The sequence below is a fragment of the Crocodylus siamensis genome, chromosome 6 (assembly GCF_052110815.1).
Source record: "Crocodylus siamensis isolate JL-2025a chromosome 6, ASM5211081v1, whole genome shotgun sequence".
Classification (NCBI taxonomy): domain Eukaryota; kingdom Metazoa; phylum Chordata; order Crocodylia; family Crocodylidae; genus Crocodylus; species Crocodylus siamensis.
In genome coordinates this window covers 56,936,303-57,080,481 of record NC_143400.1, presented here as the reverse complement: position 1 = coordinate 57,080,481, position 144,179 = coordinate 56,936,303, and the positions used below count along the sequence as shown (strand labels likewise).

Here is a 144,179-nt window from a genome sequence, read left to right as displayed (position 1 = left end):
TTCAGTTGTTGCAGTTTAGTCTAAACTGCACAGATTAAATTAAAATAGAAGTGGACAGACATTTACCTTTAATTCAGGAAATGCAGCTACGTGCCAGAAGCCAGGGGGTGCTAGAGAACAGCTCTCTGGCTGTGTGTTCACTTCCTCTTCCTGCTGCCCCCAAGGTCTCTGGGATTTGCAGTCCAGAATTACAGCAGCAGGACTCTGTAGGGTTGCTCATCACTTCTTCCTGCTTCCAGGTGCCTCTGGGATATGTAGTCTACAGTTGTAGCCAGCAATAAGGTTGAGCAGGGGAAGGGGTGTTTAACCCTGCTTCCCTGCCCCAGACTCCAGCTGGGGTTTGCCTGGGGAAGCAGTCCCCCTGCCACACAGACTGCATCCCTCCGTCTTGTCAACTAGCCCTCACTGCTCGAGCAAGGGAGCAGAGAGACAGGGCCAGCTCTGCTCTCTGGAGCAGACAGCCCAGCCCAGCCCAGGGCTGGAAAGCATGCTGGGAGACTGTGATTTAACTTGAACCAGAAAGAGATCTGGGACATAAACTGGCTAGACCCAAATCAGTTAAGTCTGATAGTACATCCAACCAGGTTTATCTTACACCAGTTTCAGCCATTCTAAAACTGGTTCATATGCACTGAAGTTCTGTTCTGTTATAGGTTTAAAGCAGTTTCTGATGACTTAAACCAGTTTATAACTTCTGTCACTAGCCTTAGGCACCCAAGCCCTATTAAGCCTTGTCTACATCATAGATGACTATGGTCTTGGAGCCAAAAAGCTGAACATGCTCAAGTGTTTTTACTAACATGTTGTCTAAATCTGTACTGACTTAGATTACTCAACTCAATGGTGACAACACCTGAGCTCTGACCAAACTACAGCTTGAACCACAGCTATCAACAGTAGAAGATAGCAGATGCTAAACACAGTGCTAAAGTTTCCCAAAAAATACTACACTACCTTTGGAATTGATCCTTTATGCATGCTATTATTGTTCCCTCTCCTGGAATCAGCCAGAGCAATAATATAGGACCGAATTGCCTGCTTCCCTTTCCATCATTGTTTAAAGCAACACTGGCCATCATAGTGTTGATAAAATATATGAATGAAAATTGATAACTATTAGCCAAATTCTGTACTTGTTTGTTGAATAGTATCTTACTTCTTAAGTAGTTCCCTTGGCTTTCCTCAAAGTTTTTGGTGCATAAGTTGCTGCTCAATATAATCAGCAACTCTGCAAAGTCAGCAGAAGTCAGCTGCACTAGAAGACAGTTGCCCTTAATGTTTCAAGATGTGCATGCCATTTCAACACACTGCTCTCAGGATTTTTGATGAGAACTCTATTGATAAATCCTGTGCCTCTCTAAAAATTTAGATAAACATTTGGTTCTTATTAGGAAGACTAATGTACACTTGCAGGGAAGTGGACTCATTTATAAAATACCTTTCCATAGCAAGGGAACTTTGAAAACTCTATTATCAGGAGACTCTTGAAGAGAGAGGACAACAAATGTGGGATTGGGAATAAAGCCTAAATGTTGCATTCTTAGCTACATCTCTTCATACTCCTACACTGAACAGGTGTAATGATTTATTGGTTTTGTTTACCTATCTCTATGATGATGAAATGAATATGTACATGCATGTGTGTACCCTAGCAAATAGTAATCATTTGGATTTATAACAAAAGCCAGGCTTCTGAGAGATTATATCTCCTAAAAAGCCAACCCCACCTCCCAAACTCACACCTCTTTAACATACCTTTCTATTTTCAGCATTCTTACTAGCGTTTTAGTAGATTATTCACAAACAGGTGAGTTTTGATCCCATGCACTACTGGATTCTATGTCTGGAAAGCACCTCTTATACACTTTTTACTAAAGTAACTTGAGCTGTCACTAACTTAACAGGAAATATTTCAATGTCTTTAGAGAGAAAGAGAAAAAGAAGTAATGAAAAGTAGCAGATTCATACAGTATAGATTTTTCCCTAAGGAAATTTTTGGCAAGAACCCAGTGAAGAAATCTACATTTGCTCACTCCTGAGGGTATTGAGGTTGGAGAGAAACCACAGGCAAGCCAAATTCTGTGGCTTGGTTTTGACAGATGAAAAGTCATCATAGAGTTGTACATGACACGCAGTTCTCCACTTTGGAAACTTTAAAGAAGCAGCTGTATGCTTTTGAAATGCTTAAGTAGTTTGCCAGAAGACTGTCATGAAAGCAGCCTAGTGATGTTTTACACAACGGATATTTGAAATGCACAACTTGAATCCCTTATTGAACTGTAAAAATATTTGAGTTTGTGAAGGCTGAGACACTTAACAGTACTGGAAAATAAGGCTTCATATTTATTTTCAAGTCAAATTAAGCTGTACAAAACACTATACCATGATGCATACATATAATTGATACCTCCAGCTACAACTCCTGAGAGACTTTAAATGAATAATATGCAAGGGAAAGATCAGCTTAATCATCAGTGTTTACCTAAGTATTCGTTTCCCTACCTGAGCACAGAGAATAGCATTGGTTGAAAATTTTGGATCCAATTTTTTTCCATCATGAAAATGGATTTTCAAATAAGTTTTTTATTTTTATTTTTTTTTGAGGGAGAAAAGGAGGGGGATGCCAAATTTTCTCAAAAATTATTTGGGGAGGGGTTTGGAAAACCCAAATAACTACTTCTCTCTGAATGTTGGGGTTTCATCATTTTTGTCCATTAAAAAATAAAATTTAAGAAGAAGTTGACATTTTCTGTGGAGGTTAGACAAATATTTTCTGAGCAGTTCGGATAGATTCATGTTTTGGGGAAGCAGGGTCATTGAAATAACTTCCTTAAGAACATTCAGTACACTTTGGAAAACTGAGATTATCATCAGAGCTGTGTAAAACTTACTGATATGATTTCAAGGGAGATCATGAAAACAAATTCCTTGAGGAATCTGTTGAGGGAGTTAAGGTGGTGTTCAGCATTAAGATCTGGGTTCAGAAATATGCTATACTCCTACCAAATTGGCAAGTTTTGCTAGCTAAAATCATGGGCCAGCTTCTTAGCAGGTGTAAATTATTATACCTCTGTTCAAGTTGATCTTTTTTGTCTGGGTACCAATGAGGTCGGACCAGAGGATCATAATGACACCACTTAGCTTTATAATCTTTTAAAACAATTGAGCTACAGATTTTTTTCACCAGCTGAGCCTGTAGCCCAATAAAGTAATCCAAGTCTGTTTGGGATAAAGCTAAGTTTTGCCTGATTTCTGAAGAGCATTTCAGCAAATCTATAACATAACCATTGTTACAAAGAGCTTTGAGGCTTTCAATTAATAGAAAGCACCATTTGATGTCCATAATTGGACTGGAACCCCTAACTCCATCATACATTACTTTCTGGCCCCTGTAAATGTTGTTTCTGGTAGTTAGCCAAATGCAGCAACAGGACAATGAACTAGAATATTGATTAACTATATAATATTGGGGCATATTCTTATCTCAGTGACCCCAATTCATGGAACATGTAAAATAAACTTACCAGAACAAATCCTCAATATATAAAGAAGTGTAACCCTGTAAAGTCAAGGCAAGGAAACTACACTTATTTATATTAGCTGAGGTTCTGGCCTGAAACCTTTCAGTAGAGTGACTAGGGCTTTATGCTAATATAACTGAACACAAGTTGTTTCCTAAATCAAGCCATTTTGTCTTAATCAGTTCATCTGCACAAAACTTGTTATTTAACTTGTTCTTATAATTACTTCCACTAAATGCAAAGATAGCAGAAGAATTCACAAAGGATGCATGAGTTAAATTGATTCTCCTTTTTCAATGCTATTTCAGACCGATAAAATAATAAATTTTGGGAGATTGAGGAAGAGAGAACAAGTGATCATTTCCATGGTAATTTGAAAGCTTAAAAGCAAATGAGAAATTTAAAAAGTAGATCTGCATTTATCTCTCGCTATGTTTATTAATTAAAAGCCAGAAGGGCAAAAAAACCACAACTTGGATGCTATATAAGATAACAGAAATGCTGACACGACAATAGCTTCCAAAAATATTTTAAGACAGGGGTGTCCAACCTTTTTGAATGTGGCGCCAGATCACAAACTTTTTATCATCCAGTGGGCCAGCAAGCCATATTCAAAGACCTCACAGGAGGTGGTATTACATCAGGAAGTGATGTCATGTGACTTTGGAAGTGACAATGAAATGGGTTTAGAAATGTGCCTAGGGAAGTTGTGGTTTTCAGAAAGTATGTATGTTTGGTATGGCTTAGGAACAGGACATCATTTTTCTGTGCACAGGGTTGGATTAGATTAGGGCTGCCCAGCTGACTACCTGCAGGCCACATGTGGCCCACAAAGGGCCAGGATATTGCCCACAGTCTACATGGGGTCTACAAGCAGTTAATATATAGGGCATGGGCATGGGCAGCCACCTCTCCCACTGCTGTGCAAGGGAGAAAGGTCTGTGAGGCAGGGAGGAGTGGTCCATGTCCTGCAAATGTATCCTGCATGGCTGAGGATGGGGGTCTGCATGCTGCTGGAGCAGCCTGTGCAGTGAGGGGGTCCTAGGGGCCCATCCCCACAGCGTGCAGCCTGTGCAACACATGCTAGTGTTATCTGGGGCCCACAGCCTCACCAGATCTGAACAGCCCTGGACTAGCTTATCCTTAAGATCCTTTACTAACTTGATCATGGTCATTGTGGCTAATTAAATAGAAATTGTAGGCATATACTGCAGAGACATGGAAGAGATCTCAAGAATAGCTAGTCCAGGGCTGTTCAGATCTGGTGAGGTTGTGGGCCCTAGATGACACCAGCATGTGTTGCACAGGCTGCATTCTGTGGGCATGGGCCCCTAGGACCCCCTCACTGCATGGGTTGCTCCAGCAGCAAGCAGACCCTCATCCTCAGCCATGCAGGCTACATTAGCAGGACCTGAACTGCCAAGGAGGTGGCTAGACCTAGAACGCCTCTGGGGTGGGCTCCTCCTGCCTCCCTCCCAGCCCAAATCTGGCAACTGTGCACCCTGCAGCCCCAGCCAGGCCCCAAGGCACCCCCAGCTCCGTGCGGGAACTTACCTCATGTCTCCGTCCACCACGCATGCGGGCAGGGCGCAGGCCATGCTGCAGCTCCCCCAGCCATGGGCCAGGGGCAAAGGGGTGTAGCCAGACAAGAAGCTGCAAGCCCTGTCCCCAGCTCATCTAATCAGGCATGGCTGGGGCAGCCCTGCATCACGTGGCCCTCGGGGCAGCATCAGCAGGACCCGGCTCACAGATGAGCTGGGCCCCGCGGGTGTAAGCAGCTCCCCTCCTCCCGCTGTTGGCTGGGGCCCGCGCTCCGCGGCAGCTCCACACTCCACAGCAGTGGTGGCTCCACGCTCAGCAGCGGCTCCACGCTCAAAACCAGCAGCAGTGGCTCCGCCGTGGCTCCGAGCTCTATGGCGGTGGCTCCACGCTTGGCAGCGGTCGTGGCACTGCCACCGCAGGCCAGGTAAAATGGCTTGGCGGGCCACAGGACGGCCCGTGGGCCATATGTTGGACAAGCCTGTTTTAATACAATATAACAACATAACTCAGAACTGAGTGAAATTCTCATTCTGACCCATTTATTAATATAGCCCCTCTTACTGTTCACAAACACATTGTAAATTGACTGATTTTTCTAATTTATTATCTTAATGATTCAGCAAATAGGTTATGTGATATATTTTGACTTGAGGCTGACATGCAAACTATTCATTATGCCTCTTCCTTTGAGTTTTTACTATGCCTAATTTAATATATGTATCCCCTAATTAACATAGTATTGATATTGCATCTGTTCCCACTTTGGATGGCTTACAAACCACCAAAAAGTGTTCACATGAATGATTTCAATGATGCATTTCTGTGAATATGTATCCATATGAGTGCTGGTGGGCCACATTTTTACTAGTACTTATGATATTTTGTGTCATGATGTATCAGTCTCAGACTACTCTGCTGTGGACATACCCTTTACCAACAAAGTCAACTATGTGAACATAGTTACCAAAAGTGTTGGTGAACAATGTACATCACTGGTGATTTCATAGATGAAATATCTAACAAGACCATCTTAAAAATCTACAATTGATTTTGGCACCATTTAATTTGCAACAAAGTTACAAATTTAAAGAAATTGCTTTGATAATTGTATCATTTCCATTTGAGCAGTTTTTCTTAAATACAAAATTTTGCTTCTGCAACTTGCATAGAAAGGCAAACATACGCTGGTAAAAACAGCTGAAGTGAATTTGCAATTTGTAATCAAATGTTCACAACTTTTTTGCAATATTCACCCATCTTTCAGTACAGCGTGTTCTGAGTTGACAGAATATTCTAATCACACTCTAAGATTTTTACTAATTTGTTCATACATGATAATCATGGCTGAGCTAACCTTAAGTTTGAAACTGTTTAGACAAGGATGATCCTGCCTGGACCAGGGGTTTGGACTAAATGACCTCTTGAAGTCCCTTCCAGACCTATTTATCTATACTTCTGTGATATGAAAGATGATCAGCTAGTGCAGTTGCCTAGCTGTCTAATATGACAAGTTATTCCTAAGACTGACAGTCTTGCCTCACCTCCTTCTGTTAAGGCTGACCTGCCCATAGAACAGACATTTTCAAGGCAAAACAATTTTAGACTTAGCAAGGGATGAACATAAAACTCTGGACTTTTCTCTAATGAAGTATTATCCTTTTCACTCTTTGTTTTATGCCCTGCTTCGTGCAATTTGACTGCAGATATAACATCTATTTTACTAAGTGACTGTTGCGGATCTTGACCACTAGAGGGAGGCCAAAACCTTGCCTCCCTGCTTGGAAGCTGTTTAATGATCTGAGAAAAAGGGAAAAACGTGAACTCCTTTTTTGTGTCCTCTGGCACAATCTATGACACCAGTTACAGGGTGTTTCTCATGCTGCTACAGAGGACAAACAAATCATAAACAGGGTAATAGTACAGGCCTAGAGTAAGGATGAGATACATGGATGGGTCTTGATTGGACAAAACATATGGTCAGTTGTCCAGTCAAATATTAGTCAAGTATTTTAAGCATTAATTTATTAGAACAATAAAAAGAGATTTTAATCTTCAATAGGTTATATACTTGTGCTAATTACAAAAAGGTACTTAACTTACTTTGAAATGCTGAAATAATATTCTAAAACATTGTAATGAGTGGCTATAATATTAGCCAAGGGTAAATGTGAATGATATTCAAGGCTGAAAGTTCTTTTTCTCCTTCTTGGATTTTACCCTGGAATCCCAGAGGCAGCCAGAACAGTTACAGAGTAAGAAAAAGAAAAGAAAAGAAATTAAAGAGATATATAATACAAAGAGTAACTATGAGGGACAAAGGTCAGCTTTTTTGCTACTGCTGGTTTTGGTTCTTCCATGCAGCCCTACATGGCTTAATTGCTAGTAAGGAAAAGGAGACTCAAAGAACTCAGCGGAGAAGAGTAATATAAGGAGTGCCTGCTCCTAAATGGAGGCAGGGGTGGGGGGGAGAGAGAAGGGAGGAAATTTCATGACTCCTGCAGATCAGGACAAGGAGCCCTCACTCCTGCCCCTGCTAACAGAAGGCACCACAGTGCAATGAAAAAAGGTAAGCCACCACCTACATAAAGGAAATCTTGGCATCATGGAATATTTGACAATATTTAACCATAGTCAAAAAACAGATGAGAAATCAATTAGCTTGCCAACCCCTGTAAAGATGCTTTTGGTTATAAATATCTGTGCTCTGTGTTCCCCAACCATGGAGTCCAGTGAATCAGGAAACGGGAGAGTAGGTTATTTTCATTATGCAAGCTCAAGCCCTGTTTGTTGTCTATACTATCTGTCTTAACACAGTACACTCAAATAATTGGATCTTATGCTTTTCCCTATCCTGAATTTCTAGAGCTGGTGCTACCGCCCCTCCTTCCCCACTCCCCAAGAATTGTCAGTGAATTGTCAGAGACAGTGAAACAGACACAGAATTACAAATCCCAAAACACTTTGCAATTGCCCCATGCCTCCCCTGGGAAGCACATTGGTACTATATTGTTACAGCCCCTTTACTTGTCAAGTGGAGATGTTACATGAGTCACAAGCTATATCTCAATGTGGCAGGGATGCTACCGTGAACTAGGACTTATCTTGCGGCTGGGAGCAGAGAGAGATGCACAGCTGACAGGACACTGTTGAGGATCAAAGGCATGGTGGGAGAGAGCCTGCCACGGATGGACAGGCTGTGCTGAGACTGGAGGAAGAAAAGCCAAAGTGGCTGCAGTGGGCTGCAGGAGAGCTAGTGCACACAGCTGCACCAGTGTGGGCATGCTTTATGACAGCGTGCCAACACCAGTTGGCCAACCGGCCCTCAGAGGGGAGAATAAAAACCCCACTGGCCAGAAGTGGGTCCTCTAGAAAACCCAAAGTGGCCAGAATCAAAATGGCCCCAATGGGGGCGAGTGGTGGCAACCTCAGGAGGGGGAATACCTGGATAAAGCTGGCTCAGCAGAGCCTACACTCTTACCTGGGACGAGACTGTGGATCCTGGATGCAGCTGGTGTAGTTCGGCAGAGAGGTGAGCCTGGGGAGAGAGAGAGAAGAAAACAGTTGAATGCTGTGAATCGATATTGGAAGCCTGGGAGTCAGACATCTAGGGGCAAATAGGAAGCCAAACTAGGCTGACGTGAGGCCTGAAGTCATAGTCATAGTCATAGAAGTAGGGTCGGAATGGACCTTGTAGATCTTCAAGTCCGACCCCCCGCCTGGACAGGAGAAAAACTGGGCTCAGATAACTCCAGCCAGGTAGGCATCAAGCCTTTTCTTAAAGACCCCCAGGGTAGGAGCCAGCACCACTTCCCTTGGAAGTTGGTTCCAGATCCTAGCCGCCCTAACTGTGAAGTAGTTCTTACGGATGTCTAATCTAAACCTGCTCTCCAACAACTTGTGGCCGTTATTCCTTGTTATGCCAGGGGCGCGTGGGGAAACAAGGTCTCTCCCAAACCCTTCTGGTCCCCCCTAGAGAGTTTATAGACCGTCACCAAGTCCCCCCTCAGCCTTCTCTTGTGAAGGCTAAACAGGTTCAGGTCTCGCAGTCTCTCATTGTAGGGTCTGCCCTATTGTCCCCGGATCATGTGGGTGGCCCTCCTCTGGACCCTCTCAATGTTGTCCACATCCCTCCTGAAGTGGGGTGTACAGAACTGGACACAGTACTCCAGCTGTGGCCTGACCAGTGTCATGTAGAGGGGGAGGATCACCTCCTTGGCCCTACTTGAGATGCACCTGTGGATGCATGACAAGGTCCACTTAGACCTGCCAACCGTGACCTCGCATTGTCAACCCATGTTCATCTTGGCGTCAATAATGACTCCAAGATCTCTTTCTGCCTCCGTGCTCTCAAGAAGGGAGTTCCCCATCTTATAAGTGTGTTGCTGGTTACTACTGCCCAAGTGCAGCACCCTGTACTTGTCAGTATTGAAATGCATCCTGTTTTTGTTTTCCTACCCCTGTAACCTATCCAGGTCTTGCTGCAGTCTTTCCCTCCCACTGAAACAGGACAGTACACCGTCCAAACTTGACTATGACTCTATAGGGGCTAAAGCCCTTACCACGGCAAGTGGACTTTGTCTCAGTCAAGGACCAACACCTCGGGTTGGTGCAAGGCAGGGTGTATGGGAGGCAGAGCCCAGGCAAGAGTGCCAAAGGAGGGAACTCCTTTGAGAGGCAGGATTTGAAAACGTCCTCCCAACAATAACCAGTACCAACAAGACATGGCAGGTGAGACTCCCTGGGGACCTTTTGAGGTAACTTACTGGAAGACGAGTTGTCGACCTAAAAGGAGACGGCTGCCCCCAAATGGCCAGAAAGGGCAAAGTGTGCTAGTGAATGTCACAGGAGGTTACACTAGACCACAAATCTACCTCAAACATACCATGTTGTCTGTCAACAGGAAACTGTGTACTAGCTGCATACACAAATCAGACAGGTTAATTAACCCTGCTAAGTGACAGCTATTAAGCCTGCTAAGTGATATCTGTTAGCCCACCTCTGTTTCTGCATGTACAGTTCTTCTATTCAGAATGTTGTTCTACACATGGAGCACCACTGAATATATGGAGATGCTGCCGCTAAGGATTGCCTGAAAATGACCACCACAAGGGTGCAGACCAAAGTGACAAATTTTGCTCCATCTGGCCACTGAAAGCAATCTATAGCTGTGACCAAACACATATGGACAACTGCGGACAGCTTAAAAAATGACCAACTGGGGGAAAATCTGACTCCTCATTGCATGAGTTATGAGATAAAGACATTTCAAAATGTAGCATTTTTTGTAACTTGTGTCTGCAAAGCTCCCAGCCTGCCATTGTTTTCAGAACGGGAGCAGGGAAAGGGAGCAGAGTAAGTTTAGTCTAGTTTTTTTCACACATTCCTCCCCCCAGAGGAGGAGCAGATGTATTGGAGCTCCCTTCCCCCAAGGTGGAAGGGGCTCCAATTCACCCACCCCACCCTTCAGCACCAGCTGGGCAGCCCCAAGAACAAGCTCCCTCTGCTGCTTTACCTGCCCCCCCCCCCCGCCCCCCCCGTTCTGAAACAGCAAGCACTGGCAAAGCCTGGACATTTCTATGGGAACCTGGTTGCAGTCTCTCAGCCCACAGCTAGATTCGCCTCCTCCCTGGAACCAACAGTGAACTTCTGTTTGGTCTGGAGTAATGTTATAACTCAGAAAGTTTTGCAGAAATTGTTCTGAGTTACAGCTGGGAGCTTCAGGCACTTAGTCAAGAGCTGGAGAACTAAGTGGGAACAAAATAGACTAAATGGGGTCAAATAGTCGTGGCTCCTAGTTTTGTATTTGATCTTTTAAAATATACTTTTGTTTAAAGAATATTAATTGAATGAGAGAAAAGTCAGCCTAGAAAATGGGCTTTGGTAAAGAATGTAATTCATCTCTTGGCCTTTAGCCTTGGCAGCAGGCCTGAGCTTGGAAACTAAGGAGTCCTGCATCTACTTATTATGTGAATTGAACTGAAGACTGGATTGAGTAGAAAGCAACAGTTATAGTTTACTGCACAGGAATCCTGCTGCAAGTACAGATTCCAGGTGCCTATTTTGTATGAACCCAAAATCAATGTTCCAGAGCCTAAATACAAACTTACTGGAAACTGCAACGTGGTATCTAACCACCACAAAGCAAAGCAGCTAAGACACTGGATTTGTGTCATGACATCAGTAGCTCAAGAGGATAATTGCAGCTGAGACCTAATGAGTCGTGTTAAAAAAGACCTAGGACCAGACCCTCAACAGCTGGTACAAGTGGGCAGAGCTCCTCTGACTTCAGCTGAGGAATGGTGTGAAAACTGTGAAAAGGTTGCTCTGAAGCTGAGCTACTGAGGAAGGAAAAATAATTGGTTTACATGTCACTTGCTTCTGATTCTTCTTGCAATTTCTCTTGTTAGGGGATGAAGTAACTGGCCACTTGCCTGGCAGATGATAGTAATTCAGTTCTGTGTGCATTCTTTTGGCTGCCAAAAGCTGCTTTATGAAGATGGAGGATGGTAACTGCTTCCTCTCACAAATGGAAGCCCAATGAAACCCTGAAACTCATATTTCATTTGGGTACCAGAACAAGCCAGCACATGGTGATAATTAGCCCATGGACTGTGCCAGTCAGAAAAAATATTGTAGGCAGCAGTGTGTATGCATACTATATTATCATAGTTAATGAGGCAAATTTCTTGCAAGCTACACAAGCAATAGCTATGTGATGAGCACATACAGAAATACATTTGGTGCAGGTGCATTGGGAATTTTCACCCTACCCTAGCATATGCCTTGGCATTGTTGAAGGGTGTTGGTGCATGGGCCTCAGAAAGTTAGATGTTGCTATCCATTCCTGTTTATGGCTTAGTTGGTTATACATCTGTCTAATGAACAGGAGCTAGCAGGTTTAAATTCTGATTGAGTCTACAAGAAACTTTCTTTTTCAGGGCAATTAATCACTAAAACAAGTTACTTAGAGAGGTTATGGAATATTTTTGGCTGGGATACTTGTGACTTAAATGATCGTGCCTTAAGTAGGGGTTTGGACTAGATGACTTTATGGTCCCTTCCAGTACTAAAGTTTTATCATTCTGAAGGTGCTGTTTACAGCTTCACCTTTGAAGCTCTAACTCAGGTTAGCAGGGAGCAGGGTTTCAAGTCACCCCACTGACACACACACATGCAGGAATCTGCATGTTGTGGAGGCATTTTGTGCTGGAGATAATGAAAACACCTCTTTCGGGTGGGAATCAGGTTGGGCAGGGAAGCTATGGGGGCTTCTCCCATGGGTCCCCCCCACCAGGGAGAGGCAGGCACAGCCAAAGGAGTCACTGGACAATCTGCAGCTGCTGGCTGTGCTTACCTCTCTCCAGCTGATCCAAATCTTCGAATCAATGCCAAATCAGCACTGAATCTCTGATTCTGATTCAACTGAATTGAATCAAATCACCAAACTGAATCACTGTCTTCTGAATCGGCCAAATCCAAATTAAATACTTCCCTATTTGCACAGGTCTATAACATACCACATTCTGGCTACAGTCTGTGCTGTTGAAGATGGGATAAAGACAGGAAGGACTATGTAGGTTTAGGGCTTTTTGGAGCTTATCAATAGGTAGCAAGTAATGTCCCTCTGTTCCTTCCTTGGAAAGCTGTTTAAGAAGAGCTTGAACTAATAGAGAGAGGCTGTAGTTTTCTTAATGGGCTGAGAAACACTGAGTTAGGCATGATAAACACTGCTTTATCAACTCCCTGCTGGACTGCTCAGGAGGCAGGGGAAGCCTCTGTGACCACCGAGCTTCCAGCACCGTCACGTGCAGCTTTAGCCCAGTTGCAGGGTGATGTACGTCTCACCGGTTCCCGTGACTGGCAGAGTCGCTGTTCCCTCCAGCAGTCATTGTCCCCTATCTCTCCTGCCACGACTTTGACTGATCCCAGTGAGGGGTTGACTGCCCTGGGTCCGTCTGAGGTCCATGGTGGGCTCGATGGTCACTTGCAGGGCTCTGCCACCCATACACCCCAGCCTCACAGCACCTTGATGGCTCCACTTGTACTCCCGGCCACATCCCCTCACTCCTACTGGCATGGCACCTCTCGGGTTTCTTCTTGCTGGCATCCTGTTCCTGGCACCTGCTCAGTTTACCCTTTTTATGGGCCTTCTGTGGTTGGAGGTCCTGATCATGGGTCCTGTCTGGTCGTCAGGTTCAAATAGTCACCTGATGTCCTATGGGCTATACTATCCAGCCCTCTCACTCTCAGCCCCTGCACTCGGGGAAACCAAAAGAAACACACGTAATGAAAAACACCAAACACCACCTCTGTCGCCTCACTAGGAACCAGGAAATTTCCCTTCTTTACTTCCTCACAGTAAAGGCTACAGCAACCTAGTTCTTCTGTAATATTTCTAGGGGAACCCTCCCCTTTTCTAGCACACTTTTAATCTATACCCATACAGGTTACCTACTTCTCCTTCTCAACTCCTCACGTGCATTTAGACCCCCTCTCTTCTTTCCCATTGACGACGTCCCTTCTCCGGCAGTTCCACTGTTCCCCTTGCGCAGGGTTGGTCCCCTTGCTATAGGTGCTGGAGTTGCCCTGCTTGTTCCAGCTCCCTCCCTGGGCTCTTGCTGGGCTTCTTGTGCCAGGGGTGACTCCTCCTCCTCCCAGCCATGCCCCATACTCCCACCCGCTGTATTGAAGGTTTTGTCGTGCCTTCCTCTCTGGGCTCTGCTGTTGCTGTGGTTGCAGCTTGCAGGCCCACTTCTCAGCCTGCTTCTCACGCTGGTGGCTGGTCCGCTGCTGCTGCTGTTGGACTTAGGGCCAGGAGTCTCTTCTGACTCCTTACTCTGCCCTCTCTCCCTCCTGGAGGCTTCCCGGCAGGGGTCCTGAGGGCAGACGCTGCTGCTGTGTGTCACCCCCTTTCCGCTGTTCCAGCCGACTGCCATTTTTATCTTCGCCGGCTGGCGATTGCTGGTGACATCACCGGCTGGTCCCAGCTGAATAAAGACATGGCTGATGAACCGCGCAGGCTTCAGCAACCCCCAGCACATGTGCTGAGCATGGCATGCAAGGCCACTTTGCTCAGCACACCACCGCCAGCCCGTGCTCTAAGCAGCTGCTGCCAGCCATGGAGCTCAGGCTGCTCCCAGCAGTGGCTGGGAGGCTATAGCCTGTAGTGAGCCTGTGTAAAATTTTCTAAAAGTTTATGACAAAGCAGGATAACATTTAATCTCAACTAAAATCATATATATATATATTTTTTCAGAGCAGTGAGACTTGAATAAAATTTAAACTTAATCTGCTTTAATAATTACTTTTGCCAACAGAAGGCAGAGGATCCTTTCTTGTTCCAACTGAACAGTATGACAAAGTGCGCTTTCTGTTTTCCAGAAGTAAAACCTGCCCTTAAAAATCCTGCTATTCAGTGAGCCCTGTGTGCTCTGCTTTCCTCCTCCCCACCTCAGTCTTCAGAAGCCATTCTAGAGCCATTCTCTGCATGGATGGCTGTGGACTGTAGACCATCCTAGGAGACCTGCAAGATTGATTTTTCACGTGGGAGAAGCCACTACACGTATTCTTTCTTAAAAGCATGAGAACAATTCTAGAAGTGCAATATCACAAGGCATTTTATCATTTTGCAAGTAGTGATAATCCTGGGCAGATTTTCACTACTTGTACAGCCCCACAATTAACATTTACTATGTGCCTGTTGTGTAGTGGCTTGTGCTCTGTGTTGTCTGATATAACTAAAGTCCAGTTGTCAATGTTTAACAGGTTTATTTTTAGAGTCAGAAAGGTAATTATAGAAAAACTGGAGTAGTTGAAAATATCCAGGAATGCCGTCCAAGTACTGTGTCAAAACTATGAATAGTAAGCAGCTGAAATTGAAATTCTTATTTGGGCCACCTTTTGGGGTCCTTAGAGGAGAGACCATGGGGAGAATGGAATCATAATTCCAGGCTTGGAAGGGGTGAAGAAGGAGAAGCAAGTCTGATGGTGACAATTCCAGTCTTAGGGGTATAAACATTTTAGGGGTATCATGCATTTGTGAATGGAACAATTATTTATGTTTACAGAGGTTAGTGAGGTACAGTGATAAGTAGAAAATTCTCTGAATATACTGCAAATCCTATAAAAGGATATATTGCCTCTGAAGGACAAACCTCTGATTTACAGAACCATTTCAAAGAATCCCTCAAATTTCCAGCACAATCTCATTCAGTTTTTAAAAAAACATCTTTCTAATCAACTGATCATTGCTACTCTTTGCTTGGTTCATAAGACAGACAATGATAGAACATAAAAACTAGAGGGATCACTCAGGATGAAATCTATCTGCAAATAAGTGTTCCTATTTTTTTTTGTCTCTGTGAAATGGAAATATAATTCCAACGATTTAGCAGAAGCCCTGTGGTTTGTGTTGCACACATACATTAATACCATACGAAATAATCAGCAATTCAGGAAAAACAAGTCCTATCAATGTTAACATAGTGACTGAAATTAACTGTAGAAAACTGAAAATTTGCACTCACAGAACAAGTATCCACTAAGTGTACAACAGCAGGTTACTTCTGACATGCATGACATACTGTATTTGACTGTACTGTTCCATGTCATGCTGTCAGGCTGACTACAGACAGGAGGACAAGATTTCTTTGTAATCTGTCGGTGTGCTGTAGAACCTCTACAGTTCTAGCCTGTAATTCACAGTGTGTCGTAGTGGTTAAGGCAAGTGACTGAGAAATTGAATTTTTAATTCTATTCCTGGTTCTGCCGTTTACTAGACACACAACACTGGGAAAGTCACTTAACAGCTCGGTGTCTCAGTTTACTCAAGTGTAAAAGTGGTACTATTTCAGGGATGCATTTGATAGTCATGTTGGTCTGAGACAAAAAGAAATGTAAAACTCTAGACCTCTCGGTTCAGAGATGGTACCTTTTATTAGACTACTTAAGAAATCACAAAAAAATGTCTTTTTCTGCAAGCTTTCAGGCACACACACCCTTCCTCAGGCCCAGGGAAAATTAAAGATGATAAAAAGTTCCCATAGGTAGAAAATAAACTTCATTTTTGCACAGAGGAAGCTGAAGGTGGAAGTCTTTTCCTCTGAGTCCATGAGATTGTCTTTGGGAGTTGCTCTTTGATGTGCAGATAAGCAGGATTCCTTCCTTGCCAGTGTCACATGGCAGAAAGGCAGGGAGGTATAGAAATCTTTCTTGTTGTTCAGCAATAAAGTTTAATAGCACTCAACTTTCTGCAGGAGGTGTCATTAGTTGTTTTTTTCTGGACCCAATCTTTCATCTACATGGTGTACTCTCCAACAGGAGCTGAAGGCAATCACCAGCAATTCCATATGACTGAGCCCTCAGTGGAAAGTAGGCTTTGTTTGCCCAAAGAGAAAATCTGCTCCATTCCTGGCAGTCTTTTTTCTGTACTGCACTGTGTAAAACTGTAGAAATGTCCAAAAATTGGTGAGGCCAGGGCCTGTTTCCAATGCAATAGCCCAAGGGTCCTGACACTGGCTGTGCTAAACAGGGTGTGTGTCATCTTCCAGCCACTTTAAAAGTGACGCGTTGTAATGCACAGTGGCAAGACTCTTTTTATGTATACAAAGGGAACAGGATGAGACTAATTAACAGTGGCAAATAACACCCCGCCTCCCCCCCCCCCCGGCAGAACACAGATGAGCTGACAGGAAGGGGCTAGGTGTGTGCATGTTTTGGCATATATCACTGCACTGAACCTGTATTTACTGCACACTGACCAGCAAAATACATATTAGCATTGCATTGTTTTGTCTAGGGCATATTTCTTTTGCTAGGTAAAAAGTGGTTAGTTTTTGGGACTGTTTTTTGCTCCCGCTATTACATGATGCTGAAGAAGTGAACTGTAAACTTAAAGCATACAAGGGACAGCTCTGAGAAAGGGTATGCTTAGATTACTCCAGAGTCCAGGTATTCATCGTTTGTTTGGAGGACCTATGAGAGCTTGACCATGTGGTCCCATTTCTGTGAAGGTGTCATACATAAAAAGAGAGAGCTTGTACCTGAGAAGTCTGCCAGACAGGTTCAGGAGGGAAGAAAGATGGCTAAAGCCTATTCAGTTCAAGTGAAGCTTAAAGCACAAGGTACCAATATGTGAAACCTAAACAGCAAAATGGCGAGCTTCTACTAGCAGGGCTGGAATAAGGACAACCCCTCCCCCTCTTTTTTTATCATCTGTAACACAGACTGCATGGGTAATGCCACCCTTCCCCATGCTGTTCAATCACTTAGTCTCAATCTTGTTCTAAAAGGAGGCCATTAATTTCTCATCCTCTCTGCTGAGACTGCCAATTTATTTCTCACAGACTACTAAACAGCCTTCCAATAGTAACTGATTTAAGATACCAACCATCTGGTATGGGTACAGTTTAGAAACCTACTTGCTCTGCTTCCTGTTATTACTGCCTCATGCCACCCACTCCCCACCTTGCGATTTAGTTTATAATAGTAGTAGTTTGATAGAATATATTTAGTGTGAAATGTAATTTCTTTTGTTCTGTAAACCTCTTGATGGTACAGGAATTAATGAATTATTGCCAGTTCATTAGTAACTTAATGTAAGAAAAAAAGCAACAGCCACAAAATAAGTTCGTTTTCAAAGCAAGCAAATAACTACCCATTTCCTTAGATGAGGGGTGGGCAAAATATGGCCCATGGGCCAGATCTGGCCTGCCAAGGCATTTTGTCTGGCTCGTGGTAGGTCCCTTGGCTCCACACAACCCAGGCCTGGGAGATGTGTGCAGCTGGTACTGCTGACCCCCAGGTGTGCAGTGGGGCTAGGACAGCGTGGCAACTGGACTCCATTTACAGGCAGCTCCAGTCGTGGTTCCTTCCAGCTTGCTCCTGGACTCAACCCTGCTGCCCAGATACCCCACATCTATCTGCCCTGCAACCATCACAAGGGGTGGGCCCCATGTGGGCAGGACATTGCTGGGTGGCTGGGATGTGGCTGCAGGTAGACAGGGAGCTGCGTCCAGGAGTGGGACAAGCAGGCAGGGCTAGGGATCGGAATTGGGATTGGGATCCCAGGGCAGTGACAGCATGGGGCCAGAGCCCAGGGCATAGGTGTGATTCACTCCCTGTATGCTCCTGGGACAGGTGCTAGTTCTGCAAACGGGGTATGCAAGGAGTGGAGTGGATTATGGCTCTGCCCTGGATCCCAGCCCCATGCTGTCACCACCCCAAGATGGACCTGCCCATGCTTGCCTGTCCCACTCCCATATGTGGTTTGTTGGCCACACACAGCCCTATCCCATCCACTCAGCTCCGTGCCCTGCTCATGTGGGTCCCAGCCAGTCTCCATGGAGACACTGGGTTCACAGAGAAGAGACAGCACAAGGTGGGGGCCCAGGGCAGAGTCATGATCCACTCCCTGTCCGCAGAACTGGTGCCCATTGCAGGGGTGTGTGGGCAACAGATTGCAGCTCTTCCCTAGCCCAGCCCCGCATGGTCACTGCCTCAATCTACAACCTCCAAAGTTAATAGGAATTGCACGTGTTCAGTACTCCCACAGCAACATCTTTTCTTAAAATGAATTCATTAGACATCATTTCTGTCCATCTGGTTAAATCAGGCAAATGTTCAGTCGAGGTTTCCCAGTGTCTTTGTGTAATGTATTAGTCCATTGAGAGAGAGAGAGATTATTTATCAGCTTGGAGCACAGCTAGATGTTACAGTCTTCCAGATAGTAGAATTTATTGTTACATACCAAATTTAAATCCATCGTCAACTGGTGACTGAACAATAAATTATGCAAAACATTTCAATCTTGCTGTGAACGAAGTTTGAAAGCTCAGTTTACTCATCATTTCATCTTCACATCAAGGAAGATGGTATAAATGCAACTCAGAGCCATGCAACTGTCTTTGTTAACCCTGTTAGTGTTTGTTGAAAGATGTGTCAAGTCCTGTAGTGTTGAATGAGCAGTGTACTAGCATCCTTTTCTTTTGAATGGATATTTTGTTGTTGTTGTTGTTGTTGTTGTTGTTATTACTATTTACATGTAAGGTACTGGGTATGACTGAAAGATTCACTCTACTGTGGTTTGGGTTACTGTGGTGAGACTGCTTATGGTGGACCAGCCCCTAGATAGTGCCACCAGGGCCAAACTCCAGGAAAAGGTGAGTATGGGTCAGCCTAAAACCCAAGTCCCTGCTGCCTTGTGGGTTGCTCCTTGGCAGGAAAAAGCTAGGGGAGCTGATCCCAAAATAAAAGCAAGGGCAGGGCCAGATTATTAAGCAGAGTGGATTATACCTGGCTCCCTCTGGAAAGTCTTTGCTAATGCATCAGGTGGCAGAGCAGATATGCTCATTTCCCTGGCTGTGAAGGCATATGACAAGAGCTGTGTGGGCAGTCTAGGGCATCAGTTTGGGTGCAATAGGAACTGATTGCCATCCACTGCATCCAGATTTATCTCTAGATGTCTTGACAGTGTCATGCCACTGTATTGAGACGGGCCTGGATGAGAGAGTGAGGGTGACTCTGTGCAACTTTCCTTCACTTAAGTCCAACTCATGTGCAAGTCATGACATCATCTATACCTCCCACAGACACACTCAAGTCCTGTAGCAATGGGTAAGCGGCAAAACAGCAGGTGGATACACTAGGAACTGTATCTGCAGACCTGCACACAGGTGGCTCAGGGCATAGGGTTGCTTTTCACTGGACTGAAGCAGCAGTGAAATTTGGCATCCCTCATGGGGGACTGAACAGCCCTACTTAGGATCACACTGCTCACCTCTGTAATATGAGCAAAGGGCTCATGGTGCCTTAAACATGGTCTGCTTCACCTTAACCCTGGTCAGAGTACTACAGCTGATGGGGATCCCATTCTAGTGGTCAAAAATCACCCAGAAAGATCAAAAAGACAAAGGTGACACCACTCAACGTTGGTACTTGGAATGTGCACACACAAATGGACTGTACAACAGCAGATAGACCAGAGAAAACAGCAGCTATAGTTGGTAGAGAACTGGCCAGAATCAAAATTCAGATAGCAGCCCTCAGTGAAACTTGCCTAGCTGAAGAAGGACAACTAACTGAAAAAGGAGCCAGCCAAACCTTCTTCTGATCTGGCCATAGTAAAGAAGAGCGACATGAAACTAGTGTTGGGTTTGCCATCAAACACAGCTAGTCAGCAAGCTTACAAATCTCCCAAAAGGGAGTGAATGACACACTCATGCTACTGGGACTCCCACTGTCTGGGCAAAAATGTGCCACTACCATCAGAGCTTATGCACCCACCATAACAAACCCAGATGTCATTATGGACTAATTTTACGAAGAACTGGAGTCTCTTATTGCAGAAGTACCAAAGGCAGATAAGCTCCTCATCCTTACTGACTTTACTGGTAGAGTCAGTGCAGACCACCAGGCATAGCCAGGCATCATTAGAAAAAATGGCCTGGAGAAATACAACAGCAGCGGGCTCCTCCTGCTGAGGAAATGTGCTGAACACCACCTCCACATCACCAGCATGGTCTTCTGCCAGCCAAGCCGCAACAAGGTGTCTGAGATGCCAGTGCTTACAGTGCAGGTGTATCTCATTGATCATCATCAGGAGAAGAGACACACAGGATATCGGTGACAAAAGCCATGAGAAGTGCAGAATGCTGTACTAACCACAGGCTCATAGTCTCCAAGCCGAATATCCAGTTACATCCTAGTAGACAACTACAAAGCAAAAAAGTACCAAAAAGGCTTAATGTCTCCAAATTGAAACAGAAGAATGTGAAACAGGCATTTGTTGAAGAATTATGCAGCCAACTAGTAAGAATTGATGTAAACTCCAATAACATGGAGGAAAATTGGGCAGCCTTCAGAGATTCTGTATACCCAGTAGGGTTGTGTGAAGCAGTCTCTATTTGATTTAGATTTGGATTCAACCCAAAATCAGAGATAGTGATTCAATCTGTTGATTCAGATCACTGTCCCCAATTCAGTCTGGCCGAATCCAAATCTGAAGGTTCGATGCTGATTCAGAGAATCAGTGATTTGGACATAGACACAGCTTTAAAGGTTTTTCCAAATACCTTGAGGTAGCAAGCTCGGCTTGTGATCACTGCAATCCTGGGGTGCATGGAGCATCCCACAGGAGTGCAGGAGGGGCCCTTCATGTGCTTGGCAGTGAGCCTGGAAGTGGACCAGAAGTACTTCCAGATCACTTCCAGGTTTGCCGGGAAGTGTACTGCAGTCTCCACCTCTCGTGCCCCCTCTGGCTTGGCAGTCAACTGCAGGGGGACCCTGGGTGCCCCCCCAGACCCAGGAGCCACCAGTTACCGAGATAGGGAGGCATGGGGGGCCCCCGTGTGACCCCCAGTGGAGCCGGAAGTGAACTGCAAGTGCTTCTGAGTCTGATGCCGAACGTGCTGAGGAGCCCCCCAAACTTGTGTGGGACACTCCATGCACCCCAGCATCACAGCGATCATGAGCTGCCTGGTACATTGAGGTAAGTAGAAAAAACATTTAAAGCTGCTACTATGTCTGAATCTCTGAATCTTTCTGAATCTCTCCAAATCAATCTGGAGGGTTTTGATTCAATTCTGAGAGATTAAAGGGTCCTCTGATTCGATCCAGCAACCGAATCAGGCTGAATCTCTGCAGAGTCAAATCAGGGACCAAACCTTCATACAGCCCTAATACTCAGCTGCATCTAATACCCTTGGTTCCACCTCACGTACACATCAACATTGGTTTGATGAAAATGATAGTGATACAGGAAGACTATTGAATGAGAAACATTGGCTCCATAAGGCCTGTTTAGAAGACAGCACTTCAACATCTAACAAGGCAGCCTTCAACAACGTCAAGAGTGTCATCCAACACGAACTCAGAGAGATGCAAAACTCATGGCTGAGCAACAAGGCAGATGAGATTCAGTCTTACGCAGACAGAATTTATATGAAGAAATTCTATGATGCTCTAAGGATAATCTATGGGTCATTGTCATCAGGAACATCACCAATACTGAGTGCTGATGGCACCACATTGCTCATTGACAAAGGAAAGATACTACAAAGATGGGCGGAACTTCATCATTCGACAATCTTCTATTTGTGAGGAGGCAATTGACCTACTGCCCCACATAGACATTAACATCTCTTGCTGATCCTTCAGTGCTGACTGAGACTGTGAAAGCAATTACCCTGCTGTCAAATGACAAAGCACCTGGAGCAGACGCTATACCAGCAGAGATCTACAAGGCCAAAGGCTTGTACATGGCCCCAAAACTGACTGAACTCTTCCAGTCAATGTGGACTCAAAGAACCATACCCCAGAAGTACAAGGATGCAACCATTGTTCACTTGTACAAGCAGAAAGGCAATAGATAATCCTGTGACAACCATCGGGGCATCTCCTTGCTGTCAATAGCCAGCAAAATCCTCACCAGAATTCTGTTGAATCCCCTGGTGAAACACATTGAACAAGAAATCCTGTCTGAGAGTCAGTGTGGCTTCAGGAAAGCGTGTGAGACAATAGATATGGTGTTTGCAGCTTGTCAGCTTCAGGAGAAATGCCAGGAACAGAATTCCAACCTGTACATGACTTTCATTGACCTGAAAAAAGCATTTGATACAGTCAGTCATGAGGGCCTTTGGAAGATCATGGAAAAAATTGACTGCCCAGGGAAATTCATCACAATGGCTCGGCAATTCCATGATGGCATGCTCACTTACACTGTGGATGACAGTGAGTCTTCTGAACCATTCCCTGTTACCAGTGGAGTCAAGCAGGGCTGTTACCAGTGGAGTCAAGCAGACTCTTCAGTATAACAGTCTCTGCCATGCTTATAGATGCTTTTCATGACTGTGACATTGGGAATGACATCAGATACCAGACTGATGGCAAGTTCTTCAATTTGAGACTACAGGTGAAGATGAAGTTACAGGAAGTAACTGTTCATAATCTGCTGTTTGCTGATACTGTTCCCTGAATACCATATCCAAGTCTGACATGTAGTGGCATATGGACCACTTCTCTTCAGCTTATGACAACTTTGGTCTCACAGACAACACTAAGAAGACAGAAATGAGGCACCAGCCTGCACCAGGAAACGCTTACATAGAGCCTATCACCACAGTGAATGGCCAGACCCTCTAGGCAGTGGACGAGTTCACCTATTTTGGCAGTATACTGTCATGTGCAGTTCACATTGATGATGAAACCAATGCCAAAGCAAGTTTGGCCTTTGGCAGACTATGTACAAATATGTGGGAGCACAGAGGCATCAGTCAACAAATAAAACTGAAGGTCTACAAAGCCATTGTGTTGCCAATCCTGATGTATATATGCAAAACCTGGGCAGTGCACAGATACCATGCTATGAAGTTGAACCACTTTCACATTTTCTGTCTGAGGAAACTGATGAGGATAAGATAGCAAGACAAGGTCTCAGACATGGAGGTTCTCACACAGGCAGGCATTCCAAGCATCCACTGTTAATAAAATCTGAAGAGTCTACTTGAGACAAGCAGGCCATGTCAACAGTATGTCAGATGAGCAACTGCCAAAGACCTACAGCAAGCTAAAGGTGGTAAAGTGCTCTCAGGGAGGCCAAATGAAACATTTCAAGGACTCCCTGAAGTCATCCTTGAAACGTTTCAACATTGACCTAAAGTCTTGGGAAGATCTTGTTTGAGTGTTTCACCTGGCAAAGCCTTATCCATACTGGAGCTACAATCCATGAGTGAAGGAGAACTGCTGAGGCAGAGCAGAAGTGCAACCAGTGTAAATCTTGCCACAGCAGCACATCCACTGTTGATCAAGCAACCCAGAGGCATCTCTTTCTCAGTATGCCACAGGCAGTTCAAGGCACAAATTGGTTTGATCAGCCACTCACATGCTTACAGAAGCTAGACTACCCAATGATGTCATGCTTATCTTTGAATTCGAAGGACAAATGACAACAACATTTAGATGTTTATCTCACCCTACCCAGAAAGGCTCAGAATGGCTTACAATAATAGAGAACTCAGAAGATAATAGCAACAGACTCCCCAGTTTGCACCCTGTAACTATAAATCTCCATCCTATCCCACCATTCCTACTTCCCTACCTATTACCCAAGAAAGCAAACTCTCTAGCCCAAAACCTCATTCCCACATAACTATACAAAACCTATTCCCACTTCCCACATCTGCATGCTCCCCCACTCTCATTCCCTGGCCTACACTCAGAAGAGATCCCTTCCATACACCTCTATCTCCCACAAATTGTCTTGGCTACTCCCTTTAATGCATCAATTCACTGTCTTTCCCCAGAAAGAACAACATTAACCTCAAAAAACGCATAACAAGGTAGTAACTGAAAAACCCTTTGTTCCCACCTCTGTAGGGCCTGGAGGCTGTCCTGGTCCTTCTCTCTTGGTTTGTGTGGCCAAGATGGTGCCTGGCCTGAGCCCCAGCCCTTCCCTAGATGAGAAAGGCGTCAGGAAGGATCAATGGTAATGGTTCTTCAGCCTAGGGAGAAGAAAAGGACCTACAAACAACCCATAACTACTTATCTCAAGCATAGCAATGTCTGGGGCTGACTCTTAACATCAGAAAAGCAGTGGCATTTCACCTGCCTGCTCCAGGCCAATTAGACCCACCCCTCCTACCCCCAGCAAATATTCTCATTGCTGACAGGAGCTGCAGAATGTTAAACATTTTGCATACATCCGCTGCCTTCTCTCAAAGAAGGTCAACATCAATGAAGAGATCCAGTATAGGATCTGATGTGCCAGCTTCACCTTCAGAAAACTGAATCATCGCATGTTCAATGGTCGTGACATCAGGACTCGAACAAAGCTCCTACTATACAAGACTGTGCTAATCTCAACTCTTCTCTATGTCTGTGAAGCTTGGGTAACCTATAGGAACCACCTGAAAATGCCATTACCAGTGCTATCTCCAAAATATCCTTGGCATAAAGTGGGAGAATCATGCACAAATGCCAGCACCCTCACTGATGCAAACACCACCAGTATAGAAGTGTTGATTAGTCAACATAAAATGCGGTGGACAGGGCATTGTGTGCATATGTCTGATGTACATATACCAAAACAAATGCTATACTCCCAATTCAGCCATGGACAAAGGACATGTGGGGGCCAGAAGAAACATTTCAAGAACACCCTCAAGGCAAACAAACATTAAGAAGTGTGACATTGGCCCCACAAATTGGGAAAAACTAGCCTGGGACAGGACTACATGGCCTTGTGAGAAAAGGAACATCTCTGAGGAAAATCCTCTCTCCCTGGAAATAGAAAAATGACAGAAATGATTTCATAGATTTCATAGACAGTAGGGCTGGAAGGGACCTTGGAAGATCATCAAGTAGTCTGAACCAGATCATGGATGACTACGTGGTTCTGGGGTCCAAGCTTAGAGAGTTGGGGGCCCAGGTGGTCTTTTCGTCCCTCCTCCCAGTTAGTAGAGGCTGTCAGTGGCAGAGTGCCTGCATCTGTGAGGTGAACTGGCACCTCCGGAGTTGGTGTTGTCATGCTGGATTTGGCTTCCTGGACCACGACCCATACTTCAGAGCACAGGGCATCCTGGGGCATGATGGTCTCCATCTCTCCCCCAAAGGTAAGAGTTTGTTTTCTTACAGGCTAGTTGACGTCTTCTGGTTGGCTTTAAACTAAGTTCGTTGGGGGTTGAGGATCCACAGGAGCAAGAGATAACTTAGCCAGGTGTAGGACCTGCCCAGGTAAGAGCTCAGGTATATACCAAGGGATCAGTTGTCTCTCAGGAAGCGGGGGTGCCCAAGGCTCCCACAGAGGGATTAAGGTATCTCTTCACTAATGCAAGAAGCATGGGGAACAAACAGGAGGAGCTTGCTTTCCTGCTTGCAAGTAGTAAAATTGACCTGGTTGGCCTAGTGGAGACATGGTGGGATTAAACTTTTGACTGGACAGTAGACATAGAGGGCTATAGGTTGTTTAGAAGAGATAGGAAGGGGAAAAAAGGTTGGGGGGTTGCGCTCTATGTTAGGGAACAGTATACCAGTTCTACCTTCCAAATGGGACCAGAGGAAGGCTTAACTGAGAGCCTGTGGGTCAAACTTCAAGGAGGGCGGGGGCAGAGGGATCTGGTGGTAGGGGTTTACTACAGGCCACCACATTGGGAGGAAGAGCTAGATCTGGAATTTTCCAGAAAGCTTGGGGAGGCTGTGCATGCAAAGGATGTTGTGGTCATGGGTGATATGAATTACCCTGACATCAACTGGGAGGAGCAGTCGGCTAGGTCTAGCCACTCACGAAAGCTCCTGACGTGCGTACAGGACCTATACCTCGCAGGAGGTATGCGTCCCCACTAGAGAAAACACCATACTGGATCTGGTGTTAGCCTCTGGGGATGACCTGGTGGAGGATATGCTAGTACAAGGGAGGCTAGGGGACAGTGATCATGAAGTGATCCAGTTTACTATTCAGAGAAAGGCGGGGAGGGCAACTAGCACAGCGCAAATGCTTGACTTTAGGAAAGCCAACTTTGATGTGCTCAGGGCAGTAGTCAGGGAGGCACTCAGAGCCCAGTGTGTAGCTAGTATGGGGGTCCAGGAAAGGTGGCCCTTCCTCAAGGAGGCTATCCTTGGGGGGCAGCAGGACACAATTCCTCTGCACAGGAAGGTGGGAAAAGGGTCTAAGAAAACTTCATGGCTGAGTGCAGATATCCAGGCGGGACTGAGGGCAAAGGAAAAAGCATACTGGCGATGGAAGCAAGAGGCAGGGACAAAGGAGTTGTACACCTCCCTGACCCGACCTTGTTGGGATTTGGTAAGGCAGGCTAAAGCAGCACTGGAGCTTAGATTAGCTTCTGGGATTAAGGATAACAAAAAGTCCTTCTTCAAGTATATAGGTAGCAAGAAGTCTCAGGGTAACATTAGACCCCGGCAGGGCAGGGCAGGGCAGGGCAGGGCAGGGCAGCTGGTGATGGACGCGCGAGAGAAGGCAGAACTCTTCAACAAGTTCTTTGCCTCCATGTTCCTGTCCGCTGACAATGGGGTGCTCTTGGGTGACAGCGTAGAGAGGCCCAGGAAGGATGCAAGTCCCCCGACTGTTAGTTCAGACCAGGTTAAGGATTACCTGGAGGGCTTAGATGTGTCCAAGTCGGCAGGCCCGGATGACCTTCATCTGTGGGTGCTGAGGGAATTGGCTGGTGTCATTGTGAAGCCATCGGCACGGCTGTTCGAGGACTCCTGGTGCTCGGGCCAAGTCCCTGAGGATGGGAAAAGAGCCAATGTGGTCCCTATTTTCAAGAAGGGGAGGAAGGAAGAGCCTGGCAACTACAGGCCAGTCAGCCTCACTTCTCTCCTATGAAGAGAGCCTGAGGGACCTGAATCTCTTCAGTCTCCACAAAAGGAGACTGAAGGGGGATCTTGTGGCTGCCTACAACCTTTTCAGGGGCCACCAGCAGGGACTCTGGGAAAGTCTGTTCACAAGGGTCCCCCTTGGAGTCACCAGGAACAATGGCCACAAGCTGAGGGAGGGGAGATGGGTGTGATCATCCTCAACTGTGAAGGATCGCTGACAAGAATGACTAAACCACTCAAGGGTTATGTTTTTTTCCCCCACAGCACAACACCCACATTCAACTCTGTTAAACAAGGGTGACATATTGGAAATCTTAAATAAGCCAGTGAATGGGCATACATGGAGATTGAATTAGTCGTTTAGGCTAGTACAAAGGCACATTTGTGAATAATGAAGGCAAGCTTGTAATGCTGGTGCCTGTACCACATTCATTCTGTTGATAGAGGACTTCAGTGCCTAGAGCTGACACTTCTGTATCTGTCACCTTTATAATATTGCACAGATATTTTTTGTTGAATACTGGAAGACATCCATTAGTAGGAAAACATTATGTGAATTCCCCATAAACTTGAATGGAGCTTAAGACAACATAGTATTGAAATTCATTTCTTATGAACTTCATATAACAGACACATACACTTAGCTTTTCATCATAATATAGCTCATAGGCAATGCGGGGGCATGTGCCCGCCCGGAGATTGGCTGCTGCCAAAGTTGCCACTGGCTTCTGCAGGTGGTCACTGCCTTCCCCCTTCTTTTTGCCAATGCAGCTGCTGGCAGCTGCAGGTGGTCCCCACTTGCTGTTCACCACTACCAACACTGTGGGCAACAGCTGCAGGCAGTCTCTGCTCACTGCCATGGTGCTGGCCCCAGTCTCAGGAGGCACTAGTCATTCATGATATAGCCTTTATTTCTCATTTAAAAAAAAGTTTCACAACAAGACAACTGGGTATGTTGGAATAGTAGGATATGAAAATGGCAGAAGGCACTTAATTTTTTAACTATGATGCATACACACAGCCACATTTGTATTGAGCAATGTGTGTCAGAATGGGAATAAACAGACCTTTCAGCCCCATGTTTCATTATTACATGTTGTAGTCATACAGATCTCTTAAGCACTCTCTTGGCCTCTGTTTAATTCCAAATGGTAAAATGTATTCCCTGGTATACCTTCATTTACATAGAATAGTACTGGTTCTTTTTTTAGGGTACTTCATATCATTTGGCACTGAGTTGATATTAATAAGATGTTATGAGTTCAGTCCATTGCCTTGTAGTAAGTAATTAAAGACCCCAGGGTTAAGTGTTTTGAGTGTACAATTCTCGGAAAAGAAATGTAAGCATTTTTCAATCCCCATTTTTTACCTTCTTAATGATAAACAATTCTGTGAAGGGCATTGGTGGTGACTGCTTGCTTTTCTGAAATCATACTGCTTCATATGAGCAAGCTGACATGTTCATTTCCTTACCCCCAGCTGTAGACCTCAGTCCTGGGAAAAATCATGGAGCAGGTCCTTAAAGAATCCATTTCTAAGCACTTGGGGGAGAAGAAACTTCTCAGGAATAGTCAGCATGGGTTCACCATTGGCAAGTCATGCCTGACCAACTTGTCTTCTATGATGAGATGACTGGCTCCGTGGATATGGGAAAAGCAGTGGACGTGGCTTTACCTTGGCTTTAGCAAGGTTTTTTTATATGCTCTCTCACAGCATTTTTGCAAGTGAGCTAAGGAGGTATAGGTTGGATAAATGAACTGTAAGGTGGATAGAAAGCTCACTGGATCATCAAGCTCAACAGGTAGTGATCAATGGCTCGCAATCTAGTTGGCAGCTGGTGTTAAGTGGTATGCCCCAGGGGTCAGTCCTGGAGCTGGTTTTGTTCAATTTCTTCATTAACAGTTTGGAAGATGGGATGGATTGTACTCCAAGGAAGTTCACAGATAACACAAAGCTGGAAGGAAGAAGTAGATATGCTGGAGGGTAGGTCTAGAATTCAGAGTGATCGAGATAAATTGGAGGATTGGGCCAAAACAAATCTCATGAGGTTCAACAAGGACAACTACAAAGTCCTGCACTTAGGGTGGAAGAATCCCATGCACTGCAACAGGCTTGGGACCAAATGGCTAAGCAGCAGCTCTGTAGAAAGGGACCTGGGGGTTATAGTGGACAATAAGCTGGATATGAGTCAAGAGTGTGCCCGTATTGCTAAGGCGGCTAACAGCATACTGGGCTGCATTAGTAGAAACGATGCCAGCAGACTAAGGGAAGTGATTATTTCCCTCTCTTCAACACTGGTGAGGCCACATCTGGAGTATTGTATTCAGTTTTGGGCTTCCCACTACAGAAAGGACGTGGACAAATTGGATAAGGTCCAGCAAAGGGCAACAAAAATAGTTAGGGGGCTTGGGCACATGTCTTATGAGGGAAGGCTGAGGGAACTGAGTTTATTTAGTTTGCAGAAGAGAAGAGGGGAGCTGCTCACCTGTCCAGATGTCCAGGGCATATGGGGAAGACAACAGACAACATTAAATCAGTCCCGAACAGGTGAGGGTACTCTTAGAATATTTGGACATTTTCAAGTCTTCTGGGCCAGATGACTTGCATCTGAGAGTCCTAAAAGAAGTGGCTGAGCTCATAGCAGGGCCTCTGGCAAAGCTGTTACAAGAGTCATGGAACTTGGGACTGGTCCCAAATGACTGGAAGAGGGCCAATGTGACACCTATCGTTAAGAAAGGGAAGAGGGATGACCCAGTAAACTATAGACTGCTCTGTTTGACTTTGGTCCTGGGAAAAAGTTTTGAAAAGTTCTTGAAAGCAGGAAACCAGACAGGAAGATTGAAGAAGGGAACCAGGAAAGGCAAGGCCATCCTCCCAATAACAAACTTATTCCAACAGGACGTGGTAGGCAAGAACCCCTGGGACCATCCAAGACATCTGACTAAACGACAAGCTGTCAATCACTAAGGGGACAGCAATGCCCAACAAAGCCGCAAGAGCAAAACGTACTAAGTGGCATGCGAGGTTACAAATTGGTGCATTGGCTGGGAAGCACGAGGAAGGGGTGACCCTGGAGGCCAATGTAGAGATGGAGGTAAACATAGCATCCCAAATCGAGTTGTTGGGTCAGACGTTACATGTTGTTACCAAGTTCTAGAGGTCCAACAAGAAGCAGCATGGATGCGGTGAAACTGGATCTCTTTCTGAATGCACAAGATGACCAACAAAGATGATGTCGAGGCATACATAGAATCATTCGAATGAATGGCAATACAAATGGGGCTAGACAGGCTGCAGAGGGCAAGCCAATTAGGGTCCCTTTTAGTAGGGAAAGCTCAAGCAGCATACTGAGCCCTTCCTAGGGAGGAGGCCTATGATTATGAAAAAGTGAAGGCAGCTAAATTACACCACCTAGAGCTTACATCCGAGCATTATCAGAGGCTGGTCAGAGCCCAGAAAGGGGAGGAAGACAAGAAACCTTGGAATTTAATGCAACTTTTAAGGATCTTATTCATAAGTGGGTCCCACCAGAAAAGCTAAACCAGCTTCAGCCAATCAATTTTGTTAGTGCAGTTTGTGAGGGATTTAGAAGACGAGACCCAATTATGCGTACACTGGTACCTCCCAAGGTGGCAATAGAGGCCTTGAGAGTCTCTGAGGCTTTTGCGGTATCAGAAGTGGAACACCCCAAAGAAAAGGGGTACAGGAGCATGGGAGCTCCAAAAGGGACAAACAGCTGTGGCAAGGGCCACCCAGGTACCCGAGAGGTACTATGTTATAGATGTGGAAGGTCAGGCCACATCTCTCGGGAATGCACACTGCTCTGTACAGTGACGTGTTAGTCATAACACCTGATTTTTCCAAAATGTTTATCCTACAGATAGATGCATCTGAGACAGCCACAGTAGCCACATTATGCCAAGAACATGAGGGCATGGAGTGATCAATCGCCTTTACCAGCAAAAAGCTAAACACGACCAAGAAAAGGTACTCCATTATCGAAAGGGAGTGTTTGGTGATGAAATGTGAGGTCAATTTTTTTTGTTATTATTTGATTGGAAGAGAGTTTAAATTAGTGACTGATCTTGCTCCATTACAATGGTGAAATAAGACAAAGAATGATAATGCCCAAATAACATGATAGGCTTTGTCCTTACAGCCCTTTAAATTATTTGTTAGTTACAGGCCTGGGGTAACCAACAAGGTCATGAATTTCTTGTCCAAATGTAAGGAGACAGATATGATGGTGGCAAACCCATCCAGGACAGACATCAAGGCCACTGATGACTAAAACAGAGATAACTCCTCTGCCAGAAGGCAACTTAAATAGGGGGATGTGTGCTGAGGACACCGCCACGAAAAGAAACTTACCAGAAGACAGAGGGATGTGGAACCAATGGGGCACTGCCGAAGACTGGAGGTACAGCTGGAATGGGGCTGTGGTGAAAAAAAACCCACCACGCCAAAGACAGAAGAAAAGTTACAATGGGCTCGGAGGAACAAGCTGCTGAACCTTGGGCATGGCGCCACCAAGGCCCACACCGCTTTGAGGCCCAATGACCCAATACCAAGGTGGAACGGCGGTGGTGGAGGAAGGAGACCAACCTTCCCACTCCCGTGTGCAACATGACCCCATTGCCAAAGAACGTGTGCATCTAGAATCAGGCTCCTCAATCACCTGAAGACCCATCAAGCCTGATGAACATCATCCTCAACTTTGAGGGACTGCCACTGACAGAGCTAGACTCTTCTCAGTGGTGGCAGATCTCAAGTTACAGCAAGGGAAATTTAGGTTGAATATTAGGAAAAACTCTCACTGGGTGAAGCACTGGAATAGGTTACCTAGACAGGTGGTAGAATCTTCATCCTTGGAGGTTTTTAAGGACTGGCTTAAAGCCCTGGCTAGGATGATGTAGTTGGGGGTGGTCCTTCTCTGAACAGGGGGTTGGACTAGATGATCTCCTGAGGTCCCTTCCAACCCTAATTTTCTATGATTCAATGCAAAAAGTGATGGCCAATTTTTTTTGCAAGCACCCACTTATTACTGTGTATGCCCAACTGGAAGAAACTTGAACCCAATTTTAGAAGTGCTTTTAGAAAGTATGAAAAGGGAGTATGAGAAGGGAAGGACACAGCAGCAAAAGAATCGTAATAGGGATGGAGGAGAATACATGGCCAGCACTGCACATGAGAGGCACAGAAGCAGTTGGAGAGGAGAAAAGGCTGATTCAAAGAGACAAAAATGTTACCTACCCGTAGCACTGGTTACTTAGGAGCCACCTCCAGACATTCACACACGTAAGTGTTCCCCCAGTGTTTAGGCATGGAATCCTGTTCCAAAGCTCCAACACATTCGAGGAAACTCTTAACCCACTGGTTCCTTCTATCCAAGCCATTGCTTTGAACCCATTATACAACTGTATTCTTCAGTTTTATATTTAGTTACCTTAAGTGACTGAATTAGAGGAAGCACTCTCTTGTTGCATGAAAACTGCACCACTCTTGGGGCTTGGCTTTGCCCTGAGGCCATCTTCTGACTGGAAAAACTCTGGAGGCACAAATTTAGAATCCAGAGGCTGGAGTCCTACGTGGACCCTACAGTGGTTACATTGGCACTTGTGATCAGTCATCCAGGCTAAGCTATCAGCCAGCCTTGATTTTTACTTTGACACCTATTGCCAAGCAGGGCTCAAGTGTAGTGTCCTAGCTATCTTTGACAATCATGGTGCCCAACTGTCTTCCCCTAACTAAACCTTGTCTAGAAATCTGGAAAGGAGCACTAATACCTAGTTTCATGGGCTCACCAAATCCACAGACTATTCTGCTATTCTCTTCCCTCTCACATTGGGGAAATCTATCTTTTCACCTACTCCAAGGCATGGCACTTATGACAGGGTCAGCATATTACAAAAGAAGCCGACAAGAATTTGAGAGAAAAATGTAAAATGCTTCTCTGGTGCCAGTGCTGAATCATATGTGCACAAGCACATCTGATGTGGCTTTGGAAAAGGATGCTATACTTCAAGAACGAAATAGTGTAATTCCCCCAGCTGGAAAGGTACAGAGGTCATCAGTCAAATTCAGGCTGGAAAGATGCTAAGGAGATTATTATAGAAAACAAACCATTTGTTAAAACCTACCTATGTGACACCCTTCTCATACTACATCAGCAATATACAGCTAGTTCCTTGTACTGAGAGACGGGAGATCTATACATTCTCTCAGAATAATATAAAATCCATAAGCTTTATACCTTTAAGTCTTTACAACATGTTTACCAGCCTCTACAACGTGTCTACCAGCAACATAGCAAGAAACCAGAACAATATTTTAAATATACTACTGATGGAATATGAAAATTGATGCCAAAATCAGATTGGAAAACAAGGTTTAAACACTGGATACAGTAAAGAAAAGTAAGATGGAACACGGAAGCATACGAATAGTCCCCAAAATTTTATTTATAGAAACATGTTCAAATGCAGCATTTGAAAACAAAGAGAAACTGGAATGATAAAAGAGTTAGAGCGCCGCACATTCAGGTACATTTCCTCTAATTAACTAGCACCACTGAATCATAAAATCACAGACTAAATCATAGTGATTTCTTGACATGTAAAAAACACCCACCATTATAAAATTTAATATTCTAGTAATGAAAGTCTTTTCAAATACTTGTCTTAAAAATTAGATCTAAATTGAATACGTATAGGAGATGAAAGCAGCTGAAAATGGAGTTTTTCATATCTATTATGGTTGCTGAAATTATCCATAAAGCTAGGTTGTTCCGAAGTCTGTATATTCTGATCAAGGAAAAACATCTAAAAATAGGCTTTTTGCAACCCTTTGCAAACCAAGCAAATAAGAAAGATTTAGTGTTCTAGAAGTGTACACAATACAGTAGGTACAAGACTAACCTTATAAAATAATATCTTCCTAGTCTATAAAAATACTAACCCAACTACAAAAGTTCTGAGTCTTCAGTCAAACTGTCTGTCTGCTACCTTACACAGCCACCACATCAAACAGTTAACACATTTATTTGTACCACCGTCTAGCAGCTTGAACATGTTTAACAATGGAAAAGAGCCCAACATTTTACCATAAGACTAGCTGATTTATATTTCTAATTTTCCACTCACATTTAGCAGTAACATTAGCATTTACTTTTTGTTTCAAATGACAGTCACAAGATTGCAATCATTTCTAGTGTGTGTTAAAACTATTTCTGAAAGTGCTGGAAGTGCAACCAATGGATAGAATTTTAGATCTGTTTATTGGGCTCACCCATGTGATGGACCTAACACATTACATTTTCAGAGGTCTGTGTACAAAAAAAAAAAGTGTGCATTTGCACCCAGCCAAATAAAGCATGCACAATGCATGCACTTCTGAAAAACTAAACCAGAAACCTGTCCCTTAATATTTCCATGCTGACAGAGGTAAGGTTGTTAATTTCAGGAATTATTTAGTACAGTTGTAATACAGATTCAGGGAAATCAAATACTTTAGGTAAAATTTGCTGCTTATTTGGTAAAACAACTGACAAGTTACAGTGGAGAAAGCATGCTTTCTTTTTAAACTGGAATTCAAGTTTTCCACATACTGATCTGATCTGGAATAAAAGAGCAACTAAACCCAAGATTTCACACTCTATTAAGCAATATCCAGTTTATAGTAGCCCACTTAATTTGTCAATGTATATCAGGCCCTTTACTGTTGTGGTAGAGAATTTAAAAAAAAAAAAAAAAGTACTCAGGTACACAGACCTCACGTCATTACACAAATTCACACTTCTTTCTCTCACTTTCCATTTACAGTGGTCTCCTGTGACATGCGTCATAGTAATTAGTACTATTAAAAACAGAAAACATGTCCCTTTTGACAAAATGAACAAATTTTTCTAGAGGACACGCAGACTTGCTGGAATGCATGTTATAATCCTGACAAAATGAGGTCTGGAATGTGACATCAACACCATTGTACAGGATGCGGATAAAGTGTTCTCTGTGTTTTTTTCCATCCTGCCACAGCTCAAAGACTAGTCTGGCAGCAAATCTTGGAAACCTGGCTTCTGTAATGCCCAAAGCACTAAGAACAGGTGACAGTGTGACATCATGAGCTGAGTAAAGAACCAATACTTCTTCTTTCTTGCCCTCTGCAATACGTTGCATCCTGTTAACAGTCTGGTTAAGAAGAGGATATGTAGCCAGTAGTGCATAAAAGAAATACAGTTTTTTTTCCTGTCTTTCTCTCTCATCCTCTAACTGATGTGTCTTGATTATCTTAAAATGTTCAATACTAATGCAGCCATTTTTAGTACAAGGGAAACTGACATTATGGCAAAAATAGCATAACAGAGAATCTATTGGATTAGATGCCCTTAACTGCCTCGTAGGAATGCCTACTATTTTGGCCATATCCACATATACTCTCTCCAAATCACTGTTTTTCACCCTTAAGCTATACTGACGCCGCTGCTCTTCTTCTAGATAATGGTTTCTCATTGGACAATCACAGCTTCCAGAACAAAAGATGGTGCTCCACTGATGTCTCACATTAATATTCTTCCAATCAAAATCTGGCAGCAAGGTATAAAGAAGAGCCAGTCCACTCTGCAGGGTTCGACTTTTTCCTGTAGACTCCAAGTAGAGGTGTTTTGCTGTCCAGTCGCTCAGGAGCAGTTTATGTTTCTTCATATAAATTTCCCGTAATAGCTGTCCATTTTGCAAGTGTTGCACAACACCTAGAAACAATTGGAAAAAACATACCGTTAGCATGGTTTACAAACAACTGGTATAGGAAGAGTAGAAAAATACTGCCAAAACTTCTGTGCATGTGCACCAATTTGGTGCAAAGGTGATCCCACCCAGACACCAAATATTATCCATGCATGGCTATCATCCAGGAAGGCTGCCCAAAATTAAGGTCTTTCCTAACTCAGAAAGATAGCTTAGTTCTTATGTATACTTCACTACACACGTAGATTGGAAAACTGAGTGTTCTGTACTTCACAGTGCAACACTTTATTCACAAGTAGTACTACATACATGCCTCAAAAGTCATATATAATGATATATGAAAGTGCAAACCAGTTGTTTAAAGCAGTGGTCAGTAACTTTTTTAAACCTAGTTTGGGTCAGAGATGGGCAGGAATTAGGACCTAGCCACCACTCTCTGTGCAGCATGGGGAAAGTACCTGCTGCTGGATTAGATGGCTGCCCAGCCCTGGTTTGAAGGAATCCATGTTTAGAGAACACTTCAATCTCTGGATTGATTTACTTGCATAAACAATATAGACACTCCATGGGAGAATAGCCCTGAAGTAATGTATACTAAACACTTATTAGGGAAGCATAAGCCAATGTTTAGGTTTTAACACCAAGAAAAACAGAAGACAACTCAGTTGGCTTATTCCCTTATCCGTCTTCAAAGGTGGCTTTATAGCCACAGCCAAAATACAGAGGCAGAACAAAATGACTCAGCTTACTGGATAGTCTCTGACCCCAGGTCTTCCAGCCTCAGCCAGCCTTTCCCCACTCTGGCAGCCTCCTTTGCATCAACTTCCTCTTTCCTTTCATAACCCTGCCCAAAGCAATTACATGACAGACAGCAACCCTATGTGACTGGAGTATTTTTTAGTTTGTTGCAGAGCATTTATGTCCTAGATAATAATGGGGTATGTCTTACTGAAGTATAAGCCCTGGGACAGGATAAAGTTGGCCTTCAGCGCTGTATACATTATCCTGCTGTATAGATTACTTAAGTATGGAAAAGGAAGGTAAATAGCAGGTGTTGAGGCTGACATTGCTCAGTTGCTTTGATGCCCATGCAGCTAACAGTTTCAGTGCAGAACTTATGGCTGTGACACTGGGAGCTATGCCAGGTGGCTTCTGGATTAACCCAGCTGGCCAGCGGCCACCATTTAGATCTAGTGTTTGGAATGGATTTGGAGAGGGTATGGTTACGCTTGCTATGGACTGGCAAATGATGACTGTCAGCAGTGTAGGAATGTGGCTGGGTACCTGGTACTAAGTGGAAACAGCAACTTCTGCTTGGCACCACAATTGCAAACACATAGCTACCTGCAGCAGTTCCTTTTTTTTTTTTTTTCCCTTCACTCCTCTGCCCCCCTGCCACAAACTGGCACCCAAGAACTTTGTCCCCATCATATCCCCTGCAGTTATGATACTGAACATTGTTTCCCAGGAGACACCAAAAGATGCAATAAACACTTGAAGGTCTTGAGGTAACTTTCAGTGGTACTAACTGAGAATTATTAGAAATTCCACGGTGGCAAAGTTATAACAGAAGTTTCCTCAATAGAGGAGAGTGAGCTCCTTAGTAGGGCAATCTCCACAGGGGACCCTCAAGCCCTACCAAGCACAGCTTCCCTACAGCCGAGGGCACCCTTTAGTACACCCTGGCTTCCGGCCTGACCCACTGTAGGCACGTGCCAGTATTCTTGAGTCAAGAGGGAATGTTTATTCACTTGCAAATCAGTTCAACCTACACAAGTTAGACTAACCTGCAAAGATTGAATCAATTCAGCTCTGGTTTTTTTAATGCCTGTCCCTAGCCAGGGGGATAGGACATGATGTGGGACTTATTAATTATGGTATAATAATATTGCATTATACTTGATGGGAATGAAGAAGGAAATTAGTGGTTGAGTATTGTTTTAGATCTTAAAGAGGTCATGGGAGATGGGTGCTGCTGGTGTGTTTCGTTTTGTTTAAAAAAAAAATCAATATTGATATGAGAAGTCTGAAAACAGCATAACTAACACCTACTTCCAACCACATTTTAAATACTTATGTTATGGCTATGTTTCTTTAAATTTAGGCATAGGGACTTAAACAAAAAATGTCATTTTTGAAGTGTGTGTATATATATACACATCTATCTATATACATACATACACACACATATACACAGAATGTATATATGTATAAACAGGATTCTGCAAAACAGACTTCAAGCAAATTCAAATGCAGGTGCTAAGATTTTACCTTATGTATTCCATCTCTTGCTTACATTGCGTCCAGAATTAATAATACACAAATATACACGTAGAATAAAAATAAACTTGAACCCAAAATTTTTACATATGTCAATATATGGAATTTGGTTTAATTATTTAGGACATTATATGTGGTTTTACAAGTTGGAAATAGAAGATACGCTGATATAGGCATGTTACTAGCAAAAATGCATTCAACATTTTTCAAAGTGGAAAAGTCAAAAGTAAATCATGCACATAATGCGAAATAGGTATGTATGTAAACCAAATGTCATATGCAAGTGATCTATGTTCTTTGTCATTCTTCAGGAAAGCAATTTCAAAACAAGTTTCAGGCTCCTTAACCATCTTAATTGGTTTGCTTTTTTACCTCGTAATCTCTTAAAGCTCCCCTAATAGTAATTCAGTTCATCTATAGAAAACTTAAGGTTAATAAAAAAATAGAATACAATAAAAGGCACTAATATCATTTAAAACAGTTCTCTCACTGCTATATCTACAATGCCATTGCTTCACATCAGCACTCTCAGATCTCCTTCAGCTTAAAAAAAAAAAAAAAAAGAAAAAAGACTGCATCACAGGGACAAACTCAAGAATTAAATCTTGACAATGGTTTCCAACTTTGATGCATCGTAGTTGAACCATAAGCCAGTCAATGGAACACTATATATTTTGCCTGGACATTAAACTAATGCGAGTTTCAGAGGGCAGTTTCATGTTTGGGGAAGGTAAGATACTGAATTTAGAATCTGTCAGAAACAGCCCCAGTGGGGACAGGTTAGAAGTAGAATGAAGGTGCGATTTTGATAAAATCCAGTTCATCATAATGCTATTGCTAATCTATATGATATACACTGGTCGTATCTTAGATGCAATGGAATCTGAAAGGCTAGAAACTTTCTAGGAAGAATAATTTTTAAACATGATTTACTTTACAGCCTTGAATTCTGGTGTAAACTGGAACTGGAAAGCCTCTTATAATATCTGCATGTAATTACAGACTGTAGAGGAAATTACTAATATTACCTGTCTGCGTAAGTTCTCCCATTTCGCATGAAGCATGACTGGGGTAGCGCGGCAGGCTGCTTAAGGTACCATCCATTTGGGCTTCAGATCCTTTGGACATATGTCTAATGAAAGCCTCAAGCTGAGGATGAGAGGGCTTCCTAAAGAGGTAAAGCAAAACAGGAAACTCTCAAACACATGAAAAACACACTCAAGAAAAGACTTCTAACTAGGTCAATTAAGATTATTTCAAAGTGAGGTGACATATTCTATTGAAAAAAACTTCTGTTCATTATCTGTTCTATTAAAGAAATCCCTACGGTGATCCACTCACGGTGACGAAAACCAAGCCGGAAAAATTCTATGCGTTTGAAAACCAAATTAATTACAGTTTGATTTTATAAAGAGTAATTCTGATATTCTCCCTTGTACTCTCATGCCATAATTTATACAGATTTTTTAAAGTTGATGTTTCTATTGACTTTTGTTACATTAATGCACCAAATCTGATATGAAAACTCATGCCTAGGAAAATTAAGAATTTTCCCTTAAAAGTTTTTTTGAGCCACTAGAGGGTGCGACAACACCATGTTAAAAGAGCATATTTGCTGGAGTCCGATTTTCTCCAATACAAACGTTAGTGTTCACACAGGTTCCAGATAGATAGTGCAAAGAGAGAGAAAGAAAGAGAGAGAGATCTTTATTTTAAATAAAAAGAGAAGAAAGGTATTCTAAAAATAAACAAGAAGCAGCGCCTCATTTAGAATCAAAATGTCCCTTCCGAACAGTTTGGTTTTGTAAATTTAAAGAGACTTGAAAAGGCATAATGTTCTCCATTTTTATAAAAGACTTGGGGGGAAAAATGGTGTTTTAACATTAGAGTACAAACGCAAACAACAAATCGTTAAGCAAAAGTAAACATGAGTAAAAAACAGAAAGAAAAAAGATAAATTTTACAATGCAGTCTAAAAGGGGTGAAACAACAAATAAGTGATAAGTTAGCTAATTCCACAGCTGTTTCCAGATTTTGTTATTTTATGTAAAGTGTAGCATGAGGAAGTTATAGACATATTAAAAAAGTTTTCTTCATTCTCCTGATGTGTCAGCATTTAACATCTACAAAGCTTAATTCTGTTCTGGATTTAAAATGAGACCTCACAGCAACAGGATTGCTAAATGAAAGAATTAAATTTAGCAAAAAGTACAATCCCATCCAGGAGTGTGTGTGTGTGTGTATGTGTATGTGCATGTAACTGCCAAAGATCTAGTTAGTGAGTGTGCGTCCATCAGCATGTAACTGCCAAAGATCCCATTAGCACATGCGTGCGCATGTAAAAATGCTGAAGATCCAGTTAACATGCGTAAACTGCATCCGACTCGAGGGCCTGTAGCAATGTGGTGGGGTAGCTCCTATAAAATATCACAGTATTTCTTCCTCCAGAGTAAGGCAATTTTAGGTTACCTCAAAACCCTAGTCCCACTGCCTTGTTAGTATTCTTTTTTTGGAAAAATGTGAAGGAACATCACTCTGACTGAAACATGGCCTCAGCAACAGCTTTAATCTGTTACTTTCTGGCAGAAGCTACAACCATCGAGGAACTGAACATCTGGATTCGGTTTGGCCTTCAGACTGTCTCGATAGTCTAAAGGGGGATGGTAAGTCAAAGGCAGCCTCCACTCCTCCATACTCTTGCCTAGGCATATGCACTGAAGGTCTTGATGTGATCTACACTGGCCAAAATGAGTAAAAGCAACTCGCATGTTGGAATGACCTCGAGTTCAATTCGGACTCAGATTTACAGAAAACAGCACTACTTAACTATGAATTGGTTAGATTTGGAATTGACATTGCTGCATTATCAGAAATTCAGCTCTAAAATACAGGTTCCATCAAGAGAATGATTACACCATATTCTGATGTGGGAGACAGGCCGAAGAAAGAGCAGGAGAGAGCAGGGAGTAGGCTTTTACTTTTGGAAACAGCTTACTATCTTTCTGTGTTTCATTGCTGTATCTATTCGACTTACGATGCTCAGAGTGCATACAAAGAACAACTTCATCATGTTGTTTCGTGTCTGTGTGCCTACCCTTCAAGTTAGCAACGAAGACAAAAACATTTTCTACCAACAACTTGAAGAAGAGATTGAGAAAACTCACAAGAGATCATTATAATACTTGGCAATTTCAATGCAAAAGTTGGATGTAGTTTTAAGAACTGGCCTGTTATTCTGGATACCACAGAATTGGTAATATGAATGAAAATGGCCAATGTGTGCTACAACTTCGTGCAAGTCAAAACCTATATTACCACACCTACTTTGCTGGGAAAATCGCAAGACAGACATTTGGAAACATCCAAGATCAGGACACTGGAACCAAACAGATCTACTACTGACTAGGCATAACCACCTAAAAGAAATCTTGCTTATGAGGTCTTAACAGTGCTGACTGTGACACTGACCATGCAGTGTTCTGCTGCAAAATCAGAATCAATGTAAAAATGATCCACTATAGCAAAACTACCAGTTGCCCCCAGATAGACATCAGCCAAACTAAAGCCATAGAAAACTGTAGACTAGTCTAGGAAGAACTTGTGAAAGCAAGTTTACCTAACAAGTCAGTCACCGAGGCATGGGAAAGCTTAAAAACCAACACGTACAATGCTACGAGAACAGTGTTTAGCAAAAAATGCAAGAAAAATTCAAGCTGGTTTGAACAGCACTCCGAAACCCTTCTATCACTAGTTGAGAACAAAAGGACTGTGCTAACCAACTATAAGAAATCTCCTAACACCATAACACTAAAAATCCTAGAAAAGCTTGAAAAGAAATGCAGAAGGATGCTAAGAGGTGTGCCCAAGTTTTTTGACTGAAATGCTGTGATGATATTCAGAAAGCAGCTGATACAGGAATGTATGAAGGCATCAAATGAGCAATTGGTCTAGTTAAGAAAGCAACCCCACTGAAAGACAAACAGAAAGGTTGTTTCTGATAAACAAAAACAACCTGAGCATTGGATTGAACACTGTGGAACTGTATACTCCAGCGAGACTGAAATCAAACATGAAGAGCTCAAAGGATTACCACAGTTTGAAGTTATGATAGATTTAGATAATGAGCCTACATCAGATTTGCAGAAAGCCTTTTAAATATATTCCTGGGAACAAGACATCTAATGACTTTGCCTGCTGAAATCTACACGTTCCAATGACGAATTACTTCAAAAGCTTCATGAAGTTGTACTACTCTGTTGGAAAGAGGAAGTGGTACCACAAGATTTCAAAGATGCTTGGTTTGTACAATTATACAGAAACAAAAGGGATAGAAATGACTGTGACAACTATAGAGAAATTTCCCTGTTGAACCTCATTAGAAAAAATGTCAATCACATCATGCTTCCTAGGCTGCAGTCTCTAAGTGAAAGAAGCTATCCTGAAAATTTATGCGATTTTTGCTCAGGACGCTCTACCACTGATATATTTTGATCAAGCAACTGCAAGAGAAGTGTAGAGAAAAACAAATATCACTGTACAAAGCTTTCAGCAATTTAATGAAGGCCTTCAATACGGTCAAGACAGGGCCTCTTTACTGTTCTGAAGAAACTGGGTTGTCCCCTCCCCAAAACTGTTGAACATCACTCGCTTATTACATTAAGGTATGAAACAACTGCAGTGTATCAAAACAAAGGATCAAAATGGCCTGTGACATCAACAATGGGGTGAAACAGGATGCATCTTCACCTCTGTACTTTTTAACATCTACTTTTCATTCCTGCTTGTTCATGCCTTCAAGGACAGGAATGATGGCCTTCATCTTTGAACCAGATTAGAAAGCGGCTTGTTCACCACTGCAAGGTTTAGAGTGAAAACCAAGGTGAAAGAACTGGTTCTGAGAGATTTCCTGTTTGCAAATTACATGACCTTGGTTACCCACAAAGAATCCTCCCTGCAAAATCTCTTGGGCAGATTTTCCAAAGTATGCAAAAGCTTTGGGATGACAGTTAGTCTCAAAAAGAATGTCATCATATACCAAGAGGTAAAAGAACCGATACTTGACATCATTATAGAGGTTAAATCTCTTGGTGTCTGACCATTTTTGCTACTTGGCTTCTTTGATCAGCAAGAATCTTGACCTTCAGACTGAATGGACTAACAGAATCAGAAAAGCAGCTAAGAATTTCAGACTATTAGAATAACAGCAAACTATCAGCTAAGGTGAAGATTAAAATCTATGAGATTTGTGTGGTCTCAAGCCTGGACTACATATGATGGGCACATCAAGTGACAGAACAGCTTCCATGAGATGTCTGTGTAAGATCCTGAAAATAAAGTGGGAACACAGAATACCAAACTCCAGAGGTACTGGAGTGCACAGGACTGACACACTTCGAAACCACTGTCAAGAAGAGGTTGCAGTGGATCAGCCATGTCAGGAGAATGGGAGAAGACCGTATCTCCAAGAATAATTTGTATAGTACTATTCAAGATGGGTCTAGAAAGTGGGGCTACCCCCTATGGCTGTATTATGATGTGTGCAAATCATATTTGAGGCTGAAATGAACATCAGCATAGAAAGTTGGGAAGATTGCACAGAATCCTGTTGAATCTGGAAGGAACATCTGGCACTGGGTGCAGCTCAACATGAAGTGGCTTTTGATCCAGAGAATGGAAGCAAAGTGAGAAAGCAGCGGTATGCTGCAGTCTTGGACTGCAACTCAGACAACATATGGATCTGTGAAACTTGTAACAAGCTGTGTCATTTTCAAATTGGGCTTGTCAGCCACACACAGATTCATCAGGCATTTGACTAGACCTCGTACATGTACACTGTGATCCAGAGGATCAACTGTTGCCTACACAATCCCATCTGTCAATAGGTTTGCACAAAATCTGGAGACTAAAACATAATTAAAATTTTATTTAACATTTATACACTGAGGCTTTATAATACATAATAGTATACATAAACTATTACTTATTATGGTATTTTCTCCAAACAATGCTCACTTTTATGAATTATCCAAATATTTTGTGGTTAAAAATCAACAACCTCAAACAACACAATAGCGAGATAAACTGGAAGAGACAGCAGCCGCCTGCTCTGTTGCTTCTGTTATAGCAACTGGGATTCTAGGGGACTGAAACCTTTGCTGATCAAACTGTTAACAATCATTTAATGAAAGGTAAAGCCACAAAACTGCAGGCAATCTCTCTCAAAACAGACTAATTTAATCCAAGACTGGATAACAGATTATGTCAATTAAGTGTTCTTTTTCATATAACATATTTAAATGTGTGTGTATTATACTAGGGGTGCACTGATAGAGATTTTGGGGGCCAATACTGATAGCCAATATTTAAGGAGGCATATTAGCTGATACCGATCCAATATCCAATACAGCTGCTATCAGGTGGTAAGTCCAGTGTGGTAGAAAGGGAGGGGGAAGGGAAGAGGCATGGAGGGAGTGGGGGTGCAGATCAATGCCCATGTGCTGAGGGAAGGGGCAGGGGTAGGCGCTGCCCAGCTGGAGCAGGGGAGGAGAGTTGCAACGCTGGGAGAAGGCTGCAGCCACCCCAATTTTCACCACAGCTCCAGCGCAGCCCCGGCTGAGCGCCCTGCCTCCACCCAAGTTCTGGGAAAAGCTGCAGCTGTGCTGGGCGGCGACACAGGGCTGGGAGCAGAGCTGTGGCTGGGGTTGCTGACGCCTCCTCCCAGTGCTGCCAGAGCCTGCTCTGAGCCCAGCCCCTGGCAAGAAAGGCCCCATGCAGCGCTGGCTCTGGCTCTACCCTGCAGTTGCAGCCCACCCTGCACCACGCAGATCCAGGGGCACATGCCCCTACCCCCCATCTGGGGTGCAAGTAGCGGTGGGAGCTGCCCCCACTCCATGAGCCATGGCTCCATCCCTCATCCTCCTTTGCCCCAGCTGGGCAATGCCTACCCCGTCCCCTCCCTTGACGTTGGCACCTTGCTCTGCCCCGCTCATACCCTTCCCCTCCCCCACCCATTTCTGGCTTACCAGGTAGAGGCAGCTCTCCACACTGCTGGCTCTGCTCCATGCTATGCTGCAGCTGCACACAGCACAGGCCTTTATCAGCCAAATAGGACTGATATCTGTTAGACAATTTTCATCATACTGGTACTGATCTAATATCAGAGCAATGTATCGGTGCCCCTCTATATTATATATACCTACTCATACGTGAACTTATATATAGTATGTACACAACTGAGAGAGAGTACACTTATGAAACTAGTAAAGATTACTCTGTTGGATTCACTATATTAAAAGCTGAATTTCAGGCATTTAATGGAAATCTTTCTGTTTGCTTATTATATTTCAGAAGCAGCTGAAAGAGATTGACAATTTGGGGCATTCAAGCTAAAATGCATTTCTGCCTTCTGACTCTAATGCAAACCTCCTGGATATGACAAAGAGAAAAGTATGCGTTTTAACAGTGTTCTCTAGAAAGTCACTATCCATAAAAGCAAGAGAATTTTTTTCATAGTGCTGTAAAAAAACCTGTCCTTGCACTAGTACTTCATGGGGACTTGACAAATTATTTTTTTTTTAATTTAGATTATGAATCTTACTGTTGAATTGGCCAATTTACAGATGCCGCAGGAGATGAAGTATCTAGGCAACACTGCTAAGGCTGCTGGGACTGTTTCTAAGCAGGAAGCAAAGAAAATTACTCAGTTGTAGAGTTGGAAAGATTAAGCCCTCAGAGAAATTTTTAAAATTTTATTTCCATAAAACCACAGAAGAGTGAAAATGCAATAAAAGGTATTCATTGTATAACGTGACAGTTTTTATTATTATAGGAACAGCACAGTAAATTGTGACTGCAGTAACAGGGGTTAATCAAATGACTTTCACATTATTTCAGGCTATAATTTCTTTAAATTGTTAGTACATGGTGAGGTTTATCACTGAAGCTACTGCAGTCAATACACAGAATGTCTTCTTTTTCTAAATAAGATTTAATTATTCTAAAATTAAATTATGATTGGCTGAAACAAAAACTGAGACTTATTTCCTGTTAACAATATGTTTGGTTTTTCATTCTATTCCTGTTCTTAGCACACTGTATGGCACTGCTATTAGAAAAAGACCCATAGAGGGATGAGAGAACTCATTTGCCAATTTCTACTAAGTTCCACTTCCCTGAGTTTAATGCATTAGCATGAATGCAGAGACCCATATATGCACTCAACCAAAACCTGAGCCAATTCATCTTTATATGGCAATTTCCCTTGTCTTTATAGGATTTAAATCTAAAATTAGGAAGTGTTTTAATGTTTCGGGAAGGATTAGTCAAATTCTATTTCTCTTAACCTATGTAAATGTATAAATCCCTACTTTTGTGATCAGAGTTTAAGAACAAAAACACCAAAGCTACAACAGACAGACAGAGGAGGGACAATGGCTATGTGTACACGAAACAAGAGGCGTGTGTGCACAACACTTTAAAGGTTAAATGCTTTTGCACCACTTAAATGGTGTCAGTGTTTGCATGCCTCAGCAGCGTATTGCACATTAATTCCAGCCGCTGTAGGAAATTCAGCAGCGTAATGAACCTTAAATGACTTGGGGCACAGCAAACCTTCAAGGAGTTTTAGTTTGCTGCCCCTACAGCCGCAGAGCGAAGCACTGGGCTCCGTGCAGCTCAGGGGCTCTGCAGGAAGTCCTGCAGGCAGCCTGGGAAAGCAGCGAGCTTGATCTTTTCCCCTCTTCAGAGCCTGCCTGCCTGAGTTGTGCATGAGCCCGGTGCTTCCTTCCATAGCTGCAGTGGCCCCCGGAACCGCCTAAGCCAGGTGCCTGCATGCAGGTGTCACCTGGGGTGTGGGTGGGGAGGGAACCACAGCTGCTGAGGAGGGAAGCACCAGTCCCCCGACTGCAGCCCAAGGACCACTCCACCCACCAGCAGCTCTCCCTCTCCTCCCCACTAGAAAGGCAAGTAAGTCAGTGGGGAGTGTGAATGACATAGGGGTTTAATCAGCCCTAAACTGAAGCTGTGTTTTTTAAAACTCACCACTTCAATTTAGGGCCCCCCGTTTCATCTACACGCACCCTATGAGACTTGCCATTAAAATTTCCCATAAGATACATGGCAATGATACATACATAAGGATGAGTGTTCGTGTATATGTATATTTCACACATGCATAAAAAATGTGACTTATGCAGTTCTCAACAACACAAAGTGAAATCTACAGGCATTCTGCAGCATTGCCCTTTGTTCCGGGGGCACTCAACACCAGTGGGTTGACAATTTTGCAACAATTACTTAAATTAAGAAACAGGAATTTTTCACTGAATACAGTAACCCAATTCAGTCCATAGAAATGGTCTAGGAAGTAGCTGAGTTACTTTATCCTACCATGCCTGAGGTTCTGCTCTGAGGTACTGCCAGAATGCTTGGGAGGCCATTCCATTTAAGAAGATTACCTCATTAAGGTCAATACATGTGTTACAATAACAAGCCTGAAAACAGAGGGCTGATGTTTTCATTGCCATCATTAGGATTCAGTGTTAAACCAGACTTGGAACAGTTCAGGTATACTAGAGCTAATATTTCAAGATAGCTCAGGCAGATTGTATGAGTCAGTTGATAGTATTTACTAAGGCTGTCAAACAATTAAAAAATTTGATCACTATGAGTTGTGTGAGTAAAAAAATTAGTTGCACAGCTAAGAAGTCAAAATTCTGTACAGAAAAACTCAAAGTTATGAAAAATTATGCTGTGTGTGTGTGTGTGTGTGTGTGTGTGTGTTTAGAGCCTGGGGGAGGGGGATTCCCACATGCCCTGGCAAGATGTGGAGTACTGTGGGTTAGGAGTGAGGGGCAGCAGCAGGGCTATAGATGCTGTGGCTTGGGAGTGAAGGACAGACATACACACGCAGACTGCCCAGCAGGCAAGCCTGTGAGGGGGAAGGGGTGTGGGGGAGGGAAATGATGGGGGGTAGATCAAGGGCCCCACGTGAGGGAGGGAGTGGGGCAGGGGTAAATGGGGCCTGGGGGCCAGGGCAGGTCATTGGACAGAGTCATGGGCGACCCCTCTAAGGATGTGGGGAAGGGGGGGCTCCTACTGCAGCGCACACCCTGGGGGAGGCATGGGGAGCACGTGCCCCCTGGATCTGTGTGCAGGGCAGAAGTGAGTTGCTGCTGTGAGCTGGGGATCTGTGCCCTGCTGCCTTTGCCTCGGGAGCTGTGCATTGGCTGTGCCATGTCCCCTGCCCACCCACCAGTGGGAAGCACAGCATGGTGTTGTGCAGCTCCCAAGGCAAACGCAGTGGCGCACAGAGCCCAGCCCTCAGTCACAACCTGCCGCCACCCCACACACAGATCTGGGAGGCACATGCCTCCCCATGTCTCCTCTGGGGTGCGCACATCAGCAGGAGCCTCCCTGCACCTCTGGACAAGCTGCCCATGGCTCCATCCTATGATCCACCCTGGCCCTGGGGTCACATTCACCCCTGCCCCACTCCCTCTCTCACCATGGAGACCTCAATCTGCCACCCCCATGCCTCTTCCCCTTCCCATACTTGCCTGCTGGGCACTACTCCACATGCCGCCGGGCTGCATTTTTGGCCACCTGCAGCTGCATGTCTGTGTTTGTGCTTGTGTGTGCCTTTCCCCACCCTGCTGCAGCTGCCTGGAGCCTGTGCCCAGGCTGCCCTGCGGTCCTCTGTGTTGTCACTGCTGCCCCACAGGGCAACCCAGAGGCAGTGGTGACAGCAGCACAGTGGATTAATGCGTTAAAAAAATTAAACAACAATTGTGTTAATTGCACAAGTTAATCGCGATTAATTGGCAGGGCATGGGTGCCTGCCACTTTAAGAGCAGAGTCAGGTAGGTACCAGGTGCCTGATGGTGGCAGCCATTTTGAGAACAAAGGGATATAAAGCCTGAAGCATGCTGCTGCCAGCCCAGGCAGAAGCATTGCTGGGCTGAGCTACAGCAGGAACATCTTGAAGGTAAAAGTAGGAGGCTCTTGGTCCTGGGCATGACCTAAAGCAGTACCCTACCAGGGACGGTTGGCCTGGTAGGGTTTCTAGTGGTGTGGGAGCCCCAGGATATGCCAGGCCAACTACCATCCCAGTGAAAGGCAGGTCAGGGTGCCTTTCATAACCCCAGCTTCCACAACTGGTTGGAAAACCCCATAGTAGGGCCAAGGCGGCAGACCTGTGTTAGAGAGAGGGGGCTAGATGCTCAATAGCCTGACCCAAGTCACCCTTGACTGCTCAATGTTGGGGCCAGGACCAGAAGGGTCAAAAGGGCCAGGGGCCCACTGTGAGGGATGCCCAGAGCCAAGGACCTGGGGTTCTCGGTGGCTTTGGAGACAAGGCCAGGGCCTGTGTGCCAAAGGTCCCAGAGGGGCATCACTCAAGAGGGGGAAGAGTGCAGGGAACTAGGCAGCTCAGAATGAGGGCAAAGTAAGAGGCCAGTTGGGGTTCTGACTGGAGGGTTATGGGGCCCAGTGCAAGGCTGGAAACGTCAAGAACTTAGATGCCATTTGTGAGGCATGGGCTGCGGTGTAGGGGAAGTTCAGAGACACAGACAGCATTCCCTGGCATTGGGGCTGGGAAGAGGCAGCTTCCTCCATTATACCACCGGTTTATGGAAACAGCAAAAGTCATGGCAAGTAAGACTGGGCAGACTGCCCCATAGAGACAGGTGGGCGGGCTGGCATGAGACCTAGCCCCGAGCATGCCCCCTGTCACTACTATTTACCTATTTCCTTCACAACTGTAACAACTAAAAAAAATTTGGTTTAACAGATTCTGGAACAGTTCTATCCTAGATATAAACCAAAGAAAGGTACTTAGTGGGCAAATCTAGATGTGCATTTATGCACCATAATTACAGTACATTAAGTTGAGTACCTGTAATAAACTTAGAGGGATTAATTTAATGCACCATAACTGGCACTACTGTGCAGTACCAGAGCACATCTTTTAGGTGATGCTAATATGCAGTAGACAAACTTTACTGCGCATTAGCACAGCTTTGAAAGCAACGCGGTGCCACGTGTCTCACTGCCTGGCTCGCTAAGGCTGGATGCACATGGCGTGGCACCGTGCTGTGCCACTTTCAAAGCAGCAGCAGCAGGGAGACGCAGAGGCTGAGCCCAGCTCACAGCTGTGGCCTGCCCTTGCCCTGTGCAAAAATCAGGGGGGCCATGTGCCTGCCCCCCTTTGGCTTCCCAGCACTGTGCTAGCTCTGGACGAGCTACTGGGCTCAGACTGTCCCGTGAATTGGGCCCTGGCTGGGCCAGGTCATGGGGGAACTAAAGCCTGGTGGCTTGTCCAGAGGTGCAGTGCTAGGGAGCCAAGCAGCAGCAGTGAGGCTCAGAGGCAGGGAGCAGAGGCTAAGACCAGCCTGCAGCTGCAGCCTACCCTTGCACAGTGCAAAAAAAATCAGGGCGGGGTGGGGGGGATGTGTCGTCCACTTTTTTCTCCCTCTGCCTATGACAAGCTAAACAAATCATTTCCTTTTTCAAAGTAAAATGAATGCAAAAAGACACAGGATCAATTAAGTTACCATAAACTACACAAAGAACTCAATTCAGGCTTATTTATCCATAAAACTGCAACACCTAACATTTCTTTTAGAATAAACTGTCCTGCCTTTGGTGTACTCCCTCTCTCTCCTATCAAATTCAGCAGCATAGTCTCTAACAGAATAGTAACAGGTATCAGACAAGTTCATCAGAACAGTATTTGTTTGAAATTTCAGGAAGTCAGGGTAGTTGCGTGCCATGCTCTAGTAAATAACAGTAAAAACAGTAAACTACAGTCAGTCATGAGCAGAAAGCAGACAAGAGATGTGCTAATAGTATGGGAGAATCCAACACTAAAACTGGAAAATGAAACGCTGGTAAGAAAAAATAAGTCAGGGGTGCACACACTGTTGAAGTTATGAATTAAAATGTGAATTCTTAGGTATTTTTGTGCTTCAGGAGATTTGGTGACTGGATAAAGTATGTTTCTATATAAAACTGTTACAAAGACATTTGGATATACATAATTAACCAAGCTAATGACAGTGAACCAAACTGCCACCAAGTAAAAATTAAAAAAGAACCATGAAGTACCTCAGAGGGACAAGAGATGCCTGAGCAATGTCCAACCATGTCCTGTACACAAGTCTTTGGAATTAAAGTTGGATGGTGTGAAACAAAGGGATAGGGAGTCAAAGAGAAAAGACAGATATAACGCAAGAACACAGAAAGACTCAGCTATCATAAGCTTTGCCTGGGTTTCATGGAAAACCAGTTAAAGAGAGTTCAGCTGAAGGAGGAATGATGTAAAATGAAGTATAGAAAATACCTGTGAGAATATTCTAGGGAAGAAAAAGTAGGATGCCAAGCAACGGCTGTCCCATGAGATTGGGAAACTGACTGAAGAAAGTTAAACACAACTTTGATGTTCCAGATTTTGTTACTTTGGGTGCAATATAAATCAAGCTTGAGTATTTGTTACAGAGAAAAACATAAATGAGAAAAAAAACCAATATGTTTCTATAAAAAAAAATAAATCAAATACAAATGAAAAGATTTTCTTGCGTACTATTTAAATTACATTTTGTTTCGAGAAAAAATATTTACTCAAATACAAGATGAGGTATGTTCCCCCTCCCCCTATCAGCATGGGGGGAAATTTTGCTCCACATCTGACAAGGAAATCATCTTAACCACATAGTCTGTCATTAAAATACTGCAAAAAAGCAGCATGTGCTCAGTAATGGAAACTAACTATGAAGTTGACTAAATGAATCAATACTCAGAGTGACTATAAAACATATAGTCCATATTAGGCAAACATACTAGAAACTTACCACAAAAGGATAGGTTAGTATAACCCATTTGAATAAGATGTATAGTAATGCCCATTGCATTTAGCCCCCTCAGTGCCAACTCTTTTTCAAGTCATGGTAGGCCACTACACTGAGTACATTTCAATTTCCTCTTTGTTCCCACAGCTGAGCTGTGCCTTTCTTTCCCATTTCCAATGATTCCTGTTTCTTCACCAGCCTTACATTTTTGGCAAACATCACCAAATGGAACCACAAACAGTTTACTCAGAATCCCTCTCTCACCTTGTTGCATATGATTAGTGTGGCCCTGCCCTCCATGAGATGAAGCTGGACCAGGCTTCCCTGTGCCTCATCTGAATATAAATTTTGGAGAATTCTGGCACTCATGATAAGAATACCTAATACTAGTCACGAGTGGGGAGCTAGTTAGCACATGGATCTGGGGGGGCAGGGCGGTATCTGGAATACACACACAGGCTAGGTCTAGACAGTCAAAAAGCCAAGACTGAATCAATTCAGTCTTTGCAGGTTAGTCTAAGCTGGACAGATTCAATTGAAACAAAAGTGAACAGACATTTACCTTCGATTCAGGAAATGCAGCTACATGCCTATAGCGGCTTAGTCTAGAAGCCAGGAGGCACTATAGCACAGTTCTCTGGCTGTGTGTTTACTTCCTCTTCCTGCTGCCTCGAGGTCTCTGGGATTTGCAGTCCAGAACTTATAGCAGCAGGACTCTGCAGGGTTGCTCATCATTTCCTCTTCCTGCTTCCAGGTGCCTCTGGGATATGTAGTCCAGTTGCAGTCAGCAGTAAGTTTGAGTGGGGGAAAGGGTGTTTACCCCTCCCACCCAGCCCCACCCCCGAACTAGGGTTTTCCTGGGGGAAGGCAGTCCTCCCCCTCCCCCCCCGCCATGTAGACTGGGCTGCATCCCCAGCCAGTCTTGCCTCCCACCCCTTTGTCAGCCAGTCCTCACTGCTCAGTTAGGAAGCAGAGGGGCAGGGCCAGCCCTGCTCTCTAGAGAAGACAGCACAACCCAGCTCAGGGCTGGAAAGCCTGCTGGGATGCTGGGGGACTATGATTTAAATGTAAACCAGGAGTGAAGTTTCATAAACCAGTTTGGCCCAGTTAAGTCTGATACTACATTCAACCAGGCTTATCTTAAACCAGTTTCAGGCATTTTGAAATTGGTTTATGTGCACTGAACTTTTATTCTGTTACAGGTTTAAACCAGTTTCTGATTACTTAAACCAGTTTATGTATAACTTCTGTCACTAGCTACATTCTGAGCAGGGCTGAGCTATGGGGTCAGCATGGCTTGAAACACTGTTGACTCTGCTGGTGTTTAGCTCAATGAACAATGTGGGAAATCACAAGCCTTTTGGCTTTGAATTAGTAGCATGCATAGTTTGTACTTTATAAAAGTAGATACAAAAGTGCTACTTAAAACTATGTTTATGGAGTACCCGTGTTCAAACTTGCAGCAGTTTCTGAAAAACATAAAATGCATCAGTTCTGGATGAACTAAGTCTATGGATATCCACAGTAATTTGCCTACTTGTTTATTTCAAAGTCAGTGTTTTCATATTCATCTCTCACTTCCATGTGCTCAGGGAGAACAGGTTTTGACAGTTAGGGATGGGGGAGGGCAGAGAAGCTGCAAGGGGAAGAATTTGGGAGGCAGAGAATAAGGGTCCACCTGACCCCCACCTCTTCCCCAAATTTATTTTTCTTGCTGTTGCAGCGGGAAGGGGACATATTCAAAGCTAACCTCCAACAATTAGATTTTATACCTGGAAAATTATAACAAATGTATAACTTTTCCATATATGAAATCTTATTTGGGACGGGGGGGGGGGTTGTCTTATATTCAAAGTTATCTTATATTTGAGTAAATTCAGTAAAGAAAGACCGATTTGGAAATGTGCATCCAAAATGCTGAAAATAATAAAAGCAGAGGTAATCTTCACAGTTTTTCATCCATTTTCCAATATTCAGGCCACCATTTATTTATATGCCACAAACCTTAATTCACAAAACCCAACCATGACCTCAAAGCTATTTTACATACCTATTAGAAGTTCATGGGGCTGCATGCAGCATAATCTGTGTCATTAATGAATTCCTTCAGCAGAATATTAAATCTGAGCATGGATGGCATACTTATCAGCAAGTAAAGTGCAAACAGATTAAACAAGTAGGGATTTTAATTGGACACCTTGCTTTAATTATAAAAGAGCAAAAAAACGTCCATTCAAAAAAGTGACAACTATATAACCATTAATACTCTCAGTATAGACAAACTGACAATCAAAAGCCAGCATACAGCCACAAAGGAACAAAAGGCTCACACGCAAAAGTATATAACAGCCTTGCAATGCTCGAGACATAAATAAGCCGTCTTAAACAACAGCAGCATTCTTACTTGGAATATCTAACTCAGCTAAACTTTGAAATGGCACCTGAAGGTCAAACCTTCCTCTCCACTCTCCCTGTTAACTCTGATGGCCACAGGCAGAATATCCTGGTTTACAAAAAAAATTGTTTTCCAATCGAGAGTTTCTAAAAAAAAAAGATTTGGACAAGATCTCATTTCTAGTCACAAGATGAAACACTGTAGAGACTTGTACTGCCCTGCCAATGTGACTTCCACCTTACTGGAGAAGGATTACTTCCAGAGGTAAGATCTTTGAATCACAGCAATCATGATCTGTGATTAACAGTTTGACCCAGATATTCTACTGGGGTACTAATCACTTCCATTTCATGGAGAGTTTTGATGATGCCAGCACTTTCTCCCACTGCACTGCAGACAGTGGAGTTGGATGAGAAACATTCCTGATGAATCTTCACTTTCCAACAAAACAAAAATGAACAAAATAAATCAGAAAAATTCCAGACCTTTAAAAATCTTTTTTAACCATGAATGGCAGCAAATCCCCATCAAACAGTAATGAAGTTCAGTCCTCACTGACAACGGCAATTGAACCTATTTTTACAACTCTTTCTACCCATTCAGAACCTTGTTAATATCTGAATAGAATGAGCTGCAGATTCAGGGCCCTGAGCTAATGTGCTATAAGTAAAACATGCTCATCACTATTGCACCAGTTCTGCAATTTTTCTTAAACTGTGAATTTTCAAAAGTATTTTTAAGACCTTAAAATACCATTTTGAGCCTTCTATTACTCTTTCCTTCCCTTTTAAAAATGTTATGCTTAGTTCTTATATCCCACTATAATTGTGAGAAATAAATCTAAGAATACAATACAGTCACTTCTAGTTAACATCTCTGGAGGAAAGGTAGGAGTGTGTGTGTGTGCACGCATGTGCATGCACACACGCCCATGTGTGTAATGTAGCAGACATTCTACAAGTGCAGAAAATCAGAGCCTTGAGGATCTCCAAGCGGCTTTGAATTATGTCTATTTACAGAATATTCACCCTGAAAGAAGCTTCACTTCCTAGTTGCAGATCATTAAAAATACTATCATACCAATTAGAAAACTACTTATTTTTTATTTTGTTCAGGAAATTAGTTGCCCACTCAACCTACTAATGAAGTTATTTGGTAGAAAGCAGGAGATCCATCGCTGGAAGCAACCTTGGCTCTGCATGAGTCAATTCAGACAAAGTCTGATTTGTAGAAGATGCTGAATGCTGTCCTTCAGTGTCCTAAGTCTATCAGAGAATGAAGATCCATACAGGAAAGATGCCATATCTTATTTGTTCTTACAAAAATATTGTCTTCAAGAACAGCACGTGTGAACAAATAAGGAAAAAAGGGCAGAGGTAGAAGGCAGTTTTCTTAAAACTGGGTCAAAGAGGTTATGGAGCCCCATATTTACAGCATTAACCTTGTTCAATATTAATTACTATGGGAGACTCAATTAGAAAACAGGTATTTTTAGTAGTAAGTGGTTCATAACCATAGATAAATACTACAACCTCTAGGTTCAGGCATATTCACATTCCTGTCAAAATTTAGGCCCTGATCCTACGAAATACACTAATAAATAGAGGTGCACAGAAATATTGGTCTAGATCATATCGGCACCAATAAAAGGAAAATTGACATTACTGGCAATCAGCTTTTTTTGGCCAATGTAGCCAGTAATGTCACCAATAAATGCTGCGTACTTGCATACAGATGCAGCAAGTAAATGGCCAGGAACGCAGCCTGGCAGCTTGGAGAACAGCATCTGGCCGGTAAGACTGGGGGGGAAGAGGAATGGGGAAGGGGGCAGACTGAGGCTCCCATGGTGAAGAAGGGAGTGGGGTTGGGGTAGGGCACAAGACAGAGCTGTGGGCAGCTCATCTGAGGGGCATGGGGGTGAGGGCAGCTCCCTGCCAATGCACGCAAACGTGGTGGAGGCATGGAAAGGCATATGCCCCCCCCAGATTTTTGCACGGGGCACAGGAAGACTGCATGCTGAAGGCTGGGGGCTATGTCACCCTCTTCCCAGCAGGGGGCGAGTGATGGCAGGGCTGGAATGGGAGACTATGGGGGGGGGGCTACAGCAAGTTTTGGGATGGCTGTAGCCTACCCCATAGCTTCCCCTCCCAGTGCCGCTGCCGGGAAGAGACCAGCACAGCCCCCAGGCCCAGCCCACCCTTACCCTGTGCACAGATCCGGGGGGCAGGGGCACACACTCCCTATGCCTCCACCAGTGGGTCGAGAAGCTGCGGGAGCCACCCCCGTTCCCCCATCACCCACACAAGCCATTCATGGCTCCATCCCACACCCCAGTGTACCCCTATTAATAAGCAGGGAAGCTAGTTTTCTTTGTTTAAAAATCCCAAATTCTCCGATTAAAAAATAAAAATCCACATTTTTCCACAATTAAAAGTCAAATGATTAAACATTAATCAGTTGAATGCAATGTTTTATTGATATATTGACAATTTTAAAGCAATTTGGAAGCCCACCAGTGCCTCAATCTTTATAATAAAATAAATTCTGAATTCCTATATATTTTGGAGTTTGATTCTGGGTTTTTTTACCACAGAAAAATCAGAGTTCCCCTTGCCCCCTTCACTCACCAGGACATGGGCCCAACTGCAGCTGTTCCTCACCCCCCACTGCTTTGTGGTCCTGAGCAGCCCGATATGCCAATGCCCCTCACTCCCAAGCCATAGCTCTCCCAGCCCTGCCAGTGCCCCTCACTCCCGACCCACTTCCCCCTTTCGCCAAGTTCCAGCCCCCCCAGTGTGTGGGGAAGAGGGAGGTGCCCAACAATAGGAGATGCCATGGGTGACGTGTTGGGGTAATGGGGGGGCATGTGACCAGATTTTTGCACCCACAGCAGGACGTGAGGCTGCAGCTTGGTCAGACTGGCACTGGGTTGTATCCATGGCCCAGCGGGCAAGACAGAGCATGGGAGGGCAGCAGGGTGGTGAAACTCGCCGCTACTGCCACTGCCACCAGGACCCTTGTGCCACGCATACTGCCAAGGAGGTCACACCACCAATAAGTAATGCCACACTGCCAGCAGCACAAGGACTGAGGACCCCCTGTGCCAGCTGTGCAAAGGAGGCCACACCACCAAGAAGTAATGACATAGTCAGCAGCACAAGGAATAATGGACCAGAGTGGGGGGAAACCTGCACCACCCTCACCTCCTCCCAATGCCAGCTGCTTGCATGCCAGGCCCTGGCTCTACCTCACCACCATAGTTTGGCTGCTGCTCCCCTTCAGATCTCCTGCACTGACCGCCAACTCACCCCCCCTCTGGGGAAGAGCCACAGCCTGGCGTGCAAGTGGCTGGTGACAGGTAGAGATGAGGACAGTGCAGCACCCCCCTACCCAGTCCACTGCCCCTTGTAATGCCGGTGGTGTGGCACTGCTCCATTGAGATGTGTTTGGTGCAGGAAACTTGGTGGTGAAGGCAGCACCAACAAGACTCACTGCTGCCCTCCACCCTCCTGCACTGGGTCCCACTAGCTAGGCTGCAGAGGTGGCCCAGTAGTGGTATGGCCAAGCTGCAGCCCTGTGTTCCACTATGGGTGCACAAAATCGGGGGGGGGCATGTACCCCTCCATACTCCCTTGTCACCCAAACCCTCCTATAGGGGTGTGTGCAGGGTCATGGGGACAGCCCCCCTGCCAGTCCCCACCTGCCTCCCAGATTGTACGTGCCTGCCCCAGGCCCCCTCCACCACCCTAGCTGGGCAGTGCCCCCAGCTGCTGATGCCACCTCAATCTACCCCCTCTGCCTCTCCATAATGTCACCTATGCCCCCACCCCTGAAGGCTTACCTGTAGGCAGTTGAGGGAGCTGCTCCCCACCATGCTGCCTGGGGCTGTATTGCTGGCCATGTGCAACCAGTCAGTCTCTTCTCCCTTCCCACCACCCCCAAACAGCCCCTTGTAGGCTGGACTCTGCCAGCCTGCATGAGGAAACCCACAGTTTCCCATATTTTCTCCTTTAATGCAGAATATACGTTTTTCTGCTGCACGTGGAGAACCCAGATCCATGCTAATAAGTTGCCATACGCAAATGCAAAAATCACAAAGTTGAACCGTAGTCACTTTCACTTTATGGTCAACTCCCTGCCACAAGGCCCTGAAATTTTGTCCTCCAGGAAATACAGCAGTTAGTGCAGAGCACATCATTTGCTGTACAAAAGAGCATGTGGAAAGGGAAGAAAGGCAGTGATGATTTTCCTCTAAGAGTCTCCAATGTGAGGAAAATGGGAGTCTATGAAGTTTTTTTTCCCTTCACACAATAATTGAAAAACTGAGCTGATGTTAAAGAGGAAGAAGCTGGACACTTACTAGGTTTTGGCTCACTGCTACCAGCAATAAGAAGAAACTCAAAAATTGATGCAGGATGCACGTGCATCCTTAAGGGATACTGCCGCTCAAAGGAATTTTGGTGAGACACACTCAAAAAATTGATGATTTTACATATTATATGTTATTGGGTTAAATGAAAACTTTTAGCTTAATGCTTGATATTGGGAACTGATTGGCTGACCACTAAAACTAACTTCAACTCCCTAACAAGCACAATAGTTAAAAATATTTGTCCCGGGGAGCGGGGTGACGTTGATTACTCACCCGCAGCCCGGAACGACGCTCCCAGGAAATCTGTGCGGCTCATGAGCTGTCTATATGTGCAGCTGCGACCGGCTGGTGACGTCAGCACCAGACGCTGGCCAGCGAAGGTAAAAATGGCAGCAGCAGCAGCAGAAGGGGCGGATGGCTCCGGAGAGGAGTTGCTACAGGTGCCGCGGGAGGAGCAGGTCCCAGGGAAGCATCCCGAGGGGACTAGGGAGCCGGAGCGAGGAGCTCCAGAGAGAGAAATATTGTGGCAGTATCCGGCGGTGGACGTCGAGGGAGCAAGTGCCGACCTGGATACCAGAAAGCGGGGACTGCTATGAGAATCTCGCAGGATCCAGGTGGAGGACTGGTCTGGTGAGGAGTGGAGGACGGCACGAGGGGTGACAGGAGCTCAGGAGGACCCAGACGAAGAGTCATGATCGGGGCAGGGTCGCCATCCAAATCCTGGAGGCGTGGACGGACTTGGGCTTAGGGGACTAGGCAGAGTAGAACAGGTGTCAGGGCTATAGGTGATCGTCCCCACGCCAGGGAAGGTTGGAGAAAGCACCCAGGGTACTAAGCATAGAAGGACCAGAGAACAAGGTCCAGAGGTACCCTTCCAGGGAACGGGGTTAGTAGCGAGCCTTGCCAGCAGGGGGCATGACCCAACCCTATGAGGTGTCAGAGTGCAAGTAGGGAAGCTGGATCGGCCCGGCAGGACACAAGTCACTGCTGAGTGGGCTCGATAGAGGTGGCGTGAGGCCAGGGTGCAGGGGTGGTGGAGCCCCGTGTACAACCGCCGGGTCAGACCCGGGCATTGAGGGACCTGCCAGGCGACCTGCCCATTGTGGAACATCAAGACATGGCAGGCGAAAGCGGGATCGTCGACGCGGGAGAAAGAACTACCTCGACGCTTCTAAGGTCCCAGACGCCCGGCTGGAACATCGGAGCCACGTCCATGTGAATCGATAAAGCCCGGCAGGCACAATGTTCAAAGCCAATAAAACATAAATTATGAACACTGCATCATGTACATGTACATTTTTTGCCAAATGCCCCAAATATCTCATATAGAATTTCATGCAATTCATAAAACTTTCCACACTTTAAACAATTGCAATTTAAGAATTTAACATGTTCGTATTAAGGAAGACTAACCCTTAACTACAGTGATGAAATATTATAGTATGAGATGAATATACTTGCTTTGGACAGGAAGCAAATATGTGGCTAATTTGTCTTCCTTAAACACTTGCCCGTGATTTTTTTTGTATCCGCTTGCTTCTTTGATTTAAAAAAAAATGAAAATGAAAGTTATTTTAACATTATCTTCATAGTGCAACCTTATTTGTACTAAGCAGCCCATGATGTCTGATACTTAATTTACTAATTTTCAACTGTAGAGGGAAATAAATGCTTTAGAGCAGGTAAGAAAAAAGAAAAAAAAAAGCCGAAACCCTTAAGTTTTATTTTCAAAACATTAAATGAAGTAATTTGAACCCATTATGAGTGGCTTTAACTTCACCAATAATGTGGAGAGAATGCTGTAGTCATTTGAAGATGGTCCTGCTATAATAGATTTTTCCTGCTTTCTGAAAATGTATAAATAATTTGGACATTCCTATTATACAAGGATCTCATACAAAATAAGGGAATGCTTATAAAATCTGAGGACCTTCTGAAGTATGTTTCCTTCCAGCTGCAATGGCAGATACACTAATTGGGCAAAACAGATTGTACGTGCTCAACTCTACCTCTCTTTGTGGAGTCATTGAATCACCATTGTAGCTTCGTCAGCTATACAGTTTGTTTCATTATTCATGCTAGATTACAGCACTGACTACTACCAAAGGCAGTAGCAAGTTTCAGGACATCTACCTGCTGCAAAGCTGACTTATCTTATACAGTCAGATCTCTTTTCTGACTTAAAAAAAAAAAAAAAGACCTAGTATATCGGGACTCCTCAGAGAAATACTGGATTTGTCTAATGAATCTGAGAGCTATAGGACTCTTCAGCCTGGAAAAGCACAGGCTCAGGGGTGATCTGATGGCCACCTATAAGTTTATAAGGGGTGTCCACCAGGATCTGGGGGAACATTTGTTCACCAGAGCACCCCAAGGGATGACAAGGTCTGGTGGTTATAAATTCCTGCAAGACCGTTTCAGGCTGGACATAAGGAAGAATTTCTTTACTGTCCAAGCCCCCAAGGTCTGGAATAGCCTGCCATCGGAGGTGGTTCAAACACTTTGAATGCCTTCTAGACAAATTTGGATGTTTATCTTGCTGGAATCCTAGGACCCCAGCTGACTTCCTGCCCCTGGGACAGGGGGCTGGACTTGACGATCTTCTGAGGTCCCTTCCAGCCCGAATGTCTATGAAATCTATGAAATTTCTGAAAACCTTCCTGCCCATTCACTGTATTTGTCTAGTAACTGATCCTCTTGAATCAAGATTCTCTTCCATTTTATGAGTATTGCATATTTTAGGAGCATTCCTATTTTGCAGTATTAAGTCAGGGCTTTCAAACGGGCAGCCTGCATGCAGTTCCCAAGGGGTCAGTATGCTGGAATTCACCATCCAGCACAAGGTGGCAAAGGCCTGCGGCAAGGCAGCAGCCCTAGATTTCAGGAGGGCAGACTTCAATGAGCTAAGGAGAATAGTCAGGGAGGCACTGAGGTCCCAGAGGGGAGAGGAGTCAGGTGTCCAAGAAGAGTGGTTGCTCCTTAAGGAGATGATCCTCCAAGCCTAAAAGGGAGGTAATTCCAACATGGATCAAAAGGGGGCAGGAGGGCACAAAAGCCCCCATGGCTTGCCAAAAGCATCTGGGAATGTCTCCTGGCTAAGAGGGAGGCATACATCCAATGGAAGGGAGGGCCATCACCAGGGAGGACTATACTGCAGGTGCTCTGGGCTGCAGGGTGGTGGTCAGGAAGGCCAAGGCAGAGATGGAACTGGGACTAGCTACCTGGATCAAGGACAACAAGAAGTCCTTTTTTAAATACATAGGGGGCAAAGGAAGGTGCCAGGTAATGTGGGGCCCCTGCAAGACACGCTAGGAAATCTGGTTGTCACACCAGATGACAAAGCTAACCTATTTAACAATTTCTTTGCCTCCATTTTCCTGAGCAGAGATTGGATCAGCCCCACCACTGGGACCCCCTCAGGCCCCAGGGGAGGCACACCTAGGCCAAGGGTCAGTGAGGATCTAGTCAGGGAAGTTCTGGAGGGACTGGATGTATTTAAATCAGCTGGTCCGGATGATCTCCATCCCAGAGTGCTGAGAGAATTAGATGAGGTCATTGCGGGACCCCTGGCACGGCTTTACGAGCACTTGTGGTGCTCTGGTGTGGTGCCAGAGGACTACAAGAGGGCCAATGTGGTTCCCATCTTAAAAAAAGCAAGGAAGGAGGAACCAGGAAACTATAGGCCAGTTAGTCTAACCTCGATCCTGCGTAAGCTTTTTGAGAGAATTATCCTGGCACATGTCCACAAGGGGCCAGCAGGGGAGGTTATGCTTACGGGCAACCAACACGGGTTCCTTAGAGGCAGGTCCTGTCAGACCAACCTGGTGGCCTTCTATGACCAGGTCACCAAATCCTTAGATGCAGGGGTAGCAGTGGACATAGTCTTTCTGGACTTTTGGAAGGCCTTCGATACTGTCTCTCACCCCGTTCTCATTAAAAAATTGGAGGACTGTGGTGTCGACATCTACACAGTCAAATGGGTTGCTCACTGGCTGGAGGGCCGCACTCCGGGAGTGGTGGTGGATGGGTCATTTTCGACCTGGAAGGATGTGGGCAGTGGGGTTCCTCAGGGCCACACTGTTCAACATCTTCATTGGTAACTTGGACGAGGGGGTAAAAAGCACTCTGTTCAAATTTGCTGATGACACTAAGATGTTGGGGGCATGTGGGCACGCTAGATGAGAGGAATAGGCTGCAAATCGGACTTAGACAGGTTACAGGGGTGGGCGGATGAGAACAGGATGGGTTTCAACACTGACAAGTGCAAGGTGCTGCACCTGGGGAGGAAGAACCAGCAGCATACCTACAGGCTGGGGAACTCCCTTCTCATCAGTACAGAGGCAGAAAAGGATCTTGGGGTCATCATTGATGACTTCGGGATCCCATGAGGCATGGAAGCATGGGCCAGCAGTGTGAGGATGCAGTCAGGAAGGCCAACTGTACCTTGTCATGCATCTACAGATGCATCTGAAGCAGGTTCAAGGAGGTGATCCTCTGCCTCTATGCAACACTGGTCAGGCCGCAGCTGGAGTACTGTGTCCAGTTCTGGGCGCCGCACTTCAAGAGGGATGTGGACAACATGGAGAGGGTCCAGAGGAGGCACTTGCATGATCAGGGGACAACAGGGCAGGCCCTATGAGGAGAGGCCAGAGGACCTGAACCTGTTCAGCCTCCACAAGAGAAGGCTGAGGAGGGATCTAGTGGCCTGTTACAAACTAGTCAGAGGGGACCAGCAGGCATTGGGGGAGTCCCTGTTCCCCCGAGCACCGCCAGGTGCGACTAGAAATAACGGTAACAAGCTGGCAGAGGGTAGATTCAGACTAGACATCAGGAGGCACTACTTCACTGTCAGGGTGGCTAGGATCTGGAATCAACTTCCAAGCGAAGTGGTGCTGGCTCCTACCCTGGAGGTCTTTAAGAGGAGGCTAGACGAACACCTTGCTGGGGTCATTTGACCCCAGTACTTTTTCCTGCCATGGCAGGGGGTCGGACTTGATGGTCTGCTCAGGTCCCTTCCCACCCTACCAACTATGAAACTAATATGCAGCCCCCGGGTCCCAGTACAGGTGCTGCTCCTACATTTGTCCTGAAGCTGATGCTGCTGGAGTTCCCAGGCTTTCTCCGTCTCCCCTCTGGTTTTTGCTGCTTGGCCCTGCGGGCACGGCAGAATTGCATGACCTGCAGGGCTGAGAGCCCATGCATGGAGATTTCAGAGGAACTTGGGGGCCCCATGAGGCATGGAAGCACCAGTGCAGTGCAACAGGAGTCGCTTACTGCAGAGAGGGGAAGCATGTCTGCATGGCATGAAGTCCCTGTGGCTCAGGAGGGGAAGATGGGGAGGGGGAGGCATGCACACAGTGCATGAGGGTCCCATGCAGTGCCTCATGCAGCTCCAGTTGTATGCAGCCTCCATGGACAGCCCTAGTTTAAATCATAGGCTTTAATAAAATTAAAAAAAAAAAAAAAAGCAAAGAACTGAAATAGGACTAGGTCTGCAAATTTGCTAGCAGATTCCTAAATAGAACTAGTCCTAATTTTTAAGCCATGGAGGCAGGGGAAACTAGTATTCCCAATATCCTTGGACAGGACGCATGAAAACGACAAATGAAAACCTGAAGCAGCAAGATGGTTCAGGCTCAATGACTAAGTGACAAATGCTGCTAAAGGTAGTGGTGGGTGGAGGAGGGAGGGGGAGAATAAGACAGACAAGCAGGAATGCATCTTGTAAATCTAGTGAGACAAGGAGCATATGTGCAAAAATGTCAGGCCTGGACCAAAATTAAATCGTGTCCAGATTCTTCCTCCATCATCACCGTTAAAGGATGACAGAAAAACCTCTGGTTAATTCTACACTGCAGAAGTAAGAGTGGTTTGGAAGAAAGGAGTGTATCCTCTACTGTTTTTTTGGGGGGAGGGGGAAGAGGAAGAAAGGAAGGAAGAAGAAAGGGGGTATTTATTGCCTGCTCATCTTTTCATCACTTCTTGCCTGAGTAACATATAGAGGAAGCGCCACCCATCCATCTTGTTGGCACAGGGAACCAGATATAAACAAGAAAACATTGCAGGTCAAACCACCCTACAAACACCTGTGCTCTTGACCCCTGCACTGCTGAGCAGGCAGCAACAACAAAGCTTTGGGTTTTCACTGACCTGCTTCCAACCCTAGTTTAAAAATAAAAAATACAATCAGGTATTCAAAATGTTGCACGATTGGGCTTCTTTAGTAACAAAATGCTCATAAACTTATAGGTTTAACGATCTTCCATTGAAAACAAAAAGAAAGGTTCATAGCAAAACTGGTTTTGAAAGAAGTATGATTTTTATAGGTATTATTCATATGAAAGCCAGTGATGAGAGAACTTCAGCAGTTCAGTGACAAGCTGATGGCTTCAATTCCCACATCTAAACCTGCACCTATTCTCAAGTGTGAAGAGGTTTAATATTCACTGCATTTTCTAGACTATTTTTTACTCCATAACAATTTACATGAGAAAATGTCTTATTCCAATAACTGCTTAGAAATGTCAGAAATTGTTCCAAAATTAGAGTCTTGTTGATACAAAATCTGTAGTTAAAATCAAAACCAGTGACAATAAAGGACGAAAGGGGAGAAGAAAGGCGTTTTGCATCACATGACTTTTTCCTATAACTAGGCTCTCATATACTCAATTCACCATAGAAGCTGTCCTAGAAACAAGCCAATTAACGCCAACTTTACAAAAGGGAAAATTCAATCTGAAGAAAATTTTTATAAAAAACAAAAACAGAATGGGTGCAATAATTAGCTCAAATTAAAAGCCCCAATTAAAGTCTTATAAAAGAATATTTCTGATTGGAGTTCATTTTTGAATTTTCCATTTGGATGTAAAAATTCAGAGTGCTCATTGGAAAAATTCTCTCTCTTGGAAAATGAAAGCAGTGAAGACCCAAGTACAATACAAATCAGTGAACTCAGGGCAAAGGCTTTTATACTGCATGTCATACTATGTACTTGTCGCTGCTCTGTAGTGCACCTCACAGGCATCAGTGAGCACAAATCTAAAGCAAAAATTGCTCCTGCCGAAAGTAGATGCAGCATGAAGAACATATCAGCAAACTGATTCGGATCTGCTACCACAGCTAAACAGCACAAAGATTCAATTTGAAACAGAAGTATCGTACATTCAAATACAGTGACTGATACTAAAATTATATTTACCAGACAATGGTAATTGACATACCATATTTTTTTTTTCTTTTTACTTAGATTATCATGGTATTTTGAAGACTACAGAGTTACAGCTGTTGGTAAAGGGTGGTTTTTGAATAACATACTGGTTACATCACATCTAAATTAAACAGCCCAAAATTTCAATAATGACAAATATATTGTCTATTTTTTTCCAAGAAAAATCAGTGAACTTGCTAAGTTAAACTCTAGGATCTTTTCCTCTCAGATACAAAAGATAAATATGAAGAAATACAGAAATAACAGTACAATACAATATAAATGTGGAATGTAAACATCTGCAGTGGTTTCAACATTTCATTGGCAGAAGCTGCTTATAAATATACTTCTTAGAGACTGCAATTGTTATAATGCAAAAAAGCAACTTGGATTGAGATGGAAATTCTTTACCATTCATGTGGGAAAGCTGAAATGCTGCATTTAGACCTTTCAGCAGATCTTTTAAATTTGAGGGTGGGTGATAAATGTAGTCTAAATACTCAGTTAAACTTGTTTTGCTCTCTTATAGGCAGATACAATTGCAGGAGAAAGAGAATCACCAAAAACTTCTGCTGCTTTGAACAGGTAACTGAATATGGCATTTTTACATAAATATAACGCTATTGTTTTGTATTATTATGACACCAGGTACCTCAGTCAAAGACTGGGACCCCACTGTATTAGGTGCTGCATGAACGCAGAGCCTGCTACAAATAACTTACATTATATAAGCATAAGATAAGAGACCACAAATGAGACGGGAGTGGTCAATGGTGATTTGCACTGCTCCAGATCTAATCCCTGGCAAGTAGTTATAGGCACTATAGAAAAGGAGAATCTGAAGGAGGGTTTTGAAGGAGGATAAAGGACGTAACACGGCTGATGTTTGTAGGGAGTGCCATTCAGGATGAGGGACAACAGAGGAGGACAGCACAAAGGGACTCATTTGAAAACCTAACAAGTGGACATAGGAAGCCGCATCATAGGTCAGTCGGAGGTAGATACCAACATCTTAATCAGGAATGAGAGAGGAGAGAGTAATTGTGGACAGGCCAGGAAGGGCCTTGAAAGCAAAAATGAGCAGCTTATGTTTAATGCAATTGTGAAAGGGCAGCTACAGGAGAGAAACAAAGGCACAGGAGATATGGTCAAATAGGAAAAGCAATCTTTTCCCAAGATACTACAGCAGTGATATTCAATCAGATTGCCATGACACCCTGGAGTACTCCAGATCCTTTGAAGGGTGGGCAGGGTGCAAGATAAGTGCAGGCTCTGGAGGTAAGCACTAAATAAATAAATAAATGAGTTTTGGAATTGTGTGCCAAACTCACAAAAGTTATACAGGGGTGCTCCAAGTCCAATGAGGGGTCTCTCAAGCCCATAAAAATGGAGAAACTAGGGGTGCACTGACAGAGATTTTTGAGGCCGATACTGATAGCTGATGTTTAAGGAGGTATATCAGCCAATACCGATCCAGTTTCTGACACAGCTGCCTCCAGCTGGAAAATCTGGTGTGGTGGACTTATGCCCCCCGCAGTGAGGAAGGGGCTGGGGCAGGGGTAGAGGATACCCAGGCAGGGTGGGGGCAGGGTGGAACTGTGGCTTGTGCAGAGGAGGCAGCTCCCACCATTGCTTGCATCCTGGGAGGGCACGGGGGGGCATGTGCACCCTGGATCTGCCTGGGGTGGGGTGGGGTGGGCTGCGCGGGGCTCTTCTTGGTGGGGACTGGGCTCAGAGTGGGTGCTGTCAGCGCTGGGAGGATGCTGTATCGACCCCAAATTTCACCACCACTCCACTTTCAGCACCGCCACTAGCAGCCACCGGGGCAGCCCTGGCTCTTCCTGGCACATGGGTGGAGGCCGGGTGTTGAGCCAGGGCTGTGCCAGGTGGCTGGCAGCAGTAGCGCTGGGAATGAAGTGGTGGTGAAATCTAGGGTGAATGCAGCATCCTCCTAGTGCCACTGGTGCCCACTCTAAGCCCAATCCCCGCTAAGATGACCCCGCGCAGCACAGTCTGCAGCTTGTCTTGCCCTGCACAGATCTGGGGGAGGGTACATGCCCCGCTGCACCCCCCCATGCCCTCCCAGGGTGTAAGCGGTGGCAGGAGCAGCCTCCCCCTCCCTACAAGCCACAGCTTCAGCCCCACCTGGGCAGCATCTGCCCCCTCTCTCATTACAGGGAAGTGTTGATCTGTGCCCCACGCCCCTTCCCTCCCCCCTCCCTTTCCACCCACACCAGATTTACCATCTGAAGGCAGTTTTCCATGCTGCCAGCTCTGCTCTTCGCTGTCTGAGTGCTGCGCTGTGGCTGCGCACAGCAGAGGTATTTATTGGCCAAATTATCAGCCCCTTCTCCAATACAGCCAATTTTCTTTATATTGGTACTGATCTGATATCAGACCAATATATCTGTGCATCTCTAGGAGAAACACTGTACCAGAGAGAGGAAGTGATAAGAAAGGAAGCTGTGGAGGCAGCTGAAGCAATGGTTACTACAAAATGGGGACCAAAAAAGAAGCAGAGATGCACAGAGTGCTTGAGAGCTCTGCAGGGTAAGAGGAGCAGTGAGGTGAACAAGTGACACCAGGACCCAACCAGGAATTCTAAGTAGCTTGTACTGCTGAAGCAAAGAGGAGGCAGCTTGCAGAAAAACAGCTTTAAAATTCTGGGTAAGCCAGGGCAGCAGTGTCAAAGATACAGCCTGTGGGCTCAATCTAGGACCCAGAGCTAGGTCACCTGGCTTGCAGTCTTTGCCCTGACCCCGGCTGCAATGGGGAACCTTTCTACAATGACAGCCAAGCCCCTGGGTGACAGCCACAGTGCTGGAGCCCCAGCAGCACCATGGGAACAAGCCTGCTACCATAGTTTGTTCCCACAGTAGCAGCCAAGCACCCATGGTACCAGACTTCTTCCCATGTTATTGATGAGGCCCCAACACTGCGGTTCTCGCCCAGGCACTTGGCTTCTGCTGCCATGGAAAGAAGCTGGGGCTCAGGCCCTGTAGCTCTTGTCTGCTTGGCTACTAAGCACCTGAAAGAAAGCAAGGATTCTTGAGCTGCCGTAGGTATGGAAGAAGCCAGGCACCATGGTTTGTTCTCATGCCAGTTGCCAAGAACGGGGTGTGCAGGGCTTCTTTCTGCTGGTCCCTGACCACCTGAAGCAGGCACCGTATGTGGAGCCCAGACCAGATCGGCTCTGCACAGTGCTGCATCAGGCACAGTCCTGGACCTGCTGGAATGAAAGTGGTAAGCTAGATCCAGCTTTTAGGGGCAGCGGTAGGGGCAGAGGTGGGGTCAGGGACAGAAGGGTCCATGGGCTGGAAGCAGCCCTTCCTTCATCTGAATGATGGACCAGTCTAACACCATTCATCCAACACATATTTGACACCCCTGAGCTAGGAGTAAGAAACCATGTAAAAACAAACTAACAAAAAAACCCCCAAACACCACACTAGGAGCTGGGCCACAGACAGTCCAAATACTCTCATAATACATCAGAATCCAGGACTGGTGACTTACAGTAACTGGAGGGAAGCTTAGTCAGAGACTGATCACTAAGAAGTATTTGATAGTAAGATGTAATATAATGACCTTCCTTCCCTGCACAACTGGGGTAACTCTTAACCACGAGGAATTCTCTTGAGCGACTTGTCTGATTGAGGCCAAACTGACTTTAATGTTGAATGCAACAAGTATATTCTGCCTCATGAATTATTAGAACTACATAATTCAACAATGAAACCAGCAAAGGAAGTTTTTGTAGTAAGAACTACTACAAACAAACAAAGGAGATTATTGTGGAACAGAACCGGTAGGTTCAATTTACTTATCAACAGCATATTCAGTTTTTATTTCAATCTGCAGTTATGGAAAAGAGGACACTAATACAGCTGTATTTCTCAGGGATATAATTTCCCTTCAGCTACCAAGTCCATATTAAAACTGTCTATAAAGTAAACATGAAACTTAATATAAAACAAAGTTATACTTACAACCCTTTCTCCACAGAGGAAGCCAGGCAGAGTGGCATATTATAGATTAATGCCTCTCTGAATTAGTCTACAAAGTGCACTGTCATTGCTTTCTGCCCGATTTCAGATTAACATGGGAAACCACCTCTATTAAATACTTGCTAAATTTTGCCTAAACATGGTACTCTGAATCAATTGTTTTGAAATCAATGGAAAATTACCATGTTGAAATATGTGCTTGGCAATAGGGAAAAAATGGCTTATTTCACAAAATATAATTTTACCATACATTGATTTTTTTAAAGTAGTTCTCTGAAGGAAAGCTGTCACTTGAAAAAAAACAAAACAAAACAAAACCCTGGCCTTTTCTTTAAAGTCACCATAAAAATTTGAATTGCTTCAAAACAAGGAAATTGAAAACTATGGCTCTCACAAGATGAGATTCAAAATGAAAGCCGTAATAGCTAATAGTACAAAAATCTATGTATGCAAAAGAGTTTGAGTTAAACCTTCTGTAGATACTATAATTTAGGATTTCCAGATTTTTGTCCAAATTCTACCCATTAACATGAAGTGCATAATTTTCACATACATGCATTGATATATAAATTTGATTTGTTACATTAAGGACCAAATAAACTTGCTGTCAACTGCGTAACAAAAGAAGTCATTCTGCTCTGTAAGTCTGTTTGTGCTGGATGCCTCGGCTAGCACACAACATTATGAAGCATTATAATAAATACCAACATGGGGAGAAATGGTAAAGCCAGGAAGCTTACCTGCTAGAAACTAGCATGCAGTCAATGTCTGGTCTCTTTGTCTTGGGGATGGCATAAAGTGGATATCTATCCCCATGGCGAATCAACACATGGACAGACACCAGTTTAAAATAATGAGGTACCTGACCTATGTCAAATAAAGAATAAAATTAAGTGCCAATCTCTCTATACTCTCCCAGTGTTTCTTAATTCTATTCTTCCAAGTGAAAAATCCATGTAATATTAATGTACTGTACATCAATTTATTCAGTGCTGAACAGAATATAAAGCAGTGACAATCCTTTATACTGAAGGATTTATTTAAAATAAAGTACTAAAAAAAGAAATCTATACTAAGCTCTAGGAGCTTAATGAAGAATTAGTACATGCAGCATTCTAATATTAAATAGAATAATTCCTCAAAGGGGATTCAGACAAGGCACCACCTAAACATCTTTTATTCACCACTTATTTATTCTGGGAAGACTTCCATCTCTCCAAAATCTTTACTGAACACATGCCTTTCATAGCTTACCCATGAAGTACCAAATTTGGACGGGTTTGGATCACATTTGTTGGCTTTGATCTTTACCTCAAGTTTATCTCCTGTACAGACTGACATATTTGCCAGTTAAGGCTGCCATTTACATTAATAGGGAGCACGGATATAGGCATTTAAGCTACTGTGGGGTAGGCAGTCCAATGCATGCCTTTGCCCTCAACTGAATATGAAAGCCACTTCACCTTCTCCATCTGCTGCTTTGATCATTGCCTCTTTCCCATGGTTCCCACTAACTTGTCATTTTAGAGCAACCACTCAAACTGACTGATCCTGCCCTGAACTTAATCAAATTTCTCAGAATTAAGAAGTAATTATAGTTTCAAAAGGTGTTAAAACAAGGTGCTAATTAAAACCTATTCAATCTATAACCTACAGATCTTGTACAGTCTTATAAATAAGCAGTTAACTGTCAGCAGAACCTTTAAAAGTCCCCTTCAGTAAGCATCTCCAAAATCAACACATGCCAGCAAATGTACAGAGGAAAAAAAGAACAGAAGGACTGAGTGCTTTGGGCAATTCAATAGATCTCAGCAGCTAACTTATTTCTAGCTCGAAATGCTAAAGTACTGAACAGTGAACAATCAAGGTAATAATTTCCAGTGGCAACATAAGGGAATTAGTACTGAAATAAACTGTCATTTGCCTACCCATTTCCACTTGACCTACCTTCCATACTGCGTTCAGTTATGGTAGGAATATTACAGTAAACACGAGCTTCATAAATAGGATCTATTGCAGGGGGTTCTGTCAGTGGATCGGGCATTATCCTCTTGCGGCTCTTCGGATTCAGCGCATCTTCTTTGACTGGGTTGACTGGGATTAAGTGCACTGAAAGAGACAAAATTTAAAAACAGTGGTAGCCAATTATCACTACTTACCTATTCCATTATTAAGAAACGTAACACACTCTATATTGTAAGAGCAGACAATTTTACCAGGAAACTGACTCCTATGAAATCAAATCTACTGTGGACCATTGATCACTTTTTGTATTTATCCCCATCGATGTTTTTATGTCTGTACGTAATAAAACTGGCAGACTTCAAGAGAGCTCAAGTCACATGCTGCACTTGCAGTAGTGCAAGAATCTCTGGATATTGTGTCACCACCTTTCCCATTTGTATGCTTTTCCTGAAAACTTCTCATTCTTTCACAGGGTGATAAAAGCATCAAAAAAAGGAGGAAATAAAAATATTACATAAGTTATTAGGGTTTAAGATACGGATCATTATCTCCTACCTGCTCATGGTTACCAATTTCCTAAGAATAGTGTTTGAGAGATTAGATTTAACAAGCCAAGAGAGACATTACTTGGTAAAGGCTCACAAACTCTTAGGATGTTAGGAATTCTAATATTTAGAGAAGGAAATCTGTCTTTAGTAGAGAGAACTGGAGATAAAGGACAGATTTTATTCCATTTTCTTAGGGGAGGGAATAACTATAATTTTCTCCTAATTTCTGATTCTAATGTCAGGGTCCATAACTTCAGATAGCATTAACCCTTGGCAGTAATTATCAGAAACTTTTATTTCAGAAACCTGATTCTACTGAGTCTTAGAATAAATGTTGCTTTGGTTATCTGCCTTGGGACTTGCTCAAACAGGGAGAAAATGATGGATTGTTTGCTTCATGTTTCATCATCTCCTTAGAAACACAAGGGGTCCAGAATGGCAGAAGTGGCAAGAGGAAAAATGTCAGCAAAATTAATTTTTATAATAAACAGTGGGTCTCAGCAGAACCCATCTACCTTCCTGTCAAGTACTATCTATCATTTCTTTTCATATACTCCAACCGCCTTGTGTTTCCTCCTTGGTAGACGAACTGCTGACCAATGGCAACTGTCAGATTGGGACTAATACGTGTGCTCTGCATATTAAACCAGCTGCCGTTAGCTCATGTGTGCTCAGATGTTTTCCCCTAAAAGCTGTCTTGACAGCTTTACGCAGAGATACCCAAACCGATGCTAGCTTGTATTCCTCTTCAGCCTATGCAGGTGGCTCCTAATACAAGTTCCAAACTCAAAAACAGAAGTGTAGGCGTGGGTGTAAGGAGGAGGAAGGAACCTCTCCAGAGCTGGAAGTAACAGAAAAAAAAAGAGGGAATATAGAAGGCACACCACCAAACATAAGTGGAAAAATAAAAAAATCATAAAACATGAGGGATGAGAAAGAGAGAGAAACAGGAAGATGAGAGAAAAGAAAGGGAACGTGGATAGGAAAGAAGCAGATAAGACAAAGGAAATTATCTGGGACATGAGTGTGGCAAGATAAGCTACTGCCGTAGGCAACTGTGTGCAGAAACACATCAATAAGACAGAACTTTTCTCTTTTGCCCTCAGGTTTGTTTTTTTTAATTAATGGGATTCAGACATTTACCTACAACACACAATACAGTTATACCAAGTTTTCTAAATTATTACTAGGAGAATACCTGTGGTATATGAAATTAATATCTGGTCTCATAATCACAATTCATGGGTAAATACAAGCAACATATTTTTCTAAGTCTCAAGAAACCCCTCCCTCTTGAGGCTTATCAGATCCCAAGCCTGGACATCTTCCAGAAATGCTGCAAGACCTTTCTGTCTGGACAGGTATTTTGCAACCAAAACTAGGCTATGTTGCTTAGTGGGTCCTTGCTTTATTTTGCTATTTATTCCAGTTATTATGTAACGCTGTTCTGTTTCTCTTGCTGTAAGCTGTAAACCTTTGTTGGGAAGGGTAACACATATTGCCTAAATAAATACGTACATACATTTTTTACAGTTGTCAACTATTGTCCCTCCTTGGTGTTACCTCGAAAAATAAAATATTTTGAAGAACGTCAAATTATTTTTCTTTTTTTTTTCTCCCACTCACTAGAGTCACCATTTGATAACCTGAAATTAAAATTCTATACCAAGTTAAAATGACTTTTATAAATCAGACAACATGCAAATAAAGACCTTTCAAACAGGACAGAAAAATGAGTAATGCATCTGAGAAAAAGCTAAACAACACTGTACGTGACAACCAGCAGAATAAGGGAACAGAAATAAGAACCTGCAATGCTGACAGTAATAAATGTAATACACATCGCCTTTAGAAAAATGTGTGAAAAAAACAAATTCTTCACTTAAATATTCTGGCCTTACCCCAGAAAAAAAAGTACGTGCACATACCGAAGAAAAAGCAAACAAACATATTTGTGAAAAAACCATTGGTCCTCTCACAGAACACTCTAAAAGGGACGCAGCCAATTTAAACCTCACATACTGTCAAACAAGTTAAAGGAAATATTTTTATTAGTCTTTGTAAAAGCTTGCTTCTACAAAATCTAAAACGAAGGTCAAAGCTGCATTGACAATGTCCTGTTAGGCTGCCTAGATTTGAAGGCTCTTTTTTCATTAGTAGCCTTGAAAAACTGCAGTCATAATAATGAACTCTCAAAGCTTTGTTCATGCCAGCATATTCTGGTCTTACAAATACAGAAAGCTTTTATGATTGAAAATGAAAAGGAGAACAGCTCACATCATTTCCAATATTAGTCTTCAACTGCAAGGAAGGGAGACAAATTTCAAAGCCATGTTTTGCTTATTTTTCTGTCCATAGAAATTCTTCAGTTACATCACAATTACAAAAAGTTCTGATTTAAGTAGCACGTTTCTTTTAGGGAGTGAGGACTTTGTGCAAGTTGGAGAAAACAATCAAAAAAGGGAAACTAAAATGCAACAATTACAGAAAATTGTTAAGCGACAAGTCAAAGTCAGTAACAATTTACAGAGACTGCCATAATTAAGATACTGTTATAACATACACATTAAGAACAGTCCCAATTGGTTTCTATTCATCTACCAAAATCAAAGCTGAGACCTTTTGCATATTCCTGCTCCAGCTGCCAACGCAGCCAACATCCATAGTTCTCGAGCTCTGAAATTTACCTATAGATTTTTTTAAAATTGGTTAACACACACACACACACACACTAAGTTAAGTGTGGGGTTATGTTAAGGTTAGGTATGGGGGAATCTGTGAGAATGAAATTTGGGTTGCAGATTGCAATGTATAAAACTGCTGCGGTAAGGTTTACTTTCCTTATTTGCTATATCCATTATTTCAGGTCTTCCAGGTGGTTGAGCAGAAGTAACCTTACCAAATGATCCCAAAAAGAAAATATGATTATACTAGTAAGATTATGCTACTGGCTTCTATGAATGCATAATACTGAAGACTAAAGTAGACACTATGTCTAACAAAGAGTAGTAACAGAGGCCTTCAAGTTCCTTCTTATAAAAAGAGACAAACTTTAAAATAAATATTTTTTAAATACTAAAAGCTAGTGCCTTCTGGAATAGCTAGTTTTAGAGCACATAGCAAGACAGACCATTATCAGTTTAGCTTTAAATAATACAGAATTAGTTTAAAATAATAGTAAACACAATATCAAGTTCAACTTCATGGTGGGTGTTGGGAGAAATCGTATCAACAACTAGCAGCATAAAAAACTTAGGGAGCATTTAAAAACAAAACAGGCAATCTCATTAGAAGTAACACTTTGATTATAAATCATAACAGCTGGGGAACCCCCCCCACCAAAAAACAAATGCACATCATTTAGGAAATAAGAAAACCAAGGGGTAAAATGGCAAGGTTCAAGGCATTACACAAGCTAAACTTATCCTACAAAAAATAGAAACATGAGTTTAGGAAAGACAACACAGTAAGCAAAATGAAAAATGGAAATTTAAGTTAGATAGAGGGATTTGAAAAGCCAGTAATGTGAGAGAGAAATTCTTTAGATGTATGAAAATAAAATTTAAACAGAGAATAAAGTCACTGAAAAGAAACAACGCTATTTCTTTACCTCAGCCCTCGCCACACCGTATATTGGAAAATAACACCCTCCTAAAAGTCAACTTTTCAGGTAGCTTCTCAGCTACTAAGGACTGAAGTGGAGAAGCTTGAGAGAGTCCAGAGAAGAGCCACGCACATGATCAGAGGTTAGGAAAGCAGACCTTATGATGACAGGCTGAGAGCCATGGGGCTCTTTAGCCTGGAAAAGCGCAGGCTCAGGGGTGAGCTGATGGCCACCTATAAGTTTATCAAGGGTGACCACCAGGATCTGGGGGAACATCTGTTCACCAGAGCGCCCCAAGGGATGACGAGGTCGAACGGTGACAAACTCCTGCAAGACCGTTTCAGGCTGGACATAAGGAAGAATTTCTTTACTGTCAGAGCCCCCAAGGTCTGGAACAGCCTGCCATTGGAGGTGGTTCAAGCACCTACATTGAACACCTTCAAGAGTAAATTGGATGCTTATCTTGCTGGGATCCTATGACCCCAGCTGACTTCCTGCCCTTTGGGTGGGGGGCTGGACTCGATGATCTTCCGAAGTCCCTTCCAGCCCTAATGTCTATGAAATCTATTAAGTGTCAAAGGAACTAGTACAGGAGTAAATTAATACACTCAAAAGCAGCTGGTCACTAGAATCAAATGGTATACACTAAAGAGTTCATTCTAGATTCCTTCTAGGTCAATAAAAGCCTATGACCATTTTATTTTAGATTAAAAAAAAACAAAATAGTCAAGTGTAAAAGGTAAAAAAAATCTTCTGTGACTTGGAAATAAAGATATAAATAAAACAGTAGGAATGATGATTAATTTACATCTAATAAGAAGTTGAAGGGCTGCCTCAGGTTTCTATACAGGGATCATTATTAAAAGCAATAATCTGAAAATATGTAAACAATTACTTTTGTGTTATTTTGAAATTTTTATTTCAATTTGTAAGGACAGGGAAAACTGTCAAGAACCATGAAGGTACCCAAGAAAATCAGCTGAACAGGGAGCACATTCAAAGAGTGCATTTACTATTGATATATGCAAAGTAATGCACATTGGAAAAAAGTACTCTGAGCTATGTAGATCAAATTGCTAGTTCCTGAATTAACCCTGAGCACTCAAAAAACAGCCCTGTGTACCACCTGCATGCCAACATGGGAAGATGAGTAAAAATCTCTACTAAAAGCAAAAAAAAAAAATAGAATGCATAAGGAATAAGACAAACATCAACAGTCAAAACATTAATTTTGTAAAATATATGCTCTCACTTCCATTACTGTATTCAGCTTTGGTCAGACTGGTTAGTCTCATCTATTAGGCAAGTCCATAGCTCCTTACCTTTATCCAGCAAGGCTAATTCTAGTCACCCAGCATATTAATGCATTTATAGCTTTTTTTAAAGCTTGAACTATACATTTCTTTGCTTCCCTTTCTACTCCCCTCCTCCTTGCCCAATACAATCTCAGAAGTCCTCTCCTCTGTTTGCAACTTCTACTTTTACCTTCCCCTTCTCCCCCTATATCATTTCTGAGTCTCCTTTCTGTATATGAGTGTTTTCTGTTTCCTTGTGATTACGGCCCTGGAGCTCCATGGCTGCCTAATTCTTCTTAGCACACACCTTCCTCCTCAGCTCTTCATTACACAGCACACCTATCCTGTTCTACCTGTTATGCCACCTCATCCCTGCTTCATAACAAGCATTTATTAAAAATCCCAGAGTGGCACTCGGGGAGGGCATTTGTGGCACACCTGCCAAAAAATTTGCCCCCTACCTATAGTGGCCTAGGCATGACCCATACAACTTGTAAATTTTATGGGGGCATGGAGATCACTACAGAACATAACTGGTAGTATTGTGTCACTTGCCTGTTCCTTTTTCTACTGTAAATTGCAAAAAGATAAAAAAAAAGGTCTATTTTAATGTAAAAAAGTATACAGCACTTTATAGATATTCATATATTATCTTTATGTGATTTTAGCCTTAATATAATGTATGCAATACAGTGCTATATGCAAATGATCTAAATAGCATCTCTATGGGACAGATAAGTCAGTGGATGTTTCATTTTGAATTTAGAATTTTTTGGAGTACGCCCCCAGCCTGGCAAGATTTAAACAGACATCTTACCAGAATAGGGGCCTGAATACGTTAAGATGAATATTTTAACAGATATAACTATTTTGATCTCTGAGGATTTCCAAGAATCAGGGCAAATTAAAAATGTAATTCTGAGGTTTCTAGAAACTGCATTTATATTAAAACTATGCTACAACATTACAAAGTAGCTCCACTGACTTGGATAGAGCTAAAACAGTGTCCACCAGCTGACTGTGTTCCCAGGTTTTTCACTTTTAACTTCTTACTACTATTCATTTGAACTTATTGAAATAAAAAACCTGTAACTTCAGTAAGAGTATGCATTGCAACACAAACTGGAGGTCTTACAGAATTGGAAAGATGTTTTAAAACAAAATAAACAGTCTGGGCTAAGAAAATGAAAAGAAAATATTTTTTCTGGTTAAAAGTAGCTGCGTTAGAAATATTTTAAGATTACTTTGAATAATTTGCTTTCGCTATATTTTAAAACATGGCCTTTTACATTTTAAAAGGGTGTGTTTAATTTGCGATATAATTTTGAACTCCACAAAGTGAACTCGAAGAAGATAAATACCAGAAATATAGTTCATAAGTGAAGGATTCATTACAACAAGCACTTTAAAACAATTGTAGCCATCATTATAAAAGAACAAATCCCCCTGGGAAGAAATTATAATTATAATTTATAAACCCTTAGGTGACTAACAGCAAGAAGGCAGTACTATAGAGATTTCAAGTACACAAGAGGTACACAGATGAAACTGAAGGGGAAAAATTACACATGCAGCAAACTAAACTATTATAACTCCATGTCACAAGGAACAAAGCAAGAATATTCAATATTCAATATCAAATTACTCCATTACTAATTCTACTATTGTAGTACAGTTTTGAGTATTAAACATAATGGAGCTGTAGCCATTTACAAAAAAAATGAATATTGGGAGAGGGAAATAATTACTATTAATATTTACCTAGAAGAAGAAAGACCGGAAGCAAAACCAGGTCCCGTTTTAGTTCTCCTTTAAAACTCCAGCATGTCTGAGCAGAAAGTGTGGAGCAAGTAGCCATTTTCAGTTGCGCTTTTCCCCCTACTAAAAGCCAACTAAAAATGTTCACTATTTATAAGACAGAAGGCTCTTTCAGTTCCACGTTAACCATGCTATTTAAAACATTGACTTGGGAATAAAGCCACATGGAAAAAATATGAAAATATTACATAGTAACCTTGTGCTAGTCTGTTAAAGCAGGCCACCTTAGTGGACATACATAAACTTATTTATCCCTCCCCCAAAGTAAAGATTTCTGCCATCAGTATGTCATGAATGTGTCACATGGGATTGTGAAAACTAGACACGTTTCCAAGATCCTGATGATGGCTGCAAGGTTTTTTGGCTAGTAGTTTGAGATGCAAATTAAGTGAAAGGGGAAACAAGGAGGACTGGTAAAAAAGAACAGCAAGAAAAGGTAAGGTAGTGTTCTGAAACAATAAATAAGGGAGGATGGAGCATTTGGAAGATATCCAGCATCAAAAGTCATCTGGAAGAGACAGATAAGGTATATATGGTTCAGAGTGCTTCTAGCTAGTGCAAACTAATACCTATGATAGATACTGTCAATTTAGAAGTGAGGCCAACTCACAACTGCACGCAGAAACCTTGACATGCTGCCATACCAGTTTTGATTCCTGCCATCCTGCATTCACTCCTGATGAGCATGTCCCTAGGGTCACTTTTAAAGCTTTACTTTGGATTACAAATGCATATCTGAACATCAGAAAAGTTCAAATACGCTCGTGCCTGAGAACGTATCCAACTTTCTTTTTTGTTATCGGCACATAGGTTTTGCAATCATAATATTAGAATCTCTTGCTACAAGCAAGAACTTTTACCCTTAATGCATGTTCAGCAGCATTACAATGACATGTTTGGTTTAAATGCTAAACAAACATTTTAGGGAGATGCTTCTTTGTCTAGCCCTGGTTAAATCATGCTGACTCAATAGGTATTGTATTAATAACCAAACAAAGGTAGAAACCCTAAAAGAAGAGAACAAGGCAGTCAATATACATCCAGGCAGAGGGGGAAAGTATGTTATTCACTGCTTTTTGCTTAATCGCTATTTACATTTTTGGGGGTCTTCTGTGCTTTGTCATCAATAACTAGATGCTTAGACGGAAAATTTATCTTTAGGAACTCTGCTGTGATACAGCAGAAACATGAAACATACTGCTAGCAAGATAACACTTTTCCTCCTCTGAGTATTACTCCATGCTGCTCATCCATGCAGGCACTAGTGATACTGCTAGGGGTGGCCCTGAGTATATCAAGAGTGACTACAGGACTCTGGGTACAAGGGTGAAGGGAACAGGGGCACAGGTGGGGTGTTCTCCTGCATCCTTCTGATCAAGGGGAAGGGCCCAGACAGGAATGGATGCATCCTGCAGATCAATTCATGTCTGCACAGGTGGTGTTGCCAGCAGGGATTTAGCTTCTTCAACCATGGGAAGTTGTTCCAAGATGAAAGATTGCTAAGAAGATATGGGAGCCACCTGATGAAGAAAGGAAAAAGCATCTTTGCAGACAGTTTCACTCATTAACCAAGTAAGGAGGGCTTTAAGTTAGCTTGGCTGGTGGATAAAGACCACTTGAGGTAAGTGGGAAAGCAGGAGACCTGGAAGGAGCACAAGGAGGAGGGGGCAACATTCTTCCTGAGAAAGTAAAGCAATCGACTAGTTACCTTAGGTGAATACACATGAATGCACAGAACCTGGGAAACATGCAGGAAGACCTGGAAGTTCTTGCACAGTAGAAGAACTATGGCATGATTAGAATAACAGACTTTGTGGGATACTGGAGTACCATCATCAATGGGTATAAACTGTTCAGGAAGGACAGGCAGAGGAGAAGAGGAGGAGGAGTTGTACTGTATGTAAAAGTTTTCATAGATTTCATAGACATTAGGGCTGGAAGGGACCTCGGGAGATCATCGAGTCCAGCCCCCTGCCCAAAGGGCAGGAAGTCAGCTGGGGTCATAGGATCCAAGCAAGATAAGCATCCAATTTACTCTTGAAGGTGTTCAATGTAGGCGCTTGAACCACCTCCGATGGCAGGCTGTTCCAGACCTTGGGGGCTCGGACAGTAAAGAAATTCTTCCTTATGTCCAGCCTGAAATGGTCTTGCAGGAGTTTGTGACCGTTCGACCTCGTCATCCCTTGGGGCGCTCTGGTGAACAAACGTTCCCCCAGATCCTGGTGGTCACCCCTGATAAACTTATAGGTGGCCATCAGCTCACCCCTGAGCCTGCGCTTTTCCAGGCTAAAGAGTCCCATGGCTCTCAGCCTGTCATCGTAAGATCTGTTTTCCTGACCTCTGATCATGCGCATGGCTCTCCTCTGGACTCTCTCAAGCTTCTCCACATCCTTTTTCAATTGTGGAGCCCAAAACTGGACGCAGTACTCCAGCTGCGGCCTCACCAAGGCCGAGTACAAGGGGAGAATGACGTCCCGGGATTTGCTCGAGAAGCATCTATGGATGCACGCCAGCGTTTTGGTCGCTTTACTAGCCGCAGCATTGCATTGCAGGCTCATGTTCATCTTGTGGTCAATGATGACCCCCAAGTCTCTTTCTTCTGTAGTGCTATCCAACGTAGCACTGCCGAGCCTGTAAGGAAGCTGCAGGTTTTTTCTCCCAAGGTGGAGAACCTTGCATTTTTCGGTGTTAAACACCATCAGGTTCTCTCGTCTGCCCATTTGCTGAGCTTGTCCAGGTCAGCCTGGATCACCCACCTATCTTCTGGAGAATGATTGCTCAGAGCTCCAGTATGAAACTGGAGATAGGCCTGTTGAAAGTCTCTAGTTTAAGGTTGGAGGGGAGAGCAGCAAGGGTTATGTTGTGGTGGGTGTGTGCTATAGATCACCAGATCAGGAGGAAGTTGGTGGATGAGGCTTTCTTTAAACAGCTACGAGAAATTTCCTGATCACAGGCTCTGGTTCTCATGGGGGTCTTCAATCACCTTGACATCTATTCGGAAGGCAATATAGCAGTGCACAGGCAATCTGGGAAATTTTTGGAGAGTGCTGGAGTTAACTTTCTGGGGCGCGTGTTGGAGACACCAAGAGCCGTGGTCTTCCTGACCTGCTGCTCACAAACAGGGAAGAACTGGTGGGAGATGTAGTTAGTGGATGGTAATCTGGGCAGCAGTGACCACAAGAAGAAGAAAGGAGAGCAGCAGAGTATGGACCCTGGACTTCAGAAAAGCAGACTCCGACTCCCATAGGGAACTAATAGGCAGGTTTCCCTGGGAGGCCAGTCTGAGGGGGAAAGCAGTTCAGGAGAGCTGGATGTATTTTAAAAAAACCTTACTGAGGGTACAGAAACAAGCCATTCCCTTGTGCAGAAAGAATAACAAATATGGGAGGTGACTATATTGGCTTAGCGGAGAACTTTTTACAAAAAGGAAGCTTACAAAAAGTAGAAGTTTGGTCAGATGACTATGGAGGAGTATAAGAATATTGCTCAGGCATGCAGGGATGAAGTCAGGAAGGCCAAAGCACAACTGGAGTTGGAGCTACCAAGGGACATGAAGGGCTTCTGTAGGTATGTTAGCAACAAGAGGATGGTCAGGGAAAGTGCAGGTCCCTTACTGAACGGGGGAGGCAAACTAGTGACTGATGTAGAGGAAATGGCTGAAGTACTCAATGTCTTTTTTACCTCAACTTCACAGGCAAGGTCAGCTCCCAGACTACTGCACCAGTCAGCAAAGTTTGAGAAGGTAAGTAACCCTCAGTGGTGAAAGAACAGGTTAGGGACTATTTAGAAAATCTAGATGTGTACATCTGAGGGTGTTGGCTGATGCCATAGCAGAGCCTGGTGAACTGTGAAAACCTGTGGTGATTGGGGAGGGCCTGGAAGACTGGAAAAGGGCAAACACAGTGCCCATCTTTAACAAAGGGAAGAATGAGGATCCAGGGAAGTACAGCATACTGAGCTGCACTAGTAAGAGAGTTGCCAGATCAAGGGAAGTTATGATGTTCCTTTATACTGCATTGGTGAGACCAAATCTGTAGCACTGTGCCCAGTTTTGCAGACCTCTCTCAGTGGCGACAGATGACAGAACAAGGAGCAATGGTCTTACGTTGCAGCAAGGGAAGTTTAGGTTGGATATTAAGAAAAACTCTCCCCTTAGGATGGTGGCAAAGCACTGAACAGATTACCCGGAGAGGTGGTGGAATATCCATGCTTGGAGGTTTTCAAGGCCCAGCTTGACAAAGCCCTGGCTAGAATGATCTACTTGGGGGTGGTCCTACTTTGAACAGGGGACGGGACTTACTGAAGTCCCTGCCAACCCTAATTTTCAATTATATTAATTAACTTTCAGATTTAATTCTGGATTAAATTGAGGACCTGGAACGCATTACATGTGTGGTGCAATTTACCACCATAGGTGGGGCAGGTAGGAAGACAGATCAAGGGGCTCCCCCTGCCAGCAACCTGGCAACCATGCTTCCAGCAGGTTTTCCATGGCACAAAACACTTTAAACTAGTGGGTTGCAAGGAACCAGATTACATGCAAGGTTTTTAGACATGCACCAGAATCTTTTAAAACTCCATGTGCATCTGGGTTTTGAACTTGTTGCATGGGGGAAGCTGACTGGCTCTCTGCCACATGATCCTTGCAGGGCCACCCACCCACAGCCCCACCACACATGGGGCTGCAAACATCTACCTTTCAGTTTGACAGTTAGGGGGATCCCAGAATCATGAGCGCAGGCTCCACCTGCACTGGCAAGCAGAAAGAGCATGAGCGGGATCTGACCTTGTGGGGCACATGCAGCATAGCAGGACAGGCAATTGTTGGGATCCAGGATAAGATCCAACCGCATCATTAAACAGAGATTTTGACAACACCATCAATTTATAAGATCCATTTCTTAAAGTTAATTTTTCAAAAGAAGAATTTAATCTGGGGGCAAGTTAAAGAAAAAAGGTACCACTGTTATCAAAATTAATGTCGTTTTTCTGGTTGTGGACATATCTAATATTTGTACCACTTCTAAAGCTTGCATTTTCATAGCATGATAAAAGGCGAGCAGACACGCATGCATGTTTGCTACACCACTACAAAACCATCTAATGGTATGCCAAGAAGAATTGGGTAGTTTTTTGTACCTCCACCTCTTGAATTAAATCTGTATGCTTATTATGCTATAGTGTCTCACTACAAGGGGGATAGTCAGTTCACCAAGCATCCCAAAATGCAGCAGTCTCCTGCCCCTTCCCATCACCCAACCATAACACCAAGCAGCCGCTCTGACTAGATGCATATTTATGTATATGAAAACTTTCTAATTTTATACATCTGATAGAGTCTAACTATATTCCCTTCCCTTCCAGCCAAAATACACAACTATGAAGGCTCATCCCCACTTAGCATACCCTTGAGTGTGGAAGAACTGGACATCAAAGAAACTAATGCTCCTGTGCAAGGAGGAGCTACACTTTATGGTGGCAAACTGCTCTGCCACACACAGGGGAAAGTTTGGAAACAGGACAGCAGATCTGCCAAATGCAGATTTATCAACCCATTCCTGTACACAGACCTACGGTACAAGTGGTAGACCAGCAGCTGAGGTCTCAGTAGCAGCTACAAAATAGCTTAGGTCAGTGGTCAGAGGAATGAATCAGAAGGTTCATATGTACATATATAGTGACTTGAAACTGTAGATTATAATTGATATTTCCTCATTTATTTGCTTTTATTTTAAAACATGCTAAGCTAGGCAGACTTCTGTCAGGACAGCTGATTCACATAATAATGCAATTTCTAACATTCTGCACCATGACACTAAGTTCAACTAGTCAATTTTAAAATGGCAAGTAAATCTGAGGGCTGGAAATAGCTTACGGTAAACTTATTTAAAATATTTAGAAGTGTGGTGATCAAATAGTAGATATTATTGAATATATTCTTGTCAAGCCAATGCTTTTTGTCAACAGAACTAAACAAATACTTGCTGGAATAACTTATCTTTTTATACAAGCTGCTATAGCAAGCTATATATTAATATATAGCTTGGAGAACAGCAAGCTATACGTATATATAAAATAAGCCACTACAGCAAACATTTGTTTAGTTCTGTTGACAAAAAAAAAAAAGTCTTGATAAAAATATATTTATTCAATAATATATACACTATGTGCTTACCACATTATATATATACATATTTCTTATTGCAAAAATGTGTGCTGCATTATGATTTTATTGTAGAATTTTGACAAAAGTCAAAAAGGGAACTAGAGTAGTTCCCTTAATCCTTCAGCACAAATTTCCTTATCTACAACAAAGAAATAAATTCGTGACTACTTGATGATGATCAACGCTGCAGCAAACACTTGAAAGGGAACACTGTATTCTAACCTCTTAAAATACACACATTGTGCTGCCAGCAACAAATCAGCAAAACCCACAAGCTGATTTTTCCATTTTAGAGCACTGACCTTTGAAGAATCTATTTCTAGGTCATCCTACATAATGTTAGAAACTCTTGAGCTTATTTTAAGTTTCACTAATTGCTATGTTTTTATAGCTTTGGGAAGGTCAGGGAACATTTTGCATTTCAAAAATGACAACTGGCAAGATGTGTGCTGGTCCTAGGTGCTGGTTAATTTTGCTTTCCTGTAGCTTGGCAGAGACAACAGATCCTGGTTTCCTTCCTCATTTGCTCTGACAAGACCAGTTAGCAGAGTTCAGTGTTACCTCTCCACAAAAATCTGTCCACCTAGAACTGGAAATGCAAACTTCAACCTCCAGAAATACAGAACAAAGACTTCTTGAGATCCGAGATAGTGAGAAGAGACATAACTATCTTCTGAACAGAAGGATACACATAAAGAGACTATGAACAAAGACCCAAGACTGAGGAAATGAGTCAGCTCATTTAGATTTTTTTTTCCTTTTTGCAGCCTGAGGGACAATTTCAACTGCTGCCTCTAGGCTTTGAGGAAAAAGCACTGCCCTGAATGAGAACTTCCCCATCATTACAGACAGAACATTTTCAGCCACAGCCATCCACACTGCTCCCTGCTTTGCAAGCTTTCTTTGATCAAGAGACAAAAAAGAAAATGAATATGGCAGTGTGGTTGTATTCCTGCTAAGAGGCAAAAAAAAAACAAACCTAACTTGGAGAACCAGAGCAGAGAGTCCTGGAGAATGGAAAATGCCAGTTACTAACTGCCCATCTGAATGGCCTAGGGGCACAGCACTATCACTTAAAACTACTTAATCCAGATGTTAAAACCTCATAAATTTTGATGATAGTTTGGAAACTGAAGACTGCCCCACAAAGCAAATTAACACCAACAAATAACACAGTCCAGGCATGCTACCATTAGTCATAACAAGCATTCATACCAAAAACCCATGTGGTTTCTCCCCTTCAAATCCTCACTCAAGTAGCCAAATAGAAATAAAGACATTGCAACATTCTCACTAAGGTTCAGAAATATTGTTAGAGAAAGACGCAGCAGGCAGGAGCAGTACAGAAGTGTACAAACAAGGGTTATGAGTAATTCCATCAAATGATTAACAAGACTAATATGCACCAACTGTAGGCTGACACTTTTTCTCGTTCAGTTATTTCTGTCTGACAAGTTTCTTTGCTATTTTCCATACTCGGAGGGCATCACCTAGCCAGTCTCCAAAGTGCACACTTTCTAGAGACATTGTTACTACTATCACTACGTAGGAGGTGTGTACCTGTAATTAAGCCTGCCTGTATCTTTCCATTCTTGCAAGGACCAAGTCGAAGTTCCATATAATTTTCTCAAATCACCATTTTCTTTAAATTAAAATGTTTGTTCTGCTCCTAAGAACAGCTCTCTTCCACACACCCCCAACTCAGCTGTGAAAAAAGAGTTCAAAATGAAGCTTTTGCCTAAACAGGGGAGGGAGGAAGAATGAGCTGAAGATTAGGCTCTGTGTATGCTCTTTGCAGCCATAATTCTAGAAAAAATTTTTCTTTTCATTCTGCCCTCCCTAAACCCAAGTGTTTTGAAGATGTGCGGTATGCAAGAAAACACAGTACTGAGTGAACAGAAAGTTTAGTTCTTTGGCTAAAGCATCACAGAACATGTAGCTGTATGATTAAGAAAATAGAATGGAAGTTAAATATTCATAAGGAAAGGACAACAAAGCAGAAATTGTTTATGTTTCCAAAAATATAGGTTGCTCCTCTTTATTTTCTACCCATCCCAAAATGAGTTTTCACAACTGTGTCATTGCTTCTTTTCATTATCATTAGAACATATTAAGGAAGTAATTTCCCCTCCTTTAGCCAAAGATGTGTTGAGACAACTTGATGCCAGACTTAAATCAGTAATAGTGATAAGGCTGAACCATCCTTCAGCTGAGACAACATCCAATTCTGAATTCTGCTCAAATTATAGATGTGGCACACAACTCTGAAAGTTAGTGAATAAAGATGAGACAGAACCACCTTCCACTTAAGTGGGTAGGATCAATCTTCTTTGCATGAAGCCACAGCTGGCTTGCTTTCATAAAGTACACTCTTATATCCAACACTGGAGAAAGCACTAATGTTTATTTTACAAGAGCAATTCAACACTGCATGGTGCTTGTGAAGCACTGCAGCCCAATCAAACTCACTATCTCCTTACTGATATTTTTGCAGGCAGTTTCCCTGTTTTCAGATGCATTACCTAACAATTTCACAAGGGTTCAGTAAACAGTCTTATGCGACTGGCTTGCTGTGCTTTTAACATACACAAGGCAGGTTTCTACTCTAAGACAATCACTGCATAGCAGGGAAGGCATAGCAGGATATACATTTTGAGACCAAATCTGATCAGACTAGTTAACAGGTTGCTTGTACTTAAATCCATTCACAGCTGTGGCTCCAGAACACTTCCATAGATTTTTATTTCAATCGACAGTGCAGGCAATTATATACAGAGCTAGCAAACTGCCTGTCAAGACTGACCGGGGGGCGGGGGTGCAGGGATGGAGCACCACCACCTCATGCTGCCACTGTCGCCTACCAGGAGCAGGGGGGGAGGAGAGGTGGAAGCTTGCCCTGCCATCCCCCCTGCCAGCACCCCACACCACTGCCACCTCCAACACTGCTGGCCTCACCCCCACCCCTACTCTAGCCCCTCCATCCCTGCTGTCACAACAGCTCTCCACACTGACTGGCTGTTTCACTAACCAATCAGAATGTTCCAAGAGCATTATGGACAGACAGATGGACTAAGCCCTTTATTATATAAGAATTACTTAAACACTGAACACTTCCAAGTTGTCAGCAATAAAATAGCAATATTAATATTTTTAATTCTATGAAGAACAGTAATTTCCAAGCTCTGCTGCCCAAGTAAAAAGGCAGCCTTTGTATTTTATTCTATTTTTTTCACTACCCCACAAATTGCACTTATCTACTGAAGTTTTTGGATTGTTTGCCAACATCAATAAAATAACCTTTCCCCTTCAAATCGATGAAGCTACTCATTTTTAATTTTTTCTACTACAGAACTAACTCAGTTGGTCTGAGGAAAAAAAAATGTTATCAGGCTCTAGTAAGATTTCATTCTTGTAGCCCTGCTCTTTTCAGAGAATCATTACATTGAATGTATTGTGTTAAAAGGTTACCAAGTGACAAAATATGACAACAGAATTGCTTGCAATAAAACCAGCACGTTATTTCCATATCCAAAGGGAGCGTCTGTGAGAATCTTGGTTGAGGTACTGAGTACAGTGCAACAGGACAATGTGAATTAAATAATATTTACTCTTGATTTAGAACAATTATGGTCACCTTTTTTGGCTAGCAGGCCAGACAGGCAGTGCCCAGTCTATCTGTGGGCCAGATCTGGCTGATGCTCCCGATCTGGCACCCATGGTGTTAGCAGTGGGGCCCCATCCAGTCATATATGGGGAAAGGGGGTGGGAAGAAGACTTAACCTGGCCCCAGCCCCACCCCCCCACAAGGGTTGGGGGGGGGGGGGGAGTGGCCCAGCCCCAGTCCGAAATGTGGAGCTTAGAGTTTGGCAGCGGGGGAGGGTGACAATAACTGCCACCGCTCTTCTGCCACCAAATTTCCTGACCCATGGGGAGCCCTGCAGGCTGGATGCCATGGCTTCACAAACTGCATGACTCATGGGACAGAGGTTGAGCACCCCTGATTTAGAAGACACCAGCACTTGATCTAATTAGGACCAAATCCAGTCAATATCACAAAGACTGCCACGCTAAAGTTAAGAATAAATACTGTAGATTCTACTGTGGTCTCCTGTGAAATTCTGAACCTGTTTTAACCAGAGCTCCTGGACTCCTCACTTATTTCTCACGCTGTTATCCAATTTAGGACTGCACAGCTGAGCAACTGATACACGAGTCACTTGAATTGTTCTGGAGATACACACACACACACAACACACTACATCTATTCTACTTGTGTTTTAAGGATATGAATGCCCAGCCAAAATGCACAAGCTCCTTAGTCCACTGCTACAGTTAGATACTCAGAGTGTCGTGCATCTCAAAATATATAGCACAGCTCTGAATTAGCATCTTCTGGGAGGCTTTGAGAGTCCAAATGGATTGAGCACCAAAGGTTCAATCTCAGAATTTCCTGTAAACTATTCCCACATCTACCACAGTCTCAAAACAGAGGTCAACAGAGAAACAAAGTTACCTGATTGTTACCTGAAATAAGCTTGCTATTGTGACTATCATTTACTTTATGGGCGATAGGTTTAGCTTGAAGTAGAATACACTAATTTTATCTTATTTTACCTAGGACTTATGCAAGTATTGGAAAGGGAGATTATGCAGTAGCAAACTACTGATGGTGTGACAGTGCATGAAAATGTTCTGATAGTCTTAATAGAGAAACAGCACAAGTCAACTTTAGTATGTAAAGAAACATATTTATCAGTTGCAATATATCAGGTAAAGGAATGGAAAACTAGGAAATCACCATGACTTCAAGACTGTAAGAACATGGCAGGAACACCCCTCTGGATGCTAGAGTCTGTGGCTGGTGTGAAATGCCAGCAGGATGTGAGAGGGGTAAAGTAAGCAAGAAGCAACTCTTGAACTGTTTCCATCAAGTCCTGTCCCATTCCTGTGGAGCCTCTACACACTTCACAGGGGCCTCCTGATATGTAAAATAGACATGTTTTCATTTCCCTTGCCTTAGTTCTTTTGAGCAGTTCCCCACCCAGCTCCCACTGCCTCAGTCTCACTAATTTTGTCAGGACAAATGTCGTCCAGCACTTCTTTTGACCTCCTACTTGAAATTGTCTTTGGTTTGAGAATTCCTTTTTCAATGCCATGTCCAAATGCAGAAATATATTGCCCCCTTTCCCCTCATCTTCCCCCTATCCCCTTTCCTTCTTTTCAAACTGGTCCAGGAACTGGACAATTTTGATCCCACCCATCTGGCTCTCTAACTAACCACTGTCCTTACTGCAAAATGGCCAATGAAATGAAATGAGACACTAAAATGCCAATAGGTATATTAACAGCACAACTAAACTTTGGAAAAGGGAAAAATGTGAGAAAGACTTATTTTTGTTAATGTTACTCGAAAGCCGCAAGATACAAAGCAATAAGGGTAAAAAGCACCATTTTCTTTCAAAATGATTCATATATAGCTCCATGTACTTGGAACGTTTTCCTTCACTCAGCGTATCAAATATATTCTAAACCAATGTCTCAGCCCTTTGATTGTATTTTTACAGTGCTTGCCAGACAAAGTGAGGCAGTGCTGGATAGAATGTTTCTGGAGCCATATGCGTGGGTGTTCCAAACTACAGGGCAACATTGCTTAGTGTATGTAAGTGTACTTGAAACTGGGTCTTGTACAGGTAGAAATCAAAACCTCAACCATCCTGGCACTTAAAACAGTGACCAATGCACTACAGTGTAGAATCTGGACAACGATTTGTATCACAAGGATACTTACAATGCAATGGGTGCTGGCTTAAAAATAGCATTTAAAGACCTGTTTTTGAGAATTAGCTTATAGGTATAGATATATGCATTATAGGGGTTCAAGATGGGCAGTAGGGTTAAATGGATTTCTAAAGTGCTTAGGAGACTCACACAGCTTCTCATGGCCCTTAAAACAAACGGGCTTCTAGCCTGAGGCCAACAGATGGACACAGCCTGAGAATTGAGGGGGGCATGCCATAACATGAAGTCACAGTCTTCAAGGTGGATGGGTTGTCTAACACAAGAAGAACACACAGCCTGGGAACCAAAGTAGTATGTACCATACTGTCCCATAACACAAGATAAGTGACACCAGCTAAAAGGCCCCAGAGCAGCAGGGGGCTGAATTCCAGTTTGGGGGGAACAGACCAAATTAAGAGAAGGCCCGGAAGGCTACATGGACATGTGACCACAGAGAGACAACCAACCAGAGATGGCCACAGATGAAGAGTCATCAGGGGGAAGGAAAATACAAAAGCAGAGACTTGAGATTAACAAAGGGTCTCTCCCAGTCCTCCTTTTTCTTTCTGTCCCTCTCTGTTTTGCTTGCTGAAAGGAGTCCCCATCCCCGTCCCCTGGGAAGGGCCTCCGAGGCCACCATGGACGGAGTGCACATACCAGCAGCCTGCCTTATGCACCCCACTGGAGGGGGGCTGTGGACCTCGGCATCCCACCCCCAGACTGCTGACACCTAAGAGAAACCGCCTCAGAGTGAAGCCTGCATCCTGACCAGATGTACTTTGACTCTTATGACAGCCCTAGGATTGGTAGATATAAATTGCTTGATTGTCTGTATTGTTGCTTTTTTGTTATCACTCTGTATCAATAAACTCACCTAATATCAACTGGCAGGTGTTATGGTCGGTTTGAGGGTTGAGCCTGCCCGGAACAAAGGTATAAGGGCTGGGTTGCTAAAATCCAGAGTCAACAATGGGAGCAAATACAAAGGTAGCTAACTTTATCTAGCAAGGTCTGGGGAAGCACTTCTGCAGGATCACATCCTAGCTTGCCTAGATATACCTTGTTCACGTGCTTATACAACTAGTTTTCTCTGTAATATCAAGCTGCATGAGCAAATGAGATTGATTCCTACATTAAAATTTGAACACACAGTAATTAGGCTTAGACTCCAATTTGTTGCCAGTTGAGTCAGAATCCCAGTGAACACATGTAAATCACTGCTTTTTTCCACTCTCTCAGTTAAGAAGGGGAAGGGGGAGGGGGGAAGAGAAGTAAATTCAGGAGAAAGGATTATTTTAAAAAGTAAGTAATCAAAAACTGCCTGAAGGGAAAGCAGACTCAGCATGGAATCATCTTAAGAGACGTTATTAGTCACAGATGATACACAATTGCCAGAACACACACGCACACACAAAAAGCTGGGGGAAGACAGGGGAGAGCAGAAGTGAGGGGATGGTTAAGTGATATACTTTGGACTGAATAAACTGTTGTGTCACTTCCAAAAGAAAAAATAGAAACCCACAAATAAGGATAAAGAAGTGGGCACTGCTAGGGGGAAAAATTAATTAAAAAGGCTGAGAAAAGGAACGTGAACAGTTATGTGCAGAATGAGGAACTTTAAGTACATCTGAAACAGAAGCCTGTAGGTGAGCAAATACATCTATTAGATCAGAGTAGAAAATGGGAACTTTAGATATGGTGTATAATCACTTTGCACTGCTGAAGATGCTGAGGGTATGCCTCTGATAGGGTTAACTCTTCACTAAAAAAAGGCATGATCAGAGACAGAAGTTCCATACCAAGGGGTGATGCACTATTGTGAACAATTAGACTGCATCAAGGGCTGGATGGTTTTCATCCTGACATCTCATACAAAAATAAAATGAAGTAGGCCAGGCTAATGCATTGTAAATTAATTGTAGACTGTCAGACAATGATCAAGCACCACTTTGGCCAGTAACAGTCAAAAACAAAATAAGCCCCTGCATTTAAAAAAAGCAGAGCATAATACAGTGAACTAGAATGCCTTGATCCTTGGATTTAGTTTTGATTATATCATCTTAATATAATACAGCATAAACAGAAAATCAAACAGGAAGGCAACAAACCTTAGAGGTAGAGGTAGGGGCAGGTAGCAGAGAGACTACAGGTAAAAAGAGATTTTAAAAGAATGACAAAGCCGGATTCAAGTCCTCACTGCCAGGAAGAAAAAGCTAGCCAAGCAGCGTGGCAGAACAAAACTGCACCCAAAGTGACCACTGCTGGGTGGCCCAGAAACACCAACAGTGGTAGGGCTTCCCACTAACATCTCTGAGGCAGTTTATCTTAGTGCAGTTTACATCCACCTAGAAATCCCAAGGAGTACAGTCTTCATGGAAAATAAGGCCCAGGGTGGTACAAGGTAGGTAAAGGTGAAATTACATTTACCTTCAGAAAAAGAATATATGCTAAGATTACAACTGGAATCTAGTGAAACCTTTCTTAATTAACCTTTCTGCGGGTAAATACAATGTGGCCCCTGAAATTTAAAAGATAACATTTAAAATGGACATATGGATAACATCCACATGAGCACACATGGGCATTTTGTGGTGCTTTAAAGACTTTCGAGCACCGCAAAATGCACTCCGTGCACATGATTTGGTTCTCTGCACCGCGTATTTGCAGTGGAGAGCCAAATTAAGATACCAGGAGATCAACAAAAAAGTGTAAAGAAAAGAAGCAGGGCAGTGCACCACCCAAAACCGGAGCCTGGTCAGCCAGAGCCATGCTCCAGCTGGCTGCTGGCTATGCTCTGTGCATCCAAATCTCTGCCACTGGAGCCCCAGGTAAGGCTGCTGTCCACGGGCTCCCCTACCCTACCCCTGGCAACTTGCACCAGAGTGTGCATGCAGGGGTGTTCCCTAGGGACAACTATTTGTCCCTGGGGAAACACCCATGCATGCTTGTCTGGATGTGCCCATGAAGAGTTTTTTAAAGAAATATATCATTAGACTACAGAATCCTATTCAGCAAAATACTAAATCAGGGAACATGGAAGCAAAATAGGTATCTGTATCATAAATGAATCCACAATTTCCTGTACAGCATCATGATACAGGGCATCCACCAATCAAAGAGTGGAATGGATTTCTGGTACACTTCTGCCTGGATGAGTATCTGCTGAATTGATCAACATAATGTTCCTGAAATTTACTAATACTTTTAATGGTATATTAGGGCTCTCAGTGCTTTGGACAAGCATCTTTTAATTATTTAAATCAAAATAATAATCAGAAAAAATGCAGTTAAGAATGCTGGCAGACATATTAATCTGGTTACTATAAAGGGAAGAACCTTTATTGTGTGTCCCGCTTTGCTATTCAACTCCAAGACTAGAATTGGCTACTCACAAATTAATATACAGTATACTATATAATGGACTTTTTAAAGAGAAAAGATATGGCTGACTTGAAATAGTGAAAGCTGCAGCTAATGGCCTGTAAAAGTCAAAGACTGACTGGTAGGAGAGGAACAAGATCCGTATCTTGGAATAAGCTCAGTTAGTATGAGTTAGCACAAGATGAGCCACTCAGTTTCAGTGAGTTGCAATGGCTGTTATGCAGTTAAACCCGCAATCAGTGGTTCAAAAAATGGCCATCAGTTATTAAAATTGTAAGACCTTGCCAAGATTAACTATAAAAATACTGAAGATGATAACAGCATTCAGGAGCTAGGGAAAATAAAACAGTACAATAGTGAGTCATTGCTGGAAAATACTGCATAGTCATCCACCTAAAAAAAGTACTTCTGACATTTACTACTCTGCTGCAGACATTAAGCAACAGAAACTAGCTGTATGTGCAGCTGTTTCAGCATCAGAGTCTGATCGTGACAGGTCCTTATGCTGGCATCTTAGTAAACCTTTGAACAGCCCACACACAAGCCCATCACAATTGTAAACCCTGCATTCAGAAGACTGCAGGGAGACTAAATCCACTGTTGTGATTAAAAAGTCAGGACGGCACCTCCAGACATCTTTCGCAGTGCTTCTGGCTCAGTCCACCTCTGCTGGCAGAAGACATTACAGGGCTGTTTGGACCAGTGACAAAAACATCCCATTTTGGTCCCATTTTCGGGTGCGTACAGATGGCCGGGGAAGCTAGGGGGAGGTTAAAAATGGCCATCCGTTTAAGGTCATCCAGGTGTGAACCTTAAACTTAGATCTCCAGTTAGGTCAAACTAAGTCCAAACTATACAGAAGTTCAGGAAGCTTAGATCGAGCTAAAAATGGCCAACCTAATCTCAATTAACCCTACCTCTGAGGTAGTCTAACTTAGATCCAGTTGGCTATTTTTAGACGGATCTAACTTCTGTACAGTTCCCAGCAGAGCCCCAGGCCTGGGAAAGCCCAGCTGATGGCCCAAGCCTTGGGGCTGCACTTTTCCTACTCTCTTCCTGGGACCAGACTATTTTTAGCTCCCAGTCCCTCACTCCACCCCCAGACAGACAAATCCCCCACCCCACAGACCAACTAGCCCTCCACTGAGCCTGCTAACCCCCAATCCTGCAAACCACTTTCAGTGCTGATTTTAGCAGTGTTCGCTGATGCTGGGAGCCAAGGAAGTAAGTCGGGATGGGGAGAGTGGTGGGACAGATGGGGGAACAGGTTTCCTGGGGAAGGGTTGTTCGTCTGGGGGGAGGTCAGGGGATAAAAATGGCCCCTGGCCCTAAAGGGTGGGAGATAGAACCTCTCCAGCCCTTCTGCAGACCCCATGAGCCTCCTGGCCCCACCAACCCCCTATGGGCACAGCCTGCCCACCCCCAACTGCCCCCTGCAGGCTTTGCCCATATCCCACCCCCTAGTCCCCTCTAGCCTGCTTGCCCCCCCCATTCCCTCCAAGTCTCCCCCTACAGCCCCCGAATCCTGGTGGGGGCTGTAGGGGAAGACTTGGAGGAAATGGGGGGGCAAGCCTTAGATAGCTCTAACCTCCCCGAATGTCTGTATGCACCCTTAGAGAAAGTCATTATAGAGGCCCCTGTGGCAAAGTGTATAAGGGTTTGGGGGGGTGCGTTAAGAGCATTAGAAGAAATGAAGTTTTCACCCATGTTTTCAGAGAAAAAGAATCAAGTTAATACATTCAAAAGGTGCTCATATGCAAAGCATCAAATGATTATTGAAATAAATATTAGAAGCAGCACTAAGTTAGAAAATTAAACTCTGGCCCCACTGCATGCCAAGGATTTCATTTCATTGAAATGGGACAAGAATTTAATCCATGGCCTTCAGTAGAAATATATGCCAAAGTATACCACATGTATAAGGCAATGATGAAAATCTTGGACACTTATATTATTTTTATTTTATATAAAAACTTGTTTGTTTATTTATTTATAAAGTTTTGTCAGTGCCTATGGAACTCAAATCATATTTTGCAGCCCTCTTAACAGAAAAAAAACAACAACTTATCTAGGAAGAATATATTTGAAAAGGATCCATAAACAGCCAAGAACAATTTAGCTACCAAACATGCAAGTACTTCTACCTGTGATATTTTATACTAATAACAGGTAAGCTAACAGCTAGTTAGCTTAGATATTAGTATAATTTTTTTGGTTTTCTGCTAATATAAATATACAATCAAACCCAACATCAACTGAACTGGGTGGGAAAGTCTGGACAATTATAATTCAGTCTCCAGTTTTACCCATGTCAGTTTTCCTGTTTGGACAGGAGCTGTTTGACATTACCATTTGCTGTTTATTGAAAGCCCCAACCAAGAAATAAATTGGAACTTGGTTTACACGTATTTGAATAACAACATTTTATTTTGGAATCATTTAGAGCAGCACTTGCATTTATACAAGTGACCACTGCAAATTAAGAGTCTTGAACAGAAGTTTTAATATAAATGAAACTTATTTTTTGCAGATCTGGTAACTGCATTTGATCCTGTTCATGTAAACAGGTGTGGGAGGGGGTTTCTACTAAAGTTCTTGATTTTCTTCTATCATCATCTTTCTCCTCCAAGAATCTGCCTCCAACATCACCTTAGATTCTTTTAGAAGTCTAACTACTAGCTTGGGATAAAGAACCAAACTTTTGGCGGTACCTCTATATATGTTTAACTTAATCATATGTTTTAAGATGACTTGCATCAGTGGTGGATCCAAAGGGGGTACGCTCCTCTTTTGGACTGGACTGCACCACAGAAACCTCCAGAGAATTTTTTAAGTTCCTGAAACAGATGAAAATACTCTCTCCCTTCCCTTTCCTGCTCAAAGAAATGCACCCTCCCCTTCCCTTTCCTCAATCCTCACCCTTCCTCCCCACCTACCTTTCCCCACTGTCCCGAGGGCAGAGAAGCACCAGAGCCATTCCTGCCTACTACAGCAGAGGCTTAGCTCATCTGGGGAGGGGGACAAGGACAACAGGGATAGACAGGGGTTCTGCTTCCCTGCGCTGTGACTAGGCAGGGTGGGGAGAACTCAGTTGCCCTGTTACCGCTGTCCCCTCCCCAGCTGAGCCCAGGCCCCGCTCAACCCAGCTGGTTCTGGAACATCCTGGCCCCTTCATCTGTAGAGAACACAGCAGGGGCAGGCAAGGGAGTGGGATGGGGGAAGGGAAAGAGGAGGGGATGGGGCTGCCTCTGAACAGGAAAGGGAAGGGAGGGGGTATTTGAACCTGCTTTAGGACTTTAAAAAGTCTCTAGAGGCTCCCACAGCATGGTCTGTCTGTACTGGTGGGACAAAGGAGGCTAGACACAGGTGGTACAGCCACCTCTGCAGTGTGAGTTGCTGCATCCACACCCTGCTTTTAGAAATCCTGGATCAACCCCTGACTGGCACTATCTGTTGAAATAGAGAGTAGACAGGGCAGAAACAATTTGGGCACATGCATTAAGGTGGGCCTCCAACACCACACTACACAATTTCAATATGGTATTAAAGCAAGACCTAACATGTGAAACCAAAAAAACAAAACACTACTCAAAAACGTAAAGTCAAACAGCAATGCTCCAAAAATGCAACTGGAAACCACATGCACAGACAGTGAAGCGCTGACAAAGGTTCCCCAAATTTAAAAAAAGGTGATGCTAAGGCATTTGTACATGTTTGTGCTGCAGTGCCAGACACTTTTAAAAACACATGGCGCTGCAGTACATACAGTTGTATAAGCAGCAAAATGCACATCAGTGCTGAGAAAACAGTGGTGACTTTAAATAATACATTAAATAATATCAGCTATCAGATGTGTTAGGGTGCAGACAGAAATGCAGTTCCCTACAGTAACTGAGACTGCTTTGTAGGAAGCGTTCTGAGTTGCAATGCTCCCCAAACTGAACAATAAAAGGTGTTTTAGTTTAAAAGCATACCACCTGCTATTTTCTGCGTGCTGACGTGCATTTTGCCACTTACACAACTACACGTGCCACAGTGCAGTGCACATCAGCTCGCGTGTGGAGCAGACTCTATCAGAGCAAGTCAGACTTGCTCTGACCTGCTGGATCTCTGAAGCATCGCAGGACAAAAAGGTATATGTATAAATTCCCAAAATGCAAAGCAAGCACTGACGTACCACATGTTCTGTGGATGGAGAGCACAAGGGCAGATATTAAACACCGTGCCTCAGTTAATGCAGGCACCAAACCCATTAAAATGTAACAGCAGGTACCAAAGCATTGCAAATTAAAAAACAGAGCTGAAGTCTCACAGAACAGCATTAACCAAAGTGCTGAGCCACCTGGAGAATCAGAGCTCACAAAAATAAATATTTAAGAGGTATAAAGGACCTGCCTGCAAAGTAGGTACTGAAAGAAAGGATCATAAAAGTGTTTAAAGCAGTCTGGGAAGAAGAACCAGAGCAGCACCAATTATAGCAAAAAATAAAGTGTTTAGACTCAGCATGTAACATGTACTAATAGTGACAGCTAGCTCATTCTCTACCCACTGCCCTGGGGCCACAGGTCAACAGGATATTCTAGCAAGTGTACAACCACAGAAGTAGTTAAATTCAGTGGTACACCCCACATATGTAAAGCTAGGAATGTGTTTAAGAACTTGACTGAATTGAGACAACCATCTTCAACATTCTGGGAAGTCCTTTGCCTTGTACTTTGCCAAGACTAAGTAATAAGGGAGCAGAGAGGAGTGACAATTTTCACCTGATCTGGCCACAGAAAGTGGCTAGATCATAGCCATGACCAAATAAAAGTGCATAGCTGCAAAAAGCCTCAAAAATGTCCAGTCCGATGAAAGTCTGAGCCCTCACCACATGAAGGGTTAGATGAAGACATTTCAAAATACAGTCTTCTGTAACTTTTGTCTGCACTGCCTCCCAGGCTTGAGGTGTCTTCAGAATGGAAGGGGGAAAGGGAGCAGATGGAGTTTGGACTGGGGGTTTTTCCGCCCCAGTAGAGGGTGGGGAGGGTGTATGGGAGCTCCCCCCAAGGTGGAGAGAGCTCCAGTTCACCCACCCCACCTTCCAGCACCATCTGGGGAAACCCTAAAATGAGCTCCCTCTGAAATGCACACAGGCTGGGAGGGAATTAGGGCCGCTGCTAGGGAAAACAGCTGCTGCTAGATTCTCCTCCCCTGAAGCTAACAGTGAACTTCTGTTTAGCTGGGAGGATGGTTGCAACTCAAAACACTTCCTGAAAAGCATTCACAATTACAGCAGGCAACTGCACTTCTGTCTGCACCCTAACATATCTGATAGCTGATATCATTTAATGTACAAAATTTCCCTTAAAATCGAAACTTTCACTATGTTCAACATCTTCAAGTTAAAAAATCCCCAAAATTTGGAATCAGAATTTTAAAAAATGAGAAGTGATGCACCTCCCCCAAACAGATGACTGCATCTTTCTTTTGAGATGTGTGTTGTTAAAGCAACCAATTTTTCACTTAAGATTGCAATGTGTATATCATATTTCTTATTAAGCTGATCACAAAAGATCTGTTCAGTGGTCTAAAAAAAGCGGGGGGAAGAGGTGTGCTTAAAAGATGTGGTAAATAAAGAAGGAATCAACTCCGCTAATAATGGCCATTAAGAGTTTCATTTTGTAAACCCAAGACATCTTCTATTACTGTAAACTTTAAATAGAAACTCATTTAAAAAAACCCCATAAAAACCAACTCAAAGGAGATTTTAAATAGAACTTGAATTGTGCGGCAGGTTTAAAACACCGAAAAAGTGAGAAATTATGGCAACAGGGTCTATAAGTATCTGCATAAGTAACTCTATAGACTTTGTATAACATCCTGATACAAAAAGAAAACACTATTTACACCTTACCAATAAAAGTAAACAGAATGGCCTTACTACTCCATTACTACTAAAATAGATATGGTACTAATTCTTGCCCTTTAGCTAAGTTATTGGTCCTGTATTGAACAGGTGAATCCTCATGGGTGCTGTTCCCTTAAAGAATTTTACAATTTAGCAGATATGACTTTGACTTAAAGTATGAAAAATGGTTAAAATGGATTTTAGGAAACCCTTCCATTCTCAGATTCTGCATGGTGCAACACAGCATTTGAATTCCCTGGGAAAGACAGCTTAAAAGGTATCTATGCATCATCTAACCCTGGGCTGCTCAAAGGTGCAGAGTATAATTTTAAATACTGGTAGTTCAGCAGTCTAAATTATGGCAGCCACTCCAGCTGAATAAGAGCCACAATACTACTGAGAATCTCTATAGAGCTATGTGCTGGGGCACACCTCTAATATGCCTTCTATATGAGGACCTGCAGGGGGCTGTACAGGTTAGGTCTTCAGTTCCTATGCCAAGGGAATCCTCCCAAACTATATCCAGTAATTCTGAAGTCCTTTTATCCTGCTCTGGCCCTTTGACAAAGCATAAAAGAGAATTGGACAGGAAGAAAGATTTCACTCCCAGTGCCTTCTGCCTCTTGCTGTTCATCCTCCTTTATGATATGAACAGGTTAAACAGCACAGGCCCCAGCACACACCCTTGGGCGTGCCACAACCCACGTGTGGTCTGTTACTAGTAAAGGAAAAGCCCATGTTTTACTTAATAAAGCACAGAGAAACACTGTATTGACAAGCTTTCAGTCCACTCACCTGTCTCTAGAAGTTACTAGTCACATCATGGGGCAAATCAAATTCAGTTCTACTCAGATAAATCTTTCTCTGATATTTTTTTGTAAAGTTATTTCACTTTTTTTCATTCAAAATTGTAAAACAGTAGCCACTATGTAGCCTTATGTCAGAATTTCAAATTTAAAAACATTCTATGCTAATTGTACTGAAACCGTATTTTTAAGCACTGAATGATTTTTTTATAATATTATATATCTCAAAAGTTTCATTTAGTGCTTAAAAATACGGTTTCAGTACAATTAGCGTAGATTGTTTACATAAATTCAACATCATATTTTCTGCATGGATCAAAAAATTATAATTGATTAAACAGAGCTTAACAGAAAACAAGACTTCATGAAATGTAAATGTAATTTGAATTCTTCCATTCCCATTAGGCAGACAAAGACAGTATACATAAAAAAAGAAAATGAATATACAATAAAAACAATGCTACAAATAGGAAGAAAAAATAACTTTATACATGTCACATTCAAATATTCACATTACTCAGATATAATTACAAATAGATTAACAAATCACTAACTAATCTACTTCAATTGTCAACAGTTACATATGATCTGACATTCAATCTAACATCCAATGTGAAAGTTCAGGATTGTTAAACTCAAGAGGAAAATACTTTGTAGCATTTAGTAGTCAGAGTAAATTATCACAAGTAGAATTTAGTTCAAGACACTCATCTTTCTATATCTTGTAAAAATTAAAGCATAAACTCAGAGGGATCAACTGTCCATGTAAATCTCATTTTATAGCAGAGATATTTTGAGTTTAGCATGCATTTGGGCAGTAGCTGAGCCAAAGTGAAATCAAACACACATCTGGTCCCCAGTCCTTTGTCTGATCACACAATCTATGAAATACATTATTTAAAAGATGCCTGGAACTCTGACGCTAGTCTTTAAACAAGAATTTTTTTCTCATACTTCAGCAAAAAAGTGTATTACTGTCACTCCCCTGTAGAATTGCCAAAAACCAGTAAATGCTAAAAAAAAAAAAAAAATATTCATAAAAGAGAGAAATGTTCTGGAAACTTCCAAGATAAAGAATACTGAAATGCCAGGCTTCTCAGAAGCCCTCATTACACATGCCCAGGAACAGGAACTGAAGGAGTAATTTTGCATGGAAATAAGTATCAGTTATTGGAGAACACAGAACGTGGAAACTTGCTAATTATAAAAATGCATGGTCACCTGCACTACCTAATTAATGCCTGTCCTCAAAGGAGAGGTGGTAGCTAGCGCAGGTGACTGTACACTTCTGGCTCATGTGCCTAAAATAGTTTGAGTAGGTGCATCTGCCAACATTGCGCCCAGTGCACGTGTATAAAAGAAAAGTGCAGTCATAACCATTCCTCTCAAATGCATCAATGGAAAGCAGGTTGTAGGATCTGCATAGACAAACCATGGTTACTAGAAAGTTAATAACTTGTCTTTCTTCTTCAAGTATATGTCAGTGTGGGCCCTGTTGGTGTTAGTTGGTGGCTGGCAAGTACCATTCTCTCCAGACAGCTGAAATAAAGTTTCAGTTGCATCAACTGAATATGAAATACAGGTGTCTTTAAACATGCTCCAGGGGCAGGGAGGGGGCAATTTAATTAGGGCTACTCTTGTTCGACAAGCTTTAAAGTGCCCCTGCCACTATTCTGAAGTGCAGGGATACTGAATACACAAGACACCAAGATTTCTGGAGCATGCTAATTAGCACAAATCAGCAGACTGAATTAAATCAAGTCCTCTCCGATGCACTGGAGCAGGTGTCCCGCACATCTACAGGCACTCTAGGAGAGCAGTATATCACACTTAACATCTCCCAGATGCTAAAGCACTCCAGGGCAGAGTGTTTAACAAATATTAGCAGGTTACTCCATAAAGAAGCCTTATATTTTTGGTATCACTACATTTCAGAAGCTTACTGGGTATGTTGTTTCAGCCCACTGGTATTATGTCAAGACCTACTACGAGTTATTTTGACAGCTTTGGATGAAATAGCCTGGCCCTTGAATTGGCTAGTCACTGCCGGAGAAGCAAAACATTCAGAATCTGATGCTATATATTATCAAGAGCTGTGTTTATATCCCATGGCATAGTATGCAACTTTGGGAAGAACACACGCAAGTTGTTTTATGTAGAGGTTGGAAACCATTTGTAGAATTAATCTTGCTTCATGTCCGAGCATCTCCATTTTCTTGGTGAAACAAATCACTTAAGAGTTCAGCAATAGATGCTTTAAGTGAGATCACTCTTATGCACTAGCGATGGCTATGAAAGAAACTATTCTGAGCACAAGGCTGTCACTGAAGGATTTGAAGAGCTTAAAAGTAGAAGAGTACTCCATAATACTATTGTCCTAACACTTAAAATCCCATACTGAAATGCCTTGAGCAGTGGGTAAGTACACATGAATCCTCTGAAAAACCTAGGTAAGAGAAGAAGAGACAATTAAGAGGGGTTTCTATTGGTGCAGGATAGATTGACAATGCTACCAGGTGAACCACAAATGAACTAAAAGGATGCAAGAACGTGCCAACTCTAAGAAACAGCCCAAAATTGTCAGTTAGCATCAGCACCAAATTTAGGTATTATTGGGCAGGCCTTATTGAAAAACTTTTCCATTCAGGAGGCACCTTTTTCCAATAGATTTTTCTCTGCTGTGTAACAAGACTTAATGGATTTGAGAATGCATGCAATTTGTGGATGTGTGCTTGGAAGAAAATTCTGCCAAAACTCCTTAGGATCCTTCCTGATTGGACTCAACACAAAGTAGGAAGGACATGGAGGTGGAAATGAAGAGCACCTGGAATGGTCATAGTTTTGATAGCAGAGATGCTGACACTCAGAGGCAGAGCAGGGCACTTCTGTGCCTTTGGCAGATGAAGCAGCATCACCTTTTTTTGTCCCCTCCCCACCCCCAAAGTCAAGGCCTGGGGATACTGCCCTGCCCACCACACACACACACACACTTCTTAATCTAATCCTAAATGTCAAGTAAGTGAAGCTGGTGTTTCCAGTCTCACTGCATACCCTGCCACTAGCTAGGGTTCACTTCTTGGTGCTAAAGCTAAGTATCCTCTCCATATTTCATGCAGGCATGGTCCTATCCTGCACAGTCTTCATCAAAGATACTTTGTTCTCTTCTCAGTCTGCAGTGCCATTAGGTGCTTGGGCAGCTTTTCTCTAGACAAGTGCTTCCAATGGGATAATGGGATTATTGGGATAATGCCACAGAATACTCAGAGCTCATATTTTTTGTGGGTTTACCGCGCAGCTTTTTGAAGTGAAGAACAGACTTTGGATCTGCCTGTTCTGGGTCAATGTTTATGTCACTAATATCATGCCTGTGCCCACAACATAAAAACCTCACATAAAACAAATTTTGCCCATCAGTTCTACATATGTAGCATGGGGTACAAAAGCCAAAGCAAGTTTGCATGTAACAGCAACAGTTATGAAAGCTGCTGAACAACAAAAATTGGCTTTCCTGTCAGACATGGGTAAGTCCTATTGTGTTCAAGCTACAAGCTCAATGATACTTATCCAAACCCTTTCTTTGCAATAGGTCTGCATGGCTACAACTGCTCTAAACATAGTAAACCATTTTTTTTTCAATATAAAGATATATGGCGCAACACAAACTAATTGTAGGTAGATATCCCTGTGCTGCACTGGCTCATATGGTACATGTTATTTATGAAATACTAATTTATGTGACCTTGAGTGTCCTAGGTAAAAAATGGTTTTCCTAGTGAACATGACAAGCTTGGCAGGTGAGCAAACTTCAGGGTGTAGAAGTTCTCATACCTGCATCCAGATGAGCAGGGATGTACACTTGCAGCGGCACAAAGAGTAGTCGCAAAAATTTGTTCCACTACTTTGTGCTACCACACATGGCCCGGCATATGCCCTTTGTTATGGGCTATACCCAGCTCCTCCCAGGCTGGGCTCCATGTGCTGCAGAATTGGGGGGGAGGGGCAGGGCAGGGCAGGGCAGGGTAGGGAGGTGCTGCCCTGGGTTGCCTGCTCCTCTGTCTCTGCATTTGTCCCAGCACACACTATTTTTGCACGCTTTGCACTGCTATTTTAATTTTGGCCTAATTACCCTGCTAATTAAAGCTGTTAATTGTAACAACATTGTCAGCTTATCTGACAAAAATTTAGACTATTCGGCACATGTAGAAAGTATTTCAGTCTTCGTTATGTAAAAAAAATCCAAATATATTTCAGCATCAACATTAGCCCTGACTTGTTGCAGTTTAATTTACTTTTAAAACAGCCCTCAAATGTCTTAAGTCTACAGGAATGATTCTTGTGCATATAGCTTCCTTAAAAGAAGTGGATATCACTTCGCAATGATTTAAAAAGTTTAAATTCGCTTGCTAACTTGTAGTAAGGATCCCTCCTTGGGGCTCCCTCCTTGGGGCATGAAGCAGCATGTACTTATATTTCAGGTAATATTTCTGTTTCATATTTTGATCAGCTTCTCTCTAGGAGCTGGCCACCTGCATCAGGGGTGTCAAACATACAGCTCATGAGCAGATCCAGCCCACAGAGGTGTTCCATCTGTTCCGCCACAACATCAAGTTGGGGAGCAAGGTCATGGGAAGGACCTACTGCAGAATTTGGGACCCCTGGACTCCAAAAGGACATGGTAAGCAGGAGCAAGGGGGAAAGCAAGGGGGAAAGCAAGGGGGAAAGCAAGGGGGAAAGCAAGGGCTGCACAGACAGCTCTCACCCATGGCTGCCATTCCCCAACTCCAACTCAGGGGTAGTCCCACGGTCTAGATCCAGCTCGAGGTGAACTGGACACCCCTGTTCTACATGACAGAAAAGCACAAAACATCAGGACAGAGGCACATAAAGCCTGAAGGGCAAGGCACAGAGAAATTAATAGAAAACAGATCATACTCTACCTGAGAAATTAAGAGAATGTTTTGAACCACATGTGCACAGAAGAGATTACATAGTCAGGTAGTAGATATTTCCTAGCAAGCATTACTTAGCTTAGTGAAGGTATTAGATAGTCATAGGTATTACATCTTACATAAAGGTGTAGTTGCATCCAAATGCAAGAGTGCAATGTAAAATTCTGTGAAAAAAAAAATTTTGTTTTGCATATGCATGGTAAATTTTAAGTATAGGAAATCTTTTGCGTTCTTCTGTTCACTAAGCATTAAACTTATTTTAATGCATGGATACAGAAGAAACAAAACGTATTAAAATCTACAGAAATACAATGGAGGAAAAGTAGTTATCCTGTATTCTGTTTATTCTGCTTTTAGCCAACACCAATTTTTAATTTGCTTGTAACATAAAATTGGATCTATTCATGGCCCTGCTTTAAATGGAAGAAAAATAGTAAATGTAACAGTCAACGTAGCTGAGACACTGCTGACTGGTCAGCATAGAAAAAGACAAGCCATGTCTGTAGCATCACCTTGCTAGGGCTTACCCATGACTAGCCAACATGAAGCTTAACATGATTTGCCTTTCTCTATATAAAACAGTTGCTTGTGGCCAGCACTGTGTACGATAAATGAATAGTTTTTAAGCTTTATTTAATTTCTAAATGCAGAGAAGCCCTAATAAAGGAAGTGTCACAGCATAGATTGTCAGGCCACTTCCCTGGATTCCATCTAGTTTGGTGCAATACAAAATAGGAATTAGTTCCTTTACCTAAACTGGTTCTCTCTTCACTACCATGACTCAATTAAACCTACGTAACAAAACTAACAAAGACTATTACTTCTAAAAATTAAATAATCTATGAAATCTGAACCACTCCATAAGAAGTTCTATTTTTAGAACTGTATACAGTACATTGTAATATTTTTATCTTCAGATTATTTTTTACATTTCTTGTAAAACTCTAAGTTTAGTAGGAAGCACAACAGTATCTACACAAAACATATGACACCTCCCCGCCTTTTTCTATTTTGCTTTGCTTTTAAACTGATATATCACATCACTGGCCCATTATAGGCCAAACGCCAGGGATATATACTTACAGAATTGAAGACTGAGGCTCAGAAAAGCTAACAAGGCTGCCAAAGCCAGCAATAACAGAAAACGGTTTCGGAAAAGCATTATTATTTGTTCTGATTTCTCTTCATGGTTTCATCTCCATATATGAAGCTTTCTGCAAAGCAAACACAGGCAAATGTCTATTTAATTACATGGAGGCATAAATTAAACTGAAATAATTCCAAGTATCAGTTTTAACAGAGACATAAGGTCCTTTCTTGAATGCAATTTTATGCCACTCAAACTCTGACTCAAGGAACAAAACCCCAAGTCTTTTTCCTTGTTACACAAGACTAACCAGCAAACTAAGAACATTCTGCAACACAGCTAATTTCCTAAGTGATTATCCTATAGCGCAGTATCCTGATATTTTGAAAGCTAGTTCTGATGGCATACCTAATCTTTTTTAATGAAGTTCAATCTCTGGCCTACTTGCATATTAAATACAAAAATTAAGCAAATAACTGTTTCAACTGTAAAAATGGAAATACTGTTTAAAAAAGCACCAAAGCAGAATATTTTGACAAGTACCAAAATCTCCCCTTCCAAAAACGAAACTGCAAAAATCCACATAATTTCACAAAAGTGTTCTAAGGTCACAGAATTTCATTTTTCAATGAAGAATAGATCCGTTTAAGTTTTTCCAGATCACATTCAGCTAAATGCAACAACTGCTTTTTCTTGCGTTGAGAGCAAGTTTGGTCTTGAAACTCCAAGACCTCTATATTCTTTTATTTGACGCTGTTTATAGCAGAGTAACCAATACATTGGTAGGCAATGTTTTTTCCTACCCAAGTTTCTTCTCGTCTAAATTCTTTTATTTTTGCATCAAAAATGTTCTTGGTACTTTTCCACTTTTGGGAAAGAAAGAGAAAAAAGCCTGACATACTGCATAATTAATAAGGACCACCTGTTTCTTACAGTCTCTTTGGACTCAAAAAGCTAAACTTCTTGCCAAGATTTTAGTCTCAGGATTTTGGGGACATCAAAATGTCCAATCACAAAACGTCAATTATTATTTTCTCATGTTATAAATTAATGTCTTTAAAAAAACACTTTTTTGTGCTAAGAATTATTAATATATTAATATATTCTTTATCTACGATTCATTTTTCTAGAGCTGCTTAGCCAGCACAATCATAGAGACCTAACCTGAGCTGATCCGAGTCCTCATCTAAATCATGATGCTTTTGGTCCTGTCCTCTTTCAATTTTCTACAAAGTCTTTAAAAACTAGCACTATTATAACCCATCACACAACATTTTTGGGATGTTTTTAATAAACAGATAAAGGGAAAGAAAAACAGGAAAACATCAATAAGATTATTTAGTTATCTAATCAGAATAATTTGCACCATGAAGAAACACCTTTTTATGATTATACAAGTCAATGGAACAAACAAGCAGAGGCGCCTAAAACCAGAATGCTCGCTTGTTAGGAAGAGTGAGAATACTCCACTAGAATGTGAGGTTCTGGTGCAAAACTTTAAAGGGCACTGGCAGATGTGGGGGTGGGGGGTAGAAGTGCTTTACCGGACGGAGTAGCGTGTTAGTTCAACCCACCTCCGCAATGTTTGTATAGATCACATGCTCCAGCAGGGCTTTTTGGTCCTTTTATCTAAAAGCAAATTCAATCAACTATTAGATAAAAGATAAAGGCGCACTGACACATCAGCACCGACACAGGCTTTTTTTGCCTGATATGGCTGATAAATGCCTTATGTACATGCGCAGCCGCAGCACGCACGTGGCCAGGAGCACAGCCCAGTGGCTTAGAGAGCAGCCTTGGCTGGTAAGTCTGTTGTGGGGAAGAGAGGTGGGAGGGGGGGCAGATCAAAGTCCCCCACAGTGAAGGAGGGAGTGGGGCTGGGGCAGATGCTGCTCAGCCAGGGTGGGACAGGGCGAGGGACAAAGCTGTGAGCGGTTCTTCCTGGAGGGGTGGGGGTAGGTAGCTCCCACCCTGTACTCACTCCTGGAGGGCATGGGGGCCATGTCTCTGAATCTGTTTGGAGCGGGCTGCCATTGTGGGGTGGGGCTGGGGGCTGTGCTGGACTCTTCCCAGCAGGGGGGCAGTGGCACTGAGAGGGAGGCTACAGCAAATTTTGGGGTGGCTGCAGCTGACCCCATGCAGATCCAGAGACTCATGCCCCCTATACTCTCATGGGGTGCACGCAGGGCAAGAGCCACCACCCCCCACACCTCCCAGATGAGGCGCTTGCAGCTCCATCCTGCACCCCACCTGGCCAATCAGCACTTGCCCCTGTCCCACTGCCTCCCTCACCATGAGGGCTGCCTCGAACTGCCCTACCCATACTTTTTCCCTCCCCTCCCCATCCCTTCCCCCACACCAGACTTACCAGCCCAACACCAGTCTCCAAGCTGCCCAGCTGCAAATCATAATCTAAATCGTACCAGCTGATACGGCTCCTTAAAAATCAGCCATCGGTATCGGTTCAAAAAGTCTCCATCGGTGCACCCCTAATACAAGCGCCATAAAAGCCTTGCTGAAGCACCCAATCTACACAGATGTAGGGCGAGCTGGGTCCAGCTAACACACTGCCTCTTATGGGAGTGCACTGGGCTCGGTGCAAGGGCACACAAAGTTTAAAGTGCTTTTTTTTTTTTTAATGTCCATAAACAGCCTAAATCCTTAAATGGCCCTCCAAGAGACTGCCTATTCTTTCAGATGTACCAATGAATGCATTCTAGCTGGAGCTCACTGGCTATAAAGAGCTGGTAGAGGTCTCCAGAACCGGGAACGCATTTTCCCATTTGGTCCTCTGGATGTCAAATTTATTAACGTTTTAGACATCCAGAAAAGTTCATAATTTTCCTTTAGAATCTGGGATGAAGACAAGATGAGAATTGTTATTAGAGAATAATTTGAATATGGGGCTGAAGTAACTACCCATAAACAAAACTAATCTAACAGCAAATTTAAGTAGCTTAATATAATCTTGATTATTACAAATGCGTGATGAGGACTAAGAGCCTAGGACAGGGTGGGCAAGATGCGGCCCAGGGGCCAGATGTGGCCCTTCAGGCCCACAGGACCCCTAAAAAATTTTGAAAATTAATATTAATCTGCCCTGGGCTGCCTGTCATGCAGCCCTGGATGGCTTGCAAGTGGCCCTCTGCCCAAAATAATTGCCCGCCCCTGGCTAGGACGTGTTCTCCTATGTATGAAAATCAGATGGACTCTTCCCTATACAGTATTAGGCATGTACACGTCTTTGCAAAACTGAGGTCAGTTTGTCTGCCTCAGATTAACAGTTTTATTTGGATAACTCTTTCCATTTTGTTATAATAATTTCCAAGAGACTGTAAAAAACTGTGGAGTCTCAGAAAACAGACACTAAATATCTGTTGCTATATGTGTCTAAAGTATCACCCTAATGCCAAACTTAGGCTGAGCAAACAGTAACAAATACTTAATGTAAAAAGACATTATGCACAGAAAGAAAAGCTTATAGTTTAATGGTCCCTTTGAACTCGTCAAAAATAATAGTTCTTACTGAACAGTGGTGAAATAGCTTAATGAAAGTTATTCCAGACCACTAACTGAAGTTAAACCAAGCTGTAAAGGATAAAAAGTGAGGCATAAAAACAGATGAGAACAAATACACCAGGAGAGAAAGAGGCAGTTAAGTTAAAACAGATGGAAGGTCAGACAGGAAGTTGAAGGAAAAAAATAAAAATTAAACACAGCAGGGAACTAAAGGTAAAATACATTAAGAAAAATCTCAAGAATCTATATAAAAATTCCCCACAATATAAGATTAGCTAACAATAATTTGCACAAATACAGGATGCTACAAAAAGCAAAGAGATTTTAAAAAATGGAGAGAACAGATGCCTTATTTTTAACAGGGAAATATATTGATGAAGTTTAATTACCTTTTAATACATTTTCATTCTTTCAATTATGTTTAAATAGTTCAGAAATTGTAAACCAAAGGGAAACATTACATTCATATAATACATTTAGGCCTGTTAACAGATTAAGGTTGCTATGTTATGATTGATTTGGAATGGTTCCTGTTGAGTAACTGTGTTCAATAAAGGTCTGTCAGTACAATTTGTCATCACCTGTCACTTGATATCAAACATCATGGGATCAGGTGCACATATATAGTACTGTGAAATGAAATAAATGTTATACAGTACTGGTATTCCAAGTGAAAAGCAGAATTAACACTATGAACTATTAAGGAGAGACAATACTACGAATGCTGCAGACATTAGTTATCCTGCCTGGATATTCAATAAGAAACCTAAAGCATATCCCAATTAAGTAGCACAGGGGTTGTCAACTGGGGGAACACGTACCCCCAGGGGTACTTGGAAAGGGGCGAGGAGGTACATGCGGGTGGACAGGGATAGAGTGCTGCCATCCCAACACCCCATACTGCCACCTCCCAGGAACAGAGCCCGGGGGGGGGAGGAGTAAGAGGGGCAGGGCAGGGAAATAACATGGAGAAGGGCAGCGGCTTCCCACTCCACTGCCCAGCCAGGGAGTGGGAACTTGCACACAGCGGCGACTGCCACCATCCACCACCCTGTGCCACCGCCGCCATGTGCAAGCCCCTCCCCACGCCCCCACTCCATGTCCTTCTGCCACCACCCATTTCCCCCGCCCAGCCAGAAGTGTACCCAGAAGGGGTACACTCCTTAAAAAAGGTTGAAAACCCCTGAAATAGCACACAGAAAGAAGGAAGTGCAGAAAATAAACTATCGGAACAGAAAAAGAGAAAGAAAGGAAACCTCTCACATGTTAGCAGAAAAAAGATGAAAAGAACACAAAGCCAATGCACTTTTGGCACTCAGAATATACTATTACAGAAAAGAGAGATCATGTAACTGCAGAGTAGCAACCGTCTGTGTGACATCTGTAGTATATTGATCTTTATCTATTTACTTTATGGGCAGTTCAGAGTGCAGGTTGTGTCCTAGCCTCACTGTCTCCACCTGAGAGCTCTCAGTATTTAAAAGGCAATTTTAGCAGCAACTAACATAACTCTGACTCTACGAGCCCATGATTCTCCAAGACCTTTCCATTGCTCCCACCCTCTTTTTTTTTTGGTCTTGCTTTCCCAGATAACTCTGTACCGTGGTATACAAAAGTCAGTCGGAACTCAGCATTTTCATCATAGGCATTTCAACAGCAGCTTTATAAATTATTATAAAACAAAGCATTTCTTACTTGTAACTAATAACAGGTCTTCAGCAGATGACATAATTCTAGACTGGATTTACAAGTTCTACAGAACCACAGATTCAGGTGCTATTGATTATAACCAGCATACACACAAAAGCAACCCAAAGTTTAAAAAAGCAGATACCTACGTAACATGCATTTCTTTGACTAAGTCAGTATCTGTAAAGTACTCTGACATTTCTTCAGGTTTATAATACATAGTGCTGTTTTTGATTATTTCACGCAAGGCACTGAAGATACACCTGGGAGACCAATGACTTTCAAAACTCCTGGGAAGGTACACCCATCTTAAAATAATCATTGCTAGTTGTAAGACATCTTGTGCCATATGGCTGATACTGTTATGACTTCAAAGTTAGCTGCATCCATCTAGGACAGAAACCTACTATCTTACTTAGAGAGCAAACATGTTATCACACTGAATCACCATGACAGCTTAAATGAATTTACTTGATTAAAATAGCATGTCTCCATAAGAATCAATACTACTCTTCAAAGTCTGCTTCCATAAAATTACTGTACTTATCTGGTATAGCAGATCCAGCAACATCTCATCAAAATGACGCAAATTGCCAAGACGCAAGTGAGTGGAAGTGGTCATTATGAAACAGAGCAGGGAAAAAGTTATAAAGCAGGAAAGCATAAAATTTTGTATCTGAATGAATGCCAAAGACACTCACAGTAGTCTGAAATGCTATCAAGCTCTGCAGTAGACCAAGATCAGAGTCCAGGAATGGAAGGGAGAGGTCTGCAGACAAAAAATAAGTTAATGTTTGCAAGTTAATTTGTGTGGCAGGGCATGCCACTTTAAGGGCTGGAATGGGCAACCGACAGGTACTCAATTAAGGCAGCCATTTTCAAATTAAGGCAAGGCAGCAGTTTGCTGCTTGCAGCTGAGGGAGTGACATCACGTGGCTGAGCTGCTTCTCACAACATCTTGGAGGTAAGGGCAGGAGGTAAGGGCATGATCCAAAACTGCACCCTGCTGGGATAGAGAGGCCTGGAGGGATTGTCCGTGTCAGGGCAGCATCATTCAAACACCAGAACCACTAACCTCCCCACTGAAAGGTGGGTAGGGAGTGCCTTAATATCTCCAGCCCCCAATAACATTGTGGGTAAGAGGGCCTGACACGTCTCTGGACACCTGAGCCCTAGGGGGTTCAAGGAGACCCAGTAGACCCAGCAGCAGGTAGTCAGGCCAGGCAGGCCTGCGGACACCTGAGCTTGCGGGGGGGGGGGAAGCAAGATTCTGCGTAGCCAAGGGAGAGGGCAGGACTATGGCCCCAGAAAAGGGCAGTAGGATATTTGGTGGGTCTGCACAGAGGAGGGAGCGCCTTTAGAAACCGAAGGGCTGTGCATGAGCAAAATGCAGAGTAGGGCTGAAGGCCAGTCTGAAGGGCTGCGTCAGGGGACGTGCTGAGTAGGGCTGAAGGATGGCCAGAAGGACAGAACACAGGCCATTCCCCACAGGAGTGTGTTTTGTATGTGTAGAAGTGCCCAATAAGCTAGGGTGAAGTTAGCCCAACGCCTAGTTAATTGGCTGGTCACCACCTGCTCAGAGCAGGGGATCAGACTCTTTCATGCCCTGGGCAGGGGATTGGATTTGATGATCAGTTGAGGTCCCTTCCGACCCTAGCATCTATGAATCTACCCAGACAAGGGTTGCGGGAGAGGCCCAAAAGGCTGCATGTCAGCCAGTCAAGGAGTGAAACTGATAAATCTGATGACCTATGGAAGCCGCTCAGAGGAGCAGGGCAGAGTGAAGCAGGCCCAGTATGGAGCAGCGTGAAAGAGGCCCCGTGAGACAGCAGAGTGCAAGAGGCCCCAGTGAGAGGGGAGCAGTATGAGTGAGGCTCAGAACACAGAGGCTTGACAGAGGACTAAGTTGGTCCAGCTTTGGCCAGGAATACAGTGGCACTGGGGCAAAAAATGGGCAGCCTCCCACATTTACCACCAGTTTACATAACCAGCAAGTCATGGCAGGAAAGACTGGGTGGACTGTCCTACATAGGCAGGTGACCAGCCCCAGGATGGCCCCCTGTCAATTTGGAATATGGTACTGAAGAATTTAGGGAGCCCACTCAGTTTGAGATTCTCTAGGCTGCCAATAACATCTATCTGCTTTAGAGATTTTAACTGTCTTTGATGAACCTTAAATCTTTCCATTGCCTCTGAAGGATTTTTTCCTTGTGCGAGTCTTGTTTTGAATGTGGTGAACAAACTGAAAAAGTGACAGCACTTGATGTGATCACTATTAAAGATTTTACTTTATCTTCAGTGTCCACCTTCAGACTTTTAGCATGGTCTTATTTAAAGCAACTATTTTGTCAAAGAAAGGAAAACACTACAAACAAGAAGTCCTCTGAAAACACGTACATAAGACAGCACCCCACAATTACCAGAGCACAGACCACACCGATTTTTTCAGGTTATAAAAAGCACCAATTCAGAAATTAAAAACTATAGCTTTAAATGATTCAGTTTAGGCAGGTGTACAGTTATCCCATTATCCCCTGTATCATAAAGAAGGATAAATATCTATTCATTTAGTTACATGGATGGGAATTCCCTTGCTCCCCACTTCTTGTTAACCAGGCAGATCACCTCAATTAAGCTCAGAGCATCTTTAAAGCACACTAAAACCCAGCGTAATACCATTCAAAGTCCTAGAAAAAAGTTTCACTCAATTATAAGGATACCACGTTCCATGTAGTACTCTCCTAAATTTTCAATGGCCTCTACTCTGCAAAGTAAGTTAAAATCCCTTTAATAATGATCAGCCATCACCTTTCCAACATACACTAAATATGAAGTATAGAAACAAGTGGTGATGGCATCTGGTAGATAGACTAGCATAGGAACTTTTCTTCAGTGCACCCATCAGCTTTGCTTGGGACCCTTGTCCTGCAGTACACAGGACTGGATTGACACAGCTATACCCAGGCCTCAATGAGGTTATTGCAGTGTAAATATGGACATGGAAACCTGAGAGAAAAACAAGCAGCAACGGTTCAAAATCTAAATAGAAAAATTAAGCTGTGCAGAAATTGCGAGTCAAAGCAAGCACGGGTAAACAATACACTAGAAAAAAAGGCAAGATGACCCACAGCAAATACCACACCCCTCTCTACCCCTGAAAAAAACAAAACCCCCCAAAAAACCACACATGCTTAACAGGTATGAAAAAATGCACTGGAACTAGTACATCTCTGTTAGTCAACAGGAAGTATATATCACTACATGTTTGTCAAAAGGTAATTAAAAAGTAAATATTTAATATAACCTGGAAAGGATTTGAGATGCTTTTAAAAGCTACATATCATAAGAATCTCTCTTCTCCATTGCCAGAGTATTTCAGAACCTACCCTGTTTCTGAGCCCACTTGTGATAAGTCTTTTCTTTGATTACACTGTCTAACACCAAATTGCTGCTTTTATCAGGGAAAGTCAGCCAGTCCTTTAAATTTTTCAGGCTGTTCTGACCCCAGACTTTTTCCTCTATATGCTGTTTAGCCCAATCAGCCTGCCTGTCCTTCTTGTATATTTTCATCTTTCAATCCTCACACTGCTACAGCTGCTCATTTTATGAAGAGCATAAGCCTTTGAAGCTGACATGGCTGTATTGCAATCTGTCAAAGTAACCAACACAAGTTCTCATCTCTCCAATGATAAGGAATCCAACCAGTTCTACAGAGATGAGTTGTTATATTTCCTAGCACACCTAGTTCAAAACTTTATTGCACAAACACTGTGAACAGCTACAGCAAGTCCAGTAAGAGGAAATCTCATTTAGTGCAACAAGGTCAGGATCTCAAGGATTAGCCAAAACAGTCTCCAGTGTACCAGAGAGCAGCAGGAGACATAAAAAGGAGCAAAAGGGGAGAAAATGTCTAGGCTGAGGGAAATGTAAGGAATTGATTGAATTCTTCTTGCAGAAACACTGTCAGGGGTTTTCAACCTTTTTCTATCATTGTACCCCCAAACGGCTGGATGCAAAGCAGTATACGTCCCAGTCACCAAGCATAGCAGGGTGGCACGCAGCCGTTTGCACAGCGGGAGGTGAGGGGCACCACATATGAGCTCCCCCTCCCCTTCCCCCATGTCTGGCCAGGCAGGCAGCGCCTGCACAGCACCCCGGGATCATGCATGGCAGTGCTCCATCCCTACCCACCCACGTGTACCCCCTAGGACCTCTCAAGTACCCTGGTTGACAACAACCCCACTCTATGTGGAGATGAGGTAAGAGTTAGAAACTAACAACTTGCATTTGAAGTTGTTGGGAACTGGGAATTCCAGGACCGTACAATTCTTACTTTTTGAGTTTAAAGTCCTAAACCAATCCAGCCATTAATGAAGGTTAAATCCTCCTGATTCAGAATCTTGGCTGAGGAGAGGAAAAAAATAAAAAAAGCATCTTAGAGGATGCTTTCCCAAAGAAAAAGTTCAGTCTAGAGGTCCAGGATAAAAGAGATTCTATTTTTCAGAGCATAAGATTGTAAATAAGCATATTAAAGACGTATTAAAACAATCTTTATTATGACAACTGCTGATAAATTATATTTCCAATTTTCTAAGGCAACTTATTATAATAAAAAACAAAGGGAAAAAACACTTCCGGCACAGCAAAATAATTCAGTTTCTGGATTTTAAATTGATTTTTTGTGTTAAATAATTATATTGAACTCATTGATAAGTAATAAAAATAGAGAGAAGACAAATAGCTTGTCACAAACAATACAATCTTAGAGGACGACACAATTTATTTCACAGGATAGCACAGGGGTGGGCAAAATGTGGCCTACGGGCCAGATGCAGCCCTCCAGGCCACTGTATCTGGCCCACGGGGCCCCTAAAAAATTTAGAAAGTTAATATTTAGCTGCCCCTGGCTGCCTGTCATGAAGCCCTTGATGGCTTGCCAAAACTCAGTAAGCGGCCCTCTGCCTGAAATAATTGCCCACCCCTGGGATAGCATACAGAGACAAATTAGTTTGAAACTCAAATACCAGAGCTTTGAAGACCTCCTACATCAACACCACAACGCTGGATTTTGACGAAAGTGATGATTTTCTGCACCTGAAGTGAAAGATGAAGCATTAGTTATGTTGAAATTTACATTAGAGATATTCTCCTAATTTGTTGAAAAAAAAAACTACTCCAAGAATTCTCCAAGACCACTTTTAAGTTTCACCCAAAACACCAAACACACAGAAAGGTGAGAAGAACGTAAGTTTCTCTCTCACCCACCTCCTTAAAAACACTAGCCTAATCGCTTCATTTCAAATGTTAAGGTAAAATGTGACAACTGTGTGTTTACCCTACAAGTTACTGGAATCACTGACTTAAAATTAACATATAGGGTGTCAGTACCTCAGCACAGAGGCTGCTCAAATGTGCTGTAATTTGCAGCACGTCAGAGCAGACTTAACTAATCCAGTCTGCCGGAGTGTGGCAATTACCAGACTCCAGCAGCCTCCTGTGTCTTGTGCATCAGCATCTGCATACTTCAAAATAGCAGCAGGGGTGCTTAAACAAAAGCTCGTAGAACAAGCTTTAGTTCAGGTGCCCCCACCACCATTTTGAAGTGCAGGGATGCTGATACACAAGCAGCTGTGGCGCTTTAATTAGAACAGCTCTTGAAGCCACTCTGATTAAAGTGCCACCCCCCCACACACACACCTCCAGAACACTATAAATGTGTCCATAGTTTTCCAGAAGTAAAACAGCTTTCCAGTTCTGCAGCTCTCTTCAGCAGATGTAAGAACTGTACGTCTCATTTTTGCAAGGCTGCTGTTAAGCTTCTTAAACCATATGGGGTCCCCATCACTAACAGAAGTGGCATCTCACTGATCACATCCCCTCTCATCTGAATTAATACACCATCCCGCTGACAACTTCAACAATTCTTCCACAAACAAGTAATAAAGGGACATATTTTAGAAATTTTAAGTGTGATAAACATTTTGACATATTGGAAAACAATCAAATCATCTTACTTCTGCATTTCACTTCCCTTCCCCATTTGGAAATAAACAAGCACCACCAAATAGACCTCTCTGTTTTCACATGTGTATTTCAAGTGCTCTGTATACCAATCTAGGAAACACTGGTCTATTCTAATACGAAAACCTGACTTGGTCTAGAGAAGTTAGGAAAAGGCACAACAACAACAAAATGTTGCTTTTCCTAGAGGTTAAGTTTAAGGTCTGGGACAGACATTGCATAAACCAGTTTGAGCTAAACCAGTTAAGTCTGATACAACCAGAGTCTGATACTACATTCAATGACAGGTTTCTCTCAAACCAGCTCTGGCCATTTTCAAACTGTTTTATGTGCCCTGAATGTCTGTTCTGTTACAGGTTTAAACCAGTGTCTGATCACTTAAGCTAGGGACAGATATTACAGTTTAAGTATAAACCAGTTTAAGTGTATAAACTTCAAACATTTTACCTGTTCTTAAGGTTTTCTCTTCTAAAGAAAAGCAAAGAGATGACAACCTCCAAGATCACCAACAACAATATTGATATAAAGATTGGCAAAGAAAAACTAGAAAGAGTGACACATTTCAAGTATCTGGGAGCCAACATCACAGAAGACTTAACATTTGAAAAGGAAGTCAAGACCAGAGTAGCCATTGCCAACAAACAAAGCTAAAGAAAATCTGGACAAGCAGCAATATTACACTGAAGGTAAACTTACATCCATTGCATGCTGTGGTCATCTCAATGACGCTTTATTGAGACATGGATGGCTGTGAGACATGGATGCCTAATAAGAGGTTAGAGAACAAAACTGAGGCATTTGAAATGCCCTGCTTTAAGAGACTGCTGTGTGTCTTGTACATCGAGCACCGAACCAATGAGTCAGTCAAACAACAAATCAGTGAAGAAATTGGAATCTGTGAACTTTTGCTGGAAGTTGTGTGATGAAGGAAGCTGCAATGGTTTGGACACATCACAAGACGGTCAGACACTCTTGCCAACACCATTAAGCAGGACACAATGGAGGGGAAGAGGAAAAGAGACCCAAGAAGAGATGGGGAACTCATATTAAGGATTGGATGAGGCTTCAACTGACAGAGTACACACAGCCAGTTAAACACAGGGCGGAGTAGAGGAGAGTTGTTATAGCATCTAAGGTGCCCCAACAGTCGCAGCAGCCTCAGGACTGACTTGGCTTGAGAGGTTTTTATAAATGATCCGATTTTATTATTAAAATGTATTATTTTTAAATCCCAGGTCCTATGAAAGAAGAGCACTTATTTACTGAACTACTAGATATGGAAAAGAACTGTTCAAAGACAAGTCAAATCATGTTTGATATACTTAACCAAAGATGTAATGATCTAGTACTATTATAACTTTCTATTATAACCTATAACTTAGGTTAGAATTCAATACCAGGAAGCATATCTATTTTGTAGCAAAAATCTCCTAAGTTTCTGAACTAAATCTCTGGGATTTCCTGGATTTCAATTAGTCCCTTCACATATCTTTATGTAACTACTGATTTAAAAAAATATTCTGGTCCCTCAAAAAACTGGGTACTCTAGAAGCTTGAGGAAAGTCAGAAAAACCTTAACTTTAACAGTGGAATATTAAAGTTCCTGAACCTTTCCCACTAGAAATGCAACACTGAGATATCCCTAATCATTGTTTCTAGTATTCCTCTTTTCAATTACCTGCTTATCACATCTATTGGTATGTACTGCATTCATTTTTTTGTATTACTTCAAGTATATTACATTTTGAACAGCGTTTAAACAAGAAAATGCTCAAGATTCAAATTTCTGAAATTTGTAAACTAGCCTTTGAATTTGGTCTTTATGATAGTTGTGAGAGGGGCAGTGAAAGCCCCTCTAGAGGGTTCTGGACCCTCACCCCACATGCCCCGATACCTACCGCAAGGATCCTAATAAGTGGCAGCCAGGAGGAATCATGAGCGCAGGCTCCGCGATTTGGGAGTTGCCTGCAGCTGCGGATCAACAAGGGATGTGGGTGGAGCCTCCAAGAGCCAAAGCTGTTCAAACTGCAGCCAGGAAAACAGCTGGTGGGTCGGCAGAGGGAGGAAAATACACTGCCTGGGAGACGCCAGCTGATGGGAGGGAGATTGCCCGGCTAAGAGCGGAGGGAAGAGATGCCGCCTGGGAGACACTGGCTGCCAGGAGGGAGATCACCTGGCTGAAGGTGGGAGAGGAGGAGCTGAGTGGAAAGCAGAGGGCTCCAGCCAGACAGGGGAAGCCTGCGGCCCCCCCCCGAGAACAACCCCGTGGCCCCACCAGGGAATCCAGGTACAGTGGTGGGAGGTGTCAGCAGGGAGCAGCTACCCCCCACGAGGGGCACGGCAGGGAGACAAGAGCGACCCAGTGTGGGAACCGCGCATCTCACCACTGAGCCAGGGAAAACGGAGAGGGACCCCAGGCCAGCTGGAAGTCCAAGGGGGTCAAACTGAGGAGGCAGATCCAAGAAGGGCTCAGGATGGCGGTCCTACCCCACAGTCACCTGGAGCACAGGAACAAGTGAGTCCCCCATCCTTTTGCTTTAGTTTCTTTATTTTTGAGCCATCGAGGGGCACTTGGAGACAGGATCCCGGGGTCCTTTGGCGGGTGCCAGGTGTTTGTTTCAGTTGGATTTATTGGACACCCTAGCTAGCCCAGAGACAGGGCAGGATTATGAGCCCTAGCTAGCCTGAAGCCAAGGAACCAGCTGCAGGGAAGGTGGAACTGGATGGGAAGGCCTGAGCTAGTCTGAGGTGGGTGAGCTGAGTGAGAAATGAGATTCCCCAGGAGAAATCCAGTGGTCACACGAGCCATGGATATGGTAAGGGTGGGGTAAAGGGGAGGTTTGGAGCCCCACAAAGGAAGAACCAGGATCATGACTTCTTCACTCTTGGGGGGCTACCTGAAGGGAACTGCCTCCCCAGCAAAGAACATCCAAGATGTGGCAGGAGAGTAGGAGCAGCACCCATACCATCTAGGTGGCACCCGAGCCTAAGTCTCACCCTGACATCACTTGGAGGCAAGGTGCCCATCAAGAAGAGGCCAAAGCCTAATAACACCTACTCGTGACAGTAGTGCATTTAGTTAAATATACAATAATGCTTTCTGCTCGGTTCAAAACCAAGCCAGGAATTCTGCAGTTCTGAGGGCCTTACTCTCTATCATCTACAGTGATGACACGAGGGTAAGTTTTTAACTCAGTCTACAGAGAAAGTCTCTGTACAAGAAACTCTACCCACCCAACTAATTCCTCTCCCTTTTTGTTAATTAGACCTCATACTTCTGTCATATACAATGTGTATGTCAAATACCCAGCATATATATCCCAATATCAAAATGGCTGATAGTATAATGGCTTTGTACAGTATTTACCATTTACACCGATTTATTTACAGTAACTACAAGAATAGAAATGTGTTGTGCAATTTGTTTTGCACTGTCAATAATGTGTTTTCTTCTGGATTTCTGTTTATGTTATGGTTTGCAAGTATTAAACAGGGTTAAAGTCATTTTGTCTTTGCAGCTATTGGTCATGAACAGCTAGGAAATATGAATAGTGATAGATATTGTGATGCTACATGATGTATTTGGGTTACTTTGGTATACTTATTTCCAGATCTGTGCCCTGATGTCTAAGCACAAAAAAGAAGTTCATACAGGCTAGGTTAGGCATAATTCTTAATGTCCTTTATGTTATGGCTCTACTAACAGTTATTTTGAAGGGGGAAGAATTAAGATACTGTTTACCAGCAGTTTCAGTTCTGCTCTATAGATTGAAGATTTACACCCTCATCATCCATGTTTGTATTTCTACTAGCTTTTTTTTTTTAAAAAGACAAGTTTTTATTACTATTCCCACTTTACCTCAACCAATATGCTGATGCATTTAAGTTTCAGACCACTGGCAGTGTTCTTTTGCAGGCTAATCCAGTTCAGAACCTGTCTAAACAGCTATCTTTTAAAAAACAAAAACAAAAACCTAAAAAAAAAAAATCTCAAAGGACTCTGCATATTTTAGGATACTGATATGAAAACTGAGAAACTAGACCTTTGCAGCAAAGGGACACTCACATACTGCTACTATTAAATGTTTAGGTGAAAAAGATGCCATTAAGATTTATATGAATTCAAGTTTAATACAAGATAGGAATTTAAGAACATTTTAAGTGGAACAGAAGCTAGGAGAACATGAGCTGTTTTCTTCCATGACAGCACACTAAAACCCCAAAAACATGTTTCAACCTATAATCAAACCATCAAATCATGATGCTTTCAATAGTCTTTAAATAACCTTGGATCATGAACAGATCTTTCCATCTCAGACATTACAGTGTGCCCAACCCACAACTTCTACAGCAACCATGCCGAGAAGTCTACTATATCATCAGGAAGCATCCTGAAAACTTAATACCTCCCCTTTCATCTTTACATGCTTATAGCTAAGCTTAGCAGAATTTGATTTTTTTAAAATAATTTTAATGGATACTATCGATGCTTATTTTTTAAGTATATACTTCAGCTTTATCAACTTAAATTTTCAGGATTGCAAGAAATTAGGAGTGGGGGGCAGACAATTTATTAATGACAGTATACTATTATTATAGTGTAGTTTAATCGCCTGCCACCAGCTAAGCAGCAGAGCTGCCATCAACCTGAGCACCGCTTGCCCGTAGCTTCCTCAACCGCTTTGTTACTCCCTCTTCCTTTGTCCCCAGTCCTCTGAGGTTTCTGGGAGTTGCAATCCAAACTACAGCCAGCATGACTTTGAAGGACTGCTCCACCTGTCATCACACACTTCCATCAGGCATCATTTTTCTTATGTTCCCTTTCTACAAATTTTGATTATTAACGATGGAAAAAAAAATTAGTCAGTCTGTGAATATGAGGCGAAATCAACATTTATCAGCGTTTACTAATAAAAATTGAATCCTGCCAAGCCTACTTATAACATGATTCACTTGCTAAAAGATTCTTTCTAGAGAATCTTAGGAGCTGAATTTTTTCTATGCTTGCAACTTTAGGCTGTAAAGGCCTAGGAAGTGCTGAGTTAGAAAGAATCCTTGAGGCAAGTTTTTAACATGCATATAGTATACTTATTGTTACATGAACTAAACACATATACTCAAACTGTTTCCAAATGAGCAAACTATGACCACCTACATGGTTTTCTTTTGACTACTTTGTACACCAAAGATCCAGCAACCCTTGGATATAATAGATGGTCGCTGCTTGCTTTAAAAGTTCCGTTTATTCAGGTAACTCTTCCAACAGCTAACTGAAAGAGGCAATGACCAGCTCACTTGGCACTGCAAAGTTTATCAGCCCTCTGGACCTCAGCAGCTATCTTTCTCCCTGCTGTCTTTCCAAATTGCTGTCTTGTATGTAACTCTGGAGTCCAGAAGTTCAGACGGCAAGTTCTGTGCAAGCAAATTTCACATGCTTCCTGGAATCATCTTTACAGTCCATTGACCATTTTACTAGGAAAGGCTACAGCACAGTCTGTTTAAATACATATCTTCAGGGCCAAAGAAAGGCAATGCACTAACCTCAAACTGTGAAAATAATGCTCATTACCTATGGAAAAGGCTGCACTCAGCTTTTCACACTCCTAGCTTGGATATACATGTAAGCAGTTTATGCACTGAACTTACATGCAAAAGGCAAATTAGGACCGAGACTGTGTTACATACTTAAGATAATTATGCCGTTTCCCCATTTGCACTTAAGTGGAGTACTGTGCACCATGGCAGTACAGCAGCTGTACTCCCTTATTTAGTCAAGAATATGGTGCATTTCTTGAAGTTTGAGGGGAAAAAAATAAACCAAATTCCTTCACTCAACCTTAATGAATACATGAAATAAAACTATTTTCCTTTATTAGAAAAAAACCACATTTCATAAGCTACTTCAAATTAGCATAGAAGTTGAAAATAGGCATGTAGCTAATGGTGGCCCCAGACCAGACCTAAACCCTAGGGCAAGACCACCATGATTTCTCCAGCAATGTGGACTGACTACAAGCCATCTACTCCATATGAATTTAAATTATTCTAAAAATGCACCAGTAGATGGGTAATGATTTTCAGATTTGTAAATACTAAGGCATCCAAAATCTCCTAATTATGGAAAGACACCTCCTAAACGTAGATCATAAACAGAAAACACAATTTAAGTGTACACTGTGGTTAATCAAATAATGTTATGGCTTTAAAAAGTGCAAAAGTTTCAAGAGAACATTGTCTTTAAAACATTGAAAACCCTCCTCCAGGCGAGTTATTAAACAGCCCATGTGAAGCAGGCATACCCTAATCTTTAGTATCCTTTCGCCTCCAATAAGGTAGCACTGTCTTCTATTGCAGAAGCCCCCTCCTAATGCTGTTGGGAAATCAGTCTTGCCACTGTCATTTGATGATGAACCAGGTGTGTGAAGTATAGTGGACAGTCCTAGAGCCCAGGTTGGAGCCAGCATCTTTAAGATATCGGGAACAGTCAAGACTTTCATACAATTGTGCAAGTATTTTGTCCAGGATTTGCTTCTATGCTAAAATTAAGGCCTCTCTCCCCTTTCTATGTACCTACTTTCATGCAGTTTTTAAAAAGTATTACCCTTCTCTCAAGGAAAAAGTAAGGAAGACTTTAAGTACAAAAATCACTTGAGCCTGGTCTGCATTACACAGTTAAATCAACAGAAGGGGTATTCTGTCAACAAATATGTGCGCCAGTTCACACAAAGCACCTCTAACCAACAAAATCCCAGGTCTGGGTTACTTGAATGACACCATCTGCTCAGGCAACTAAGTCCTCTGTCATCACCAACACGTGAAGCTGTGCCTACAGTTTTCTGTCAGCTGTTGCAATCCCACAATGCCCTCTGCCAACTGCTCAGCCACAATTCTGAGGTCAAACTGATCAGAAGCTTTTTCCCTTCCCTTTTACAAATTCACTTTGTTTAGGCAAAGCTTCTTTTCCTGTTAAATCGCCAGGCACAGATGGTTTGCTACAAACCCAACCACACGCTAAAATCCCATGCTTCTGACTAAAGCAAAGTGGTGTTGGATGGCCTGGGTGCACAGAAGGGAACGTGCAAGCCCAGCTCTACAGGAACCAGGGCCGCATAGGTATTTCAGACATGTATCTCTAGAAAGCAAGACTAATTGATGAAGCAAAGGCTGCTGAACAACCAGAACAGATTAAGAGATCTGAGCCCTGTGCCACACAGCACACACCCACTCCCTTTCAGTGGTTAAAAGAATTAACAGAATTTCAGTGGTTAGCAACACTGCCCACACCACAGCTCACATGAAGCCCAGGCTGGGAGGGAGAAAGTACCTGTGAAAGAGCAGGCAAGGTTCTTTGCGTAGATGAGATATCTTTTACTACACCAACTGAATAGCTAGGGAAAAGTTCTTAGCAAGATTTCTGGTGCAATCATCCTTCTTCAGGCACAGGAAGTCTCTGCTGTTCTGAGACTCCAAGGAATGAGAGCAGCTAACTGCTTAATTGAGGAGTCATTAGGCCACCTTGTTTTCCTCTGTAACCTCAGGCTCTCCACCCTCCAACCACCTTCAGGTTTCTGCTGGGACACTGGGGCTTCCCTTCCCCCCTTCTCTGCCAGGCTGCACAAGGCCCTACACTAAATAATAATGGTAAGCTAATTAGTTATCACTAGACTAATTGGTTAAACAATTAATCATGTAACCTTTCATATATCCCTATTGTCTACCCTGTGTATCACTGCAGTGAATTTTGTTCACCTGATCACAAAATGCCCCTTAGAACAATCTCCAGGAAGCACTTTAGCAGGAATTGGGATAGAGGAAACCCATTGTTTCTCCCACTACCATAAAACATCCTTCTGCACTACTATCGTCAGCACCAATCCCACTAAAATGTGGCCTGCAAAGTAGCCCAGGAGCCCACTAGCTGCCTGGACCATCTACTTGCACTGGTGAGAATTCATCCCAAACCACTATGAACTGCTGCAATTTTCTGGATATTTTTTAAATTTTAGTTTGTTGGCCCTTACTACAGATCCCTAGGATGCCACTGTCCTCCACTGGGAACAAAGAAGGTGTATTTGCCTACCTAGTTTAACATCTCAGGAGTACCAAAAGTGCTCCAGTACAAGCTTACCTACACACAGAATGGCCCCAACAACTCTGGTCATTACCAGCTTACAGCAAAACATTTTAGGGATTATTTTAGTTGTCATCTTTCCCCTTGTGCTTCTGCTGACAAATCTAACAATCTCCATGTCTTACAAGTGTCTTCAGCTGAGGTGCTCTCAAGAAGGGTACCTGTGACAGCAGCTGCAAGGGTGATCCTGATGAAGAAGGAAAAGCCGTACCCCAAGAAGGACACATTAACAGACTAATGTGTCCTTGGCATAGATACTACCAACAAGCAGTGGAAAAAGACGGTACTCCAAGAAAGGAAGCAAAAGAGTTTATCTGCTTAAAAAGAAGCATATGGGGATGGAGGCACAGAGGTGGGAGTAGAACAACGCAATGAATTGGCTGAAGCAGATGGACGCCGTAGAAAATAATCACCTCTTACAGTAATCTCTTTTTAGGAAAATTCATGCATTTGAAGCTTTGTATTTCATCACACTATATGCACAAACTCTACCAATACTGACAAGCATGCCACGCAATACTGAATGAATGGAAACTATGACTACACTATACCAGTCTTTAGAAAGCATCCTGACAATAACTGCATATTCATTCTTCCTCCAGGACCGTCTTTGCATGTGCTAATATTAATGAAGTTTACATTGCTTTCGGATTTGGTTGATCCCTTTGTTGCTCATGGATTTAAACTCTTGTCTGTTACCTCAAATAATATCTTTTTTATTCCATTTCTTAATTCTGTTCTGAGCATTAAACTTCAGAGCCACCTACACACAGAGGCACCCAATCTTCTTCTCCTTGGCACACATCTGCTTAAGACAGTTTTGCCTTTAAAAGCATATGATGACACAGTTTATGACACAGCATTAAGATATTTGCCCACCCAGTTCAACATGTCAGGAGTACCAGAAGTGCTCCAGCACAAGCTCACCTACATGCAGACTGGTCCCAGCAACTCTGGCCATGTTTATCACGTACCCAACATTTTCCTGAAATTTTACATCTTGTGTGGTGCATGCGATTAGAAAGGTCTTCCTGGCTCTCTTTTGTACATAGTCACTTCAGTTTGTTGACCCTCAATCATTAGATAACTTCCAAGTTTGTGGAGACTCCATTTGGGTTTTGGTCTCGAGGAACAACTGACCTGGTATTCAAAACCCTTGTGTCAACTCACCAGCTCAGCTAAGAATTTCCATGCCACCAAGTCAAGACTTGCTTCTAGTCATTAGCCAACTATTCATCAGCCAACTATTCTTTCACCACCAAGAAAGGTTTTAGAATCTGACTTCTCCAAGTTTCCATGGCAACCAACATACATTCTCTAATGTCTAACCATCAAATAGCCCATAACTCTCCACCCTTAAAATCAAGCGATTTGTTTCTAGAACAGCTGCCATAAAATATTGCCGTCTTACAATATTTGACTTTACTGGGTTATTTCCAATTGTGAAGATATGAAATAATGCTACACAGCAAGTGTGCATTGTAGCAAGTAATGTATGCTAACTAGGGCACCCTATACTTGCCATACACTGGAGATCACAACACTAAGCTACCCTGCCACAAGGAGCCCCACCACGTTGTCACCAACTCCTCCAGTCAGATGCAGTTTACAGTCTTACCCTAGCCCCCACCACTTTGTGGTTACTCCTTGGTTGGAGGAAGGCTAAGGACATCACCTTGACAGAAACACACCCTTGCTGAGGCATTAGACTGTCAGCAACAGTTCTCATCTCTTGCTCTCTGACAGAAGCTACAGCCACCAAGGTACTGAACGGTTAGACTCAATCAGGTCTCTGGCTTCTGTCTCAGTGGTCAAAAGTGGGGATGGTAGGTCCTGGCCAGCCTCCACTCCTCCATACTCTTGCCTAGACATATGCATCTGAGTGTGATGGTTGCAGGACACAGTACAAGCAGATTCATCAAGCACCTGACTAGATCTCTTACACATACATCATGATAGAGAGGATTGATAGTTGCTTACCACTACGCTGCTTATGCCCTACTACTTCTAAGACTATAATTTTGGTCCCTATCTCAAAATGTTTTTTGTTTCTCCTACCCATGTGCTCCTGTTCCCTCTCCTATATGGGGGCTAGACTTGATGATCTTTGAGGTCCCTTCCAGGACTAAGGTCTGAAATCTATGCTGGGTTTCCCGATACCTGCACCCCAGTATATTTAACCATACCTTGCAGTCCCACATCTAAAAACCAAGGTGTACAGAAGTGCTCCAAAATGTTCCTACCACCTACTAGCCAGAAGGGCTAAGCAATAAACAGCTAAGAGCACTCCCTCCCCCTTCCCCCACAGCAGTGCATGCCCATCTTCTTTTCCCTTTACCAATGTTAATGGGCGACAGCTGCATATATTGAATCTACTAGAACACCCAGGTCTATGAGACAAAGATAGGGGCTGCTTAATACCTTAGAATTCCTCCTCCCATCCTGACACCAGACTGCTGGTGGAGCATCGCCGCTAGAGGTCTTCTTTCCACCCAACACAGCTTCAGCTCAATGTTCTAGATCAGGAGGCACAAACCTGTGGCATAACCAGCCTGTTTGTGGGTTACAGGGAGGGAATCAGGTAGCACTGTGGCAGATAGGACAGGGACTACAGCAGAGGAAGCAAAAAGCAGAAAAACAGATCAGGAGAGGAACAGAAAGGAGAGCAGCAGATCAGCCAGGGGAAAGGCATGAGCCTAATTTGTGGCAAACTTGCCAAAAAGGTGGCTCCCACTGCTCCAGATCACCAATGAGTGGGAACAGAATTCAGTACTCCAGCTCAGTACTACAGAAAGTGCCACGCTGTCTGGGAAGGTGCATGTTGTAAAAAATACTTTGATTCTCACATAAAATGAACAAATATGAAGACGTGGCTTGAAAACTACTAAAATACTAATTGTACTGGTGGAAAGATTTAAAGTTGCGCAGTCCACCTGACCTTTTCCTTCCCCCAACTTCTGCGTGCCTAACTGTGAAATCTTGATGTTCCCCTTATGTAAGGCTTTTTTGTATTTATTTCTATTAAATTACTTCCAGGAACCGCCAGCTGGACAGACAGCCCTAACAATGGCAGTCAAAAGATTAGTAGCAATCTGAATCTATGAAAGCAAAAATGATTATAAAGAAGTGAGAAAAAAGGCAAATGAAGCATGACAAAATTTGGTAGACAGAGTTGGTTTGTGTTCTTAAAATAATCTTTAATACTACAGAGACATGAAAATCCCCACCGCCTCTTCATTAAAAATAAATCAAGTAGGCAGTGGACGGAACACCACGGGGGTGGCTTTCCACCACAAACTCTCTCTTGCTTTATTAGTGATGATAAACTAAATCTCGGTAGTGTTGTGTTTGAGGTTCATTTTCAAAACAGGAGATGATAATCCTGTGGCAAGTTTCTGGGATGTTTATTTTATTCCCATTATGTCAAATGATTAATACTGTTGCAAAAGCTATGTCCGATAGGTTGGACAGCTGAATGACAGTTACCAACTGCTGCATTACTGAAGAGCTAGGGTTTTTTCCTTTTTTGTTTTTTCTCATTGGCTCAGGAAAAAAAAAAAAAAAAAGAATCCATCACAACCCTAAAAAAAAATAGGTCCTTTAAGGTATACTTTATGTATGAATACCTATGAAAAATCTACTTTCTGAAACCTTGATTTTACTTTTATTTTTTTTTTAACACAACAAAAATGATCAGACCACTCTGATTCTAAGTTCTGTGCCTGTCAGTAGACATCCCTTAAGGCAGCATTTCCAAAACTGTGGAGCACAACCCCTTGGCAAAGAGGGGGGAATGCAGGAATCACTGGCAGTAGCAATCAGCAGCTGAAGTTGGGGGGGGAGGGGAGTGGGGCAGTGGGTCATAAATCGCAGTTGGAAAAGGACTTAAAAGGACAAATTAGTCTCCATCTCCCAACTATCCAATTTGCTGAGGAACTGTTATATATTTCATTACCATTACTGCACAAGGATAATGTTTTTGCTCTTTAAAAATGAACCTATTATAATTAAAATACATGTAGTATAGTAAAGCAACAATTACCTAAGAACAAAAAGGACAGATCAGGAAATCAATTTCAACACCTGCCCTGTAGGCACATTGCACTTAAGTCTTCATTGGGAGAAAAGTCTTAGCCAACTGTAATCAACAGTCACAAGATTCCTGTTTTTTGCAAAAAAAAATGCCATAATAGGTCCTAGCCAAATTACAAATCATGATCCTAATATTTCCAACTTGGTATCCAAACTGAATGAGAACCGAGTCCCACTGCACGAAAACCCACTGACTGAGATTTCTGCTATTTGTCTAAATGAAATTCCCCCTGAGGTTTTCTAAAAATAAGGTATTTTCTGCCTGAATGGTTATATATTGTTACAGTGCTCAGTTAAGGAGTCACCATGCAGGTTTCCATCCCAGGGTGATGTAACTGTAGTGGTATAGGAAGCAATTAATTGTTTATATAATATTCGGGTATCTTTCTGAATGAAAACTCCTAAATACATTTAAGTCATTACCACATCTCACACTTGGCCTTACGAGTGACTGCTTTAATTTATGCTTATTTGTGTAATTTTTATCATCTACTGGTCTGCATTTCATTCTAAAAGCATTTTGAGATACACTTTGAATGAAGACACTACACAGAAAAATACTGCACTATGAAATATGCAATTTAGTAAACAATCTCTATGTTGTTTTAATATAATTACCACAGCTCTAAAATCACAAGCAAATAGAAATTCTATGAATTTAGAATCTCCACCTGGGCTTCTGGCATTCCCAGAAATATCTACATAATTTAAACTTTTACTTTTAAAGCTTTCTAACCAACCTAGTGTTATAAAATATAATCTTTTTAATAAGAATGAATGTAATGCTGCTTTACTGCCTCCGTCCTCTCTAACAATGAGTCATTAATTAAATGCTGTGTTCATATATGGTTCAGATACCAATCGCTCCTGAAGCAGTTTTGAACGCAGCCAGCAAACATGGACAACGTCAGACCGTGCTCATATCAAGTAGTTTCTAAAGACACTGGGGTAATTCTAGTTTTAAGACTTTTAAAAATATCTTCCAGAATCTCTAGGAATGCTTATGAACAGTCTAGCATTGCCTATATTTTTAAATCCCACTGCATTCAGAACAAATTCAATGGAGCACTGGATTTCTCAAACCCTAAAACAAGATCCCTAGTTTCCAAATCTCTCCTACAACCTGTGCAGGTCCATCTCTTTTCATCTTGCCTATGATAGTTGCTGCATTCATTCCTTTACCCACTTATTCCCCTATTAGTTTCAGCAATAGCTAAGTGTGTTTGATATAATCATCAACTGTGTCAGGGCCAACTAGCTTTCCTTTTTGCAGGATGGTTGAAGATAGTGTTAAAATGTTGACACCCCTATGCAGACAGAGATAAAGTTTTAGCATCTTGACCCTGCAATCAATCAGGTGTGTGCCTCTGGATGGAGTAGAGGAGATGTAGTGGTAGGGCACATCTATATGTCACCCTGTGGTAACGCAGCAATGTGCTACATTGCCATATGGCACACTACGGTGACATGATCACACGTGTCTACACGTGATTGCCAGCTACATCACCGTTGTGGCATGCTCCCCAGGTTCAGTGCGCCACTTTGGCAACAAAACAGTGAAATTTACCTGTGCACACAGAGCAGTAACCGCCTATATTGCGCTCTGCTTTAGTACTTCCTTTTAGAGCAACATCACCATACAGAGATGCACAGACATGCCCATAGTGACTTAACAATTAATTTAATCTACTACACGCAGAGCCTACCTGCATCAGATGTCCTTGGTGTAGTTACACCAACTGTGTTCATCCAAAGTGATTGTGTACTTGTTGCTTAGGTTTTTGTAACACTTAAACTGGGGTGAAAACTTGAGGAAGGAGAAAAGAATGTGTAGCTAAAACAACTATAAATAAAATAAAATCACCCAGAACCAAATTGCTCAGCATCCACCTCCCCTGTAAGTTTTGTGCAGATAAACCACGTCTTGTTTCTGGATGCATCTACATGTGTGCTTTAATGCATATTGGCCTATTTTAATGCATATTAAGGCATTACAAAAAAACATGCTCTTTAGCTAATGCACATTAAAATAAGCTAATCCACATTTTCCAGTACTTCACAATGGAGGGTGCCTATACACAAGCAGGGAGGCTGTTCCACAGTGCTATAAAGCCAGCACATCAGAGCATGGCAGTTACCACACTCCAGAAGCCTCTCGTGTATCCGTGTCCCTGCGCTTCAAAATGGCAGCAGGACACTTTATCTAAAGCTTTTTCTTTGCAATCTTTCCTATCTCCAAAGGCCAAGGATAGAAGAAAAACTACAAAGGCCACCTACTAAAAGTTAAGAGAAACAAGATTAGAGATCGATAAAACAAAGAAAGGGTATAAAAGTTAGCACCAATTGGTCCCTTGCTTTTGAAGGAGAATTATGTCTCATTTAAAGACATTTTAGAATGCAACCACAGCTACATAATCAGCATCATGATCGTGTAATAAAGTTGGACTAGTTTGTGGAGGGAATGAGATTATAGAGACAGTGAACGGTCCACAAAAAACACTTCTTCATGTTTGTACCTTTGCTTCTATGCTGACATTTCTTAAACCTGAAGAGGCCATGATACAAAAACAAGGTGTACAATCAATCAGAGAGATCATCTGCTGCGCTTCTCCTTTTTTAAAAAAAAAATTTTTAATTCTTCCCCTCCTGCCTCCACCATGGTGATGATTTCTGCCCACCCCACTCCTGCAATGCTGGTGAGATGTGTCCCACTTCCCCCCACAGCAGCCGTCACCCACCCAGCCCAGCCAAAGTGGCTTTTCAGCACGCTTGTCCTCTGTGCTTCTCCATGCCGCAATGCAAGAAGCCGAGATCGCAGGGCCAGAGGGAGTGTGAGTGTGCAGGTGTGTGTATAGAGATGTGTGAACCTAGCATGCCAGGTTCACATGAGTTGCTGCTTGGGGTGTTTTTTCCTCCTTCCCCCCATCAACCCAGCACAGACCCAGCTGCTCCCCATCTTCCTCTTTGTTTCCCTGCTGGCCAAGATGCATCTGTTTTGAAGCAAAAATAAAGTGAGTGTCCCCTTTCCCCATCTCTGCGTGGGCAGCAGCTGCAGGGCTGTGTATGTACACCATACCGTAATGGCTGAATTACCCCCTGTCAGTATGACAGGCATTTTCAGGCCACATGGCTCCCCGTCACGAAGCCCACTCTTAAGACACACGGTGGGCTCTTGGTGGGCTCCCACACATCCAAGAGGCTCTCATGCCCCCTATGAGAAGATGCAGTAACGGAGCAGACCAGGCTAGAGATGCCGGTCACTGACTCAACAGCGCATGGCAATCCCCGGCAGCCCAGGGAAGCTGCTGGTCAGAGGCATGCTTTAGCACCCCTACCCTGCAGGCCCCAGCCAGCCTTCCCCACACACACAAAAGCAAACTTCTGTTCTGCTCACTCCTAACTTAAAGTAGAGGGCTTACAGAAACTCGCATAGGTTTGAGTGATTCTGCTTCCAGCTTTCTGAACGTCTGTATTCAGCCCCAGTCACCTTGTTGAGAAGAGATTAAAAGTAAGCGGCTTTTGCTTTTCATTCCCCTGACACCCACCCACTACAAATAGTATCTGAGCTAATCCTCCATATACAGATGTCAAAACAGAACAATATAATATTAAAAGTACTCACTGACAAAACATATTGGTTTAACAGCTAATTACTACGGTAATACTGGCACAAGAAATTATAATAGACAACGCGTTTCGCAGCCACTCAGTGGCAGTCTCACTTGTCTCATGGAATTCTTTTCCATGCAGCCTAAGGCACAACTTTTCTTACAAAGCAAAGTTGTGGATCAAAATAACCAGTAGTCAAATAGGATGCACATACAGTCAACCTCCTGTTTATTCCTTTGTGCCAACCTTAAGGTAGTGATCAGCCTCTTCAAAAAAGATCCCGGGCCTTTGGACCCCATGGAAGAAAGTTGCAAGAGAAGCAAGCAGACAGGATGTCAAGGCTGGCACTGGCACTTGAGGGAGGAAGAACTTGGATTTTAAGAGTTATAATCTATTTACCAGGTCTCTGCCTGCTAGATCTGCATGCCTCAGGCATGCTAACTCGCTAGCAACACACTGTTCCCACTGGCAAGTGTCTGCCACCCACAAACTTTTCCAAACCATGCAACATCCTAGTTTAAAAGCTGACTTAAAGGCCTAACACCCAGTCAGTAAAAACAAAGGTGAAAAGTCCCACTACATCTAAGATTTACTCCCTAGGGGACAAACCTTGCAGAGCACTGTCGTAACCATGTCAGCGTCACTGAAAACGAAGCATGGCCACGTTTGTCCTGGTAACCATGCGTTCCTCTTTGTCTGCTCCTCATGCCTTTCAGAAGGTGAGCAGACGACATGGCAGAAACCCCGCTGAGCGCAGGGGGTGCCAGCATCACTACCTGCTTTAGGCTCAAATCTTAAGATCACTGAAATCCCCAAGCCCACTTTTTCCATGGAGAGGAACCCAATGGCTAACACCTCCTAAAGGGACTTGGGCATCTGGAGAGCTCCAGGGGCCGCCTGGGGAGCTGGGCAACGCAAGAGTGGCATGCCGGTGCCTTGTCCAGCCAGGGCCTGGAGGGCACCCCAGCAAGCGGGTCCCCCTCACCTCCAACCTGTCCGGGCGGCTCCATCTGCGCTAAGTCCGGCCAGCTCCCCCGCGTCCTGCCCGGCCCAGCGGCTGGCTCATCCCTGACGCGGGCTCGGCGGTGCCCGCGCGGCCAGGATGGGGCTTTCCCCGGGATGCCGCTGCGGGAGCCGGCCCGGCGGGGCAGGGGAGCGCCTCGCTGCCCCGCCTGAGGCGGCCCCGCCGCCGCTTCGCTGCTGAGCCGGGCGCCGGGTCGCGGACGGGGACGGGGACTGGGCTGGGAAGGACGCTCCCGGGCTTGCGCAGCCCGCGCCGGCCGGACAATGGCCGGGAGCAGAGACGCCCGCTCCAGGGACGAAGTCCCGCGGCGCCGCCCGAGGAGGCTCGCACCACATCGCGGCTCCTACCTGCCCCGCCGGGCCCGGGCCCGGGCCCGCCGCCTCCCGCTGCTGCCGGCGCCCGCGACAGCTCCGAGCCCGGACTCGGCGGCGCGGCTCAAGTTGTGCCGGCGCCGCCTCCTCCCGCCCCGGCCGCAGCGACGCGGAGCTCGCAGCCGGCAGCGACCGCCAGCGCCACCTGCCGCCGCCGCGCCGAGCGGGCGCCTCCCGCCCCGCCCCGCCGGGCCGTGCAGGCAGCCCCGCGCCCCTTCGCTTCGCCTCGGGCTGGCCCGCGCCGCGCCCGGCTCCCGCCCCTGCCCCGCCGATTCCCTGCGCCTGCTCCCGGCGGAGGGGAGGGGAGGGACTGGCGGGACGGCCCCTCCCACGGCAAACGGGAGGGGGGCTGGAAGGGATCTCCGCGGGCCAGCTAGCCCAGCGCGCTGCCTGAGGCAGGATCCTCCCTGGCCAAACCGTCCTCTGCAACCCGCGATCCTACCTCTCCGCACAACTGCAGCCGTCCCTGGCAGAGCATGGCCCGCACCCTGACCTGCCACCCACCGCGGGTCGTCGGGGCCAAGTCCTGTTGCTAATATAGGCGGGAAAAGTCCCAGGAAGAGGGCCAAGAGTCCCCCCCCCCCCCTCTCTCTCTCTCTCTCTCTCTCTCTCTCTCTCTCTCCGGGCCCATCTGACCATGGATCAGCTTGACCCTGAGTGGAGGGGCAAGGCCCAATAGCCAGGAACCTCCAGGTGCAAATCCCAGCAAGAGCATGGGCACAAGCCAGTCAAAATCCCCAGCCTCTGCTACAACCAACACAATGCCTCTGGGGGAAGCTTTAGAAAACCCTGATGTATAGCAGCAGGAAATGAGAAAAATTCCCTCCCAGCCCACCAGCAAAGCCCAGAAAGATGAGAAATACCCATACTAGAATATAGACATGGCTACACCTAGGTCACCACCAACAGTCCAGCCTCTTGAACATCTCCAGTGATGGAGAGTCCACGCCCACCCTAGACAGGCTATTCCACTGTCTTGCTGTTCTAACAGTGAAGAGGTTTCTCCAGATACACAGTCTGTGTCTACTTTACTACAACTTCAGGTCATTGGTCTGTGTCCCACTTCTCTGCATCAAGACCCCTTCTTTACAGCAGCCCCTCAAGTATTTGCAGACTGCTAAGCTTTTCAACATGCTGAACATGCCTATTTTTTTCATATGTTTTGCCTTTTAAGCCCTTTTGTCATTTTTGCCTCCTACCTCTGGACCCCCTCTAACTTTTCCACATCCTTTCTAAAATGTGGAACCCCAAATTGCTCCCGGTACTCTAGATGAGGCCTACCCAGTATATAGAGATGCTATAACCTAATGCGTCTGTTGATGCATCCCAAAACCACGTTCACCTTTTGTGTAACTACGTCACACTGCAGGCTCAAGTTGAGTCTGTGATCCACCAAGACATCCAGATCCTTCTCGATAGTACTGCTATCCACCCGGGTGCCACCCATTTTATAGTTGCATTTTTTATTATTCTTCCAGAGGTATAGCACCGTGCATTTATCTCGCCTGGGGTCCCAAAGCCCACCCCTGCATAGGGGGTTTTGTACGTATCCCTGGAACTGAAACAAATACTGCAGGTTCAGGGAATGCTAGTATTAAACCTGCCCTCTTTCTAGCTCATGGTGTAGTGTGCAAGCTACAGACCAAGGGCTTTTCTATGAGGGTAGTTTACACCAGTACACTGATATAAAAAAAAAATCTGTATCCACATGGCACAGCTGCTCCAGCAACATGAAGTGGCCAATTGCCCAGAGCTTTCCCTGCTGTTGAAACAGGAGTAAATTTGGGAGAGTAAGTTCCATTTATATAGTTGCATCTGCGTCTCAGGATTGTGGCAGTCCTCCAGCTGCCTTCCCATGCAGACAGAGTGGCCTCCACTGCTATAGTGTCACAATGACCAGATGTCATTTCACTGTTTAATGCTGGCACACATCCAGATAATGACTTGTTTGTGCTTCAGGCATTAATATATCTAACAATTACACCTAACATAGTTTTCTTGCTAGGCCCTGTGCCATGTTTCCAACAAGACCCGTGCTGGAGTCTTGAATCATCTCACTCTCCAAGTAAAGGAGAAAATATAGAAAATCCTGGGGCCTAGAAAGAGAATCTGTAACCTATTAGAGGGCCTTGTTACAGGCCTGGCATAACTCTGGCAATATGCAGTAGCATATCAAAGGCAGAGATATGAGTGTAGTTCAAAAACTGAACCCAATCTTGTTCTACTGGTTCACCCGCAGGCAAAGAAAGCGAAACTAGCTACTACAAAAACCTTAGCCACAGCTTCTCAGTAGTGTGACAACTGGCTTGCAAACCATCCAGTAGCAACCTAACAAACACTTCTTCTCAAGCCTTTACTTACTAGTATCCCAACAAGAACCTGTTAAGAATTTGAGCATTAGTGCTCGCTTGTGAAATAATTGCTCTATGGATGTGCAACACAGACACCACCTACCTTCTGCTAAATACCTACCATGCCCTTCAGAACCAATCCGATAATGCTTGGAGCACAAGTGTATGCTTCAGAGAAAATTGTCCAAGTGGAAGCAGTGTTTTGTTGTGACTGAGCCATGGAAGTAAGCGTTTGTGAGCAGCCATGCTTGACTGAATATGTCTGATCTTGAAAGCCTTCCTGGACTTAGCTAATACTGGTATGGGGGACAAGTTTGACGTATGTCTTGTAAGAACAAGCTGAGGATTTGTGGTTGAATGCTTGGTGAATTCTAAAGTGAATGGTAATTCTTTGTTTGGTTTTATTGCTGTTGCTGAGATGATAGAAAGCAATAAAAGGAAATGTGGTTCACAAAGGATTTAGCATTCAGGACCTCCCAAAATGTTAATATGCTTCATAGAACCCTTTTGTTCTGAAGAAGAACTCAGTTGGCTGTGTACACAATAATATTTGTAACTTTATTCGAGATTTATAATAAAGCCATTATTTTACCTGTGAAAAAAATATATGCAGTCTAGCTCATTAGTGCACAAATTCTGTGTTCTGAGTCACCTTCACCTTACCTGCACAATCAGTGCCATAGCAAGGAAGTTTGGCCCACAGTGGCAGCTTGCCCCCGCGTCACACACACAGATCTGGGGGGCGCACATGTTCCATGCTTGCCCTGGGGTGCACGCAGCAACAGGAGCTGCCCCCCCCCCCGCCATCCTCACGGCATCTCTCCCCTGTCCCCACGCCCCAAACAAGCCACTTGCTGCTTCATCCTGTGCCACCCCGGCTGGGCATCGTCTGTTGGTGCCCCTTTGCTTCCGTGCCTGAGGCGGTTGCCCCACTCGCCCCTCTCTTGCTATGGTACTGTGCATAATTATTACTGAAGTGCTCAGGTTTTATACTGGTGATGTGTAAAAGCAAACTGTACTTTGACACTGAAGCCAGGGGCTGGAGAGTACATTTCTTTACCAGTGTATAATCTGGAACAGAGGCCACAGTCTAACTTCATGACTTGTACTGATTCATTTAATCCAACTGGGACACAACATTGCAGTTCAAATCCCTTAGCTGTTTCCAGGAGTAACAGATAGACTCTTTCACATCATATAGAAATAACTGCTGCTAGCATCCTTTGTTCCAGGGTGAATTTCACCCACTATATTCAACAAAAATATCGGTGCAGTGTACCAAACCTGTCGGCAAGGCTAACCTAACTACCATTCCCTTAAATGAATGCTGCTGAGGCAATGCAGCATATTCAGGATCAAAACAATCTGAATATGAACATATCAGACTTCTGTACAAGTGTACAGAGTGGGAGGAACTGAAAATCCATAGATTATAAATCAGGAGTGTGACCCAAGCCTCTCAGGCATGAGCACCACAGCACTCTTCCCTCTGGAGGGAAGGGTAGAACTGATTTTTATTAGGTATCTATAATTTGTATACAATAAAAACTTTAAACAGTTGGGTCTTTTTCATTTATCATTATGTTTAAAAATGAATGGAATCTCTTTTAAAAGAAAAATACATTACCGAGTAACCCTTTGTTCGTATATGGCCTCTGAGTAAGGAGTCTGCCTGTTCTAATTTATATTTTCGTGAGACTGTTAGCAATGTAAAAGCGAAGAACAAATACAAGATGAGGGAAAGTAGTATGAAATGACTTTATACATATAATACTATGAGCAATACTTGGGGCTTATGTAGAATTAAACTATGTACACAACAACCAGAAGGGAAGAAATTTTCACAGATACTAAGAAACTTCCTAAATTTACATTTTTATGGCAGTTATTATTCCTTATGTACCCAAATTACTTCAAAAAAAAAATTCTACTTAGACTTAGTTCATCTGAAAGTCAGCCTCTTGTTAACACTTTGGGAAATTTCCCTTTTGTCTCTCAGAAAAAGAGAATTATCCAAGGATTCCAGATTTAACCATGTGTTCTTCCTTCTCAGCTCCCTCTCAGAGAGGCAAGGTCACTAGTAGACATCTTAACAGTGCCTATTTAAACTTCTGGTCACAGAGACAGATCAACCCCACATACTTCTGGGATAGTTTCTAGACCCAAGCTGGGCTATATAAACTAGAGATTCTCAGGATGGGTTATGAATTCCTAGGTTGTCTTACAGTTGCCCTGCAGATGTCTGGGCACATTAGAACTTGAGAAAACTTCATACAGTACAATAAACACTTGCAATGTGGAATAATCTCATGTTTAATTCACTCCAGGAACTAATGTTTTGCCTGGGAAATAAATGTAAGGCTTAAGCAGAAAGTGAAAAGCAGTCCTAACCAAAAGATTCCAGATGTTTTTATCAAAGGCAAGACTCAGGGGACCTTTTGCCTGATGTCCAGCCCAAATTACTAAAAAGAGAGCCAGCCTTTTTGGGCAAAGAACAAATTAATTACCTTTCCCCAGGAACACAGGCATGTTCCAGTGACCAAGCAGGACAGGGTTTGTGGAGATGGAATTTTTTGCACATAGGAAAAGAGGTTAAAATGTTAACAGATCTATCTCTACCCAGTGATATCTACTCTTCCTTTTTCTAAAGGAAAATACCAGAAGGTTTAGTCTCCTGAACTTGAATAAATTGTCATATCTCCCATGGAAAAAAAAAAAGTCAGTGGACCCAGCCATAAATCCCCAGGAGCCTTAACAGCCCACCTACATTTTATTTCATTATTTTATTAATGAAACACCCTGTAAACAGGACATCTATGTGAGAGGTGCGGTTCTAATGTTCTGTGACTGTAGGTCCACTGAATTTCAGTAGCAAATTGCTTCTTATGATAAAGTTAGAAGTGAAAGCCATTTACCATATATGGTGCAACATGCCATTTCACACAATGGAAACAGGAAAGCAAAGGGTTCTTGTAAATTTAAATGGTATTGATTAGAAGATTATATAACCACAGCTAACTGGGCTTACTGGATAGGAAAGTGCAATGCTCACGAACCTCAGATGTCCGAGAGTAAGGTCTGAATGGGATCTAGGTACTTGTGAATGATGCAGAGGACAAGAAATAACTAGAATTTTACTGAGACTACTGAAGCATGCTACTGCCCTGAACTAAAACGATAAACAGGAAGTTCTCTCTCTCAGCTATACCACAATCTACTGTTTTCCCCCTGAAGCTTTGTGTCCTGTACAGCTTGGTTCTTTTTTTCTTTTTAAAGAAAAAGTGTTATATCAACTTATTGTGATTGTCTTTATTCTTAATCGTTTCTGCCTTGCTCCAGTGCTGTCTGTTCATCTTTGCTGTTCCATCTTGCCATTACTAGTACTTCACTCTAGTCATATCTTGCCTTTGCTAGTCTTAACACAACAGAACCCTTGATCTTTCCTGGAAGACATGTGCTGCATCCTATGTTCAAGGTGTTGCAAGTCTGGGCAACGTTGGTTTACAATCCCATTTGTTTTTCCTATGTGTCGCTGTTGTAGTCATTCTAGATCTGCAAGCTCTGTGTTTGTACAGCAGAAGAGCTGTATATAGGGTGGCTTATGCCAAGTTTCTTAGATGTTTCTCTGACAGAAACATGCTCTTGGTTAAGACTAAAGTTTGGCTCCTACTCTTCTTTAAAAATAGCAAGTAACTGCTTCTATAATATTTCCAAGATGAGGGAATCTCTTCTTCTGAAATCTCGCACTTCTCTTCTGACACTTCGCTTGTCTTCACTGGTAAGAACCAGTGCTTTATATAGACACTAACATCTTTGGGTCATAGGAATTGCCATATTAATGGCTCATCCAGTCTAATATCATATGTTCACCAGTAGGCAACACAGCAGATGATGTTGCAAGAACCCTGAAGTGGACAATTAGGCAACAAACAAGGATGCAGGTTTTCTGCTTAAAAATCACAAATGCTCTGATTTGAATTCCCTGATTAAAACCCCCAGAATCCATGTTTATCTATGATTAAAATGAAACACCACTATATATATAATTTTTTATAATGGAAAATCAGAGCTCCCCTGCCCTCTTCGGTCACCAGGACAGGGGTCTGGCTGTGGCTGTTCCCCCCATACTGTTTTGTGGCAATGAGCAGCCCAGATATGCCAGTGTATGCCCACGCCATTGCCCCTCACTCCCAAACCACAGCCCCCCAGCCCTGCCAGTGCCCCTCACTCCTGACCCACAGCCCCTGGCCCTGCAGGAAGAGCAGAGTAAGGCAGGGAGTAAGGCAGGGAGGTTTGGTGCTGCTGCCGGGAGCCCCACATCACCATGGCAAGGCACCCCCTGCCCATCTGCCAGTAGTGGGGAACACAATTCCACATACCCACCCCCAGTGCTGCCAGGTGGGCAGGGGGCACCTTGCCATGGTGGTATAGGGCTCCCGGCAGTGTCACCAAGCCTCACCGGCCCACTCTGCCCTGCTGCGCCAGGTCACGACTGCTGGCTGTGGAGGCCCCTGGGGGAAGGGCAGCAAGGCAGGGAGCCCTGAACCCACAGCAGGTAGCCTGCATCTGCCCCCACCTGGTGCACAAATCTGGGAAACACCTATTCCCCATGCCCACCCCCAGGAGTGCATGCCCCCCTGCCCCTGGATGAGCCGCCCATGACTCCGTCCTGCTCCTTGCCCGGGCTCTGCAGCCACATACTCCCACAAGCCCCAGACCCCAAGTCCCAGGCCCCATGCACTGTCCCAGCTGGGCAGCAACCCCAACCCCAGCCCTGCCCACTTCCTTCCACCCTCCCTCACTAGGGGCCTTAATTCCACCCATCAGACTTACCTGTGAGGAGTTGCAGGAGCTGCTCATGCTGCCTGGCTGCCACATGCATGTACATGCACAAAATTGCACGTGGTACCCTCTTCCTGATCACCCTCCTCCTGTTCCCCTAGCCCCTTGCAGGCTGGAACTCTGCCATCCTGAAAGGGCAAACCCACTATTTCTCCACATCTTTCTCCTTAAAAAGAGAAGAATCCACATTTTCTCCTTAAAATGAGAAAATCTGTGTTCTTCCATGGCAAACAGAAAACCTGTTTCCCTCAAAATAAACTATCTAGCAGAAATATCCTTACTATGCCTTATGTACCTTCTGAAGCATGAAAAATTATAGAATTAGCAAAGTATTACTTTTGAATAAGGTTGAATTGAGTTTTGCTCTTAAATGAGCATTCAAGCATTGTTAAATCGTGGTACACTTGAACTACATAGCCATCTATTTCCACATGAAGTTCCTATTAACTACTGCTCAGAAGAATAAAACATACCAGTCCAAGAGGTATTTGTTAACTCTAACAGAATTATGCCTCTTTATTGGTCTCATTCTTTCAGTTCACTGATTGAGGACAGCCTGAACTTGCATCTCTCAGACATATTCCCAATGGTTCTGGAAATGTTTTAATCTCATGTAACAAAAGGTAACAAAAAGTCACAAAGCATTTCTGACAACATTCCATTCCTAGGAAATACTGCATTCAGCTTGCTAATTACAGACTTCAGTAATTACATTCCCTCTAAATACTTCTAAACATTTAAGGAAACGGGAGTGTTTTGCTTTGAAATCAAAACTGCCTCTGCTTTCTTCTTGCCACATCATACCTGAAGTCTTACAGACAAAATAACAAAGAGAGAGGTCACACGTTTCACACAAAGTTTGAATGTCCCTTTAGCATTCTGAATGTCATGTGGCATACCTAGACAAATCAGGCATTTGCTAGCCCTGGTTTTCTTGCTTTAGGTGCCTTAATGAGACATGCACATTATCATATTATATCCCACAAGGACTTGAAAGTACATACA

At 43.3% G+C, this 144,179-nt stretch overlaps 1 protein-coding gene across 6 annotated transcripts; it reads right to left on the bottom strand.

Annotated features, from left to right (window-relative positions):
- Positions 1 to 33,833: 33,833 nt before the first annotated feature.
- Positions 33,834 to 136,176, bottom strand: PXYLP1 (2-phosphoxylose phosphatase 1). Of its 6 annotated transcripts, none has more exons than XM_090053212.1 (7): positions 135,958 to 136,176; positions 117,758 to 117,827; positions 107,522 to 107,652; positions 72,186 to 72,347; positions 70,979 to 71,105; positions 39,442 to 39,581; positions 33,834 to 36,138 (listed from the first exon to the last, which is right to left on the bottom strand). In XM_090053212.1, the coding sequence occupies exons 3-7, from the start codon at positions 107,598 to 107,600 to the stop codon at positions 35,207 to 35,209; spliced, it is 1,440 nt and encodes a 479-aa protein (XP_089909338.1). In that variant the 5' UTR covers positions 107,601 to 107,652; positions 117,758 to 117,827; positions 135,958 to 136,176; the 3' UTR covers positions 33,834 to 35,206. The 6 variants fall into 6 exon arrangements, with proteins under 6 accessions (XP_089909338.1, XP_089909339.1, XP_089909340.1 ...); XM_090053213.1 differs by lacking the exon at positions 135,958 to 136,176 and adding an exon at positions 135,572 to 135,895; XM_090053214.1 differs by lacking the exon at positions 117,758 to 117,827.
- Between the last annotated feature and the right edge of the window lie 8,003 nt (positions 136,177 to 144,179).

What these genes read in the sequence shown, in the direction of transcription:
- PXYLP1 (XM_090053211.1), bottom strand. Translation starts at nt 79,508, where the DNA reads ATGGCTACTTGCTCCACACTTTCTGCTCAGACATGCTGGAGTTTTAAA. An exon ending in TCCGGTCTTTCTTCTTCTAG is followed by an intron (nt 72,348 to 79,411) that starts GTAAATATTAAT and finishes TGTCTCTTTCAG; the next exon opens with TGCACTTAATCCCAGTCAAC. An exon ending in TGCATGCTAGTTTCTAGCAG is followed by an intron (nt 39,582 to 70,978) that starts GTAAGCTTCCTG and finishes TTACCTCTTTAG; the next exon opens with GAAGCCCTCTCATCCTCAGC.